Source organism: Melanerpes formicivorus, unplaced genomic scaffold (genome assembly GCF_026170545.1).
Source record: "Melanerpes formicivorus ecotype bairdi unplaced genomic scaffold, bMelFor1.0.p_v2 SCAF_41, whole genome shotgun sequence".
NCBI classification, from domain to species: Eukaryota; Metazoa; Chordata; class Aves; order Piciformes; family Picidae; genus Melanerpes; species Melanerpes formicivorus.
The window spans coordinates 3,831,927-3,974,097 of record NW_027142393.1 but is presented as its reverse complement, the minus strand read 5'-3'; the positions used below and the strand labels follow the sequence as shown (position 1 = coordinate 3,974,097).

Here is a 142,171-nt window from a genome sequence, read left to right as displayed (position 1 = left end):
TGATTCTTCCTCTCCAGATGACTGATAGCTTCAATGATTGTCATGGCTGAAAAAAAGCCAGCCCCCAAACCCAGCTTGTGTGTGTGAATCAGTATTTAACTGTTCCTGGGGTGTGGGTTTTTTTCCTTTCACATCAGCCTCAAGTTTGCTCTTGAGGCCTCAAACAGATGTGAGCAAGGGGGACTACAATGATTTTACAGTGGGAAATGGTAAGCATTTAATATTTTGGCTGTAATGACCTTTACTTACGTGTCCTAGAAAGATGTCTGGCTCCAGTTGGTGCTCTCTTGACCCAGATCATAGAATGCCAGGTTGGAAGGGACCCCAAGAACCATCTGGTCCAACCTTTAATGCTCTACAACTGCAGGACTGCAGCTGAGTTCTGCCTTGTTGCACTGTTCCTTCTGTTTTCCCCTCTGGACTATAGAATAATTGGGCTGGAAGGGACCTCCAAAGCTCACCCAGTACAACCCCCCTGCAGTCAGCAGGGACATCTTCAACTAGAGCAGGCTGCCCAGAGCCCTGTTGAGCCTCACCTTGAATATTTTGAGTGCAACCTGTTCCAGTGTTCATAGAATCACAGAATTGTCAGGGTTGGCAGGGACCTCAAGGATCAGCCAGTTCCAACCCCCTGCCATGGCCAGGGACACCTCACACTACAGCAGGTTGCTCACAGCCACATCCAGCCTGGCCTTCAAAACCTCCAGGGATGAGGCTTCTGCTCATCCTTGTGGCCCTTCTCTGGACACCTTTCAGCACCTCCAGATCCTTCCTGTAATAGAGGCTCCAGAACTGGACACAGTGCTCCAGCTGTGGTCTCAGCAGAGTGGAGCAGAGGGGGAGAATCACTTCCCTTGCCCTGCTGGCCACAATTCTCTTGCTACAGCCCTGGGTGCATGGTGCAGAACTTGTTCCTAGCATTCAGTCTAAATCTGCTCTTCACACAAAGGAGCTGTACCTTCTCCAGAGCTGCCTCAAGCCCACACTGCATGTCCAGGCACAGTCAAGGGTGAGGACACGTTTGGCTTTGGGGTCTTTTATTATTTTTGGGGGGAAGAGAAGTGCTGATGTGCAAACTTTCATTGGCCAATACATTGTCTGACACTGCAGACACTTTGGCACAGCAGCTGCAGGGAGACCTTTGTGCTAAATGCAGGAGGAGATAGTGCCTCCCCTGAACATCTCCTGCAATCTAAAGGTTACATTGAGAATGCCTTCAGTGCAGTGATGGATGGCTGCCTGCAGGAGCTGCCTCGTTATTTGGGATGGGACAACTCCTGTGAGCTGGACTCATCAATGAGAATAACTGCTCCACAATCTGTCTCTCAGAGATAAGACACAAAGAGGACACAGACCTGGGAAATGACTCCCAATCTGTTACCTTAACCACCAGACCATTCTGACGAGGGTATCAGCTTCTCCTGATGTGTTTGTCTAGCAAAGACACTTTGCATAAAGAAATGAACTACTGCAAAAACTTTGCAGTCATTACCCTCTATGAAATGATTTCCAAATGCATCCTTCTCGTGCCACTGTAATTAATATTGTTCCCAGCTGATGGTTGTTTCTGACTCGGCAAGGTCAGCTGTTAAATTGCTGCAGCCAGACTGAGCTCTGAGCCTGGCAGTGTTTAACAGGACAGGAGTTTCCTCCCTGAAGTCTCTGCTGCTGCTAGCAGTGGGAAGGGTGAGATCTTGCTGCTGTTTATATTTTTCTTTCCTCAGGGAGTTTATTCTCTTGGTTTTAGTTTGACTGCTTTGAGTGAGGTTAGCAGAGTTCACCTTATTTGCAGCCTCTCTGGATAGCAGTAATGTGTGTGCTTATTAGAATGTAAAAGGGTTGTGTTGTGAGAAGAGTTTACTAACCCTGTCCTGATTCTGCCCCTTGACTCTGCTCTGCTGAGACCCCACCTCCAGTACTGCCTCCACTTCTGGTGTCCCCAGCAGAACAAGGACACAGAGCTGCTGGAGAGAGTCCAGAGGAGGCCACAAAGATGCTCCAAGGGCTGGAGCAGCTCTGCTGTGAGCACAGGCTGAGGGAGCTGGGGGTGTTCACAGGATGTTAGGGGTTTCGAGGAGCCTCCAAGGATCATAGAATCCAACCCCCTTGCCAAAGCAGGACCATAGAATCCAGCACAGGTCACATTAACCTGGAGAAGGCTCTGGGGGAATGTCAGAGCTGCCTTCTAATAGCTGAAGGGATCCTACAGGAAGGCTGCAGAGGGACTTTGCCTGAGGGTGCCTAGAGACAGGACAAGGGGGAATGGCTTGAAGCTGAGGCAGAGCAGGGTTAGAGTGGAGCTGAGGAAGAAGTTGTTCAGCAGGAGGCTGCTGAGACTCTGGCCCAGGCTGCCCAGGGAGGCTGTGGCTGCCTCCTGCCTGGGGGTGCTGCAGGCCAGGCTGGATGAGGCCTTGAGCAGCTGAGTGTAGCTGAGAGGTGTCCCTGGGCATGGTGGGGAGTTTGGAGCAGATGAGCTCTGAGCTCCCTTCCAACCTGAGCCATTCTCTGTATGTGGTTTCAAGGCACTGAGGAAAGCAGTAATGGTATTCTCTTTTTTTTCTCTGTCTGGCTGTGTAAAAGAAGAGAGTCCAGCCTTGCTGCAAGGCTAATAGAAACCCCCCAGCTCTGCAGATCTGTCAACCTCTGCTGCTCCAGACCAGGGTAGGTGGGGAGTGGGCACGCAGTCAGGATCGTTGCTGGAGTGTCACAGCTGGGTGAGCAGGCAATCACAGGCCTAATTGTAATCAAATAAGGAATCCAGGCTCCAATCCATAAAACACAGAGTGTATAATGAACATTAAACAAGTGCCTGCTCCTATTAGGCTTAATGGAAGATTAGCATGGGCTAATGTTAAGCACAGACTTTGTCAAATCAGGACCTACCCAATCTCCATATCCTTGAGCAGCAGCCTTGAAAGCCTTCCAGAGCACAAAGAGCTTTTGCTGCTGGACAGCAGGTCTGCTGAGAAGGACCTGGGAGCTCACCACGAGGCTGAATGTGCCCTTGTGCTTAGGAAGGCCAGTTGTATCCTGGAGTGCACCAAGAGGAGTGTGTCTGGCAGGTTCCTCTGCCTGTCTGCTCTGCCCTGGTGAGGCCACACCTGGAGCATTGTGTCCAGTTCTGGCCTCCCTAGTTGAGGAGGGACAGGGAACTTCTGGAGAGAGTCCAGTGGAGGAACATGAAGTGATGGGGGCCTGGAGCACCTCTCTTACAGGAAGAGGCTGAGAGACCTGGGGTTATTCATTTTGGAGAAGAGCAGACTGAGAGGGGTCTTATCAATGCATCTAAATATCTAAAGGGTGGAGGCCGTGAGGATGGGGCTGGGCTCCTTTCAGTGGTGGCCACTGACAGGATGAGGGGCAGTGGGCACAAGCTAGAGCACAGGAGGCTCCCCCTCAATGCAAGGAGACTCTTCTTTATGGTGTGAGTGCCAGAGCCCTGGAGCAGGCTGCCCAGAGAGCTACTGAGTCTACTTCACAGGGGACTCTCACAACCATGGAATTGTTAGGTGTGGAAGGGACCTCAAGGATCAGCCAGTTCCAACCCCCCTGCCATGGGCAGGGACACCTCACACTACAGCAGGTTGCTCACAGCCACATCCAGCCTGGCCTTAAACACCTCCAGGGATGAGGCTTCCACCACCTCCCTGGGCAACCTGTGCCAGGCTCTCACCACCCTCATGGGGAAGAACTTTTTCCTAACATCTGATCTGAATCTACCCACTCCTAGTTTTGTTCCATTCCCCCCAGTCCTAACACTCCCTGACACCCTCAAAAGTCCCTCCCCAGCTTTCTTGTAGCCCCTTTCAGACACTGGAAGGCCACAATTAAGTCTCCTTGCAGCCTTCTGTTCTCCTGAGTGAACAATCCCAACTCTTTCAGTCTGTCTCCATAGCAGAGCAGCTCCAGCCCTCTGCTCATCCTCCTGGCCCTTCTCTGGCCACCTTCCAGCACCTCCAGATCCTTCTTGTCATAGAGGCTCCAGAACTGAACACAGTGCTCCAGCTGTGGTCTCAGCAGAGTGGAGCAGAGGGGGAGAATCCCCTCCCTGCCCTGCTGGCCACACTTCTCTTGCTGCAGCCCAGGCTCTGCTTGGCTCTCTGGGCTGCAAGTGCTCACTGCTGGCTCATGTTGAGCTCCTCCTCCACCAGCATCCCCAAGGCCTTTTCTTCAGGGCTGCTGTCCAATGGACACATTCCTGTGCAAGCTGATCTAGGTGAACCTGTGCTAGCTAGGGGGTTGAACCAGGTTGTCTCTAGAGGTCCCTTCCATCACCTAGCATTCAGTGGTTCTGTGGTGGCAGACTAGCAGATAGGGAGACACAGATTTCATACACAGCCCAGCGTTGGCTAACTTGTGTAAGGGCAGGCAGAGGGTAAGGGAAATGAAGCCCAGTGCGTTTCAGCCAGCTGGAATCCCCTGGGGAGCACACATCAGTGCACAAGGCACCCCATGTTTTACTTTGCCCCTCATGAAGTGTGAGAGAGGATTGTTTCTGCTTGTGAAACCAGGAATAATACTGGTGTGCAGGCCTGCCCTGTGGGAAAGGAGCTGCTCCTATCACTGCTAACTGATGTGCTTAAAGCTCTTGGTGGCTGCAGGATAACCCACAGAATCTAGCCATGGCCACAGGTGCTTGGACATTCTGATTCAAAAGCATCTCCAGCCTCCAGAGTGGGGCTAGGGAGCCTGTGTACTTCAGCATTTCTGTTCCTGGCTCTTGAAATAACCTCTTAGGGACAAAGTATTTGGCTATTACACCAGGTGGAAAATACAGAAGAAGGGAAAAACCCAACCAACCAAACCCTACCCCCTAACCCCCCCCAAACAACAAAACCAACCAACCAACCCCCCACCACAACCTGAACCCATGTACCAAATAGGAAAATAGCGTGGGGGAGAATGGCCACTTCCTCTCAGGGTGCTGGAGGAGGCAGGAGTTTGTGCAGCTGCTGATTGCAAAAGACATAAACTATCAAACTGTTCTGCACAGCCAGGGTAAAGGCTGCAGAATTAAACATTAATGCTAAGCTGCTTAAGATGAATGCTGCGACTCCAGACTGTGTACATTAGGAAGCTTGACAGAAGACTAATTTCTAAAGGGGGGAAAAAAATGTTTTAAAAATTAAGCAGAGCCATCAATAAATCAGCCAAGCTTAAAATAAAAATAGGGGCTTGGATCTGTTCTGACACTTGAGTAGAATACAGCTCCAAGAATAAAGGTTGTAAGGGAGCTGCGTTCTAACCGAGTCAGCTGTGCCTTGCACTTAATGTCTCTGCGCTGGAGACTGTGATTAAGGAGTTGTAACCAATGGGATAGTTCATGGACTGGCATCAGGCTCCGTGTGGCACTAACGCTGCAATAATGACATCCGCCGGTGCAGCTCCTCAGAGCGCTCTCCCAGCGGTAATGACATGCACGGCAGCCCTTCCAGGTGAGCGCTGCGGAGAGGGGAAGGCTGAGACGTGGCAGGCTGGCTCTCGAAGCTGTGTCGTGAATAAGCAGAAGGGTGAGAATTAGAATGTAAGCGGACTTAGCTCCTCAGAATGACTTGGGATCGCCTCCCTACGACGGCTTTCAGAGGTGATTAGTTTGTTAAGGTGCTTTCATTCAAAAAGCAAATAACGGCTGTGGGCTCCAGCCCACTCCTGGCTTTGGCCTAAAGCACTTCGGTTTTGCTGCTGCGGGCTAGATCCTCAAAGAGGCTTTTGTAATCTGGGCTGTTTAGGGAAGTGCTTACATCCCTAAGACTGCACACGTACCGAGGGGAAGTACAGGCATTAATGCCTGCCTGGATGAAAGCCACACAGATCAGCACCTTGAAAGAGTGAGCTGCAAATTTACATCTTAATGCCATATACTGCTTAGGACAATTAATTTTTAGCAGCAAAGGCATTGTTTTGGACAGTTTCCCCCCCAGCATAAAAATGAAGAGCTCGTTGGGACAAGGCTTTTGCTTCCAGGCTCATCGGAACCACCAAGGCTGCTCTGTGTTAGGCTGCTAGCTGGGTCCTGCACAGGTATTTTGGGGCATCAAGCAAGCAAAATCCAGCTTACTGCCCTCTCCCAGCTCTGCTGAACTCTGCTGCTGAGGAATGGGGAAGTTCCTGAAGGTTCCTGCTGCAGGGAGTTGCACCCAAGTTGATGCCATGGTTCACTCAAAGCCTTAACTGGCAATGTGCTCTTGTGGCCAAGAAGGCTAATGGAAGCCTGGGGTGGATTAGAAGGGCTGTGGTTGAGTAGGTCAAGAGAGGTTCTCCTGCCCTTCCACTCTGCCCTGCTGAGGCTGCATCTGGAATATTGTGTCCAGTTCTGGGCCTTTCACTTCAAGAAGGACCTCAGGGAACTGCTTGAGAGAGCCCAGCCCAGAGCCACAGAGCTGCTGCAGGCAGTGGAACATCTCCCTGGGAGCACAGGCTGAGGGAGCTGGGGCTTGGAGCAGAGGAGCCTGAGGGCTGCCCTCATTGCTGGGGATCAAGATGTGCAGGGCTGGAGCCAGGCTCTGCTCAGGGATGTCCAAAGACAAGGGGCACTGTGGGCAAGCTGGAGCAGAGGAGGTGCCACAGGAACAGGAGGGAAAACTTTGTCAGTGTGAGGGTGGCAGAGCCCTGGAGCAGGGAGGTTGTGGAGTCTCCTGCTCTGGAGCCTTTCCAACCCCCCTGGATGTGTTCCTGTGTGCCCTGCCCTGGGTGACCCTGGTCTGGCAGGGGGGTTGGACTGGATGATCTCTGGAGGTCCCTTCCAACCCCTGACATTCTGTGATTCTGAACTGAAATGTTGAGGCTCTTCTCTTTAGGGAGAACAAGAAGTGAAGAAGAAGAGTGGGCTGATTTTGTCTCAGATACCACCCATTTCCCTCTTCTCCCTAGATCCCAGTTCACTGCCGTAGTGATGACTCTGTGTGTTTATGTTCAGCATGGGCATTAACTTACCTGTTTTCATAAGTAAAATGGGGTTTTGTTGCTGTTTTCCTGTTACCCCCCAATATTTCACCAGTACATGGCTCCAGCCTTCCTGAAGCAGTTGTCAGTGTGGTATCTAAGCAAGCATGAGGATTCTAGCAGACAATGAGAACTGCCTTGAAGGCAGCCAGCCCTCTGCCTTTTAATTACAGCCAGCAGACATTATTTGTGATGTTTGGGGTTAATTGTGTTTTTAATCATCAGCTGCTGCATTTGGTTGTGATTTGTGTTTTTCTTTGGTCTGGAAACAAAACAGCATCCTGGCCTGGATCAGGAATAGTCTGGACAGCAGGAGTAGGGCAGAGATCATCTCCCTGCACTGGATACTGGTGAGGCTGCACCTCGAGGGGGCAATGGATAGAAACCCCTGCACAGGAGATTCCACCTCAACATGAGGAGGAACTTCTTCACTGTGAGGCTCACAGAGCCCTGGGGCAGGCTGCCCAGAGCAGTTGTGGAGTCTCCTTCTCAGGGGCCTTTCCAGACCCATCTGGATGTGTTCCTGTGTGACCTGCCCTGGATTCTGTGGTCCTGCTCTGGCAGGGGGGTTGAACTTGATGACCTCCAGAGGTTCCTTCCAACCCCTAATACTCTGTGAAAACTGAGTTCAGTTTTGGGCTCCTCACTCTAGGAAGGACATTGGGAAGTTGGAGTGTGCCCGAACAAGGTCAACAAAGCTGGTGAAGGGTCTGGTGAGGAATGGCTAAGGGAAGTGGAGTAGTTTAGTCTGGAGAAGAGGAAGATGAGAGGGGAGACCTTGTTGCTCTCTATAGCTCCCTGAAAGGAGGTTGCAGTGAGGTGTGGGTCAGGCTCTTCTCCCTAGTCTCAGGTGATATCATGAGAGGAAATGGCCTGAAGTTGTGCCAGGGGAGGGTTAGGTTGGAGATAAGGAAAAATTTCTTTGCTGCAAGAGTGGTGAGGGATTGGCACAGGCTGCCCAGGGAGGTGGTGGAGTCCCCATCCCTGGAGGCCTTCATGAAATGTGTGGCCATGGCACCTGGGGACATGGTTTAGTGGCCATGGTGGTGTTAGGTTGATGTTTGAACTGGATGACCTTAGAGGTCTTTTCCAACCTAACAAATTCCATGACTGTGTTATTTCCAGATTTCCTCTTTCAGTAAGAATTTTTCAGCTCTTTCATTTGAGAAGACTGTAGTTAAAAATTGCAGTGCTCACAGGCTCCCAATGCAAGATGTCCCAAGTGCCACAGGCCTGGCATACAAGATGACAGCAGCTGTCTTTAGCTCTCCATGGAGATAAGAGTAAGATAACATGAAGTAATTCTGCTTTTCCATCAGAGATGAAAAATGTGATTCAACAGTACATGAATGTGAACACTCCAGGGGTGATTCTGTTCACTGGCACATCTTGAGAAGGCTGAGAGGGGATCTGATCAATGTCTGTCAATACCTGAGGGGTGGGGGTCAGGGTGAAGGTGCCAGGCTCTGTGTGGTGGTGCCCAGGGACAGCACAAGGAACAACAGGGACAAGCTGGAAGCCAGGAGGTTGCACCTGAGCATGAGGAGACACTGCTGTATGGTGAGGGTGGCAGAGCCCTGGAGCAGGCTGCCCAGAGAGGTTGTGGAGTCTCCTGCTCTGGAGCCTTTCCTAACCTCCCCTGGATGTGTTCCTGTGTGCCCTGCCCTGGGTGATCCTGCTCTGACAGTGGGGTTGAACTGGGGGATCTCTGGATCCAACCCCTGCCATCCTGAGGCTCTGTGACCTAGAGGGTGATCAAATGTGTTGGAACTGACGATTGTCTTGCTCAATATTCATCAGTCTTAACCTTCAGTGAGCTCCAGTCTGACTTGTGCTTGTGAGCAGAGCTGCTTTTGTGGAGACACCCTGAGTTCAGTGTGCTGCTGGAGCACTCATGTAAGTGATATTTGCAGTGATCCTTACAGTGATCACTTAGTATTCAGTGTTGGAAAAACAATGAAGTTTCTCTTTTGATCAGGGATTGGTGTTGTGCTGAGGATTTGTGTTTCCATGTTAAATGCAAAGTGTTTGCTTTTGACTGACAGGCAACATAATTTCTCCCTCTCTCTTTTAATATATTTTATTTCAGTTTCATGTTAAATTCTTTGTAGATGAAATAAGTTCCAAGTCAAAGTGAGGGGGGGGGGGGGGGGGTGTGGAAAAAAAATCAGCAACCAAAAAGCAAATGAAATAGCAGAAGCTGAAGTGAATATTCAGCTGGAGCCCATCAAACAGTATTACTGCTGGATTGCAAGATGTATTGATAATGTGATTCCAATGTATTCCACTTGTATTCATATTTCAGCACTGCGCTCAATTTGCTGCCTACAGAATGTGAGCTTTCTTCTGTGGCTCTCTGGTGGGGTCCTGTGTGCTTTGCCTGCCACATGCTGGAGGAGTGTGGTTGGCAGCAGTAGGGCTCTGAAGGTGGAACCTGCTCTCCCGGTCCCTTCCCCTGGCACACAGGAGCTGCCATATGGCTGTGTGTCCAGATGATCACTGTGCTGCTCTTGGGCACAGCCAGGATTGCAGTGTAGCCAGCACAAAGAGCTCTCCATGTCTTGTTCAGTCCAGGAAGGCAGGAAGACAAAGTGGCCAGCAGCTCTTGCAGCAAGACTCCCACTTTTCCTCTCCACTGCACACGTTTATGGTAAGCTCTGGATCATGCCTGCTTGTGGAGCTGAGGCTCTCTCCCGAATGCTTCTGCAGGATGTTCCCAGGCACAGCATTAATTAGGTTAAGTGTAGCTGTAGCTGCAGCTACCTCTGCTTACTTATAGATTAGTGGAAACGTTTCTGAATTCCCATGCCCCAGTTGTGTCCTGCAAATGACAGGACAAGGCTTAAACAAATGCTCAGCAGCTTTCCTCCCCCCGTCCCAGTTTCCATGAAGTGAAACTTGCACACACAGTTTGGAAAGGAGGAAGAGAGTATCCCATTCTGTATTGAAATGATGAGGAGATCCTTGGGAATGTCAGGGCACTGTGGCACTCTCAGCTTGGTACTGGCATTTCTTCAGGTCTGGGTTCCCATAAGGCTATCTTGAACCTCTCTGTGCTTTATGCAGCCCAGAAGGCAAATTATGTCCAGGACTGTAGGCAGCAGGGCAAGAGAGGGGATTCTGCCCTGTGACTTTGCTCTGCTGAGACCTCATTGATAATCCTGCCTCCAGTTCTGGTGTCCCCAGCAGGAGAAGCACACAGAGCTGCTGGAGTGAGTCCAGAGGAGGCCACAAAGATGCTCCAAGGGCTGGAGCAGCTCTGCTGTGAGCACAGGCTGAGGGAGCTGGGGGTGTGCAGCCTGGAGAAGAGAAGGCTTCAGGGGGACCTCAGAGCTGCCTGCCAGGACCTGAAGGGATCCTGCAGGAAGGCTGCAGAGGGACTTTTGCTGAGGGTGTCTAGAGACAGGCCAAGGGGAAATGGTTTGAAGCTGAGGCAGAGCAGGGTTAGAGTGGAGCTGAGGAAGAAGTTGTTCAGCAGGAGGGTGCTGAGACTCTGGCCCAGGCTGCCCAGGGAGGCTGTGGCTGCCTCCTGCCTGGGGGTGCTGCAGGCCAGGCTGCATGAGGCCTTGAGCAGCTGAGTGTAGCTGAGAGGTGTCCCTGGGCATGGTGGGGAGCTTGGAGCAGATGAGCTCTGAGGTCCCTTCCAACCTGAGCCATTCCTTGCTTTTTGAAGGGGTGACATCTGCAGGGAACAGCCCCCAAAAGCAGCATGATGGGCTACAACCCAGGTGTGATCCAAACCAGAACTGTTCACTGCACTGCCTTGTCAGGGTGCAGCACAACCTGAAGTCTGGCCCTTATCTTCTCAGTTGTATCTGGCCAGTTGCTGTTACCTTCTGAGGAGTGAAGGGTGCAGTGCCAGCCCTGAACCCAGCAAATGAGCTGCTGCCCCACTAGGCAGTGTCCTTCACAAGAGTCTCGGCCATAATGAGGCAGAAGCATCATTCCAGCATCCACAGAGTGCAGGAGGGTTTAGGAGGAGTGCAGGCAGGGGCACTGCAAGGAGATTTCCAACACCTGCTCTGCGTATTTGCTCTCAGGTCTAAATCTTGCAGGGGGATCCGCGCCCGGTGGTGCAATTAGCTGAAGCCTGCAGCAGTAGCCACTTAAGCTACAAGGGTTCAGGAGGGCTGAATGTTTCTCAGCCTCCTCAATCCATTATTCTTTTTTGCAAATGTGCAGAAATGGGATTACTGGGAGGCTTTGGAGGGGTTGCTTCAGCTGTAATTCCCGGAGAGTTTTTAGAGCTGCTAATCTCACAGCTCCCCTCCCGAGGCTGATGACTCTTAAATCTATCTTGCAGATTTAAATACCTCACCCTTAATAGCCAGGGCTGGGGTTAGAAATGCCACTTACCCTTTCCATGCTCCCTCTCTGCTCTCTGAGCAGGATGATAAAATTACCAGGAGAGGCAGATAAAGCTGAGCAGAAGGGTTACTAGGGAGGAGAGAGGCATTTTTCCCTTGCTCAGCCCAGCTTGCACTCTAACAGGTATTTACAGTCTCTGGCTCGTGGTGCTTGTACTCAGCTGTGTCAATCTGCTTCTATCCACAGGCTGACTGCAGCTAGGAGCAAGATAATTTATCTTTCTTGCTCTTACCCTTGTCTGTGTCCCCACACATTAAGGATGTTTCTCAGGCAGCACAAATGTGTGAAATCTCTTGATTGCCTTTGCCCCTTGTGGAAAAGGCATTGTGTGCTCTGTCCTTGACCAGCTATTGTTATGCCTTTGGAGCTGGCTGATGAATTCTCAGAGCACAAGCACAAATTCTGATGGGGTGACAAAAAAAAAGGTAAAAAAAATAATAGATATATATATCTGAGTGCCCTGTGATGGAAGGGCACAGCTCTTGGTGACATTGCCTGCCAGAGAGCTGCCCAGCTCTCTGCCTGCTGGATTTTCATATTCATGGGCTGCCTTCTAGGCAGCTTGGCTCAGGTGCCTGTGGACTCTGTGCTTCTCTCCTCTCTTTGCAGGTCAGAGCTTTTGGGTGGGGAAGGAAGCTGCTGTGTGGGTAGGAAGAAGATGCTGTCTGCTGCTGTTGCCCTTCATAAAGGTCACTGCTCCCACAAGGATCAGCAGCATCACTGGTACCATTACCCTTGCAGAAGGTGTTCCCAATTCTCCAAACCATAATGGCTCACAGTAATTTCCTCCTTGTCAGCTGCAAGGATAAAGATCTGTGGGTTTTTGGTGTTTCTTTTGCTTAGGGTTTTGTTTGTTTGTTTGTTTAGGTGCTGAATTTCTAGCAGCATTTTTCACAATAGCTAAATATTTCTTAGGGAGGGGACTAAGCCCAAGTGGAAGCTCAGGGGAGGGAGGGAGGGAGACACAAATTACTTTCAGGTGGTCACATTCCTTGTTGTCTGTTTAATTCCCAATACAAATGGAGGCTTCCACAGATATTTATCAGGCTAAAAGGAGGTTATGGTGCTGGGAAACTGCTCACAAAGCAAAATCTTGCAGCTTGTAATTCTATATTCAGCATCTCTCAAGTGATAAAATAGAATATCTTCAGTTTTAAACTACAGTACCTGCAACAACACAGTATCTAGAGGTGATGGTAGAATGGCTCAGGTTGGAAGGGAGCTCAGAGCTCATCTCCTCCAACCTCCCCACCATGCCCAGGGACACCTCTCAGCTACACTCAGCTGCTCAAGGCCTCATCCAGCCTGGCCTGCAGCACCCCCAGGCAGGAGGCAGCCACAGCCTCCCTGGGCAGCCTGGGCCAGAGTCTCAGCTCCCTCCTGCTGAACAACTTCTTCCTCAGCTCCACTCTAACCCTGCTCTGCCTCAGCTTCCAACCATTCCCCCTTGGCCTGTCTCTAGACACCCTCAGGAGAAGTCTCTCTGCAGCCTTCCTGCAGGATCCCTCCAGGTGCTGGCAGGCAGCTCTGAGGTCCCCCTGGAGCCTTCTCTTCTGCAGGCTGCACAGCCCCAGCTCCCTCAGCCTGTGCTCACAGCAGAGCTGCTCCAGCCCTTGGATCATCTTTGTGGCCTCCTCTGGACTCTCTCCAACAGCTCTGTGTCCTTCTCCTGCTGGGAACACCAGAGCTGGACACAGCATTCAAGGTGGGGTCTTACAAGAGGAATTATAGAGGAATAATCTAGAGACCAAACTGCTCAGAAGTCACCTTTGGGAGCCCACTGCATCATTCTGGCCTTGCCTCACAATACTGAGCTGTAAGCTTCCTGGGCTAGTTCATCCAATGCAGACTCCTCTTCCTCTGGTCCCTATTTATAACCAGGTGAATGAGTGGGGGAAAAAAGTCAGGTTTCTGATTCATAAAAAAACCCCTAACAAACCACACCACAAACCAAGGCACTGAAACTGAGCTTCAATCTGTGATTATTTTAGCTCTTAAAAGCAGCTCTTTAAGCCCAAATGGTTCCAGCACATCCGAAGATAAGCGACAGAGAGTCTTGGGTTTTTTTGCCTCCATCAATGTCAGTGGAACAATGTCCCTTTCTATCAGGGGAACATCTGCCTATCAGTGATTACAGCTTCAAAATAGCAGGCTTGGCTAAATTAATCATTTTGGTTTGGGGAGGAATGTCTGGGAGGTATCACACAGCACAGACATTAGTGTGTGTTATGTCTCTGAAATCCTCACTTAGCTCTGCTTCAAATGTGTGGGGAAGAGCACTGCAGTGCTGACACTGTCTGCAGGAGAACTGGCAGCTAGTTATGCTTTAAAACTATAATCAGCAGGGGCCTGCAAAGCAGTGCTGGAGAAACATTGGGGGATAGCAAAGAAATACCTTTAGAGATTGACAGATTTTAGAGGAAAATTGGGTTCTGAGGCTGCATGGTTTCCCCTCCTCTTTCAGATGTTCAGTGTCTTCATTCATGACCAGGATAGGAGGGATTGAGTGGACCCTCAGCAAGTTTGCTGATGGTATGAAGCTGGGGGGAGGTGACTGACAGCAGGTGACTGAGGCTGTGCTGCCATCCAGTGTGACCTGGACAGGTTGGAGAGCTGGGTGAAGGGGAACCTTGTGAAGGTCAGCAAGGACAAGTGCAGAGTCTTCTGTCTGGGAAGGAACACCATCAAGCACCAGTACAGACCACGGGCGGTCCTGCTGGAAAGCAGCTCCATGGAGAAAGTCCTTGGAGTGCTGGTGGGCAGCAAGTTCTGCATGGGGCAGCAATGTGCCCTGGTGGCCAAGAGAGCCAAAGGGATCCTGGGTGCAGCAAGAAAAGTGTGGCCAGCAGATCTGGGGAGGTTCTCCTGCCCCTCTGCTCTGCCCTGCTGAGACCACAGCTGGTGTGCAGTGTCCAGTTCTGGGCTCCCCAGGTCGAGAGAGACAGAGACCTGCTGGAGAGAGTCCAATGGAGAGCTATGAGGATGGTTGAAGGACTTGAACATCTCCCCTGTGAAGAGAGACTGAGAGCCCTGGGGCTGTTTAGTCTGGAGAAGCCTGAGAGGGGATCTGATCAGTGTCTACAGATATCTGAGGGGTGGGTGTCAGGATGAAGGTACCAGGCTCTTTTCAGTGGTGCCCACTGATAGGACAAGGAACATCAGGCACAAGGTATAGCACAGAAGGTTTCACCTCAACACAAGGAATCACTTCTGTATGGTGAGGGGGGCAGAGCCCTGGAGCAGGCTGCCTGGTGAGGTTGTGGAGCCTCCTTCTCTGAAGACTTCCCAAACCCTGCCTGGATGCTTTCTTGTCTGACCTGCCCTAGGTGATCCTTCTCTGGCAATGGGGTTGGAATTGATGGCCTCTGGATGTCCCTTCCAACCCCTAACATTCTGTGAGTCTGTGCATAATAATGTTTTTTTCACTTAGCAGAGAGTCTTGCAAGTTCTCTGCAACCCTCTAAAGCTTTGCAAGATGATTTTCCTTTTTCTGGCATAGGAGCTTCTTCTCTGGGAGGGATTTGAGGACAGCTGCTGGCAATGTGTGTTGCGTGCATTCCCAGCAAAGCATTTCTGCAAATGGACAACCATAATCCAAATTACAGCTGAAAACAGGGCATAATTAATACCAAAGCAGGAGGCAACAGGAATATTTGAAGTGCCAATTTTAGTTAAGTAGGGAGATAATCAAATAGGTGGTAGATGAAGCCAAAGGGAGAATAAAAGCTAGGGTAAGAAGATGCTGATGTGCAGTTAGCAGGGTAGCAAAGAGGTGGCTGATAGAGGGGACAGGATCAAGAATAAACAGTCAGAAAATTGCCTTGATTGGAAAAGACCTTCAGGGTCATTGGGTCCAAAAGAGTCAGAGTTCAAGTCAGCTCTGGGACTCTGTGTTTAGAGAATCATAGAATCATCAGCGTTGGAAGGGACCTCAAGGCTCAGCCAGTTCCAGCCCCCTGCCATGGGCAGGGACACCTCACACTACAGCAGGTTGCTCACAGCCACGTCCAGCCAGGCCTTAAAACCCTCCAGGGATGAGGCTTCCACCACCTTCCTGGGCAACCTGTGAGGGGAATCAAGGCTCACACCATGAAGGAAGGCTGTGAACAAAATGTGCAGCCATCAGATTGCTTGTTTGCCTATAAATCAATGAGCAGCTGGTGTAAGCTCTGTGTTAGCTGTGACACATCCCTGTACTCCTTCATTACAGCTAGATGGATAATTACTGCCTGGAGATACCAGCCAGCCTTTCTCACTGGAGGCTGCTCACATGCAATAAGGTGCTCTCAAGACAGCCATTGGCTGGGTTTGAGTACAGCTGGAAAGTCATCTTCTCCATCTATCTGCCACCAGATGCCCGAGGTGGCTGCTCCATCAACTGCTTTAATCAGATCATCAGGTGAATGCTCTCATTTCCCTATGGGAGGCTGTGTCAAACCTCTGACACCCCTCATTTATTGGTCTGGAACGTGTCAAAACCCTTCCCCAAGCAGGAACATCTTGATGCAGGAACAGTTTTCTTGTTCCTTCTGTGGGAGTGAAGAGAATTAAAGATATTGAATCTAAACCCAAACTTTTTGCCAGTGTCTGTGCTGGGTATGGAAGTGGTAGATGGCAGAGGGAAGGTTTTGGCAGCCCCACAGAATTATACCTGATGAAACATCTCTGCCTTCCACTAGCTGAAGGGATCCTGCAGGAAGGCTGCAGAGGGACTTTGCCTGAGGGTGTCTGGAGACAGGCCAAGGGGGAATGGTTTGAAGCTGAGGCAGAGCAGGGTTAGAGTGAAGCTGTTCTTCAGGAGGAGGGTGCTGAGACTCTGGCCCAGGCTGCCCAGGGAGGCTGTGGCTGCCTCCTGCCTGGGGGATGTTCAAGGCCAGGCTGGATGAGGCTTTGAGCAGCTGAGTGTAGCTGAGAGGTGTCCCTGGGCATGGTGGGGAGGTTGGAGGAGATGAGCTCTGAGCTCCCTTCCAGCCTGAGCCATTCTCTGATCCCAGTATCTCATTTTGCCCCAGACCAAACCCAGGGGAAGCCATTGCTTGCTTAGGAAGCAGTACCCCAAGGGCAAGAATTGGCTATTTCCAGCCAAACTTCTCATTGCTTTGAGGAACCTTTGCTCATGCTAGACACAGTTGAGCCTCGATGTGTTGGGGTTTTTGCTGTTTTGTTTTGTTTGGTAGTTGTTGTTTTGGTTTTGAATTGTAAGCCAATGTGTGGAGTTTTTCTTCCCTGAGAGTTGTGCTGCTCCTTCATCAGCTTATCTAGTGTCTGCCCAAAGCCTGTGTTGGCTTCAGATGTATGTGCAGCTCCTATTGAGTTCAGTGGCACTTTCTTAACCAGAAGGATTCAATTACCTGCTGTTAATGGCCCATCCATTTTGAAAACACCTATTGCTTTCTCTGGGCAGTTTCTTAACTCATCCTGGTATTGATGAGGTTCACCTGGGGAAGGTATCTGCTGAGCATGCTGTCAAGACGTGGCTAACCAGTGCAGTCCCTTCTTCATCTGATCTTCTCTAATTCATATAGTAAGATTCTTATCTTTCCTACAGTGATTCACCTTCCATGATTCATATAGCATGAACCCATGTACCACAAAAGTGGTGAGACACTGGAGTGGGTTGCCAAGAGAAATTGTGGATGCCTCACCCCTGGAAGTATTTTAGACCTGGCTGGATGAAGCTTTGTGCAACCTGGTCTAGTAGAAGGTGTCCCTGTCCATGGCAGAGGGTTGGAACTCGGTGGTCTTTAAGGTCCCTTCCAACTTAAGCCATGCTGTGACACCACCATGGTGCTGTCTGCACACAGATGTTGGAAACCTATGCAAAGAAAAAGAATAATACCTTGAAAGATTTCTTACCTAAAATCCTGCCAAAATTTGAAGCAATATCTGCAGGAGAAGCCAAGAAGACTGTGATGAATTCCTGCTTGTAACTTGAAGGTGACAAACTGAGTCAGTGCTGCTAGAATAGAAGCCTAGAATGGCTCAGGCTGGAAGGGAGCTCAGAGCTCATCTCCTCCCACCTCCCCTCCATGCCCAGGGACACCTCTTAACTACACTCAGCTGCTCAAGGCCTCATCCAGCCTGGCCTGCAACACCCCCAGGCAGGAGGCAGCCACAGCCTCCCTGGGCAGCCTGTGCCAGAGGCTCAGCACCCTCCTGTTGAGGGACAGCTCCACTCTAACCCTGCTCTGCCTCAGCTGGAAATGGTGTTCAAGAGAGTGTTGCTATAAGGGCAGGTGCCTGAAGTACAGGTAAAGAAAATCTGTGAAGTTCCAGACACCTCTAGCACAAGCCCTATGAGGAGAGGCTGAGGGAGCTGGGGTTGCTTAGCCTGGAGAAGAGGAAGCTCAAGGGAGACCTTATGGCTGTCTACAACTGCCTGAAGGAAGGTCATAGCCAGGTGGGGGTTGGTCTCTTCTCCCAGACAACCAGCACCAGAGGACACAGTCTCAAGCTGTGCCAGTCTCAAGTTTAAGCATGAGGTGAGGAGAAAGTTCTTCACAGAGAGAGTAATTGGCCATTGGAATGTGCTGCCCAGGCAGGTGGTGGAGTCACCATCCCTGGAGGTGTTCAAGAGGGGCTTGGACGTGGCGCTTGGTGCCATGGTTTAGTTGTCATGAGGTATTGGGTGACAGGTTGGACTTGATGGTCCCTGAGGTCTTTTCCAACCTTATTGATTCTATGATTCTCTTGACACCACGAACCAAGCTGTGGGGTTTTCCCCATGTCTTGTCCTAGCAGCACCCCTCCATGTAGGCACCCAACAGCTGCATCCTCCTGCTGGTGTCTGTTGTGTTTTCAGACACCACTGAGTGTTCCCAAACGCTGGCTGACTCCCTGCTGGCAGCAGCTTAGCACGGACAGCACATCCCTGTCCTCCTCCAGCCAGGCTGCAGAGGAGTGCAGCCTCCCAGGTGCTCACCTGGACGGATCTGGGTTAGCAGACTCCCTGACAGCCCAGCTGCCTCCTGGCCCTCCGCGCCTGTTTGGACGCAGACAGCATATTTGAGGAGGGGCTGAGGGAAGAACAAGAGCAGCTAATTTGCCCTGCTGCAGGAGCTGTGGCTTGCTGAAATCCTGCCAGCCCAGCCCAGCCCTGCCAGGCTTTCTGCTGCTGCCTTGCGCTGCCTCAGGGCCTCGCCCTCCCCATGCGCCGCGGCCGGCGGGGGGTGCAGAGGCAGGAGCTGGCCCTTTGTCTCTGGTTGTGTGTTCCATGCTCTTGCTAAGCACTTCGGAGAAGAGTTGAATTTCGCTTTGCAGACCACGTTGTGCAGGGTGTTGGCTTTGCCTTTGTTGCTGGCAAACGCGGCGAGTTGTTTCCTTTGGCTCAGGCGCCTCTGCGCTAGCTGCTCTGACTTATTTATCAGCTCCGTGCCTCCCCTGTGCTGCGGCAAACAAAGGTTACTATCTCTGGCCAGAGGGGACAAGATTGGCATTGGAATGCTTTGATTAATAGAAATTTCCAGGTTTCACACAGAACCTTTCCCCAGTCATTAAAAATGGAGGGTAAAAGCCCGGCCTAGCACCCCCCTCCCTCCCCCCTACTGCACACAGTGCTTCCAGACAGAGTCGGCCCAGGTACAGGGCAGCTTCTGCTGGTGCAGTGGTTGTTCATTTTGCAGGTACCAAGCAGCCTCAGGTCACATCACTCCTGTGTGACACACAGAGCTCTCCTCTCCAGCATGTACAGCTTCAAATGCACACACTCAGGCTGCTCTGGCAGCTCTGTGACAGGTCAGGCAGTGAAAGCAGGATGTTCTTCATGCCTCAGACATGATCCAAGGGCTGGAGCAGCTCTGCTGTGAGCACAGGCTGAGGGAGCTGGGGCTGTGCAGCCTGGAGAAGAGAAGGCTCCAGGGGGACCTCAGAGCTGCCTGCCAGGACCTGAAGGGATCCTGCAGGAGAAGGATTTTTCATAAGGGTGTCCAGCAATAATAGGCCAAGGGGGAATGGTTTGAAGCTGAGGCAGAGCAGGGTTAGAGTGGAGCTGAGGAAGAAGTTGTTCAGCAGAAGGCTGCTGAGACTCTGGCCCAGGCTGCCCAGGGAGGCTGTGGCTGCCTCCTGCCTGGGGGTGCTGCAGGCCAGGCTGGATGAGGCCTTGAGCAGCTGAGTGTAGCTGAGAGGTGTCTCTGGGCATGGAGGAGAGGTTGGAGGAGATGAGCTCTGAGCTCCCTTCCAATCTAAGCAATTCTATGAAGTGGATTTTTCAGTCTTGAGAAGGCATAAAGGAGACTTTACTCCTGTGTACCAGTAGATAAAATGTGGTTATCAAGAGGATGGAAAAGACAAGGGGTGATGGGGACAAGGTGCTGCTGGACTCCATTGGACTCCAGAAGAAAGTGCTTCCCCATGAGAGCAGTCAGACATGGGAATGGTGTCCCAAGGGAAGCAGTGGATTCCCCTACACTGGGCAGCTTTAAGACTCAGCTTGACAGAGCGCTGGGCCAGCTCACTTCAACTGCAAGATCACCTACAAAGGTTGCACCAGATGATCCTTGGGGTCCCTCCCAACCTCTCTAGGTAACACTACAGTTTAAATGAGCTGCCCCAGCGCTCTGTCAAGCTGAGTGCCGGAGCTGTCCAGGGTAGGGGCGTCCACTGCTTCCCTTGGGAGATCATTCCAGTGTCCAGCTGTTCTCATGGAGAAACATTTTCTGCTCCTGTGACTCTTCACCATCCCCTTTGAGCATTGCACACTGTCATGCTCTGTGAGCAGTGAGAGATGTTAATGAAATCTAATCTTGGCCCTGCACAATGTTTTCCTAGCCAGATTAAGCAGGGAGGTGAAGTTCTCCTCCTGTGGCAGGGCTGGGATGGTCCCAAGGCGTTATGCTTGCAGAGCAATAAGTTCATCAGTGCATTGTGGCACTGCCCAGACAGGAATAAGCTCTTCCAGAACACCTCTGTGGCAGCTCCTGCTTGTTTGCACTTTCTCCATAGCTGTTTTATGTTCCTGTAAGAAGGTATGACTGAGCCAGGTGAAATCTGCTGGCTTGTGTCTGCAGGGATAGGGACTGGGGGCTCAGCATGGCAGAACCCCACTGGGAAGAGCTAGGGAGCCCTGGGGGTAAGGTGTGGGCCAAAGACAAGCAGATTAAGGATTGATGTAGATGTACCTTTAGTTCATGGAAAGAGTGCACAGTCTTTTTTCCCCCCCTCTAATTGCTGTAATATATGGAACTAAGTAAGTCCACTTTGTTATTGTAGCATGAAGTATCCTTCACATTAATCACTGTGTCCCTGTGGCCCACTAAAGCCCCTGTGCTAATTTGAATTAATCACTCTGTTCTGGGCAGGTAGCTCATGGGTAGGCTTTTGCTATTCCTATCATTTGTTTGGGTTATTAGTTGGATGTTTGGTTTGCTTTTGGGGGTCTTCCTTATTTATTGTTTTTTTTTTTTTCTTCAGATGTGTGGGGGATGCCAAAGAGGAGCTGAGGGGAAAGAGGCAGCCAGAGAGCAGGCACAGGTTAGCTTCTCTGCCAGAAACTGCCAAATAGTGTTGGAGATGCACCATGAGTGCAGCAGTCCCAGAATGGCTCAGGGTGGAAGGGAGCTCAGAGCTCATCCCCTCCAACCTCCCCACCATGCCCAGGGACACCTCTCAGCTACACTCAGCTGCTCAAGGCCTCATCCAGCCTGGCCTGCAGCACCCCCAGGCAGGAGGCAGCCACAGCCTCCCTGGGCAGCCTGGGCCAGAGTCTCAGCAGCCTCCTGCTGAACAACTTCTTCCTCAGCTCCACTCTAACCCTGCTCTGCCTCAGCTTCAAACCATTCCCCCTTGGCCTGTCTCCAGACACCCTCAGGAGAAGTCCCTCTGCAGCCTTCCTGCAGGATCCCTTCAGGTCCTGGCAGGCAGCTCTGAGGTCCCCCTGGAGCCTTCTCTTCTGCAGGCTGCACAGCCCCAGCTCCCTCAGCCTGTGCTCCCAGCAGAGCTGCTCCAGCCCATCATGCAGTGCATCCTCATGGAAGTGAGGTGGTGCACAGGTGTTTGGGCTCAAAGAAGGGGATGAATTTCTCTCTCTAATTTCAGTGGGATGCTTGCTCTCCAGAGAAGTTGAAGGAGGAGGAGTGGGAATGGGCTGAAGTAGGGAAGTTATTTACATTCTTGACAGTGCTGATCTGAAGGAGCTCACTGGGCGAGGCAAAAGGGCTGAGCTCACAGGCCTTGGCTGGGGAGAAAGAATGATGGCACAAACTGCTCACTGGTGGCTGAAATTAGGTCTAGGAAGGTCTGTTTTCCTTACAGACCTTTGCTGAGCTCATCTTTGTTTTGTAGCAGCAAAATGCTGACCTAAGGCTTCACCTCAGCATAAAGCAGTGAGTTGCTCTCCTCTCCTGAAAATGGGCTCCTGGCTGTGTTAGTAAGGAAAGTCTGGTGGCTAGAGACCCCAGGTGGGCAGGTGTAGGTGGGAGACAAGAGGGTACCCAGCACTCCTTACTGACAAGTGCAAGGTAGAAGAGCCTGGTGGACAGCACCAACCCAGCTCTGCAAGTAGCTGCTGTAGAGCATTTGTCCATAGAATTGTTAGAGTTGGAAGGGACCTCAAGGCTCAGCCAGTTCCAACCCCCTGACATGGGCAGGGACACCTCACACTACAGCTCACAGCCACATCCAGCCTGGCTGCAAATACCTCCAGGGATGAGGCTTCCACCTGGGCAACCTGTGCCAGTGTCTCACCACCCTCATGGGGAAGAACTTCTTCCTAACATCCAGTCTGAATCAAACCATTTCTAATTTTGTTCCATCCCCCCCAGTCCTATCCCTCCCTGACACCCTGAAAAGTCCCTCCCCAGCTTTCCTGTAGCCCCCTTCAGATCCTGGAAGGCCACAATAAGGTCTCCTCATTCATGCAATAGTTAGTAGGAGTTATTCCAATCTCAGAATTTGATTGCATCCATTCTCCTTCAGAGAGCTCTCAAGTGAATCCACATGGAAGTACAGAAGGGCTCTGTCTGAAAGCAAAACACTCTTTTCCCAGGCAGCATTCCCCAGGAGGAGCAGGAGGGCAGACAGATGACTCTTACCCACAGCACTGGTGAGCAGCTCCCAAGCCCTGCTGGCAGTGGCCATCATGTTGTGCACCCTGACTCTCCATTAAGCATTCAGTGGGCTGGAAAGCTAACAGCCTCCTACAGTCTTACTACCAACCACTTGCCTGGAGATGAATCATAGAATGGTCCAGGCTGGAAGGGATTTCCAAAGCTCATCCAGATTGACCTCCCTACAGCCAGCAGGGACATCTCCAACTGGAGCAGGTTGTCCAGGGCCTCGCTGAGCTTCACCTTGAATATCTCCAGGGAAGGAGCCTCAATCACGTCCTTGGTCAACCTGTTCCAGTGTTCCACCACCTGCTCTGGAAAGCCTTCACAGAGCCATGTGAGCTGTTGACCTTGTCAAGAGTAAACTGTAAACATCTGCCACCTCACCTTTCCTACCCCTTTATTCTGCTCACTTACAGCAAACCTTGTGAGGTGTTTGCAGACCACGCTAGCTGCCAACCTGCATCAAGGCTCAGAGCACTGCACCGAGGACAGCATTTGGAGAGGAGGAACGGGGAGGAACAGCTGGGAAAGGGGGAGGAGGCTCCATATCTGTGAGGGACCAGGGCAACAGCAGGGCAGCTAAGGGTATTCCAGGGGTATCTCTAAACAGCCTGGGAAAGGAGGAGGTCAGATGTGATGTGTCTGGGAGTGGGTGTCCACAGTGGTATTTTTGCATGACATTTAGATGTGGTGAATCACACAGCTAGTGACTGTGGAGGATATTCCTGCTGGGTGTGGGCTTGGAAGGGCCATGCTTCTGAAAGGGCTGATAGGATCAGATTCTTAGATTGGAATAACTCCCACTAAATTATTGCATGGGAGGAAGCAGTCTGTCAGGGAAGCAGCCAGCCAAGGAATTCTGGTACATGTGCTCTCCTCTCTTCACAGAAGTAGGACTTAACTGGCACTGAAGTCACTTTCCATGTGCATCCTGAAGTATAATGTCAGTTGCAGAAATCATGGCTGAGTAAAGCTGGCTTTGAGGCTTTGACATTCAACTTGCCAAGTTCATCACCATCCCCACACTGCACTGTATGCAAAACCAGGCAGAGGGCCCCTGGTGAACTGGATGTAAGCTGTGTGTCATGGAATGGCTTGGCCTGGAATGGACCTCAGAGATCATCTCCTCCAACCTCCCCACCACAGGCAGGGACACCTCTCAAGTAGACCTGGCTCATCCAGCCTGGGCTTGAACACCCCAATGAGGAGGCACTAAGGATACTTCTATACTTGGAATCATAGGACCATGGAATGGTTTGTGTTGAAAGGGACCTTTAAAGGTCATCCAGACCAACCCCCTGTGGGCAGCAGGGACATCTTCAACTAGAGCAAGTTGCTCAGAACCTCAGAAAAACCTCACCTGGAATGGTTCCAGGGATGGGGTAACCTCTCTGGGCAACCTAGGAGAGTGTTTCATCACCTTCAGGGTTAAAAATCCCTTCCTCCTATCGAGTCTAGATCTCCTCCTTTTAGTTTAAAAGCATTATGTGTATGTTCAGAGCCTTTCATACCTGTCTGTCCCATGTGTCCTGCTCAGAAAGCTCTAGGAATTAGGCAAACCACTTTTGAGAGGCTTTCAAGCCACAAACTCTGTGTTTTCCACTATCATCTTTAAAAGTTGAGTTAAATAGGGCATTGCACTCAAAGCCTTTCTTGTTCTGACATTCCTGAGGAATTCAGATTGAGCTTGAGTTTACTGGACTGAACTGATTTGCATTTCAAAGACCCAGAAAGTGAGCTGCAGAGCCAGAGAGTTCCTGAGTTTGGGGCTAAAACACAGTGAAAAAGAGATGCCAACCTCTGGCGCTTGTCAGCTGCAGTGCTGACTCATCAGTGATGTCACCCCTTTGTAACCTGCCTCGGTGGCTAATTAAGGATCTCTGAAATGAAACTGAGTGCAAAATGGGGAAGAGCAAGGAGAATTTGGCTGACAGGAGATTAACAAAGAACAGAGTGGGATCTAAAGGGAACATTATCCTCGGTGCCTCCCTGACGTGCCCGGCTGCGGATCAGAGAGCAGCAGGAGCGTACCTGCTTCTCGGGCCTGTTTGTGAGTGCTGGGTTTGCAGCAAACTGCCAGGTCTGCTCTCCCTGTCAGGAGCTGAGTGGATGCTTTTTTGGTCTCAAGTGAAGATGACATGGAGCTAATACTCTGCTAACCCATATCCTGCCTTGGAGCCAGCGATAAGCTGCCAAGGCTTGATGAAGCACTGCAAAAAAAAGAGCCCTGCTTAGGCTGCTGTTCCACCAGCAAGCAGGGCAAACGAGGGCAGATGCCTCGAGAACAGAAAGGATAATCTGTTTACTTTCTTTTATTTTGTCATTTTCAAAACTGAACACAACCTGACACAGAGCATGGGACCCTTTATCCTAGAATCACAGAATTGTCAGGGTTGGAAGGGACCTCAAGGATCAGCTAGTTCCAGCCCCCCTGGGCAGGGACACCTCACACTACAGCAGGTTGCTCACAGCCACATCCAGCCTGGCTGCAAACACCTCCAGAGATGGAGCTCCTACAACCTCCCTGGGCAACCTGTGCCAGATCTGTTTAGGTCCATGGCTGACCCCTGAATATTAGCAGCTTAAAGTGAGTTCTACAAATAGCTGTTGTGAAAAAAGTGGGGTTTAGATATTCTCACTGGGAGGAAAATTAACCACAGCATTTTAAAATATATTTTATTGTTTCAGATACCTTCACTGATAAAAAGAAATCAACCACACGTGGGTGTGGCAACACATCAACTACTTGATCTCAGGGCAGCTTTGAGAAGCTCTCACAGAGGCACAGAAGGGTAGGAGTTGGAAGGGACCTCCAGAGATCATCCAGTCCAACCTCACTGCCAGAGCAGGACACAGGAGCGCATCCAGGTGGGGTTGGAAAGTCTCCAGAGAAAGAGACTCCATAGGGCAGCCTCTCTGGACTGCCTGCTCCAGGGACACCTCTCAACTACACTCAGCTGCTCAAGGCCTCATCCAACCTGGCCTGCAACACCCCCAGGCAGGAGGCAGCCTCCGCCTCCCTGGGCAGCCTGTGCCAGTGTTCTACCACCCTCATGGTGCAGAACTTGTTCCTAAATCATAGAATAGAATGCAACAACTTTTATTTGCTTGTCCAACTTCTGGAATAGTTAAGAAAACCTTTTTCAAGTACAAATGTATTATTAATATCAAAGGGGGGGAAAAAAAGCCCTCACTATTATGTTGACATAGGAAAGATGAGCATTATGAGGGAAGCACTCATGAATTTGCTTAATGGCCCTGGTGCTCTGGCTTTTGGATTAGGTTGTTCTCATGGTGGGATTAAGAGACATGCACTGAAATAAAGAGCAGGAGCACTGATGAATATTAACAGCACTCAGACAGCTCCAGCTATAAGCAATCCTCACCCTGCTTGCTTCACCTACCCCAAAGCCCTGCAAGCCAGGTGTGCTTCTGCCACACAGGATGTCAAGGTTTGTGCAGCATCAGCTGCCAGTGAAGGCTGCATGAAGTACCTTAACAAATGAAGTCTTAGCAGGAGCTCCTGCAGGGCTCTGTGTAGGGTGACTGGAATGTTTTATTCATATGTCTCAATCATTAGCCATGCCATTTGTTTGTTGGCTTTTCAGAAAGGCTAAATAAAAGTGTTGAGAACAGCAACATTGTTGGTTTGGGAGGGGGGGGTTCTGCTTTGTGCCAAGAGCTCTCACCTTGGTCAACTTTTTTTCATCACTTTATCTTTCATAATTTATTTGAGATAAGTTTGGGTTTTTTTTGGGGGGAGGGGAGATTAATAAATGAATTCCTTGGTGTCCCATAAGCATAATTCTTTCTGCATGGGATGAGTGTCTGTTTTGTGCAGTGCATTAGGAATTCAGCATACATTTATCCATGTGATGGTTTTCTGAGGGAAAAACCCAAACCAACAAGCCAAAAGCTAGAATTGTGTTTATCTTTGTAAAGAAGCAAAGAGCTGAACTCCTTTGCTGGAGTTATCTGAAATCATCCCCAGTGCCACTGAGAACCTGGCTTTGATCTTTTGAGACGTGTAGAGTGAAGCCTGCAACTCCCTGGAAGGAGGTTGCAGCCTGGTGGGGCTCAGTCTCTACTCCCTAGTAGCAAGTGAGAGAACGAGAGGAAATGTCCTCAGGTTCCACCAGGGCAGAGTTTAGGTTGGGTATTAGAAGAAACCTCTTCACTGAGAGGATTCTCAAGCAGGCTGTCCAGGGAGATGGTTGTATGGCCATCCTGGAGGTATTTAACAGACACAGAGATGTGCTGCTGAGGGCTGTGGTTTAGCACCAGATTTGGCAGGGTCAGAGACTCGGTGACCTTAAAGGACCTTTCCAGTCAAAAGTCAAAACAATTGTAGGACTCTTAAGTCCTGGCTTGGCTGAGGGAGTTGTGCCATGCAGTTCAATGCTTCTCTTCAGACACCCCTGCAAAGTGGTACCGAGATGTACTAAGAACTATTCTGCTTGGGAGTGTTCTTAGGGAGTGGAAGGAGTGCAGAGATGAAGGTGAAAACTCTTTGCCCTTTGCTGAACTGCTCCATCTCCACCCGCAGAACATCCGAGAAGGGCTGACGTGATGCAAAGCAGTGATCTCTCCTCTCTTGACCTTTGCTTTGTGCTTTCAGTGCCTCACTCCAGCCTGGGGTAATGCACAGGCAGGGTGGCTGGCACATCTACCCCGAGCCTCTCCGCGCTCCTCATGCCTCTGTTGTATCCCTGGAGCAGCAGCCGCTGTGCCTGCGCGCAGAGCTGGGCAAGGTTGCACCCACGCTTGAAATTCATAACAGAGCTTGTTCTATGCTGACCTCCCCGTGCAGACAAGCCCTTTATGAGATCATCTGCAGTTGGGATGATAATGGTGGCTTTATCCTCTTCTATTAGGCCTTGGGGTGCAGGAGCTGTTGTAAATCCTCTTGCACTTTCTGCACGCTCTTTCTCTCTCTCCCTCCCTCTCCTAATTCAACACTTCCTATCCCCTCGACCAAAAATGCTGATGTAAATAAGGTTTCTGTTTTCATTTTTCAAAGTTATAGCTCTGCACAGGATGAAACACACACAAATAATCCACACACCTCCTTCTTTTAAGAGTGCTTTTTGTTTCAGGGAAGGGGTGGGGCGAGCTTCCCTTAAGAAAGGTCAAACGCTCCCCTCTCACATTTGATTCATTTAATAGCAGGATGCTCTTTCTGGCCATCTGCTTATTGTTGAATTAATTGTCAATTAATTGTCTCTTAATTGAAGCATTTGTTGCTAATTTTCAAAGATTAGCAGGGTATTAAACAAGAGAGGTCAACCCAATTTAGGGGAATGGTTTAGATTTTGCGTGGAGAAGCTGGGAATTGCAGCTTTCATTAACCGTCACTCGGCTGTAATTTGTGTCATTAAAAGTGGCAATTTCAGCCAATTACTGCAGCTGTTTGGAGTTTGCTTGCTTGAATGATTCCTGATTTCAGGCCTCAAGAACAGCTGAACTGCTGCTGCACCCTAGCTAAGTGGCTTTTAAATTAAGCCAGACTTGTAAAGTGGGAAGTTGGTGGTGGTGGAAGCCAGGCTCAAGTTGTGGCTCTGCCTGAAGTCTGCTGAAATGGTCTCATATGCTTAAGGGTGACCTGTGGGGACCAGCACAAAGACTAACTGGGTGTAATTACCCTGGGCAGATTATGAAGAGCCTTTAAACACACGGGAACCAAGTTCTGAAGTCTGTGTGGGACCATCAGATCTGAGCTCCAGCACTGCACCAGCCCCTGGCTTCACCATCAGCTATTCAGGTGAGGAGCACTGGAAGTTGGGTTTGACGGATGGCTGCTGTCCAGAAAGTATCAATTAAGCCTATGGCAGCCCAGGATCGCTGATGGTCATCAGCTTAATGTTTTGCTTCTCTTTCACATTCCATTAAGTAATTTAAATGTTCAGATTGAGTAAGGCCTTGGTCTCTTAATGCATCTGCTTTATTAAATGGCAATATTAGTTTGGGAGATATGTTTTTAAAGCAAATGCTGTGTTTTAGCCCTCAGGAAGTTACATACTAAGGGAAAAAAAGATAACTCATGGCTTAGTGTACTTCAGGCTGCTGTAACTTCATTCCCCAGGGATTCAGCAGGTTCTGGGGAGAAGCTTTAAGGTGTGGGAGTCAACCTTTTCTGTCTCTTTGTACCAAGCAGTTTCAGATAGCTCTCAGTAAGTTCAGAGCTGGGAGAGCAGCCTTTGTTCCCACTAATTTGATGTTTATTTAATGGGCCACTACCTGTAATTTTGGGATGCAGACAGGGAAGGACCTGGTTTTCCCAGCCTAGGCATTAGCAGCTGTGTGTGTGAACTGATCCCAGCACTCCTCTGACCACATCATATCCACTGTCTGATCACAGAGGAAAGATCTCACAGAGGCCAAGCTAACAAGGTTTAGGAGATCAGAACTATCAGTGTCTGAGTAGATTATCCTGATTGCTCGTGGGGTGCAGCATGCTCTGTCTTATTTGACAGAGGAGAAATGAAATCTGATTTTGGTGTTTGCAGGCACTCAGTCTCTAGGAGGGTGGATGTATATTCACCTGTCACTTTGTGGGGAAACTATGGACTCTACCCTTACCCAGCCCAGGCAGACTGATTTGTCTCTTCTCAGACACATAAAATGCGATGTGCAGAGCAGCCCAAGGCAAGCCAGGCTGTATCAGATAAGCTGTGGTTAGCAGACTTGACAAACAGATAAATGAAACATCAAGAAATGTGCAATGTTCTCTGATAAAGCTTTTGGGAGCATCTTGCAGAAAGCTGCTCCAGAAGGAAGGTTGCAAAGGTTTTCCACTTCCCATCTTAGAGTGGGAAGTGGTTGTGAAGAGCTGTGCAGCAGAGGCTGCTGAGGTCAAGCTGCAGTTGGTGTTTCCCTTGTACTTGCCCTCTGGGTCATGGCTTCCATGTAGCTCCTTCTGTGACTTGTAGGATTTAGAGCTGCTGGTTGCAGGCTGGGGGTGTTGAGGGTTCTGGTTCCTCTCCCATTGCTTTACAGCAGGGGCCAAAGTTCGACTTTGGAGGAGTTGAGTGAGTCATGGTCACAATGGTCACTGTCCTGAAACACCGAAATGATCTAACTCTAGAGTGATAGATGGACAAAGAGGAACTGCCTTTAGATCCACCTCAGGTGGGTTTTCTGATGGAGTGGAACAGCAAAACTAGAAGTGGGTAGATTCAGATTGGATGTGAGGAAGAAGTTGTGCCCCATGAGGGTGGGGAGAGACTGGCACAGGTTGCCCAGGGAGGTGGTGGAAGCCTCATGCCTGGAGGTTTTGGCTGGATGTGGCTGTGAGCAACCTGCTGCAGTGTGAGGTGTCCCTGCCCATGGCAGGGGCTTGGAACTGGCTGAGCCTGGAGGTCCCTTCCAGCCCTGACACTTCAATGATTCTCTGTGGAATTGTTTTACTTGCAGAACCTTCTGAATTTCTATTTTAACCTCAAAAGACAAAGATGCAGAGAATGGGAACCTAGGGTGAGCTTTTGTTTTGTGTGCTGATGTTTAATGAGGAATTCAATTAATGAAGAATTAAAGGGGGGTTGGACAAGGTGACCTTTGGAGGTCCCTTCAACCCAAACTATTCAGTGATGCCCTTCAACCCTGTGGCCTCTTGTCTCAGGGCTTTTCTCTGAGCCCTGCTGATTCACAGGGCAGCCTGCAAGGGGCAGCTCTGAGGCAACAACAACAAAGGATCAGGTATTTGAAGCAGCTCAAAGTGGGGAATTTTAACTTGAACCCTGAAGAAAGGGATCCAAAAGAATGGTAGGATGGGGCTACATTATCTTTCTCGCTGAATCTGCCTCTCTTGTGAGTGATAAGTGCAAAGAGTGGGATGTTCAGGGACAGTAGGATGCCAGTGAGTACTGGGTCTGAATTAGGGTTTGAAGGGGCTCACCACTCCTACTCACGCTATGTGACACAGGGTACACCTCAGCAGAGAACAAAGGGATCACACATCTCACCAAAGCCCAGATTCCAGCCCTGTTCTATAAGCATGGTGAGACTTTGGAACAGGCTGCCTCCTGCCTGGGGGTGTTGCAGGCCAGGTTGGATGAGGCTTTGAGCAGCTGAGTGTAGCTGAGAGGTGTTCCTGCCCATGATGGGGAAGTGGGAACAGATGATCTCTCAGGTCCCTTCCAGCCTCAGCCATTCCATGATTCTGTGAAAGCAGGAACAAAGATAAATCAGCTCTTTACTTGCATTTAGCTTAAACCACAGAATCCAACAAATCTTTCCTGACTGAACCTGTACTTAACAGCTGGGAACTTGTTCTCACTGGGTCATGCCTGCTGGCTTCAAAATGATTTATTTTTGACTTCCATAAGCATGAGTGGAAAATATGGGCTGATTGCTCTTACTGAGTGCTGCTGTAGAGAGGCATTACAGCACAGCATAGGAAATTTAGTAGTTCTACATCAAGGTCTTCCCTCCCCCAAAAGTCATCATTTTGTTCATGATACTGACACAAAATCAGGCTGAGGGAGCTGGGGCTGTGCAGCCTGGAGAAGAGAAGACTCCAGGGGGACCTCAGAGCTGCCTGCCAGGACCTGAAGGGATCCTGCAGGAAGGCTGCAGAGGGACTCTTCTTGAGGGTGTCTAGAGACAGGCCAAGGGGGAATGGTTTGAAGCTGAGGCAGAGCAGGGTTAGAGTGGAGCTGAGGAAGAAGTTGTTGAGCAGGAGGGTGCTGAGACTCTGGCCCAGGCTGCCCAGGGAGGCTGTGGCTGCCTCCTGCCTGGGGGTGTTGAAGGGTCAGGTTGGATGAGAGCTTCTTCCTTGGATCCAGTCTAAATCTCCTCTCCCTCGGCTTCAAACCATTCCCTCTTGTCCTGTCTCTGGACACCCTTATGAAAAGTCCCTCTGCAGCCTTCCTGTAGCATCCCTTCAGCTGGTGGAAGGCTCTCCACTGGACTCTCTCCAGTAGTTCCTTCTCCTCCTTGAGCTGGGGATGCTCATATTAGACCTTTACAAATACACCACATGTGGGGGGGGGGAAAAAATACACTGGATGTAAAATCTGCATCTGTGCTTTGGACCCCTGCAGCGAGATGTGTGTCATGTCATGTCAGCAGAGGTTTAGATCTTAGTACAGAAAAGTGGAAGATTTACAGCCCAGCAGCTTTATTTAACAAATTTTAAAGGAGGCATGATGCAACATTTGCAAATATTTAAGGTCAGATGAAAGATGTTTTCACTGCAGCAGCTGAAGAGGTACTTGCTGGGAGGCTGCCTGGCAGCTGGTACTACGGTTTCCTCTTCGGTTGGTGTTAAGCCCAGTGAGTTCCCTTGTGGCAGGAGGATGGAGGGCAGGGAAAGATGGCTAAGGGGCTCCATCCAGCAATCTGTGCCGTCCCTTGCCCAGCTGTCTGACACTTTTGGAGTCCTTTCTGCCTGTTTGGAGTGATTAAACCCAGAGCCAGTCAGCCTGCACTTATTTTGCACACGCAGAGTGAAGCAAAGGACAGAAAACAACCCAGGGAACAGCAGAGGACTGGCATGCAGAAGTAACATTAAATACTTTGGACATTTTAACTTTGATGCTACAAGTTTGGCAGGTCATCACAGTTCTGCTGAGGTTCCCCCACTGCATTGCCCCTGCAAGTGTAGGAAGCTGAGGAGTTTGCTGTGAGCACGACCAAGCCTGAGAGCCCAATGACTCTATTGCCTCAAAACAGCCTGGCATCTTTGGTCTGAATAGACAGGGTGATGGCTTTGATAAGCCTCAATAGCTCTGGAGGAGAGCTTTAATCTCTTCCAAAGAAGTGTTTGAGTCTTGGCAGGACTTCCCCTACTGCCCAGGGTTGTCTGGGACACCGGGTGGTGACACCAAGTGACCAAGATCCCAGCAGTGACCTGCAGCCATCAGTTTTCTTCTGCATCATGGCTCTGCGTTTCCCTTTGCTTCCTCTCAACCTCTGATGAAACCTCTTGGAGGCTGGACCTGCCCAGGGCATTTCTTTTCCTTTCTCTCTCTCTGTGTCAAGAAGGACATCATTGTTGGCTATCCTTGTTGAATGTAGCTGCCATACACTAACAAATAACTTCTCTAGGCTTCTTTAAGGGTCTTTGTGCTGTTGTGCCTCGTCCTGCCTCAGAGCCTTCTCCTCCCAGAGCCTTTGGTACTTTAGCTTGGTGTCTGTGGGCTGCAAGGCATCCTCCAGGTGAGCCTTGGTGACTGTAATGCTGATATAGCAGGGCTGATCTGGTCCTGCAATTTTGTAAAGAACTGTACTGGTTAAAAGCAAAAGTGGCTCTGCAGAAGAAGTGATATGAATAGTGATGGGGCTCACCAGTTAGTGAGGAAAGCATGTGGTTACTGTGAGCTTTCATTTCATCATCATCTGAAGAACTCACTCCTACCCTTTGGATCTGTTCTGCTGTGTGCTGGCAGTGCCAGAATAACTTCTTTTGAAAAAGCAAAACCATCCCAGAACTCATCCCAGTCACAGCTGTTTCCTATGACCCTTGGATAACAGAAGGAGCTGTGTGAAACACCTCTGCTGCACAACTATTGCTGCTCTTCCTATGTGGACATCAGGAAGAAGCTCTTTACTGTGAGGGTGGTGGAACACCAAATCAACTTGCCAAGTGAGGTTGCCAAGAGGCTCCAGCCCTGGAGATACTCGAGATCAGGCTTGATGGGGCTCTGAGCAACCTGATCTAGTTGGGGATGCCCTTGCTTGCAGCAGAGGGGTTGGACTAGATGACATTTAAAGGCTCCTTCCAAGCCTGTGCATTCTATGATTCCTGCAGGGTAGATGATTGTTGTCTTCTATAGCCAATCAGAAAAATGGAGTGAGCCCAGAGAAAGGGAGCAAGTCCGGTGAGGAGTGGCCAGAGGAAATGGGATGGTTTAGTCTGGAGAAAGGAGGCTGAGGGGTGACCTTGCTTACTACAGCTCCCTGAAAGGAGGTTGGAGCGAGGTAGGAGTTGGTCTCCAAAGGAACAAGAAATAGAACAAAGGGAAATGGCCTCCAATTGCACCAGGGGAGGGTTTGACTGGGCATTAGAAGAAACTCCTTGGCTGAAAAATAGCCTTCCCAGGCAGGTGGCTGAACCCCTATCCTTGGAGGTGTTTTAAAGATACAGAGATGTGGTGTGTGGCACATGGTTTAGCATGGCTCTTGGCCAAGCCAGGCAATGCTTGGGCTTAATGCTCTTAAAGGCCTTCTCCAGGCCAAACAATTCTGTAATAGATGGTGTGTTTTACAACGAAGACACTCAGCATGTCCATGATACCTCTGTAAGGCACTGGGACAAGCTGCTTCCTGCTTCAGGGGAGGGTAGCCAACCACTTGGATTCTTTACTGCTGCTGTAAAACTTCTCTAAATGAAAGGTATTAGATGGTGAAGTTACAGAAAAGCCTGCTTCATTAACGTGCTGCTGGAGAAAGGGTCTGGTTTGTAACTCTTGGTGAGGGCTTCCTTATTTTATTTTTCCCTGAAGGTACAGCATAAACCTGGGGGATTTATACTGGCACCCAGCTACCCCTGCACATTTATTGCTTAATTGGAGATAATTGGCCTGGCCACAGCAGCACAGACCTTGCCATTCCAAGGTCATGACATAGAAAGGTTAAGTATCACTTCCAGTAAAATCTTCCCAGGGAATGTAAAGGTTGCACTGCAAACTTTGGTCAGAGATCATTTTCCTGCTGACTGCAAGGTTTCTGTGTTTTAAATGTAAGGCTAAAGCAGCATTTGAGTTTATTTATAACATGTGTGCCCGCCCCCAAAATGACTATTGAAGCACTTAATGTTGCTTTAATAACTGCATACAGTTGGGGCTCTTCCCCCCCCTGCCTCTAAATGGCTACTGAATGGTTAAAGCTTTCCCAATACAGCATAGTTACTGTGAAATAGAATAGGCATCCAAAGCAGCATGGCCAGCAGATCCAGAGGGGTGGTTCTGCCAGCTCGCTCTGGTGAGACCTCACCTGGAGTGCTGCCCTGGAGTGCTGCATCCAGCTCTGGAGCCCTCAATATAGGAAGGACATGGACCTGATGGAGGGGATCCAGAGGAAGGCCATGGATATGATCAGAGGGATGGAGTATCTCTGCTGTGGGGACAGGCTGAGGGAGCTGGAGAAGAAAAGGCTCTGGAGAGACAAAGTGTTATCGGCTCTCAGTCCTTGATAACTGATTTAGGTGTTCAAAAAGGGATTGGACATGACACTTGAAGCCATGGTTTAGTAGTCATGAGGTGTTGGGTGACCTTCATGATCTCTGAGGACTTTTCCAGCCTTACTGAGCCCATGATTCCATGAGCTTGTGTGGCACTGAAGTCTTAGAGCTGTACAGATATTTATTTTCTTTCCATAAACTCCTAGGGGAGAAAGGGCACTGCAGTGAAATCCCTCAGGTTAGTGCCAAGAAGACACATAAGAGATGGTGGTGGTGGTGTTTCCAGTCCTTCTGCACTGCAGGATCTGTAGATAAAGCCTGCAGTGCTGCCCAGAGCTAGTGGGGAGGAGTGACCCTCACCTGGTGGATGCTCCATATTGGCACAACCCTGAGAAGCTTGCAAATGGAGATATTGTAGTTGTGATGCAGAGCAAAATTAGATATTGACTAATGGCAGTTTGTGATAGCCTGCAGGGAGCTGCTGTTCCAATCAGTTCCTGAAGATAATAAGAACTATGGTGTTGTAAAGCTGTGATGCCTCCCTGCCTTCTGGAGGTGGATTCATCCCCTTCACACTGCTCTCCTGAAGACCTCAGCTCCAATCCTGCCTCCAGCTCTGCTGGCCCCAGCAGGAGGAGGACACAGAATGAGTCCAGAGGAGGCAACAAAGGTGATGCAAGGGCTGGAGGAGCTCTGCTGTGAGCACAGGCTGAGGGAGCTGGGGCTGTGCAGCCTGGAGAAGGGAAGGGTCCAAGGGGACCTCAGAGCTGCCTGCCAGGACCTGAAGGGATCCTGCAGGAAGGCTGCAGAGAGACTTTTGCTGAGGGTGTCTAGAGACAGGCCAAGGAGGAATGGTTTGAAGCTGAGGCAGAGCAGGGTTAGAGTGGAGCTGAGGAAGAAGTTGTTGAGCAGGAGGCTGCTGAGACTCTGGCACAGGCTGCCCAGGGAGGCTTGAGAACTTGAGCAGCTGAGTGTAGCTGAGAGGTGTCCCTGGGCATGGTGGGGAGGTTGGAGATGATCTCTGAGCTCCCTTCCAGCCTGAGCCACTCTGGGATTTTCAGTAATAAGCTCTGTTTTCAGGCACTTGGAGTGCAGGGGAGTATCTGGGGATATTTTGGGGTAAGCCTGGCTCACTGCAGGCCTAGCTCATCAGGTATGCAACCAATTTCCAAGCAGCTGAACTGGGATTTATTTTTTTTAATGGGAAATGCATTGAGAAGTGCTCCAGGCAGGTATTCTATTTTCAAAGGAGGGTTAATATGTTCAACAGTCTGGGGCAATTTAAAATGCTGGCCAGAGCTCCAGCACCTTTATTCATGCAATCATTATCTGTCTTTTTTTTTTCCTTTGGCAAAAGCTAATAGTGGTCATGAGGAGATATTTGGATCCTTTTATAGCAGGCTCTGTACTTCCATAATGAAAAGATGAACCCTGCTGCAAAAAAGTTTATCTCCAACTTAGTTTTGCAACTGGCTGTGAAGTCATGGCCTCATTTTTTTCCCCCCAACATTCTATGAGAGAAGGATGGTGGAGAGCCCACAGAGAGATAAACCTGGTGGAAACATGTCCTTGGATGAGCCCTTGCTTCTAAACTGTGGGGAAAGTTTTACTCCAAGGTCAAGTGAAACTTGCTTTCTGCCAGAAATGTGCAGCCTGTGCTTCCATGGCAGGTAGCACACTGACTCTCTAAACCTCTGCCTGATGGAAACTGCTTCAGCTTATGCAGGAGAAAAGTCATCATCATAGAGTCACAGAATGTTAGAGGTTGGATGGGACCTCCCTCCAGAGATCATCCAGTCCAATCCCCTGCCAGAGCAGCACCACCCAGGGCAGGTCACACAGGAACACATCCAGGGGGGGTTGGAAAGGCTCCAGAGCAGGAGACTCCACAACCTCTCTGGGCAGCCTGCTCCAGGGCTCTGCCACCCTCACTGTAAAGAAGTTTCTCCTCATGTTGAGCTGAAACCTTCTCTGTTCAAGCTGGAACCTGTTGTTCCTTGTCTTATTGGTGCGCACCACTGAAAAGAGCTTGGCACCTTCCTCCTGACCCCCACCCCTCAGATATTGATAGGCATTGATCAGATCCCCTCTCAGCCTTCTCTTCTCCAGACTGAACAGCCCCAGGGCTCTCAGTCTCTCTTCTCAGGGGAGATGCTCAAGTCCCTTAATCATCTTCGTGGCTCTCCCTCGGACTCTCCAGCAGGTCTCTGTCTCTCTTGACCTGGGGAGCCCAGAACTGGACACAGCACACCAGCTGTGGTCTCAGCAGGGCAGAGCAGAGGGGCAGGAGAACCTCCCCAGCCCTGCTGGCCACACTTTTCTTGCTGCACCCCAGGATGCCATTGGCTCTCTTGGCCACCAGGGCACATTGCTGCCCCATGCAGACCTTGCTGCCCACCAGCACTCCAAGGTCTTTCTCCATGCTGGAGGGACAGTGAAGGGGCTTTGTGGATTCTCATGTTTTTGCCAAGACCCTCCCAACCCCTGTCCTCCTCCTCTTGTGGCAAGAGGCTCTCACTGGGCGGTGAGCAGTGTCTTCATCACAGCTAGGCTGGGTGGAAAGGTGGTGAGGCACTCATCCCTTCTACCTGTGCTGATCCCTTGAGTTCCCTGGTGGAGAGAAATGCAAGCCCTGCTAATTCAGTGCCTATGGACCTGCAGTGTGAGGAGGCACAAGGACCTTGGCTGGTGTTGCTGTCAGGGTTGGATTTGAGGATCTTCAGAGGTCCCTTCCAACCTCTGTCATTCATTGATCCTGTTTGGGGGCAGAGGCTGGCCTCAGAAGTCCAAATGTCTGCAAATTTGTTGTGTCCTTGACACACTCTTGGCTCTGAAAGTTTCAGGCATGATAAACCAGGATTAGCAGGTCATCAAGGAGCACCCTAGGTCTAGTTCCAGCAAAGCTAGGAGTAGCAGACCATCCAGAAGCTCCCTAGGTCTAGTTCCAACAAAGCTAGGAGTAGCAGATCATCCAGAAGCTCCCCAGGTCTAGTTCCAGCAAAGCCAGGATTAGCAGACCACCCAGAAGCTCCCTAGGTCTAGTTCCTGCAAAGCCAGGATTAGCAGACCACCCAGAAGCTCCCTAGGTCTAGTTCCTGCAAAGCCAGGATTAGCAGACCACCCAGAAGCTCCCTAGGTCTAGTTCCTGCAAAGCCAGGATTAGCAGACCATCCAGAAGCTCCCTAGGTCTAGTTCCAGCAAAGCCAGGATTAGCAGGTCATCCAGAAGCTCCCTAGGTCTAGTTCCAGCAAAGCTAGGATTAGCAGGTCATCCAGAAGCTCCCTAGGTCTAGTTCCTGCAAAGCCAGGATTAGCAGGTCATCCAGAAGCTCCCTAGGTCTAGTTCCAGCAAAGCCAGGATTAGCAGACCATCCAGAAGCTCCCTAGGTCTAGTTCCTGCAAAGCCAGGATTAGCAGGTCATCCAGAAGCTCCCTAGGTCTAGTTCCAGCAAAGCCAGGATTAGCAGGTCATCCAGAAGCTCCCTAGGTCTAGTTCCTGCAAAGCCAGGATTAGCAGACCATCCAGAAGCTCCCTAGGTCTAGTTCCTGCAAAGCCAGGAGTAGCAGACCATCCAGAAGCTCCCTAGGTCTAGTTCCAGCCAAGCATCTGGGCAGTTGACTCTAAGCTGTGTATATTTATGGTGGCTTCAATGAATCAACCTGGCTGCTGAAGTGTTCTGCTGAACCAGAGCTACAAATGCTCCAGCAGCAGGGCAGGGAAGGGTTGCTGCTGGGCTCTAGCAGGTGTTTCATTTTAGTGTGTGAATTGTCTTAACTCACACTTCCATGGAGTCAAGGCAGGGCTGCTCGCTCCCTTTCAGCCCTGAGAAGGGAAAGCCAAGGCTGGTGCACAAGTGCCAGCCCTCTCCTGGCTCCCTCCCTCCCTCCCACATTCCTGTGGTGCAGAGGGTAGTGGCAATGATTGAAAAGGCTGAGCCCTCCCCCTGTGGTCCAGCAGAGGCACAGTTCTGCTTTGCTCTCAATTGTTCCTTGTGATGATTTTATTGAATAGATTACATTGTTATAAAGGATTCCGCTCACTGGGGGGGGGGGGGGGGGGGGGGGAGGAAATCTGCATTTCCATCCAGCTAGCATTGACTTGGTGTGAATTAAAATGTGCTGGGGGGGGGGGTGGGGGGTAGTCTTTATTATTTAATAAACACCACTAACTAGATAACCCTAAGTAGTAAATAGAAATAGCCTGATTTAGAACCACCCCAAACTGCAGCTTTTGAGTTTTGTCTTCTCCAAGAATATTTGGAAACCTCTTTTATCTTTTCTCTTCATTTTTCTTTTTTTGGCATCATAAAACTAATTTCCTCCCAATTTAACAACTCTTCACAGAAGTTCCCACTGCTGTAAACTTTAGTTTTATTGCAGTGATTTAATGTAAAATATTTCCAGCCTTCTCTGGGAATCAATAAGCAATTTTCCTGCCAATGGAAGGTAGGATTGGTGCAGTTGTTTTGGTAATTTGCAGGTAAATTGTGAGCTAGCTTAAAACGTGGGACAAGTAATTCTTCTAATGTTTCCCCCCCCCACTGATCTAATAACAGCTGGAAAGAATAGAATAGGATTAAACAGGTTGGGAGAGACCTTTGAGGTCCCACAGTTTTGGCTCACATTGGGACTGAAGGCAGTGGTCAGCAGTAAGAGATGGCTCTTTGGCCGTGAGGTGGCAATTCTGTGCCAAGGAACTGAGTAACACAGAATCATAGAATAGTCTGAGCCTGAAGGGACCTCCAAAGCTCATCCAGTCTGACCTCCCTGCAGTCAGCAGGGACATCCCCAACTAGATCAGGTTGTCAGAGCCCATGGATGGGGCCCCAGCCACCTCCCTGGGCAACCTGTTCCACTGTTGCACCATCCTCCTGGTGCAGGACTTGTTCCTAGCATTCAATCTAAATCTGCTCTGCTCTACTTTGAAACCATTGCCCCTGGTCCTGTCCCTGCAGGCCTTTGTGAGCTGTCTCTCCCCATCCTTCTTGTAGCCCCTTCAGGTACTGGCAGGCTGCTCTTAGGTCTCCCTGGAGCCTTCTCTTCTCCAGGCTGAACACCCCCAGCTCCCTCAGCCTGTCCTCATAGCTGAGTTGCTCCAACCCCCTGATCATTTTCATGGCCCTCCTCTGGACTCTCTCCATCAGGTCTATGTCCTTCCTGTATTGAGGACTCCAGACCTGCACACAGTAGCCAGCTGCTTAGGGGATGTAGTGGTTGATTTAGGGCAACTGAAGTCTGGATGGCCCTACTTTGGACTAGCTATTTATTCTTGCTACTTCCCCCATATAAGCTTGAGCAGCCCTGCAGATATGTGGCTGTAAATTCCTCCAGTAATTCAATCCCAAGCACCAATATAGGCTGGGCAGGGACTGGCTTGAGAGCAGCCCTGAAGAAAAGGACTTAGGGGTGCTGGTGGAAGAGAAGCTCAACAGTGTGCACTTGCAGCCCAGAGAGCCAATCTGGTGCTGGAATGTGTCCAGAGAAGGGCCACGAGGAGGAGCAGTGGGCTGGAGCTGCTCTGCTATAGAGACAGACTGAGGGAGTTGGGGCTGTGCAGTCTGGAGAAGAGAAGGCTCTGTGGAGACCTCATTGTGGCCTTCCACTATCTGAAGGGGGCTACAGGAAAGCTGGGGAGAGACTTTTGAGGGTGTCAGTGAATGGTAGGACAAGGGGGGATGGAGCAGAACTAGAAGTGGGTAGATTGAGATTGGCTGTGAGGAAGAAGTTGTTCCCCATGAGGGTGGTGAGAGCCTGGCACAGGTTGCTCAGGGAGGTGGTGGAAGCCTCCTGCCTGGAGGTGTTTGCAGCCAGGCTGGATGTGGCTGTGAGCAACCTGCTGTGGTGTGAGGTGTCCCTGCCCATGGCAGGGGAGTTGGAACTGGCTGATCTTTGAGCTCCCTTCCAGCCCTGAAATTCAGTGATTCTAATATCTCTATAGCTGCAGCTCATGTTTGGGTTACAGAAATGCTAGCAAAAGGGGGTGAGTGTTAACCCACAGTGTGGACAGAGAGAGATCAAACCTGGCAGCAGCAGCCAAGCCTTGCACCAACTGCAAGTGGCTGTGGAAGTGTAAACTTTTAGTTCTTCTATTCAACCTGAGAGATGGATCTTGCCTCTAAAGCTTGGTGGAACAGCAAGTGGAGTGCAGGGCACCATGGTGCTGGGTGACTTATGCTGCAGAGAGGCATAAATAATTAACAAATGGAGTAGAGTCTGGCATGGTTGGGTTGAGCAGCACTGACCTTGAGCATCCTGAAATCTGCTCTCACCGAGGCAATTAGTGGCTGCCTCAAAGGGCAGGGGAGGCAGCCAGCAATCAATAAGGTGTAAGACCTGCCGTGGCCACGGTGCTGTTTGCTTACACCTGGGTGCTTCTCTGGGTGTAGAAAAACAGCACCAACATGGGAACAACTGCATCCTGTGCTGCTTATCAGATGGAATGTTCCCTGACACCCCTAGACAGCTGGTTTGGCTCCAGCTCTCTGGTAAAGTCTAGATAGCAATTATGTAAGACACTGTTATCAGCTGATCATTTGAGTAATTGTAAGCAGCACCTCAGCTTCTTACACCAGGAAGGATTACAGCATTGAAGAAAACTGTAGGAAGTGTGAAAAGAACTTTTTTTTCCCCTGAAGTCTAAGGAGAACTACAGCCCAAGCAGTTTGAAGAATTGGCTGTAATTGCAGCAAACCCCAAACAGCATCACTCAGCATCCATCATCTTGCCTTATGTTTAGCAGAAGGTCCAAGTGGGGGATCAGACAATGGTTGAATATGTGTGTGGTGGCATGCTTGGCCCCCAGCACAGTCAGGCATGGAAAGGGTCAAATATTTCTCTTTGCTCTGGTGACACTGCCAGCAGCTGTTGCAGGACTCTAAGCTTTGCTTTCCACAGATGAGCTCAAGAACACTGGAAATGACTGTGTGGATTTCTAGGCTGTGGCTGCCTCCTGCCTGGGGGTGCTGCAGGCCAGGCTGGATGAGGCCTTGAGCAGCTGAGTGTAGCTGAGAGGTGTCCCTGGGCATGGTGGGGAGGTTGGAGGAGATGAGCTCTGAGCTCCCTTCCAGCCTGAGCCATTCTGTGATTTTCCTATGGCCTTGATTTCCTCTCTCTTTGTGTTATCAGTCAGGATCTCAGCAGTATCCCCTATCCTACCTTCTCTTATGGCCATCTGTGCAGGAGCTCCTCCCTGAGCTTGTGTGAAGCACTCTGTGGGAAGGAAGCCCTTCTGCACCACCTGAATTCCCACCTCACCATATGTGTGCTCCACTCCAGCAGCAGGAGCTGCAATGTGCCACAGGTATCTGTGCTGTCATCTTTAGTGGTGACTAAGTGGATCACTGCACCAAAGTGTGCATGTTTGATGTGATTATAACACCAGGCAAACTAATGAACCAGAGGGGAGAGACTTCATAGCATCATAGAATCGTCAGGGTTGGAAGGGACCTCAAGGATTATTCAGTTCCAACCCCCTGCCTTGGGCAGGGACAGCTCACACTAGACTTGCTGAAAGACAGAGACCAGGGGCCATTTGCCAGTCTTGGGCTGCTGTTTTCTCACAAACAATGACAGAGATCTTGGGGTTAGTTATTACTTGGGAGCATTTCTGTTAAAAGCAGAGCTACACCAGAAAGGTTTGTGGTGGCAAAAGTCTAGTTCAGAGGATTGTGAGCATGCCTGAAGTCATCCTGATCTAGATGATAAAGGACAGGGACCTTGCAAAGAGAGGAGGACATCTATGAGGAGAAGAAGAAAGTCTGTAGACACCATCTGGAATATTGTGTCCAGTTCTGGGCCCCTCATTTCAGGAAGGACAGGGAACTGCTTCAGAGAGCCCAGCACAGAGCCCAGCAAATGATGGAGTGGAACATCTTCCTTACGAGGAGAGCCTGAGGAAGCTGGGGCTCTGTAGCTAGGACAGGAGGAGACTAAGGGTGACCTCATTGATGTTTATAAATATGTTAAGGGTGAGTGCCAAGAGCATGGAGCCAGGCTCTGCTGGGTGATGCCCAATGACAGGACAAGGGGCAATGGTGGAAGTTGAGGCATAGGAAGTTCCATGGAAATAGGAGGAAGAATTATTTCACTGTGAGGTAGACAGAACACTGGAACAGGCTGCCCAGAGGGTGTGTGGAGTCTCCCTCTCTGGAGATATTCAAGACCTGCTTGGATGAATTCCTGTGTGACCTGCCCTGGGTGACCCTGCTCTGGCAGGGAGGTTGGACTGCATGGTCTCTCCAGGTCCCTTCCAGCCCCTGACATTCTGTGACCATCAGGCTACACCTTACCAGGGACATCAGAGAGTGTCATTGTGGCTTGAGTATCAGGTTGGCTGTGAGAAAAAGCACAGTTATGGAAGAAAGGTATCTCACAATGGGAACAGCTTGGCTCCCCAGGCTGCATCTCTGTCTGTGTCTGCCTGTCACTGGAGAATAACTGCCCAGACATTGTGCTGGGACATGCTTCCTAAGAAGATCCATGAGAGGGCACTTGGGTGCTTGCAGCCCTGTGGACAGCTCCCGTTGTGCCTACCAAGCATTTGTCTGCTTGGTAGGAGATAAATGGCCGGTGTGGCCAGCAGGGGCTGAACAGATTTACAGCACGAACACCCAGCAGATGGCATTTCCCCACGGGCATGGGACCTGTGCTCTGGGACGGCCACAAAGCCTTTGCAGGACAGCTTGCCTGCTCCTGTCCATGGTGTCCTGGCTGGTGGTGTGCTCCCTAAAGACAGTAGCATTTAGTGCTGTTTTAGAGGGGATTTGCCCAAGCTCTTCTGCTCTTAGAAGGATGAGTATGAATTCCTTCTGAGCCATGCATTTTGCACCTGCCTGATCTGCAAAGGGCTCTCAGCAAAGTGCTCCTCCCCTGTGTTTCTCCAAAATCCCTGTTTAGGAAAGGCCTTTCCTGCAGCCCAGGTGCATCTCCTCCCAGCTATCATCTGGACTGTCAGAATACACCAGTGGATGTGGTGATTTGGGCAGAGATGGCTGCTAGCCCGGGGATGCTAATGCTGAACAAACCTCCTGCACGTTTTGCAGCTTGGCTTTGGAGGCCTGCCTGTGACCTGGGAGGTGGCGCTCCCCATGCGGTGCCAGGGCAGCAGATGCTGCTGGGCAGCATTTCCTACCCACCAGCTGGGGCTGATCACCTTGCCTGTGCTTGCTCAGCATGCTGCCACCCACTCTAAATCTTGGACTAGCTCAGTGGTTTGGCAGACTGAAAACTTAGATGTCCAACAGTTGGAGCTGAATCTAACATCCTTTAGATCCAAGGATCTTACCCCAAATGATTGCAGTGTGTAGAAGACTCACTCCTTCCCCTTGCTCTGCTGGACCCCACCTTCAATCCTGCCTCCACTTCTGGTGTCCCCAGAGGAAGAAGCACACAGAGCTGCTGGAGAGAGTCCAGAGGAGGCCACAGAGATGATGCAAGGGCTGGAGCAGCTCTGCTGGGAGCACAGGCTGAGGGAGCTGGGGCTGTGCAGCCTGGAGAAGAGAAGGCTCCAGGGGGACCTCAGAGCTGCCTGCCAGCACCTGAAGGGATCCTGCAGGAAGGCTGCAGAGAGACTCTTCCTGAGGGTGTCTAGAGACAGGCCAGGGAGGAATGGCTTGAAGCTGAGGCAGAGCAGGGTTAGAGTGGAGCTGAGGAAGAAGTTGTTCAGCAGGAGGCTGCTGAGACTCTGGCACAGGCTGCCCAGGGAGGCTGTGGCTGCCTCCTGCCTGGGGGACGTTCAAGGCCAGGTTGGATGAGACCTTGAGCAGCTGAGTGTAGTTGAGAGGTGTCCCTGGGCATAGTGGGGAGGTTGGAGGAGTTGAGCTCTGAGGTCTCTTCCAACACAAGCCATTCTAGCATTCCTGTGCAGCCAGACATCCGAAGAGTGAACAGTTCCCACCAGACTCAGTGTATGAGAAGCCTGCAGCTGTGGCATCCTTGCTGTCATTTTCTGAGTCCTTTTTGTTTCCCTGTCTTGTGTGGTCTTTGAAAAGATTTGGTAGTCTAGCAGTTTAGCTTTAAAACCCTGTAAAGATGAAATGTTCCAACAGCTAGCAGCCTCCCCAACCCCCCTGGCTTTTTCCTTTCTTATTTTTTTCCCTTTTCTTTCCTTTTTTTCCTTTCCCCTTGTGCAGAAGAATATACAAAGAACCTTGGCAAATAATTAAACATTCTAATTTGAGATAATCTTTGATTAATGAAGAAGCTGCTTTCAAATGCTCCTCTCTGGCTCTAATAATTGATCTGTAATTGTCCCAGCTAAAGGTTATATATTGCCTTTCCTCATGACTGTGTCCTTCTAATGCCTTATAACTCGGATCCAGCTATTAGCAGCGTTCATTAATTCCTCTGGAAATTGCTGTGAACTTTCCAAATTGAAATACTGCTTTAGAAAACCAAGTGCAGTTTTGTTCTGGCTTTTATTATTCTCCCCCCTTCCCCACCTCTTTCCCCCCTCCAGTCTCCTGAGAAAACCCCACCAGGAGATGTCAGGAGCGTGATGTGCAACTATTCACTTCGAAATGATTCTTACAAATTATGTAGGAATTATCAGAGGCTGTTGGACAGAGGAGGTGTAGGAGGATAACCTCATTAAAAATAATGGCCCAGGTGCTTTTTCTTGTTCTCTCACTACAAGTAAACAGGTGATGGATTTGCAATTAGGTGTGTGGTGTCTAAGTGGTAAATGCAGTTATGCAAAATAGGAAACTATTAGAATCTGGTGAGATGTTCATGATGATAAAAAGCCCTCTAGGTTGTTTCAAAGGGATTTTACTTGGCTCTCTTAACAAGCTGAGACACTTAAATGTGTTTACTTAACTGCTAACCTAACAGAGATGCTCAGCCTAGAGAAGGCTCCAGGGGACCTCAGAGCTGCCTGCCAGGACCTGAAGGGATCCTGCAGGAAGGCTGCAGAGAGACTTCTCCTGAGGATGTCTAGAGACAGGCCAAGGGGGAATGGTTTGAAGCTGAGGCAGAGCAGGGTTAGAGTGGAGCTGTTCAGCAGGAGGGTGCTGAGCCTCTGGCCCAGGCTGCCCAGGGAGGCTGTGGCTGCCTCCTGCCTGGGGGTGCTGCAGGCCAGGCTGGATGAGGCCTTGAGCAGCTGAGTGTAGCTGAGAGGTGTCCCTGGGCATAGTGGGGAGGTTGGAGGAGATGAGCTCTGAGGTCCCTTCCAACCTGAGCCAGTCTGTGATTCTTCATAGCATCAATTGTGAACTGGGTTTTAACCTTAGCCTACTTTGGTAAGACAAACTCTCTTCACCATCTGTTGCTTGCTAGGCTTCCTTTTATGTACCTCAAAGCAAATTGGCACCTCCTCTGTTTCTCCTACTAGCCATTAAATTATGAACCCTACATGTTGGTGTGTGCCTGCTGCTTGACCACAGCATCAGCACACCACAGACTTGTAATCACTCAGCACATTCTCTGTGTGGTTTGCTATGAAAACCCCAAAGTGCAGCAGGTACCTGCACGAGCACAGGTTCTTGCCAATACGTCTAATTAATCCAATCTGAAAATGCTTTTACTTCCTTTGCTCCTGTATATTTCAGTCTAATTTCATTATAGTGGAATGCTTATTCATGTGCTGCTTTCCCCAATTTTGGCTTAATTGTTTCCAGTCTGTACAGCCTGGCTGTCTGGAGATGTTTATTACTGAGCAAATGTATTCTGGAAGGAGAGAGCCTGGCTAAATTGCTGGAAAGAAAAAATCTACAATCTGACCTTATCAAGACAGGATCCAGAAGGTTCTTATTTTTCATTTTGACTGCAGACTGTTAGCAAGGAGGAAAAAAAGAAAGGAACCAATCCAAAGAAGTTAACTAAAGTCTATCACAGCAGACACTGGTGCTGGGGAGGGGGAAAAAGGCACCACACACACGCACAAAATAATCAAATGCTTATCATCCATCCTGCAGATCTGCAGCAGGAGTGGTACATAGCCTGTAATGATGCAAAGCTGTTTTCCTCTGGCTTTGGAAAACACAAATCTATTCCACACAAATGCATCTGGTATTTAGGGAACCTTTTTACTACCCTTTAAGTGTGTGATAACACAGGATGGGTGTTCGGCACCGCAGCCTCCGGTGAGGTGTTGTTGAGTGATCTTTAGCAAGTCTCCTGAGCTTTCAGGACTTGCTGGGGGGGAAATGCACTTTGCAAAGATCATGTGCAGTCCCTATGGAGACCTATACCCTTCCTCAGAGCAATTCAGCACCAACTGATGGCTCTGATCACAGCACAAGTGAGACAGTGAGTTTAAAAGGCTCTGGAAATGCTCTGAGAATACAAAACAGGAGGCCTGCGACTGCTGAGTCACTGCCTGCAAGCAGGGTTCAGGCAAAGGGGGTCGTAAATATCAGTGGGAAGCTGGGCATTGGCATAAGCCTCGTTTAGACCTTGGCTGCTTTGTGATCTGATTTACTGCATAATCAGTTTATTAGTGAAGCAAAGAAAGATAAAATCTGCAGTTAGGAAGAGCTGGGAGGCTCAGGCCAGGAATGGGGGAGGGAAGGCGTGAGTGTAGGGATATCCAGAGCAGGGCCACAGAGATGATCCAAGGGCTGGAGCAGCTCTGCTGTGAGCACAGGCTGAGGGAGCTGGGGCTGTGCAGCCTGCAGAAGAGTCCAGATGGGGATCTCAGAGCTGCTGCTAGGACCTGAAGGGATCCTGCAGGAAGGGTGCAGAGGGACTTTTGCTGAGGGTGTCTAGAGACAGGCCAAGGGGGAATGGTTTGGAGCTGAAGCAGAACAGGGTTAGAGTGGAGCTGAGGAAGAAGTTGTTCAGCAGGAGGCTGCTGAGACTCTGGCCCAGGCTGCCCAGGGAGGCTGTGGCTGCCTCCTGCCTGGGGGTGCTGCAGGCCAGGCTGGATGAGGCCTTGAGCAGCTGAGTGGAGTTGAGAGGTGTCCCTGGGCATGGTGGGGAGGTTGAAGCAGATGAGTTCTGAGCTCCCTTCCAGCCTGAGCCACTCTGTGATTTTGTGATTCTATGACTTTGAGCAGCACAAACTTCCTTATTTGTTCTGAGAGAGTTTGGTGCTCATCTGTCATTCCCATGGAGCCTGCTCACCTCTGTCCCCTTGCAAGGGAGATGTCCTGCCCCAGTGACCCTGATGCAGGAGCTTGGTGGCTTTCTTGTGTTATTTGGCATGAAGAGGTTTTCTAGGAGTTGCAGCTTTGCCAGGAAGATCTGGCACTGGGTGAATGTGTGCTGCTGAACCCTTCCTGATAGGGAATGAATTTCTTATCACAGAATGTGCACGAACATATCCCCTTCCTGAGCCACCACTGGCTCTCTCACAGCCTCCCTCGGGTGTCACACACCACTTTGCTGCCTGTCACCGTCCTTCATGTGCTACTGCTTGCTCTGCTGCTTTGGTGCCATCCAGAATGGTAATGCTTCAATCAGCCTTAGCCTGTCATTGCAGGTTCAGCTCTTGGAGGGTCCAGATGTGCGTGGTGCTTCTCACTGGTCAGCGCCTGCTGTGTGGGACACTTGCATCTTAATCCAATTATTGTTTCAATTATTATTATTTTCATTAAACCTCAGCTCTTACTTCCTGACTCTCCCTCCTTTCTGCCCCCCCCTTTCCCTCCTTTCTGCCCCCCCCCTTTCCCTCCTTTCTGCCCCCCCTTTCCCTCCTTTCTGCCCCCCCCTTTCCCTCCTTTCTGCCCCCCCCTTCCCTCCTTTCTGCCCCCCCCTTCCCTCCTTTCTGCCCCCCCCTTTCCCTCCTTTCTGCCCCCCCCTTTCCCTCCTTTCTGCCCCCCCCTTTCCCTCCTTTCTGCCCCCCCCCTTTCCCTCCTTTCTGCCCCCCCCTTTCCCTCCTTTCTGCCCCCCCCTTTCCCTCCTTTCTGCCCCCCCCCTTTCCCTCCAAGTTTCTCTCCAGCTGAAAACTGCTGGAAGAGCTGGAAAACAGAAATGCAAGTGTAAAATGTGCTGCTGCTTATGGAGCTGCAAAGAGGGGGCAGGGTGGTTTGTCTGCCTCCATTCAGCTGGTATCCTCAGCTATTAGTTTACCTGCAGTAGTATAGAGGTCATCATAAAAGGCATGGTACACAAATATTGAAGGGAAAAAGGAAAGCCCTGGTGTGGGTGGGAGCCTCTCAACAAGGTCTTGTCGTTATCATCATCCTATTGCATCTGGCCTGGAGCTGATCTCTGGTTTCCCCTTTCTCAGAAGCTCTTACTCCACAGGCAGGAAATGTGCTACAAGTAGATGAAGAAGTTGGCAGTTGGCAGCACCTCAGTGTTGGAGCAGATGATACCTGAGGTCCTTTCCAACCTCAGTCATTGTAGGACGCTGTGAGGTACAAGGAAGTTTCATCCATTCAAGGAATGTTCTCTTTCTCTTGCAGCTCCCACAGCTACACAGCTGGGAGTGGGGAATTCCTGTTCTTGTTTTCCTTTATGTGGAAGTCCCTGAGCCCTGAATCCCCTCTTGTCCCTCTCTGGGTGTCGCTGTTAGTAGTGTAGTGCTGGAACAGTTCTTCCAAGATGAAGGTTACTGCTGAAAAAGGAAGAATTAATTCCTGTTATTTATTTGGATTTCTGTTTGTTTCTTGTTTCTTTTCTTTTCTTCTTGTTTCTCCTTGGGTTTAATTTTTTCTCTTGTTTCTTTGTTTCTTCTTTTTAATTCTTTCTTCCCCCCCCATTTCCCCCCTATTATTTTCCCCCACAGAGACTGTGCTATAAGAACACATTTTAAAGGACAAGTGCTATGGTTAAAGATTCAGAAGACCAAATAATTTAGCAGGCACTGCTTATAACTACTCCACAAATAAAACCCCAAGCAATCAGATCATAGTTACAGGGGGTTAAGTCTCCATAAGGGAAAGCTAAATGGATTGTGTGAGGTCTTTTAATTCTTAACAAGGAGACCAAAAGTCATCATCACACAGCCAGAGTGATCCACCGCTGCAAATAGGTCAATGAGGCACATGGCCTTCAAATCGCTTCAGAGGCAAAATAGAGCCCTTCAGGGTCTGGGAGAGAGGAGGACAAGGTGAGTGAGAGCAGGTGTAGGGCATCCTGATCAGGTGAGGTTTAAATGAGGCTCGAGGTAAAAGATGAACCTTCTCAGGCAGAAGAGAGGTGGTGATGGGGTGGAGCCAGAAACAGCAGCAGCACAGAGCGGTAAGTAAGTTGGTGCAGCAAGGTAGGCAGAAAGGAGACCAAAGGTTTCATGCTGCTGTTTACCGAGCCATTGCTGCCAGGCCTGAGGTGAGGTGCCCCATGCCATCAGAAGGTGCAGATGGCATGCTTGAAAATGGCATGCTTTGGAAAATAGCTGTGGGGTTGCCTCCCAAGCACAGCCAGCCTCAGTGCTCCCAAGCAGCTGTGCACTGAGCTGAGCTCTGCGCTGCAGGTGCAGTGTGTGCAGCTGGGACACGTCGTGGCCATGCTGCTCCTTACCAGACTGTAGGAATCACTGTGCTCTCCTGCTTGAGGGGCTTCCAGGCCATCTCACCCTGGGTAGAGCTGCTTTTTTCTGTTAAAAAGAATCCTCCTTCATTTACCAGATCATTTTACTCTCCTGACAGCAAGACTGCTCTGGGCCAGTGCTGCTAAGGCATGACCTGATGGACCGAGTGTCCTGGCATCCCATCTGGCACGAGATGGGTGTGCTTCAGGCTGCAGTTGGTTATTTGTTGTTGCTGCATGTCTTGAGAGAAAGCCATATGCTCTGTCAGTTCATTGCAGGCTTTATTGGTGTTTCTGTGGGAAAACTCACATAGCTTCTTTCAGTCAAGGGACGAGGCTCCCGTGACAAGGACATGAACGTGCTTCAGTGAGCCTGGGGCTGGCAGTGATGGATGGCAGCCAGCAAATGGTTAGGGTGAAGGATGAGAGGGAGCAGGATCAGCATGCTGCTGGATGTCTCTGGCAGCACGTGGCTTAACGTGCTTAAGCACCTCTGAATGAGCTGGGGAAGCTGTTGGTATGAGGAACATGTCTGCCTGTCCACCGGGCAGCTCCAGACATCCCTCAGTTACAGACCAGCAGAGTTTTGGCTTCCCACAAAGCTGCAAATATCCTTTTTTTTCCCCTTCTCCCCCCCCCCCCCCCCCCCCCCCTTTATTCCTTCTCTAAACTGTCTGTCAAATGTCACTGCCTTCCTCTCACTCTCCTAACAGCTTCTTTCAGAGGGTGATGGCATAGCTGTCCTCTACTGCTTTTTGATTCTCCCTGCTGCATCTACCAGTGCTAGCTGGGACTTCGGGCAACAATGTGCCCTTGTGGCCAAGAGAGCCAATGGCATGCTGGGGTGCAGCAAGGAAAGTGTGGCCAGCAGGGCTGGGGAGGTTCTCCTGCCCCTCTGCTCTGCTGAGACCACAGCTGGTGTGCTGTGTCCAGTTCTGGGCTCCCCAGTTCAAGAGAGACAGAGACCTGCTGGAGAGTCCAAGGGAGAGCTATGAGGATGATTAGGGGACTTGAGCATCTCCCCTATGAAAGAGAGAGACTGAGAGCCCTGGGGCTGTTTCATCTGGAGAAGAGAAGGCTGAGAGGGGATCTGATCAATGCCTCTCAATATCTGAGGGGTGGGGGTCAAGTGGAGGGGGCCAAGCTCTTTTCAGTGGTGTGCACTAATAAGACAAGGAACAACAGATTCCAGCTTGAACAGAGAAGGTTTCAGCTCAACATGAGGAGAAACTTCTTTACAGTGAGGGTGGCAGAGGCCTGGAGCAGGCTGCCCAGGGAGGTTGTGGAGTCTCCTGCTCTGGAGCCTTTCCAACCCCCCCTGGATGTGTTCCTGTGTGCCCTGCCCTGGGTGGTGCTGCTCTGGCAGCAGGGTTGGACTGGATGATCTCTGCAGGTCCCTCCTAACCCCTAGCATTCTGTGACCCTCTGCAATCCACATTCCCTGAAAATTCCCACAACTCCCTCTGCCATGCGGTAGGATGCTAGAAAGAAGTTGTTCCCCATGAGGGTGGTGAGAGACTGGCACAGGTTCCCCAGGGAGGTGGTGGAAGCTTCATCCCTGGAGGTTTTGAAGGCCAGGCTGGATGTGGCTGTGAGCAACCTGCTGTAGTGTGAGGTGTCCCTGGCCATGGCAGGGGGATTGGAACTGGCTGAGCCTTGAGGTCCCTTCCAACCCTGACAATTCTATGGTTCTGTGTGGCTGTGAGCATTGCTTATGTCTGGCTGTCAGGCCCTCAACCTGCTCCTTCACTGAAGTAAGAAAGGGTTTGGTTTAAAACCATTTTCATTCTAATCCTACTGGTGTCCTGGTGCCTTTATGGGAGAAACGGGGGGAAAAAAAACCAACCCTTCTTCACTTAATGAGAGCTTTACTTTTTCCCAGGGTGAGAAAGGACCAAAAGAAATGTCACAAATATCTGCACACAGAGCTGGCTTCTGGTTAACTCGGAGGTCATGTGTGTGGCTGCAGTGGGGGTCAGAGTCTGGAGGAGCAGGCACGTGGCCCTGCAGAGGACTTTCCTCACCCTCTCCCTGGAACGGCTGCCAACCACAGGGTAACGTGGCTTCACTGGGGAGGGGAAGGAGCTATGACTTCTCTCCTCTGCCCTGCTGAGACCTCATCTTCAGTGCTGCATTCAGTTCTGGGCTCCCCAGTTGAAGAGGGACAGGGATCTGCTGGAGCAGGTCCAGCGGAGGGCTGCAAGGATGATTAGGGGACTGGAGCACTGCCTGGTGAGGAGAGGCTGAGGGACCTGGGGCTTTTTAGTCGGGAGAAGAGAAGACTGAGAGGGGATTTAATCAAGGTTTATAAATATCTGAGGGCTGGGGTCAGGAGGGAGGAGACAGGCTCTGCTCACTTGCTCCCTGTGACAAGACAAGGAGCAATGGACGTAAGCTGCAGCACAGGAGGTTCCACCTCAACACAAGGGAGAACTTCTTCACTGTGACCCTTACAGAGCGCTGTGGTTGTGGAGTCTCCTTCTCTGGAGACTTTCAAGGCCTGCCTGGATGTATTCCTCTGTGACCTGAGCTAGATTTTATGGTCTTGCTCTGGCAGGGGGGTTGAACTCAATGATCTTCCAACCCCTGACATCCTCTGCTCCTGTGATGACTTTCAGATGTAAAATGACTTCCAACACCCTAGCACTTGTTGATGGGAAGGTCAATGCATGCTTAAGGTGCTCTAAGGACCTGAATTTATTATCCTTCCTCTCTGCCACCTTCCCTTGCTCCAGCTGTGCCACTGTGCTGTGTAACTAACTTAATCACCCAGCCCTGTGTCTGTTGGTGGCTGTGCTGTGAACACTGAGGATTTTTCCCTTTCCCTGAAGTTCTGTAGTTTGAAACAAGCTCACTGAAGTGTGTTTAACCCAAAATCATCTAGTATGTGCCTTGCTTTGGGCTGGGCTTTTTTCTTGTTGTGGGAGCTTCCTTCTGCAAAGCTGTGTTCACAGAGATAACTTAGTCTGTGCCAAGCTGGGCAAGAGCCTCAGCTCTTAGCCCTTGTGCCTTCCTGCAGCTGTCCTCTGTTTGCTTTTAAAGCAGCTCCCAGCCACAGCGCTATTGGTGCTCCCCGTGGGCGTACCTGGGCAGCATGGACCCTCACAGACGTGCACACCCCCAGGTTGCCTTCCAAAGGGTTCATTTGGGTTCTGACCTGCAAATGTCAAAGGTCTGTGGGCTGAGCTGCCTTCAGCAACCTGGTAAACAGCAATTGGAGGGCAGAAAGTACAGGGTGTGCTCTTTCCATCAGAAACTCTTGCTTTTCTCTGTGAGGATATTGAGGCAGCTGAAGTAGGGATTCCTTGTGTGCCTGTCAGCACGGTGCTGGGTTAAGAGACTGTGAGTAACAGCTTGGAATCTTTAAAGAAAATGGTGAAGGGGGGTTGGGGGGTGGTGGTGAGGGGACTTTGAAGAGTTTTTAGTAGAGACATGAAGTTACAATTAGAGGGTAGCTCTACAAAAGTATTGTAGGTGGGTCTAAGAATAGGACAAATTATCATTCTTAGGATGAAGCCTAATGGACTCCCCTACCAGAGCTTAGGAAGATGGCTTGCTAATATTCACACTCTTCCCCACCCCCCCCTTTTCTGTTTAGTCAGTAAATTATGCATAAAGGACAAAACAGAAATAATCACCCAGACAATCATGTCACTTATGTCTGGCTCATTCTCAGCCATTGTCTTTTACAGTTGTTTTTGAAAGGGAGATGAATTAGTAGGGCTGGTATCTGTGCTGATAAAATATGAAGTAATGACTGTTCTCTTAATTTAAGTTGCATAGCCTCTTCCTGAACAGGAAAGGTTGCCAACAGGCCTTGGTGAGCTCCTTAGGTGGAATCAGTATGTGGGAAAGTCAGGAGAATAAAGAAAGAGTGAGGATAACCCAGGAAAGCTGACTTCATATTATCTCTACCTGCTAAGTCCATAAAGATGGAGTCATTTTCAAGGAAAGGAAGAAATAACCTAAATGGTTCTGTCTGGCTTTTTTCTCTAGAGTAGAGGATTTCCTCTTAAAAAGCTGTTTATTTTTACTCCAAGTTTTATGAGCAGAAGTCCTGTTTATCAAGGACATGTTAGAAGGGCAACAGAGCTGGTGAAGGGTCTAGAGCACAGTTCTTATGAGGAGTGGCTGAGGCAACTGGGGTTGCTTAGTCTGGAGGAGGGGAGGCTGTGGGGAGGCCTCATTGCTCTCTGCAGCTCCCTGAAAGGAGGTTGCAGTGCGGCTGGGGTTGGTCTCCTCTCCCTAGTCTCAGGTGATAGCATGAGAGGAAATGGTCTGAAATTGTGCCTGGGGAGGGTTAGGTTGGAGATTAGGAAAACATTTCTTTACTGAGAAAGTGTTTGGGGATTGGGAGAGGCTGCCCAGGGAGGTGGTGGAGTCCCCAGCCCTGGAAACTTGTGGACATGGCACTCTGGGATGTGTTTGGATGGCCATGGTGGTGTTAGGATGATAGATGGACTGGGTGGTCTTAGAGGACTTTTCCTGCTGAAGCAGTTCTCTGATTCTGTGTTTCTCCAGGTGGGGATTACATTTTGCACTGATGACTTTGAGTTTTGATTTGAAAGGTGATACAAAATGTAGTTGTCAGTCACCCAAAGATCATGGGATGGAGTAAAGGTGTGCTGACCTTATGCAAAGGTATTTACTCTACGTGTAGAAAACAACAAATGACTCCTGAATTGTTGTGAAACTATTGCACAGGGCTCCATTTTGCAGCAATTAGTAGAAGAAATCACAGGGCCATCATAGGATGTTTGGGGTTGGAAGGGACCCTCAAAGATCATTGAGTCTAACCCCCCTGCCAGAGCAGGGCCAGAGAATCTAGCGCAGGTCACACAGGAAGGCATCCAGATGGGTCTGGATAGTCTCCAGAGCAGGAGACTCCACAACCTCTCTGGGCAGCCTGCTCCAGGGCAGATAGATTGCAAAAATGAAAGAAAGAAAGGCAGGGTACCCCCAAGCAGTTGTGTGATTCCCTCTCTCTGAAGCCTAGTGCCCATTCGAAGGACAAGAGTGCTTTCTTATTCTGCTCTCAGAATTGGGTCCCTGGGATTTCATTCCTCAATAGGATTTTGATTGATTTTTATTTTAGTAGTTTTATCTTATTTCATAACATTGGTATTAGATCAGATACCTCAGAGCACTTAATCATTTTTAGCTCCTGGATCTTTGTATTTAATATTACACTTGCTGTCAAATAAGAATCTAAATAAGAATCACAATCAAGGTGAAGTCATTGATCAGGTGCAGCAAACTGCAGCAATGACAGGCAACCCAAAAACCTGATGCAGAAATCCTTGTCTCTAACATAGACAGCTATTGACTTCAGTGGGGTTTGGGGACAGGCCTCAGATGGACACAAAACCCATCTATACCTGCCAGACAGGTCAGCAGATGACCTGGAATATGATAGCCATCAATCCACTGCAATAACTCTGTGTCCTTACTGAAGACTGATGACTACTGGAAAGAGAAATGGGAGGATGCTGTGCAGTATTCATGTGGTGTAAAGCAGAGAACCTACAGATCACATGAGAGGGATGTGGTGTATCAAAACCTACAGTCCTTCAAACACCCTTATCATCCACCTGCTGATCATAAACTACAGGACAATTAACTGACATTGCCTGCGTGGACCCCAAGAGATAAACATTGGAGGCTCCCAATCCTGCCTCAGAGGCTGTATCCAGGATAGGAGATAGGTGACAGCAATGCCAATGCTTCACAGTTTCCCTTCTAGGGACTGAGGGAGCTGAGCATGGCTGAACAAATCCCTAACTCAAGTCAGTCATCTGTTCAGAGAGATTAAAAGGCTCTTTCCCTTACTTCAGCAGCTGTGTCATAGGGGAACAAAAAAATCCAGGCATTGAGTGGAGTGGGAAGGAGATTGACTGCATAGAAAGGACTACACTGACTACTGTGTGATCCTTTTATCTGGAAGGCGATATTCAGGGAGAGCTGGTTTCCAGCCCTTTCTCCAGCAGCTGTTTCCACAACTGGCATGGAATATTTGTGATTAAAGGCAGAGGATGAATCTTGGTTCAAACAGAGAAGCCTTTGGAAAAATAAAAGCAGGTTTATTTTCCAAGCACTGATGACAATATTGCTTACTGATTCAACTCCTTTGTAACGTGGAGCAGTAAAGCTTGCTACCTTATAGTGTTTTTAATTTATAGTGATGTGCCTCTATTAGTGATGGCTGTAGTGGTTGTGATCCTAGCTTGCCTTTCAAGATGTTTCACTACATCCAGTGGAGGAAGACCTCTAAACCACCCTCCCTCATGTCTGCCCAATCAGGCCCAGAAGGTCAATACCTTTCTGACCTGCAGAGGAGCACATGTTACTACCAACACCCCAGCAGAACTGGCAGAGACAAGGTCTTGGATCTCTGTCCCACTGTGGAGGAGCTAAGCAGCAGTTCCCTGGAGAACAGGGAGTGTGCTCACATCACCTGTGGAGCTTTCAGCAGGGTGGCAACTCTTCAAGAGTGACCAATTGGATGTGTTAGTCCCATCCAGCTCATCCCCCTTAGCATCACACCCAACTATCTGTCTAGGTGTTGCCCTCTGCCTCCTAGAAGCCTTGAAAAGCTCTCTGAGAACCAAGATGGTGGAGTATTTCCTTTGTCACCATGTTAGTTTATTTTTATCATCTGTGGGGCAATTAGGATGAATGAGTGGGAATGATAAATTTGGTGACAATGAGGAGGTGTGAACAATCTATGTGGAGACAGCACAGAAATAGGATGTCTCCAGTACCTCCCAGGGGAGTCTGAACATTAGCTAAATGAAAGCTTCTCTCTTGAAAGAGCTCTACTGGAATTTATATAGATATATATATATAAATATATTTTTAAGTATATATTTCTATGTGGTGGGAAAGGACAAATGGTGGCTGTGCAAGATCTCAAGTCTGGTGGGGAAAAAGAAAATGCTCTCATCATAAACTAAATGCTAGCAAATGAAACCAGGGTAACTAGCATCGTGCTGGCCATTTGGCTAGCTGATCAAGCAGTTTGGGTTAATTTGCACTGATAAGGCTGTGCTGGTTAGGGGGTGATATTTATATACCAACTGTTGCCCTTCCTATATGTGTCCATGAAGCTCTTCTGGATGCTGTTCAGGGGGTGGGTAAAAAATTGTGTCAAACCCCTGATCTACATTTCACAGATTCATAAAATGGTTCTGATTGGAAGGGACCTTAAAGATCATCCAGTGCCAAACCCCCTGCCATGGGCAGGGACACCTCTCACTAGCCCAGCTTGCTCAAGACCTCATCCAGCCTGGCCTTGAACACCTCCATGGAAGGAGCCTCCCTGTGCAACCTGTTCCAGTGTTTCCCCACTCTCACTGTAGAGAATTTCTTCCTAATCTGCAGTTTGTCATCCACATTCAGGAAAGCATCTAAAAACCTTTATATAAATATTATTTTTGGGTTTTTATATATATATATATAGATATATATATATTTTGTTGTTCTTCTCTCAGGCCAAAGCTGTAGGAAGGAGAAGAGCTGTTTGTGCAAAACCAGGGTGTTTTGTAGCACTGTCTTCTAGTTATGGAGGATATGTACTTGAAAAGGTTTCTTTCTCAAGCAGAGAGAAAAACCTATTTTCTCTGTTGGCTCTGTGCTGCACGTTATGTACTCATCTGTCCTACTTCAGCCTACCACTGAGAGTTTTCCTGTTGCAAGCAAAACTCTTGGGGCTGCTAAGGCAGAGAATATTGTAGGGTTTAACTACAAAGTGCCTTAAACTGGGGCAACTACCATGCACCTCAGTGAGCCCCTTGACTGCCTTCTGCAACAGAATGCAGCAGGCAGCACTGCCCAAGTCCTGCCCTAAAGTACAGGGCAAGTGTCATAACTGTTCTTTGTTGCTAGGTTTGTAAAGCCAAGTGCAGAAATGCTGTCTTCAACACCCTGCTGTCTCTGGGCATTACAGTCACAGGAAGGTTTTTCTCATCAAGATCAATGAGCTTGCAAATTTTGCAGTTAGCTTTGGATTTTCCTGTTGCAGACTGGGATCTGTCATGCTTGCATCTTGGCTTTGGCTCCTCTCCTTGCCCAGCACCAGCAGAGCTAAACCAAGCTAAGCCACCAGGATTTTCAGTGTAGCTAGAAGGAAGTATTAATTCAAGACCCTGGTCTTGAGAGCTGCATTTCTGACAAAGCTTTTGCCTGCCCTCTGTAGCCTGCCTGCTCTGCCCTTGTGCATGAGCTCAGCTCTACACCAACACCCCCTCCTATCTTGAAGGCAGAAAAGCTGAAAGAAGCTGAACGTGGCACAGCCTGGGAACAACTTCAGCCTAGCTGTGCACCTGCTATTTATAGGAGTGCAGGCTGCAGAAACAATAATGCTGCCTCTGGCTTTGAGGGCTCCAAACTGTGAATGACACTTCAGAGTTTGTAACTGCCGTCAGGTCTGAGGGGAGAACTTAGAAGCTGCTGATAGAGCTTAAAAATAAGGGAATAGCATTGCATCTGTAGGGTGGGGGGGAGAAAAGTCTTTGGGGGTTGCAGCAATATGTTGCCTTGGAAAGACTTGAAGCAATCAGCTTTACCATTCTGTTCAAACCCTTCACTTCTAAAAAGCTTTAAATCAAGCCAGGTTTGGGTCTTGAAGGAGGCAGCTGTAGGGGCTGCTCACCAGCCACCTGTGAATAGGCATGCTGCATGCTGCACAGGCTAAACTGTGCCTTTTTTCATTTGAAGGTGGAAGTGAATGACCTGAGGATGGATCCTTCTTCTCCTGTGCTACCAGCAAGCATCTTAGAAGAGACTGCCCTGCGCCTAGGATGCAGCCCCACAGACGAGAAACTTGCTTCTCACTTAGATGCAGAGGATGAGTTAAAGCATCTTCGTCAATGTTTCTACATCCCCAAAGTCAAGGATCTGCCTCCAAGTGAGAATTATAATGATGGTGAAGGGGGAGGGATGGAGGGGGAATGGTGGAAGCTTTGCATCCTCTGCATGTGTTTATCACAGATCTTTGGAAATCATTGTCACTTCTGAGGTAATTGAGCAGTTGCAGTCATATCTGAGCACAGTGTGTCCCTGCTGCTGCTAAATCAATCCATCAGCTTATTCCAGCTCCAGAAGCTTTGTGCTCATGTTCCCATCCTGAATGACATGTGAGGATCCAGGACTTAGATGGTGCTTATGCTGTCAGTCAGCTGCTTGGAACAATGCAGGGACTGATTGAAAATTATAGGCAGAAGCATTTCTATCTGATGGTTTGAAACAGCAATGCCACTGACAATAGTCACAGAATCATAGAATGGGCAAGGTCAGAAGGGACCTCCAAAGCTCATCCAGTCCGACCTATCCCCAGCCAGCAGGGACATCCTCAACTACATGAGGTTGCCCAGGGCCTCTTTGAGTCTTACCTCGAATATGCCCAGGGATGGGGCCTCAACCACCTGCCTGGAGAACCTGTTCCAGTCTTCCACCACCCTCATAGTGAAGAACTTCTCCCTAACATCCAATCTAAATCTGCTCTGCTCTAGTTTGAAGCTATCGTCCCTCATCCTGTCCCTGCAGACCTTTATGAACAGTCTCTTCCCATTCTTCTTGTAGCCCCCTTCATGTACTGGCAGGCTGCTATTAGGTCTCCCTGGAGCCTTGTCTTCTCCAGCTCACTCATCCTGTCCCCATAGTGGAGATACTCCAGCCCTCTGATCATTTTCATGACCCTCCTCTGGACCCTCTCCATCAGGTCCATGTCCTTCCTATATTGAGGGCTCCAGACCTGCATACAGTACTGCAGGTGAGGTCTCACCAGAGAGTGGCAGAATCAGCTCTCTGGCTCTGCTGGCAGTGCTGCTTTGGATGCAGCCCAGGCTGCCACTGGCCTTCTGGGCTGCAAGCTCACACTGCCTGCCCATGTCCAGCTTCTCATCCACTCGAGCACTTACTTCCTTGGCATGGTATGGTTTGAGATTATCCATCTAGTTGGAATGATTTTAGTTAATGAAAGGGATGGCACCCATGTTGTGTTACATTTATGCTTATTGCTGCTGGTAGAGATGATTTTTCTTCCTGAGTCCAAATGGAAGACTGAGCCTTAGAACAAATCATTGATCTGAGCAAATAATTCACCCTGAAGCTTTCATTTGAAGATCTTTCCTGATAACTTCATGTGCCTTCAGTGCAGCCATCCAGGATGGTTCTTGACATTGTTCTGCTTGTCCCTGGGCTAGTAGGTTGTTTCAGAGAGCCTGGGGCATGCCTGGGTGTGGGAGCAGGACTATCTTTGATTTATTTATTAAGAGAGGGGACTTGGTGTGCAGTCATGGCAGCCATGAAGGCAGGAAGCATTGGCAAGCTGAGAAGGAAGCATTTGCTTTGTGTTGCAGAAGTCATAGAATCATAGATATAGTCCCAAAGTCATAGAATTGTTTTGGTTGAAAGAGACCTTGAAGATCATCAAGTCCAACCATTCCCTAACTCTACCAAGGCTGGTGCTAAACCATATCCCTCAGCACCAACTCCCTCTGCTTCTTTTCAACACCACCAGGGATGGGAATTCAACCACCTCGCCGGGCTTCTTGTCCCAGAGGTTGAGAACCCTCCCAGCCCAGTCAGACTACAAAACATTTCCCTAATTCCCCTCCTCCTCCCTGCTTTGCTGCTGTGTATCTGGCCAAAATAATGCAGGAAACCTGGTGGGAACACCCAGTGATGGAGGAGGCATGACCCTGGGCTCTTCTGCTTCCCAAGCTCTGGCTAGGCTTGTTTTCAGCTCACATGTCAAATAGCTGAGGAGCAAAAGCTGTGCCTGCTCTGCAGGCCCTGGCCATCACCCATGAGAAGCTGAAGAAAAGGTCTGTTTAGAAGGTGAGCCTTTTGAAGCTATCTGTGCCTTCAGTATCTTCCTGCTGAGCAATGATGAATGTTGGGGATGCAGTCTGCCCCTGTCCTTAGGTCATGGGCATGATAAATCTTAGTTCTCTGTGTCCTGCTGGTGTTGGCTGATCTCTCCCCAAATTTAAATCCCTGAGTTGCTGCTAGTTATGTTACTCAGAGCAGAACTGGACACTTCACAAGTGTTTGAACTTGGTGCTTCCTCCACATGAAGAAGGTGTTCTCAGTCAGGAAGGCATTTGTTATTAGTCTCCCCCTAGTCACTCAAGGAGGTTTCCTAACCCCTCATCTCTCTGTACTCAAAGGCACTTCAGCTGCCACTGAGTCACTGCAAAATGTTCCTCTTTAGCAGGGAGGGTTCTGGAAAGTGGCTCCTATGGGTGATGCACTGCTGCCCTGGGCTGTCCAAGTAACAATCTGGCTGGGCTGCTGAAATCCAGCTCTGGGAGGGCACCCAAACTGCAGCCCTGTCTTTGGCTGAAGCATGTCAAATGCTTCTGAGGAGCAGGGAAGGTCATTTCTCAGGGTAGTGTTACAGCAGCTCCAGATGGAAGAGTCTTCTGAGAAGCACCTGGCAGTTTTGATCCTCCTGGGACAGTTTTCACTGCTTCCTTTCCATTCTCCATTCTTTGTTTTTCAATTACCATGATATTTAGACTCCAAGATCGCTTCTGCAGGTGGTTTTTTTTCCCTGCAGTTACTATAGTCCTTACTCCTGAGACTGTGGCTATATATGTTTCAGTGAAGATAAGCAGACTACAAAGCCAACCCAGCTGAACAGCACAGAGAACCCATCCTTCTCCTGTGCCCAAGCTGAGGGGCTTTTGCCTCCTCTTTCCCCCCTGTCTCTCTCTTCCCTGCTTCAGCTGTCATCAGGAGCAGCTTCCCTGCTGAAGAAAACCCAGCAGGGGTGTAAATATCTGGAGATATTTACATTGTGTGTCTGTGGCATAGAGACAGCTCTCCCATGACACTGATCTGAGCAGAGGAGCGGATCCTAGATAAGGTGCTGCTGCAGATCAGTGTCATGGCAAGACATTAGCCATCAAACACTCTTTATATATTTACATTAAACATTACAATGAGGGCTTAAAGCAAAGCCTTACAAGAAAGAGATGAGAACATCCAGAGGAGACAACCCTAAGATGATGTCCACAAAAAAATATTTAGGAAGCCATCACAATGGCTTCATTTAGTCATCAGCTCACAGGCTGCCACAGCTGTTTACTTGCTGCAGCAGTCGAGTGGAAGCCACTAGCAGTCTGGCAAATCTTGGAGCTGTTATGTGCAGGCATGAGAGATGAGGCTCAGGTGAGCAAATAAGATGACAGCAGAGGATTTAGAGAAATGTTTGGATCTCCAAGCTGACAACAAAGTCTCTTGAACACTTTTGGTGTGTGTGTGCTCTGCAGGGAGAAGGCAGCAGCAGAGGCTGAGTTGCAGATGGCAGGCAGCGAATCACCGGTCTGATTATGGCTGTGCCTTGTGCTCTGTCATCTTGTAAAGCAAAAGAGCGTTGTCTGGCTTCCTTGGGAATAAAAAGATGTCCCAGAATGAAAATGTGGAGCTATATTTCCCTGAAGAAATGGTTAAAGGTGGTGGTTAATCATAGAAATTTGGCTCTTTGTTTGGAGGGATGTGAAGGGGCTGTAGGGAGGTGTGAAAGCAGAGATCTTTCATCCTTCGACAAGGCCTCAGGCAGGTATCAGCAGATTCAAACTTTCCTTTCTGGCTAATAAAGCCATTGTAGTTCTCCCTTCTGGACTCAATACCCATGAAAGTAAACTTGCCTTTATTTTTCCTTTTGAGGTTTCAAAGGTAGGGAAGTGTATCTGTAATGCAGACAAATGGCTGTATTTAGTATGCAAACTAAAGGCTATTATTAGACCAGGCCAGTTTGCAGGGACCTCAGCAGGTGTGAGAATCATTTAGAATGTATCTAATTAATCTTCATGTAAATTATTGTTCATGTGGTTTTATTTCTTTCTTTGTTTATAAGTTTATTTATCTATCAATTGATATCCTCCTTGCTCCCCTTCCTTCCTCCTCCTTGCCCCCCTTCCTTCCTTCCTCCTCCTTGCTCCCCTTCCTTCCTTCCTCCTCCTTGCCCCCCTTCCTTCCTTCCTCCTCCTTGCCCCCCTTCCTTCCTTCCTCCTCCTTGCCCCCCTTCCTTCCTTCCTCCTCCTTGCCCCCCTTCCTTCCTTCCTCCTCCTTGCCCCCCTTCCTTCCTTCCTCCTCCTTGCCCCCCTTCCTTCCTTGCCCCCCTTCCTTCCTTGCCCCCCTTCCTTCCTTGCCCCCCTTCCTTCCTTGCCCCCCTTCCTTCCTTGCCCCCCTTCCTTCCTTGCCCCCCTTCCTTCCTTGCCCCCCTTCCTTCCTTGCTCCTCCTTGCTCTCCTTCCTTGCTCCTCCTTGCTCTCCTTCCTTGCTCCTCCTTGCTCTCCTTCCTTGCTCCTCCTTGCTCCCCTTCCTTGCTCCCCTTCCCTTCCTGGCTCCTCCAGGGGCACATTTCAATAACTGTCTCCTGATTGCTTTGCACCAGACTCAGTTTCATCAGTTGCACTTATTTCCTATTTGACCATTTCAGCATGTAGCATGTCAGCTGCAGCTCCTCCAGAAATAAAAAGGGCCAACACCATGACAAAAGGGAGTAGAGTAATGTGGGGAATGGCAAGTGCTGGTGTTAAGGAAACAAATGTGTTGCTGTAAGGAGTATGACAGTAACCAAAGGATTGTAGAAGCACATCAGTGTGCTGCTCAGAAGGGCTTGTGAAATGTTGAGAATGATGCAAAGAGTAAGCTTGGCTTTGGGAAGCAGCAGTGGTCCAAAATCAGTCTTTTAATGATGTGGGGGGGAGGGAAGTAAATGGCTTTTTGTGAAGAGCAAAAGAGTACAGCCCAGTATGGAGTTGATATCATAGCAAAATAAGCCCAAGGAACAGGTGTCAAAGTAGACCAGACTTGGTCAAAGTGCTGCTGCCAACTCTCTCCAACAGGGACCCAAGGGGTGTTTAAAAAGGACTGCAGGGCAACCAAACCTAACTTGCTTATAAGCCTTTAGGTTGGAGTATGAAGAGTACCAGTGAACCTGAGCTCCAGATTCTTGAGCAGAGATCCTTCCCTCTGCTCCCACCAAGATGGTACTGCTGTTTTTCTTGATAGGAAAAGAGCTGCCAATAGAAGCAATTTAGGAGCATGGATAATATTTGTATCTCTCTGGTTTCATTCATATTACAGTAGAGATGGAAACCAGATGTAGGATCTGTAAAAGAGATTAGGCAGAAATTGCTTTCTGACTTATGCTTTTGAAAAGCTTCTAAAGCTTTAATTAAGAAATTACCCAAGTTGTCTAATTTTCTGACAAATGTGTTTCTGGTGCAGTTCAAGGAAGTTGGCAAATTCTCACTGCAGAATCACAATGGTAGGGGTTGGAAGGGACCTCCAGAGATCACCCAGTCCAACCCCCCTGCCAGAGCAGCACCACCCAGGGCAGGGCACAGAGGAACACATCCAGGTGGGGTTGGAAAGGCTCCAGAGCAGGAGACTCCACAACCTCTCTGGGCAGCCTGCTCCAGGCCTCTGCCACCCTCACCATACAGCAGTGTCTCCTCATGCTCAGGTGCAACCTCCTGGCTTCCAGCTTGTCCCTGTTGCTCCTTGTGCTGTCCCTGGGCACCACCAAACAGAGCCTGGCACCTTCCTCCTGACCCCCACCCCTCAGGTATTGGTAGACGTTGATCAGATCCCTCTCAGCCTTCTCCTCTCCAGACTAAAGTCTCTCTTCATAGCAGAGACGTTCCAGTCCCGCAGTCATCCTTGTAGCTCTCTGTTGGATTCTCCCAGCAGGTCCCTGTATCTCCTGGATTTGGAGAACCCAGAACTGGACACATTATTCCAGGTGTGGCCTCACCAGGCATCTAATCTATTTTTCTACAGCCCCAACATAATAGTTTCAGAGAGGGAAACGTAATCTTTCCCTTCATTTCAACAAGTATCTTAACATATTCATTTCATTTCATTTTTGTGCTGAGCTTTGCTTCCTGTGTTTAGGAGAAAAGGCATAACCCTGGCTGCTTGGGGTACTGCACAGGTGTGTGGTACAGGTAGAGTATGTGCACAGTGCAGGTGTAGCACAGGTTTTGTTGTGCAGCAGCCACAGAGATGACCAATAACGTCACAGGGATTGTGTGTGGGGATTGATAGTCTCTGGGTGTGTGACTCCTGCAGGTTCTCCCTGTGTCCAGCTCAGGAGTCCTCAGCACAGGAAGGACATGGACCTCATGGAGTGAATCCAAAGGAGGTTGTACCTCCAGGGCAACTGCAGCAGCTCTGCTATGAGGACAGGCTGAGGGAGCTGGGGTTGTTCACCTGGAGAGGAGAAGGCTCCAGGAGGACCTTAGAGCAGCCTTCCAGTGCCTAAAGGAGCCCTCAAAGAAGTCTGGAGAGGGACTCTTTCCAAAGGCCTGCAGTGACAGGACAAGGGGCAATGGTTTCAAACTAGAGAAGAGCAGATTTAAATTGGATGTGAGGAACAAATTTTGCACTATGAGGCTGCTGGAACACTGCAACAGGTTGACCCAGGGAGGTAGTTGAGGCCCCATCCCTGGGGAAATTCAGGGTCAGGCTCAGCAAGGCTTTGAGCAAGCTGATCTAGTGCAAGATGTCCCTGCTGACTGCAGGAAGGTTGAAGTGGATGACCCTTGGAGACCCCTTCCAACCCAACCCATTCTAGGGTTCTATAGATGGATGCAAATGATGTACTACTTCTAGAAGGTCACCAGCACTTGTCCCTCCAAGGTGGTCTAAGAGGAGAAATAACAGGAGAAGGCACTGTTGGGCTTGACAGATGATGGCATGGGGTAATTAGATTGTTCAGAGCCTCACCACAGCTATTAGTTATAAATTTCTACTGCCTTGCTCTTCTCCTAATCACTGTAAGGATTTGTCAACATAGATTTCCTCCTCCTCAGATGATGATGACATGAAGTGCAGCCCACAATATCTGCTGACAAGCCAAGAACTTTTGAGGCTGCCTTAAAACATTCTGTGCAAGGACTACCTTATTTATTTATTTTAGTTAGTTAGTTATTCTAAGTAGTGATTCAATCATGCAGGGGGAACTGACATGAAAGAGACAGCTTCACCTAGTCTGAACTTCCATTAAATGCATGATTCAGGTAGTTTCACATCTCAGAGTAGGAATATATTGGGGATGGAAGAAAAGTGGATAGCCTGGCCAGGAAAGCTCTCCCTCTTTGTTCATGGTTGGTTACAGACCTGACAGAATCAGTGCCAGTGGCTGCTGCTTCCCTCACAGCCCTAGAGACCTGGGGTTTAATGCTGCCTGAACTCACATTAGCTCCAGAACAGCTACAGAAGGACTCAGCCAAAAATTTCAGGAGGATGAGGGTAATGACTGCTTACAAATTGGCTGACTGTCTTCCCCCTTAGACTCCTTTGCACCTTTGTGGTATCCTGGAATGAAGGTCAGAGACTGTTTACAAAGGCCTGGAGTGACGAGGGGCAATGCCTTCAAACTGGAGCAGAGCAGATTTAGATTGGATGTTAGGAACAAGTTCTTTACCATGAGGATGGTGGAACATTGTCACTGGTTGCCAGGGAGGTGGTTGAGGCTCCATCCCTTGAGATATTCAAGGTCAGGTCCAACAAAGCTTTGAGCAACCTGCTGTAGTTTGGGGATGTCCCTACTGACTGCAGGGGGGTTGGACTGGATGACCTTTGGAGGTCCCTTCCAACCCAAAGCATTCTATGATTCTATGTAGCACAGGCATTTGGGCTGGAGACAATGTCCCAGGGAGATGTGGAGTGAGCAGAGTTCCAGGATGGTGGCACACAGTGGGGTGTGTGTGTGTGCACTGTGTGCTGAGCCTCCTGTGCTTGCTTCCACGTGTGTGCTGTTGTGTGGTGTCCCAGAACCACAGTGGTAGGGGTGCTAAAGCAGCTGCACCCAAAGCAGGGTGCAGAGGGTCACATCCAGGTGAGTTTTGAATGTTCTCAGAGAAGGAGCCTGCAACCTCTCTGAGCAGCCTGTTCCAGTGCTTTGCCACTCTCACAAGAAAGAAGTTTCTCTTCATGTTCAAACAGAACTTCTGCAGTCCAACTGTGCCCATTGGCCCTTGTCCTGTCGCTGGGCACCACTGGAAAGAGGCTGGTCCCATCCTCTTGACACTCACCCCTTAAATATTGATAAGCATTGAGAAGATCCCCTCTCAGCCTAAACAGCCCCAGGTCTCTCAACCCTTTCTTGCAAAGGAGATACTCCACTCCACTCATCCTCTTTGTAGACCTCCCCTGGACTCTTTCTAGTAGTTACTTCTCTCTCTTGAACTGGGGAGCCCAGAAATGGACATAGTGCTCCAGATGTGGCCTCACTAGGGTAGAGGAGATGAGAAGAAACTCCCTCAATCTGCTGGTCACACTCACCTTAATGTACCCTAGGATACCATTGGTCTTCTTGGCCACAGTAGCATGTTGCTGGCTCATGCTGGGTTCCTTTACCAAGACTCCCAGGTCCTTCTCTGTGGAGCTGCAGTTCTTCCCTGGATGCAGGACTCTACATTTGCCCTTGTTTCTCTCCACAGGTGATCTGAGCCTGGTGAACGGAGAGCAGAGCTGCATATACTTTGTTGGGAATTCCCTTGGGCTCCAGCCAAGGAAAGTTAAAACTTACTTGGATGAAGAACTGGACAAATGGGCTCGAACGTGAGTACACCACAGGGTATGGGAGACCCTGCCTCATGCTTCAGAGGAGCACTTGGGTGTGTTTCAGGAACTGTCTAGGAAATGCTTGAGCAGAAGAACAGGGTATTAAAACCACTGCAGCCCAGGAGTAAACCATGTGCAGTGCCTCCCCAGCACTGCCTATATCTCCTTTAAATGAATGAGCAGTAAAACAGGCAAGGAGGAACCTCCAGCTGTGATAACCTGTGCTGCTTGAGGACCTGCACCATTTCTGCCAATAGAATAGAATTAACCAGGTTGGAAAAGACCTTTGAGATCATGGAGTCCAGCCTATCACCCAACACCATCTGATCAACTAAACCATGGCACCGAGCCCCCCATCCAGTCTCTTCCCAAACACCTCCAGGGATGGTGACTCCACCACCTCCCCAGGCAGCACATTCCAATGGCCAGTCTTTCTTTCTGTGAAGAACTTCTTCCTAACATCCAGCCTAAACCTCCCCTGGCACAGCTTGAGACTGTGTCCTCTTGTTCTGGTGCTGGGTGTCTGGGAGAAAAGACCAGCCCCCACCTGGCTACAACCTCACTTCAGTTCATTGATCATCTGCATCTCATTGTGTTTATGCACAAGACACACAGACTCATTTGGTTACTGGTAAGCCTGACTCAGTTTCAGGCCTTTCAGGCCCTGTGACTTCCTAATTAGTATCTTTAACTACATGTGATGCACCCTGCAGCCCTGCAATGGGCAGTTCCCCTTGACACAGTGCTGCTGCTGCCAGTGCTGGCAGGGTTTTGGCTCCCCTGTCTGCCTGACAACTTCATTTGATTTAGAAAGAAGCAGTCTTCTCTTCCCAGGAACACCTCAGTGAGGAGCTGAGCACGTTTCACAGTGAGCCCTGATGAGTGCAGCTGAGGCAAGGGAGAGAGGAGAACAACATTCAGCATAGCAGGAAAGGGGCACTGCCATCATAGCAAGTGGGAGATGTTTTAATATATGGCAGGGAAGGCCTTATTTAATTACTTATTTCTAAATATTTGACTTTCTTTCCATGGAGAATCTGTGCTTGGAGGTGCCCAGCACCTGCCTCACTCTCTGGAGCAGGATGAGTAAGCAAAATATATGTGAAAAGCAGGGAGCTGAAGGTGGGAAAGAAGAATAACATCTAGCTGAGTGAGTGAGCTGGAGGAGAGGTGAATGCTTCCACAGAGTGCAGGGTGTGAGTGGAGCAGATGTGATTTCATGGTGAGAGGGGAGAGGGAAAAACTCCTTCTGCCAGCTGAGTAGCCTTCTTTCAGTTGAAAGTCTGTCGATGGAGGCTTCACAATATGAATGTGGAAACTCCACAGCTGCTCTTTCACTCCTTGGTCTGAGTGCTGTGGGTTCATAACCACACTTTCTCTTTCCTATTCATTTATTTTTTCCATTCTAATAAGTGAGAGGCAGATTGAGAATGAATGGGAATGAATGTGAACTTGGGGACACCCTCTTCTGGTTATTCATTCAGCACATTGCTGCAGTGTCTCCAGGCATTTGAAAGCATTGCAACCCTGTCCATTTCTGTGTGATTATCATCAGGGAAACAGCTGAACTCTTCTCCAGGTAAAAGTCAGATAGCATTCTTATCTGTTAGACTGATGGGCTGGCAGTGCAAACATATTTTTATCTCCTTCCCACTGGTTCACTTCCATTCTTATGTTTGTCTTTGGTACAGTCAGAGATCTTTTTTCTTCTTTTTTTTACTTTTTTTGGTACCTCAATGATTATAAAAACCTGAAAGGAAAGAGTGGGCAGCATGTTTCTGCAGAAGATCCAAAGCACCTTCATTTCTTAAAGGGAGTCTGCAAGAAAGCTGGGGGCAGAGATTTGAGCAGGGCCTGTTGTGACAGGATGAGAGGTGGTGGTTTGAAACTGAGAAAAGGAAGAGTCACAGTGGAGACAAGGGAGAAATGTTTGGTGTTGAGGGTCCCAGGTTGGCTACATAGGTGGTGGATGTCCCATCCCTGGAACCATTGCAGGTCAGGTTGTTTGGAGCTCTGAGCAACCTACTGTAGTTGCAGATAGCCCTGCCAATTGCAAAGAGGTTGGACAAGATGACCTTTAAAGGTCTCTTTCAACTCAAACCAGTCTGTGATTCTATGGGCAATGATGCTGGTGAAGGGCCTGGAGCACATGGCCTATGAGGAGGGGCTGAGGGAGCTGGGGGTGTTCAGTCTGGAGAAGAGGAGGCTGAGGGGAGACCTCATTGCTCTCTACAGCTCCCTGAAGGGAGGTTGGAGTTAGGAAGGGGCAGCCTCTTCTTCTTGGTGGCAAGCAACAGGACCAAAGGGAATGGTTCCAATCTGTGCCAGGGGAGGTTCAGGCTGGATGCTAGGAGATACTTCTTCAGTGGAAGGGTTCCCAAACATTGGGATGGTCTGCCAAGAGCAGTGCTGGAGTCTCCATCCCTGGAGGTGTTTAAGCAGTGTGTGGACCTGCAATTTAGGAACATGGTTGCAGGGCCAAAGGTTGGACTGGATGAGCTTGGGAGTCTCTTCCAACTGAATGCTTTCTGTGATTCAGTAGTGGTATCTAAAGGGGAAATATGGCAGGGTGAGAGAGTGGTTTTGCCACTCTGCTTTGGTGAGACCTCAGCTGGAGTACTGTGTCCAGCTCTGGAGTCCAACACAGAAGGATGTGGCCATGCTAGAACTGGGTTCAGAAGAGAGCCACAGTGGTAGAGGGCTGGAGCACCTCTGCAACAAAGACACGCTGAGAGAGTTGAGGTTGTTCAGCCTGGAGAAGAGAAGGCTTCAGGGATACCTTACAGAAACACTGCAGTAGCTGAAGGGGCCTACAGAAAAGCTGGGGAGGGACTGTTTACAAGGGCATGTAAGCAACAGGAGGAGGGTCCTTGGTTTTAAACTGGAGCAGGGCAGAATTTGGTTTGGACTTCAGGAGGAAGCTCTTCAAAATGGGGATAGTGAAATACTGAAACAGGTTGGCCAGAGATGTGGTGAAAGCCACATCCCTGGAGACATTCAAGGTCAAACTTGGGGCCCTGGGCAACCTAATCCAATTGGAGATGTCCTTGCTCACTGAAGTGGGGTGGTCAAGATGACCTTTGAGGGTCCCTTCCAACCCAATGCATTCTATCATGCTATGATATCAAGCCAGCAGGAGAGAGGAAGTAAATCTAGGAGGCTGCTTGCCAAAAATACCACTGAACCCAGCAAAACCCCACCACAAACTCCTGCTAGTGGCAGGCACACCTGAGGCAACTGAGACACTCAGAGTGAGGTCAAGCTACATTTGAACAGGGCAATTTAAGCTTGAAGAAGCTGGAGGGTGAGATGGGCTGCAAAGTAAAAAGTGTGTGGAGGTGCACCAAGGGATGCTCTCATTCCTGTCACCAAGGATAACGTCGCAAAATCCAGTCCAAGGAAGTCGCTGTTACCAGAGCAAGGCTGCTCAATGGCTTGTGTGTTGGCAGCTTGGAATTTAGTGCCTGGGGCTTAGACAAGTAAGTAGCAAGAAGCTAAGAAATGGCATGCAAATGAGGCCCATCCTTCAAGACAGCAGTGCTATAGATTCTGGCTCCCTTATAAATTGGTTTATCGCATTTCCTGTTTGTTGTGTCTTGGGACTCCTCTCAGACAGCTCCTACACTTGTCTCTTTAAATGGTTTTCACTGCTTATAGCTGATGGCAAGAGTGAAAAGGAAGATTACCTGGTAGCTGTTGTCAAGGACAGGGAAGCTCAGTTTTAGCTTTGCATGGTGATGGCAACTCTATTAGTGTAAGGCCTGGAGAGAAAAAGACCTTTTCCTGAATTTCCTTCTTGCTGTGCTCCTTCTTGCAGTCTCACTGTTTCTTTTTTCTCTCTTCTTCATCTTTTAATGGTCCATTATAGCTTTCCTCTCTTACATTTGCCTCCATCACACCTGTTCTGGTTTTGAATTCATTCACAGAATTATTCAGGTTGGAGAAGACCCTCAGGATCACCAAGCCCAAACTTTGACCCTACTCTACAAAGTTCACCTTTAAACCATATCCCCGAGCACCACCTCCAAACTGCCCAGTTAGCCACTCTTTGAACACAGGCAAATTGCTGAGGAATACAAAAGCAATCTGATAATTCTTCCCTGGCAGAATAGCAGCCTTCCAGTACCTGAAGGGGGCTGCAGGAAAGCTGGAGATGTACCTCTTCCAAGGGCCTGCAGTGCCAGGATGAGGGGGAATGGATTGAAGCCTTCCACATTTCTCAGCCTTCTCTTCTGCTCATGTATAAAGATTGTAATTTCAAGGCACTGGCATTCCTTGTATGGATTAGAAATGAGCATCTGAGACTTCATCTTCCTTTCTGTTTTGGTTTCAGCTAAATCCTAGATTTAGTGAAAGAGGGGCAAAAAGGAAAGAAGAGTCGTCTGGAGAAGAGAAGGCTCTGAGGAGACCTGATTGTGGCCTTCCAAGATCTGAAGGGGATAGAAAGCTGGGGAGGGAATTTTCAGGGTGTCAGGGAGGGACAGGACTGGGGGGAATGGGAAATAAAACTAGAAATGAGTCGATTCAGATTGGATATTAGGAAGAAGTTGTTCCCCATGAGGGTGGTGAGAGCCTGGCACAGGTTGCCCAGGGAGGTGGTGGAAGCCTCATCCCTGGAGGTGTTTGCAGCCAGGTTGGAGGTGGCTGTGAGCAACCTGCTGTAGTGTGAGGTGTCCCTGCCCATGGCAGGGGCATTAGCACTGGCTGAGCCTTGAGGTCCCTTCCAACCCTGACAATTCTATGATTGTGTCTTCTGTGCTTAGCCTAGAGTAGCCAGTAATCCAGGTGTCTGAGACCTAAAAAGACCAGAGTGAAGTCACTTGTTTGGTTGGAGAAAGGCCAATAGGTGCTTGCTTTCCCTTTCCCCCACCAGCACCATTTCAGTCATTAATGTATTTGACTGAATCATTATTGCATGCAAACGGAGTCGCTGCAGCCGGCAGTGCCTCTCCCGTCTGAGCAGCTCATTAAAGTGGAACTATTAAACCAGAAGGGAGTCTGCTGGAGCTGGTTGTTATGCTCTTGCAAAAGGCTGGTAGGGTGATTGGGGGGTGGAGAACCTGCTGGGAGGGAGTCTTGAGGATTAGAGTTGTTTAGTTGAGCAAAATGAATATCAAAAGTTAAAAAAAGCAATTGTTCTCAGGGGGCAGGCTGTGGGTGTAGGCTGCCTGGACTTCTGCAAGGCCTTGGACACCATCCCCCACCGCAAACTCCTGGCCAGGCTCTCAGCCCCTGGACTGGACAGCAGCACTCTGAGCTGGGTTAGGAACTGGCTGGAGGCTGAGCCCAGAGAGTGGTGGTGAATGGTGCCACAGCCAGCTGGCAGCCAGGCACATTCAGGTTGGAAAAGAGCCTCAGGATCACCAAGTCCAACCATGAACCCTACTCTACAAGGCTCAACCCTAAACCATAGCCCACAGCTAAACAACCTTTAAACACATCCAAGCTTGGTGACTCCACCAGCTCCCTGAGCAGCACATTCCAATCCCTGACCACTCTTGCTGGGAAAGAAATGTTTCCTGATGTCCTGTCTAAAGCTACCCAGTGGCAGCTTGAGGCCATTCCCTCCTGTTCTGTCACTTATTACCTGTGAGAAGAGACCAGCACCAACCTCTCCACAAGGTTGAGAGCAATGAGGTTCCCCCCTCAGCCTCCTCTTTTCCAAACTAACCCTCCCCAGCTCCTTCAGTTGCTCTTCATCAGATTTATTCTCCAGGCCCTTCACAGCTTCCTTGCCCTCCTCTGCCCTGGCTCCAGCACCTCTTGTATTGAAGTGCTCAAAACTGGACACAATAGTCAAGGTGTGGCCTCACCAGAGCTGAGTACAAGAGAACAATCCCCTCCCTGCTCCAGCTGGACACAGCATTGCTGATACAAGCCAGGATGTCATTGGCTTTCTTGGCCACCTGGTCACACTGCTGGCTCCTATTCAGTTGCTTGTTGAGTGGAACCCCCAAATGTGTGTGTATATGTGTGTGTGTATATCTAGCTATCTATCTACTTCCCAGCATTGAAAGAGTGTGGAGGGAGGCTTCAGCCATGGATACAGTAGGCAAAAACAATCTCCCAAGTCTGTGGAAGACTTTGTAATCGAACACCTGCAGTAGCAAAACCTATTTTCAGTGAGTTAAAGGTTTCCTTGCTTCTGTGTGCTGAACTAATCCTGCAAGATATAGCAGCCCTGCAAATGGGAGTGCATCTTGGCAGGAGCTGGCCGTGTTCTGTTTGATAGACCTCCTTCTCCTGCCATGCAGCAGGAGTCATCCCTGCATTGTGCCTTTCAGCAGGTTGTATCTTAGAGCTGTAAATGTCTCTTTTAATGCCCTGGGTTTTAGACTTGCCTTCAATCTACTGCTCCATAGAGTTCTTTTCTTTTCTTCTGTGGATGTGTCTTCCTTCCTTTTGGCTACTTCTTTGCTGGAAACCATGTGCAGGCTTCAGAGTCTGCGTTGGCTCCTTAAATACCTTGCATCACTTTTGGCAGAGGAGCAAGAGGGAAATTTCCATTTGCACAAGATTTGGACGAGCACAGAAGATTCCTGAAGCTGGCAATTAATTTAAATCCCTTTTCTCACCGCCTTTGAAACCCTGGGATCATACCAGAAAATGTGTTTCTAGCTCCTCCTGTGAGCTTTAAATCAAGCAGCCCTCGGTGAATAACGTGCTGATTTCCTGCCAGATTGAAAATAAAATAGTAACCAACTAAAAATTAATTTGTGCAAGGAGGAGCTCTCACGGTGGTTTGAGGGAGAGTTCTGAGGCTGTGGTGCTCCATGAGTCGGTGGGCCATGTTTTGTACTCTGTCATTTGGGTACCTCCATATGGAATGGAATGGAAGAGAATGGAATGGAATGGAATGGAAGAGAATGGAATGGAATGGAAGAGAATGGAATGGAATAGAATGGAATTAACCAGGTTGGAAAAGACCTTGGAGATCATCAAGTCCAACCTATCACCCAACACCATCTCATCAACTAAACCATGGCACCAAGTGCCACATCCAGTCTCTCCTTAAATGCCACCAGTGATGGTGACTCCACCACCTCCCCAGGCAGCACGTTCCAAGGGCCAGTCAATCTTTCTGGGAAGAACTTCTTCCTAACATCCAGCCTAAACCTCCCCTGGCACAGCTTGAGACTGTGTCCTCTTGTTCTGGTGCTGGTTGCCTGCCTCCTGCTACTTAGGGTGCAGTGGAAACAGAAAAGGACAGGGGCATGCGTGTGTGTGTCTGAAGGGAATGCCAGAGGCTTTGCAGTTGTGTCCTTAAAGATTATTACCCCCAGTGCCTACTAGAGCTGAGAGAGGGGTGGCATAATATACAGAGATATAAATTCTCTGAGGCAGAGCATAGAATTTTACAACCTAAGTGTAATAGGATGGATTGTGCCATCAGCAAAGGCTACAGAGTATCATGTGATTAAAATAATAAAAAAAAAGGGGGCCAAGACTATGCCTTTAAGTACCATTTTAGCAGCAATAATTTCTGTCTCTTGGCATTTATGCTGGCCATCAAGAGAGGGAGGCAAGCTGTAAGCCGTGCTGTAATAATAATAATAATATGAATAATAATTAATGCTTGCTCCCTCCTCCTTTCCAGGTGCTTAGATTTCTGTGCTTCCTTCTCAAAATAAAATATTCTCGTGCCCAAAATCTCCTCTCTGGTTTCATGATCACTTGGAAATGCATTCTGAGATTTCCTCAGCCCTGTGTGCTGGCAGAGGGAGCTTTCTCCAGTAAATTCCCATTAGAAGGACACTAATGGCTATAAAATCAGAGCGAGCTAATGAAAGAGAATCCCATAGGTAGTTAGGGCTCCTTTTCCCCATCTTATTATGTTAGCTATCCTCTTTCAGAAATACAGATCCCCTTGGGCAGGGAACCACTGAAAAATCTTCATGTGGGTTTTGATTTTCTTTTATTTTAACAGTCTGTGTTATCCCAGAGTCCCCTGATCACTATATTACTGCTAACAATAAGGAGGGAAATTAGCAATAAATGTCTTGCTGTTTGTGAAACACCCCCCCTTGTCTTCAGGGAACACAGCTGCATTATGGCCTGATAGAAGGGAGGAACTTTTTCAGCACTAATCCTACCCCTTATTGTGTTTTCTCCCCCTACCCACCTACTGCCTTTATTCCTCATCTCTGAAATGTCCTTGTAAATGAGTCCTATTTCACACTGCCCGCTTTCCGCTATCAAGGTCTCATCAGAGAGCAATTCTGAAATGGAGAAAAGCAGGCAGCTAGTGTACCATGACCTCATCTAAATTAGGGATTGAGGTCCTCCTTGTTGTCTGGGTGGTGCTGGACTTGTTGCATATAGGAAGGTTATTTTATCTTAAAGAGATGTTCATTTGTATCCTTTAAGCACTTGACCTACGCTAGTCCAGACAGAAGCAACTGGTACCTCACCAGGAAAAGGGCATGAAATGGTTAATACCAATTGTGCTTCTTGCTGCAGTTGTTGGCTTCTTTTGGACTGTGGTCCTTTTGGAACTACCCCCAGCAGGCATGAACTAGACCCAAGTCAATCACAAAGGGTCTGACCACAAAACATCCAGGTAATTTGTGTGGGGGAGAGAATTTTGTTCTATCTGAGAAGGGAAAGTAGGAGCTGGATAGGGAAAACCAAGCTTTTAAATAGCTTTAAAGCATGGGAGAACTAGCTGATAGGGTCACATGCACCCTCCTTCCTCATGGCTTAATCTAGCAGATGTCTTCTCATCAGTTGGAGTGTGTATTTTGTGCCCTTTCTTCTTTAAAAGTGTTATTACATGTGGTTTGTTTGTGTTTAGTTGGTTTCCCTTCCCTCTTGGTTTCCCTTCCCTCTTGGTTTCCCTTCCCTCTTGGTTTCCCTTCCCTCTTGCCTTCCCTTCCCTCTTGCCTTCCCTTCCCTCTTGCCTTCCCTTCCCTCTTGCCTTCCCTTCCCTCTTGCCTTCCCTTCCCTCTTGCCTTCCCTTCCCTCTTGCCTTCCCTTCCCTCTTGCCTTCCCTTCCCTCTTGCCTTCCCTTCCCTCTTGCCTTCCCTTCCCTCTTGCCTTCCCTTCCCTCTTGCCTTCCCTTCCCTCTTGCCTTCCCTTCCCTCTTGCCTTCCCTTCCCTCTTGCCTTCCCTTCCCTCTTGCCTTCCCTTCCCTCTTGCCTTCCCTTCCCTCTTGCCTTCCCTTCCCTCTTGCCTTCCCTTCCCTCTTGCCTTCCCTTCCCTCTTGCCTTCCCTTCCCTCTTGCCTTCCCTTCCCTCTTGCCTTCCCTTCCCTCTTGCCTTCCCTTCCCTCTTGCCTTCCCTTCCCTCTTGCCTTCCCTTCCCTCTTGCCTTCCCTTCCCTCTTGCCTTCCCTTCCCTCTTGCCTTCCCTTCCCTCTTGCCTTCCCTTCCCTCTTGCCTTCCCTTCCCTCTTGCCTTCCCTTCCCTCTTGCCTTCCCTTCCCTCTTGCCTTCCCTTCCCTCTTGCCTTCCCTTCCCTCTCTCTCTCTCTTTCCAGATTTAGTGGTTTTGCCTCTTTTTTCCTTTTTTATGTTTTTCTTCCCCCCCCAGTCTACCCAATTTCCTACTGCTATGGTTCCTGTTTTGAAACTTGCTTTGCCTCAGCTACATGCAGCCTGGCATTTGCTACTACTGAGCACAAGTACCCTGTGGTGCTCAGTGAATATGAAATTCATCTGGTGTGAGATGAAAGCCCAGAGCAAAGTTTCCCTGGATTAGCGCCATTATTACTTTTCTCAATCTGCTTTCATTTGCATTTAAATCTCCGCTCTGCATCCTGCATGTTTAAGAAACTTTGAAGCTTCTGTGTATAGAATTGCATGGTGGCTACCTCAGAAGTTTGCTTCTCTGTCACATTGGAGGGAAAGAATTGGTTCAGCTCACTTAATCCTGACCTGAGTGTACATATCCATCACTCCAGAGTAGTGACACAGCCAGGCTTAAGGTGATGGTGTGATCCACTCTGGACAGGAACAGCTTGCAAAATCGAGTTTTTAAGTGCCCTCTCTCAAACCAAAGAAAGCTTTGTGCACACTTAGATCTGGAACAATTTGGCAGGGAGAAGAGAAGCAATAAAAATTAGCAAGCAGCTCTGTTTGGGCAGGTGCTTCCCTGCATATCCATTAAGTACCTGCTGGTGTATGCAGAAGGGTGAGTTCACAGAGGAGATTCAGGAGAATAGGAATTGTTTCTGACATGAAATATTTCTATCTGGCAGCAAGGCAGCATTCAAAGCCTACCATCCTCTGCAGCCTGCAACATTCAGCTAGAAGTGCTGATGGAGCAAGTCTGCAGAGTGATCCTTGCTTTCGCTGTCATTTATGTGAGCTGGGCTTTGCAGGGTGTCATCCTGCCCCTTTCCAGTGTGTCTTCTTCCCAGAGGCATCTTGTACCTATGCAGACACTTCCAGAGGGCTTGGGAAGAAGATGTCATCTTCCAGTTCAGAGGAATTTCTAGAGGAATTTGAGGGGAGGCAAAACAAAGAGTTTTCAAACAACTTATCTAGTATCTGAAGGGGGCTACAAGAAAGCTGGGGAGGGACTTTGCAGGGTGTCAGGGAGGGATAGGACTTGGGGGGATGGAAAAGAAATAGAAATGGGTAGATTGAGATTGGATGTTAGGAAGAAGTTGTTCCCCATGAGGGTGGTGAGAGACTGGCACAGGTTGCCCAGGGAGGTGCTGGAAGCCTCATCCCTGGAGGTGTTTGCAGCCAGGCTGGATGTGGCTGTGAGCAACCTGCTGTAGTGTGAGGTGTCCCTGCCCATGGCAGGGGGTTGGAGCTGGCTGAGCCTTGAGGTCCCTTCCAACCCTGACAATTCTGTGATTCCATAACTGAAAACTTGTCAGAAACCAACAAGCAAAAAAGAGCTTTAATGACATGATAAAAGTGCTGTGCTCACCTTAGATGAGCCTCCTCCTCCTCCCCCAAATGTGGGATCTCCAAACCAGGTACGTTCCTTACGCTGTTCCCTTTGGATCATTTCTGTGTTGTCATCCTTTGCCTCTTCCTTTTCAGAGGTGTTCACGGCCATTTCAATGGGCAGCGCCCATGGGCTTTGGCAGACGAGTGCCTCCTGGACCTGATGGCTGGGCTGGTTGGTAGGTGTGAACCTCAAGGGAAAGGTTTCTCTAGAAATGAAAATAAACTTGGGTTCTTTCAAGAATGAATCACAGAATCACACAACATTAGAGGTTGGAAGGGACCTCCAGAGAGCATTGAGTCCAAGTCCCCTGCCAGAGCAGGATCGCCCAGGGTAGTCTGCACAGGAAAACAGCTGGGAGGGTTTGGAAAGTCTTCAGAGAAGGAGACTCCACAATCTCTCTGGGCAGCCTGCTCCTGGGCTCTGTCACCCTTACTGTAAAGAAGTTTCTCCTCATGTTGAGCTGAACCCTGCTCTGTTCAAGCTGGAACCTGTTGCTCCTTGTCTCCTTATTGCGCATCACTGAAAAGAGTTGGCCCCCTCCGCTTGACGCTCACCCCTCAGATATTGAAAGACATTGATCAGATCCTCTCTCAGCCTTCTCAAGAATAAAGCCCTTGAAAGTCTGTAACCAGAGCTTTGTTCCCTGAATTCTTCTGGTTTAAAGCAGTTTTTCTGACTGCCTTTTGCGTGGACTTCCCTTTTATTTTAAGGCTGCAAGTGATTTAAGAGCTGGATGTGTGCAATAATATATGAGCTTATGTATATCATGAAACTAATTGCAGCAAAGGGTTTCTTGGAGCATCATAAACCACTTGGTCTAACATGTGAAGCCCTTTTAAAGGGCACTTGGCATTACCTATTCTCAGTCACTCTCCCAGAAGTGAAGAAATGAACTTTCCCCTTGGAAAAATGATTTCTGCCTAGACCATTTCTGCTTTCCCTGCTGCTAAATCCAGCCTCCTATTTGAGAGCTGCTTATGTCAATGAAGCAGATAATTGGGGCAGGACCTGCTATTTGTAAGTTCCCGTTACCCTGCTGTACCCCTTGAGGAGGCTGCACTGCTGCAGCACCTTGGCAGTAAATGCATCTGGAGATTGAGAAGGAGCCCTGGAGACTTCTCCTGGTCTGCTTGCCAGCCAAGAAAGTAGTTGTCTGAGTTTGAATGCAAATTTCTTCTATTACCTCTTACTCTAATCTTTGTCTACTTGCTGAAAAATTCTTTCACTGGCATTTCCTTTGAGCTGTTGCTGTCAGAAGTGGGAAGAGAAATGATCTTGGCAGGGTTTCTCACAGCCCGTTTTTCTCCCTTACCCATACAGCCATTGTCAAGGCTAGGGTAGTGGATTTTAGTGAGATTTGGCCAATAGTTTAATTTAGCTACTGAAGGTAACTGTCAATACTGAATGTCTGAACTGAATTATCATGTGTGCGTTTGTGCTTTCACTAAGGGACAAATGTTGTGTTTAAGTTGACCTGCTGTAAGCTAGATATCCTCTGGTAATTTCTCCTCCAACCATAGGCAAGGGTTTAATCACAAAGGAACAGCTTTTCTCTTTCAAGTGAAGCAAATGGGGTCTGAGCATCTGGAAACAGAGACACTGAGGAATGTTTAATGACAGAGTTATTTATAAATAGAGTTAGTCTCAAGCTGCGCCAGGGGAAGTTTAGGCTCGAGGTGAGGAGAAAGTTCTTAGCTGAGAGAGTCATTGGTCATTGGAATAGGCTGCCCAGGGAGGTGGTGGAGTCCCCATCCCTGGAGGTGTTCAAGGGGGGATTGGATGTGGCACTTGGGGCCATGGTCTAGTCATGAGTCAGTGGTGACAGGTTGGACTCGATGATCTTTGAGGTCTCTTCCAACCTTGGTGATCCTGTGAGACTTCCTGACTTCTAATACCTGAAGGGATTGTACAGGAAGGTTGCAGAGGGACTTTTGCTGAGGGTGTCTAGAGACAGGCCAAGGGGGAATGGTTTGAAGCTGAGGCAGAGCAGGGTTAGAGTGGAGCTGAGGAAGAAGTTGTTCAGTCTGAGGATGGTGGGCATGGTGGGGAGGTTGGAGGAGATGAGCTCTGAGCTCCCTTCCAGCCTGAGCCATTCTAGGATTCTAATGATTTTGGAAGTTGCTGCTGTAGGACCTGGAATTGCTCAGGAGGCTAAGGAATATTTTTTTCTTGCTTTCTGTCCATTCAAGGGCAAACTCAGTGCATTTATCCATTAACTATCATAGAGCATGACAGTGTGATCATGTAAAGAGATGAAGGGTGTGGATATGCTGAATGCTGCTGATTTAGAGATTTCTCTACTCTGACTGATTGTTCCTGGCATGTGGATGCTCTTGTTCTGGTAGGGTATAACTGGGGAGCTGTGGGCAGAGGGGGAAATATGACCTGTCACACAACTGACTAGATGCAGAGTAAGGACTTTTAAATTGGAAACCTTGAACTTAATTACATGCAGTGTAGAGAATTTATCTTATGTCTTATGAGATTGGAAGTGTAGTCATGTTATCTACTTCCAGACACTTAAATCAGTCCAGTAACAAGGTAGACCATCGATGCTCTTCACATAACCAGAGGAGAAAGCCACAATCCCCCAAAGGACAACTTGAAGCACCTGAATTATCATCCTTCTGTGCATCACCTTCTGTGGATGTCTGCCACTGCTCTGTTTGCAAAATGTGGGCCCCTGTGAACTCCCTGCAGGGTATCAGAGTAGGCAGATCACTGACCTCCTGCCAGGGCTGGTGCTGGGGTCAGTGTGGACTCAGCTTGAGGTTAAGAGTCACTGCAGAAAGTAGAGTCAGGCTGGGATGTTTTTTCCCTTAGCCATCTGTCTAGTGGAGGCTGCCAGCCTGCATAATAATACTTGCCTAAAAGTATTCTGGGTATAAGGAGAGAGAAATGGGAGCTTGGCTTAAACTTCATCTAATTTATTATCAGCCTTTCCATTTTCCTTCCCCTCTTTCCCCATTTTTCTCCCTTTTCTCCCCTTTCCCCCTACCTTCTCAATCTCATCATCACCCAGCCTGGACTGGTATCCAGGACTGCCCCAGCCTAGGTGCAGGACCTTGCACTTTGCCTTATTGAACCTCATGAAATACTCCTGAGCCCACCTCTCCAGCCTGTCCAGGTCCCTCTGGATGGCACCCATCCACTTCTAGAGACTTAACTACACCACAACATGTCAGTTTGGAGAGTGTTCTCTCGTTATTTTTACTTTAACCGATCTATAAAATGTACTTTGGGCTCACATCTTCTGTCAGATTCACACTCTAGCAGGGTTTTATTTCTCAGATAGCACAGAATCCTCAAAGAATCCCAGAATGGCTCAGGTCGAAGGGACTTCAGAGCTCATCACTTCCAACCTCCCCACAATGGGCAGGGATGCCTCTCAACTAGACTCAGCTGCTCAAGGACTCATCCATCCTGGCCTGCAACACAACCTCATGGCATCCACAGTCTCCCTGGGCAGCCTGTGCAAGAGTCTCACCAAACTTCTACTGATCAACTTCTTCCTCAGCTCCACTCTAACCCTGCTCTGCCTCAGCTTCAAACCATTCCCCCACGGCCTGTCTCTAGACACCTTCAGGAAAAGTCCCTCTGCAGCCTTCCTGCAGGATCCCATCAGCTATTGGAAGGCAGCTCTGAGGTCCCCCCATAGTATTCTTTTCTCCAGGCTGAACACCCCAGGCTCCCTCAGCCTGTCCTCATTTCAGAAGTTCTCCACCCCTTGAATCATCTTTGTGGTCTCTGGATGTTCTTCAGCGGCTCTGTGTCCTTCTTCTACTGGGGACACCAGAACTGGAGGCAGGATTGGAGGTGAGGTCTCAGCAGAACAGAGCCAAGGGGCAGAATCCCTTCTCTTGCCCTGCTGCCCACACTCCTCTGGCTGCAGCCCAGCACACAGCTGCCTGCTGGGCTGCATGAGGGCACTGGTGGCTCCTGGGGAGCTTCTCAGACATCCTCACAGCTCTTTTCCAGAGCGATTCTTAGAATGCAAATGTGTTGAAGTGTCCCTAATGGGTGCATTGTAATTAAACCTGATATGTAAAATTGTAGGTAAGGGGGGAAAAGGCTAAGAGACTAAATGCAGGAGAAATGTTATGTTAAAATACTCTCTATCAATATGTTAGTTATGATTAAGTACTGTTTCCCAGCAAGGTGTAACACCAAGTATGTGTGAGTGGAGTCAATGCTGAGTTTCTCTTTGTAGGGAATGGAATGGAAGAACAGGACCAGAATTTTACCCTAATTGTTTTTTTTAATTACTCTTTTATTCAGTATTTAATATGTTGTAGAGGAGGAATTGTCATTTCTCACTCTAAATAGTAGCAGTAAGTAAAAATTATTTGGTGAGATTTATTGGGGAGCGGACTTGAAGGCTGTAAAATATCTTTCTCTGGTTGATGGTTTATAGTGCTGTAACACCTTGCTTATTAAAAGCAGCCCCATTTTCGTGTTCAGTGGAAGTTACAGCAGTAAATACAGGGTGAAATGCAGAGCCAAGGTCAGTGCAGGCCAGAGCTCTCTTGTTTTTTCTTTTTTCCTGTGCTCACACCAAGTGGCACAATGCAGCGACTGTAATCTCAGCTTCTCCTACCAGACTTTATTAAAACATTACAACCTTGGCAGGATCACCTTCTGATGGAACAAGATTAACTGTATGGCTGCTGCTGTAGACTGTGCTCAGGCAGGTCTCTGTTGAGGCGAGACTGAACGCTTAGGAGATCTGGAGTGACTTTGAGTGATAAGGATTATTTGAAGTACCCAAACTGTTTTCAGAAACAGGGCCCTCAGCCTTTTTTTCTTCTTTTTTTTTCAACCCCCCCAGTCATTTTATAAGCTGCTTTTTACTTACTGTGGTGAGGATCAGGCTCCCACTGCAGACAGAGAGGAGAAGGATGGCACTGCCTGCCTAACGCAATCATAATTGTCTCTGAAGTTGTACTTTGCGAATGCTGCTTCCTTTGATTAAAGAGGAGATTTATCAAGCAGGAACATACAGGTTTTAGCCTGTCTTGGTGATATGCTCTAAAGTTAGGAAATAAAGAAAGCAAACATAATTTTTCTCTCCTGTGTGCTGGGTCTTTGAATATTGTAATAGGTTAATTGGATCAGGGGAAGGTTCTTTAGCGAAACGCAGGGCAGGTTATAAAGGATAGCAGTTTGCCAATGCCACGGATGAGGTTTGTTTTGTGGGCATGAAATTCAATAATGGAAAGCTTTTAATAAATATATAATTTACAGAAGACCAAGGCTTACATGACAAATGTAGCGTCAGATTTAATTTGGGAGGCTAGCATGCAGCTGAAAGTGATCTACAGGTTAACCGTTTGTGTGTTACGGAAGCGGCTCAGCAGGCGGAGGGTCGCTCGTGTACAATTTGCTGTGAAAGCCACAGAGTTTGTGGAAGGAGCAGAGGGAGAAATAAGAACAATACCTTTTCTTGATGCTATCCCTCTTCTTTTCAGCCTCCAGAGTTCCATAGAAATGTTAAGACTGCAATAATATTGTTTTGAGCTGCAATCACTCTCTCTAGCTGTCTCCTGTATCGGCAATAGAACAGCCACAAGGTGACCTCTTGCAGCAGCATGGAGCCTGCAGTTGCAACGCTACCAGGAAAGAAAGCAAAAGAGAGGAGTTTAAGGGAGGAAAAGTGTTTATTTTTTTCCCTATGAAGAGCTAAGACTGCCAATATTTCTTCTTAAAGTCATGATGATTCCCCTGGCTTATGGCCTGGACAGGTCCTCTGGAGTCACTGACAACTATTGACTAATCTTTCTGTCCATTATTGGAGATTTCTGCAATGCAAAGAAAGGTCCTTGAACACCTCAGTCAGAATGGTTCTTGCTGGTGGTTTTTGTTTGTTTGCTTCCTGTTTTGTTTGGTTTCGTTTGTCTTGCTTGTTTGGTTTTATGGTGGCAGAATCTGAGGCCTGCTTAGGAAGGATTAGAATAGAATTAACCAGGTTGGAAAAGACCTTCAAGATCAATGAATAATCTCTTCTTACTTATAGATTTCCATGTTCTTTGGCTATATTTGCTTTCACTGACTTCAGCCCATGGTTTTTTCCCAAGGCTGGTGAAGAAATAACTCCATGAACTCAAACTCTGTGAGATATGGCAGGAGTATCTTGGTGCTCTTGCTGCTTTTCACTAGTGTTGGCTGGGACTTCGTGCGCCCTCCAGGGCAGGGCTATGAGAAACACAGGGTTCTCCTCTCCCTTTCATGTGGGTCCCCTTACCCTTTTTGCTCCCACATCGTGTTTTCCTTTCCTCTTCATTGATCTCAAGGGTGGCTGTTACCCACCCTGTCTGTTTGTGCTTCTCTTCAATCCCTCTGTCTGCAACCTCTTTCCACCTTTGGTGAGTTCCAGTGCCAATGTCAAGGTGCATGAGTCCATCTTCCAGCTGAAGAAGACTCTCAAAGCAGTGATTTATGTCAAGGGTGAAGTACTGCTTTTCAACAACAGATATCAGGAAAAGCAGAAAGCAACAGGAATTGATTTTCTCCACACCTCAGTGGTGCCCTGCCCAACACCTTGTCCTCCCTAAAACCTTTCACCAGTAGTTGATAAGGGTTCAAGAATTTGTTGCTGGATACTTTCCAGTAACAATTAGTTGTTACTCCATGAGCTCTGCCCGTGATTAATTGTAGCCACAAGGCATCTGCCATGAACCTTAGAGTTACGTGGGTATGACTACTTCTTTCTAGGCTGCCATGTTAATACTGGTCTGTTACAGGCCAGCTTTGTTTGGGTTCTTGTTCTTACAAATGAGGTTTAGCTCAGCATTACAGCAACCACTTGCAATAGGTGATGGTCTCAATGTGTTTTCTGACTTGCTTTACATCTGAACTTATGACACAAAATAATCCTGCAAGTCTTGCTTTAAGTGCAGTCTTCTGACCTGGTTTTTGTCTGAGATATTAATGGTAATAAATCCACCAGGCTTTTGCCAGGAAATGGAAATACTTCATTGTTGTTTTGTTTTCTGTGGCTGACCCCTCCCCAAAGAAATAAATATTTTCCTGCTAGTGTGCTGCAGTGAGTCAGACAAGAAATCTTTTAGCTTCACTGTGATGACACCTCCAATGTTTGTTTGCTTTCCAGCCTTTGGAGAGACATTGACTGGAAACATCCTTTTACCTTTTTTCTCAACACTGCACTGGATTTCTCTGAAATGATGAGAGAAAACTCCTAACCAGAGCTTGCTGGTTTCTTGTTGGGGTTTATTTTCATGTTTGTTTCTTTGTTTGTTGGGGTTTTAAAAAGTTACTGTTACTCTTTCAGGTGCCCAAAGACATGAGGTAGCCTTAATGAACGGACTAACTGTAAACTTGCACCTCCAGCTGGTATGTCTTTATGGTGTTTATTTGATGTGCTGTGGGCAAATACATTTGTCATTTCTTTGTGCATGCAAGCAAAGTGTTTCCTGAGCATCTCACAAGGACAGCACTGGATGACAGCCTAACTTTTCTTGGGAGTTGTACCTTGAACGATGCTTTGGCTTGAGCAGGACTTGGCTCCACTTAACATGAAGCAGAAAAGCTGGACAGAGAAGTGTTTTCAAGGCCTCTGTAGGGGAAGTTTGAGCTGTTCTTGCCTGTGCTGCATGTCAATCCTTAGTGATGAGACCATCTTATTATTAGAGAAACACTTACAAATACCTTCCCAAATTTCAACTCCATATTTCCAGGTTTGAGGAACAAGACTTCATCTTATGAGGAAGACAAAGCTGCCATTTCTGCCCATTTTAAAGCAAAGTTGCATACAAGAGATGGCATTTTGATTTTTATATGCTCCTAAACAGGGGTAAAGCACTTGATTTGGACTTTTATGACACAGTGGTCATGAATGTGGCTTTCTTATGCACAGCCCTCTCTGTGGTTACACACAGCCTGTCCCTGCTTCTGTAGGATTTCCATAGATTTGGTTCAGCTGAGGGCAGACATGAAGATTCACTTTGTGTGATTACCACAAGGATTTACTTCTCTTATCCCCTCCTCTCTAACATGTCTCTGAACCAGGGCAGGATGGGGGCCAAGAACAAGCCTGTTAAGTGCAACCCAGCTGCACTCATGCCACACTGCTGGGTCTGGGCTTGGGGTAACCACTGCTAGCATGAATATGTGGTCTGTAAGTCTTCTCCTAGCCTTCTCAGCATGACAGCAAGCCCTACTTACCCCACCATGAAGAGCTGAAAAGGACAGACCATTCACCTAAAGGAGCTGAGATGAAGTCCTGGGAAAAAAGTTCTTTAGGCAGTCTTGTTTCAGAGGAGAGAATGATTTAATAACCAATGTTTTAGGGCAGGAATGGAAATCCAATTCCTTTGTAGTGTTTGATACTCTTCAGCTGCTGCTTTTGCTTGTGGGAAGGAGCCGGGTGAAATCCCAGCTCCCCTGGCCACAGTCAAAGCTTTGCCATCGATCCCTGCTAAGTGCAAGGTTTTTGCTGCTGGATTTGTGTGGCCTTTGTTATGGATAGATGAAGTGGAGTATTATAATGCTTTCCCTGCTTTGATAAGCGTTATGTGGACAAAGAAATGTTTGTAATTTCTGGGGGATTCTCTGTAGTCTGCATGAAAGCAAAGCAGCCTTTATAAAGTTATAGGCTGGGAGCATCTCTCTCATCTCTGCTTAGATAGATTCTGCCATACAGGGCTTTCATTCTGCTTTATTTTGTTGTCGTTCTTAACAGCTCTCCTTCTTTAAGCCCACTGCAAGACGCTACAAAATTCTCCTAGAAGCCAGAGCCTTTCCCTCTGACCATGTAAGAAATGAATATTTCACCCTATTTGTATTATTAATCATATTTTTGCAAAGCATATCAGCAGCCTGATTTGAATATTTATGAGCTCATCTTGTCCGAGGAACGTCGCAATAAAAAAACCTGTCAGGAGCTTTTCAGCTCAGCATATTTTACAGATTGTAGCTTTATTCCTTTTGTTCAAATAATTAAAAAAGAAAAGAAAAGAAATGTTACAAGGGGGAAAGATTGAATGGCTGCATTGATTTATTAGTCATTTTAAAGACATCGAGCAAACCACTGGCCTAAATCAGCTGCAGTTGTAAAGGTTTTATTAATTCTTGTTGCTGTTTTACTTTATGAAACCAAATCAATACAAACTCACAGCATTAACACTTATATATCCCCAGACAGAGATGGAAATGTTTGTTCTTAGCACTTTAGATTGCTGGTTCAAATGTAATTTATCTGCCATAAAATAGGAGACAATAGCCCGTGCATCATGGCTTAGTCAAAATTAATCTTTGGCTGCGTGGCTTCATCACCAACTCTCTAAACTCCTGGAAATTGATAATTTGATTTCTAAGGTGTGATAAAAGTTACCCAAGCTACTAACTGCTTTATTTGTAATGAAGGTGAAGGCACAGATGTGCATGAACCTCAAACTGCCTTTTATTCTAAGCAATGTTTATACTAATCCTACTGCTTCACGGTGTCCAGAGAAGGGCCATGAGGATGAGCAGAGGGCTGGAGCTCCTCTCCTGTGAGGACAGACTGAGGGAGTTGGGGCTGTTCAGTATCAAGAAGAGAAGGCTTCAAGGAGACTTAATTGTGGTGTTCCAGTATCTGAAGGGGGCTACAAGAAAGCTGGGGAGGGACTTTTCAGGGTGTCAGGGAGTGATAGGACTGGGGTGGGGGGAGGGAGGCAGAATGGAACAAAACTAGAAGTGGATAGATTCAGATTGGTTGTGAGGAAGAAGTTCTTCCCCATGAGGGTGGTGAGACACTGGCACAGGTTGCCCAGCCTCATCCCTGGAGGTTTTGAAGGCCAGGCTGGATGTGGCTGTGAGCAACCTGCTGTAGTGTGAGGAGTCCCTGCCTTGAGGCCCCTCCAGCCCTAACAATTCTATGGTTCTAATCCCATCTTTGTACATTTGCACTCCATCTTCTTAAACTTCTGTGGTACTTCAATGACAACCTGTGAAACCACCATCACTTCAGTTCCTGACAAGGAATTTCAAGCTATTTAATTGCTTTGTTTGCTTTAGTTCCTGACAGGGAATTTCAAGCTATTTAATTGCATTGTTCGCTTTAGTTCCTGCCATGGAATTTCAAACTGTTTAATAGTAGCATTCAGTTATGTTGCTGCTGTCTCCAGAACCATTGTTTACTGATAAAAACAGTAGGTAGGATTTTCAAAACACCTTGAGGGAGTTGAAGGCTCTGATTTCCTTCCAGCTGTGGAGTAGACTGAATGTGTAAGAATGGCTTAAGACAGCCCATGTGTGCTGGCCAAACCTCATTTGATGTGACATGTGTGACAGCCTGGGCTTTAGTATGTGCTACTAAGCAAGGTGGGCATCCAGAGCCGTGGGAGAACTGGTGTTGATTCTTCTCTGCAGCTGTTCTCCTTGCAGGCTGTACTTGCTGGTGTGTGGTAAGCACATTGCCCACCACATTTCCATGCTCATTCTCCTCCATGGACTTATCCTGGAAGAGCTAGGTTTTGATCTGAGCCATGCTGTCTGACAAGCTAATTCAGCTAACTCTGATCAGCTAATTCTGAGCTTTTTCAAACCAAAGGAAATCTAGGGTGCCCCTGCTCATGGCAAGGAGGTTGGGGTAGCTAGATGATCTCTAAGGTCCCTTCTGAACTAAGCCATTTTATCTCAGAATCACAGAATGTTAGGCACTGGAAGAGACCTCCAGAGATCACTGGGTCCCACCCCCCTGCCAAAGCAGGATCACCTAGGGTAGGCCACACAAGGACACATCCAGCTTGGCATTGAAGGCTTCCACGGAGGGAGACTCCACAACTTCCCTGGGCAGCCTGTGCAAGTGCTCTGTCACCCTCACAGTAAAGAAGTCTCTCCTCGTGTTGAGGCGGAGCTTCCTATGTTCTGGCTTATATCCATGATTCTGTGGAGTTGGTCTAGGGTTCCAAGTGTCAATCTGAGTGAAAGGTGGGAGGCACCTGAGTCTCTGAGCTGAAGTTCTGATGTGTTTGGCCATTCTTTAGCTGTTTTGTCTCTAACATGCTGTGCATGGAAATCTCTTCTAGTACGCTATCGAGTCCCAGCTTCGACTTCATGGACTTGACGTGGAGAAATGCATGCTCCTGATGCAGCCTCGAAAGGTTGGTGAGAGAAATGTGTCAGTCTTGCTTGCTACTGCTAAGGGCAGAAGCATATTTCACAGGAGAGAAGTCATCCATTCTCAAGTTCTCTAGTGTCTGCCTGCAGAATCATGCAATCATAGATTTATAAGGGTTGGAAGGGACCTCAAGGATCAGCCATCTCCAACCCCCCTGCCATGGCCAGGGACACCTCACACTACAGCAGGTTGCTCACAGCCACATCCAGCCTGGCCTTAAACACCTCCAGGGATGAGGCTTCCACCACCTCCCTGGGCAACCTGTGCCAGTCTCTCACCACCCTCATGGGGAAGAACTTCTTCCTCACATCCAATCTGAATCTACCCGCTCCATTCCCCCCAGGCCTATCACTCCCTGACACCCTGCAAAGTCCCTCCCCAGCTTTCTTGCAGCCCCCTTCAGAGACTGGAAGGCCACAATAAAGTTATAATTTATTTCCACTGATACTTTTATGTAAAACTTAAGAATTGTGTATTCTGTTTCTGTGTTTATTTTTTTGGTCTGCTAGAGCCCATTTTACAATTGTCTCTTTCATCCAGTCCACTGGTCTTGCAGCAGGACAAATAATCCCATTTTCTCTGGTTTCCCTCTCCTCAAAACCTAACAGCATCCTGCAACAGAGAGTAGCTGACTGAGAAACCCCAGTGTCCTTTTAATGCCCCAAGGTAAAAGATTGCCGTAACATAAACAGCAGCAGTCTGGGTATCAGCACAGACCAAGGGAAAGGGCTGCTTTGGGTAATCTGCAATTCAGATTCCTCTGCAAGGCTGCCTTGCTTCACTTCTGCAGCATTAAGAACTTTGCCACCTAACTGTAAACTGATGGTGACCTTTTTGCTTCTGAGATCTGAGTCATCTTGTGAGGAAAGAGTCTGCTCCTGGACGCTTGATAGATTTGCAAAAGCTGGGTGAGATAACAACAGCTCCTTGCAAGGCAACCCTCTTGCCCAGGCTCTTTTGCAGCAACAAGACTAATTTAATTCTAGGTTTTCACTGCCTAATTGATCCCTAGGTGGTGGTGTGCTTTACATGATGCCTCGCTAGGAAGACAGGAGGAGGATGGGATGGTAATTTTCCAACAAGGAATCAAGAATGAGGCTTTAGTGGTTGGACTCTTTTATTGTGTTTGCTTTGTTTGAAGTTCCTATTTATTTAATGACCTCAGGTTTGGGGATTTTTGTGCTTTTGATGATGTGAGACTCATTGTTTTTGAAATAGAAATATGGCAGGTTTATAATAGCTTCCAGTGGGATATGAAGTTGATCAGGGAAGTACAGAGTGAAACTGAGAGACAACTTTCAAGTGTCACCAAGGAAAATCATTAACTATGCTGTTTGCACCAGGATTATTGGGTTTTTAGTGGAAATTAAACTGTCTGAACTATTAAAAAGCATGAAGCATGCTGGAGTATGAAGGGAATAGTTGTTTTTTTTTTCCATCATTGGCACCTTCAAGTTAAGTTTGCTAATGAACTGTTGTTTCATTTTTTAATGTAACTTACTCACAGGCTACTTCACAGCACTACCTTTGTGCATCATTACCAGGCTAAGCAGTGGCTTTTGATCTCCTTATGCAAGCAGTGGTAAAATATAGATCATGAGATAAGAAATGACAGTTTCATTACTGCCAGAGTTGATGTAAAATGTGTGCTTTAACTTTGTTTTAGGGGGAGGAAACCTTGAGGACTGAAGACATCCTTGCTGTAATTGAGAAGGAAGGGGACTCTATCGCTGTCATTATGTTCAGCGGGGTGCAGTACTACACGGGGCAGTTGTTTGACATCCCTAGAATAACAAAGGCTGGCCAAAAAAAGGTAGGATTGCTCCAAACACAACTTTTTAATGCTGGTTTTAGACCAATTTTTCTTTGCAAAGTGTTTTTAATTTCTGCTCATTGGTGGAACATAACAAAATACACGTAGAAACCTGCAGGGCTCTGAATAAAAGCCCTCTCTGCCCAGATCCTTTGGGAACCGGGAGCTCTGTGAGGAAATCATAGAATTAGAAGCATAGAATTGTTAGGGTTGGAAGGGACCTCAAGATCATCCAGTTCCAACCCCCTGCCATGGCCAGGGACAGCTCACACTGCAGCAGGTTGCTCACAGCCACATCCAGCCTGGCTGCAAACACCTCCAGGCAGGAGGCTTTCACCACCTCCCTGGGCAACCTGTGCCAGGCTCTCACCACCCTCATAGGGAAGAACTTCTTCCTAACATTGAATCTTAATCTACACCATATATATACATACAGCTCTGAGAGAGCAATCTTGCAGGAGACAGTGCTAGAAAAGGAAAAGTTGGGAGGAATGATTTTTGGAAATCTGAGTTCCATGCATTGTGAGATTATATTCACAGGGGCTCAGTGACCCTGCACACTGTTGCTAATTACTTAGGATGCAGAAAGAAAAATCAAAATCACTTATGTTTTGATCTGGGTGATGACAGCATCACAGAATGTTAGGAGTTGGAAGGGACCTCTGAAGATCGAGTCCAATCCCCATACCAGAGCAGTTTCACCTAGAACAGGTTGCACAGGAGTTAATCCAAGTGGATTTTTTAATCACTCCAGAGATGGAGACTCCATTATCTCTCTGAACAGCCTGTTCTAGTGCTTCACCACCCTCAAGATAAAGCAGTTCCTTCTCGTGCTTAGATGGAACTTGCTGTGTTACCTCCCATCCTGTCACTGGGCACCACTGCACAAAGACTGGTTCTATCCTCCTACCACCCACTGATAAGATCCCCCATTAGTCTAGGCTAAAAAGCCCCAAGTCCCTCAGCCTTTCATCAGAAGAGAGACATTCTAGTCCCCTAATCATCTTCATAGCCTTTTGCTGTATCCTCTCAAGCAGTTCCTTGTCCTTCTTGAACTGGGGAGCCCAGAACTGGACACAATACCCCAAATGAGGCCTCACCAGGGCAGAGTAGAGGGAGAGTAGAACCTGCCTCAACCTGCTGACCACACTTTATGCACTCTAGGATTCATGACTGTTCACTCCTACAGGGCTTTTCTTGAAGGACAGAATTCCAGGAGGCTCAGTGGAGGAGGAGGAGGAGGTAATCACAGCTCTGACTGCTCTTTAAAATTTCAACTGCATTAGGTTTCTGCCTTTTTTGGCAGACTGTCATGATTTTCCTCCTTTCCTGCAGCCATGCTGTGGTAATTTTTGTCCCCAGTGGGCAGGGAGGTGAGCTCCCCATAGAGCCAGGAGTGTTCGGACTCATCTGAGCCGTTTTTTCCAGAGACAAGACATGAAGTGCAGGACATCAATGTCACAAGACAACTGTATTATAGTGATGACTCAGCCTTCAGAGCTTGCAGGCTGTGTGCTCTGTGGATGTGTCTGTAAAGCCTTCTCTAACCATCTTAACTGCCTTAGGAAGTCAGGAGAAAATAGTTTTTAATTAAGTCTTCTTTATCAACAGCAGGTCACCAGATTTTCTGTAGGGGCATTTTTGTCACTGGATGTTCCTTATTGCACAGAAGATTAAATCACTCAAAGATAAGCTTCTATTAGTATCACTGGATTTTGACAACCCAGCTGACTGCATTTGATGTTTTAACTCTCTGGAGAGGTTCCTGGCTCACAACAGGTGATACATCTTCACTTGTGCTATAGGTTTGGCAAGTGGAAGTTTTTCTGGAGGTCGGAGAGCAAGTTATGCTGCTGGAAAGTGATGGTAAAGTCTCCCTTGGGAGAGCAGAGCAGGTGTGAGAGCTAGTGGAGGGCCTGTGGGACATAAAAAAGGGAATGTTCTCATGGAGCAGCAGCACCTGGTGACAGAACTGGTCCTGAACAGAGTACAGGGAAAGACAAGCTTCTGACATGGATGCAGAAAACCATGGGAGAAAGAAATTGGGAAATCAGCTGCAAGGGGAAACAGAGGTGGGCACGAGCTCTGCGCTCCTTACAAAGCAATAACTCCATGGTGCCTTCTTTAAGGGTCTTCCAGTATGGTCTTTGCTGACCGTAAGAGGCCATGCTGAAATGTTTGAAAGGAAAGGCAGGTGATTAACAGGGTGATGCTACCCCCTGCTCTTGTAGCTCTCACTCTTGGTGGCACCAAAGCCTACATTCAGACACAGAGTTGCAGATCTGCTTTCTTTGGAAAAGACCTCAAAGATCAGCAAGTCCAACTGTTGACCCAAGCCCACCATGGCCATTAAACCATGCCCCAGAGGGCCATGCCTACACGTTTTTTGAACACTGCCTATATACCTGCAGTGCTTCTTCCCCAAAATCTGTGCTGCATTGTGCCTGAAAGGTGTCTGAGAGAGAAATCTTTCTTCTCTGCTGCAGATAGGAGGAACCTGGAAAAGGTCAGTCCCCTTACTGCCTCTCTGCAGGTGCTCTCTGGACTGTGGGACAGGTGTGTGCTGCATGGAAGTCGCTGAGATCCACTGGAAGCTATAAAATACCCCAAAATGGCTGAGAACCTGTGTTCTAGTCACTGATAGTTCATTATATGGAGTGAAATAGATTTGATATCTACATTATCTGAGGAGATAACCAGGATTTAGTGGAGACAGCCGAAATTTTTCCATCAAGTAGTGCAAATAATACAAATGTTAACTCTGGGGCTTGTGCTTCCACGTGGAGACACACAAAGCACCACACACTTATACAGAGGCTCTACCATGGGGCTGAAGAAGAGAACAATCTCTGAGAGCAGTTCAGTGCTGCAGCAGTCACAGAAAGATGTCAAAGGCCTGTTTCTACCTGCATGCCTGCTAGGAGTGCCATAATGCTGCAGTGAACCTCTTCCTCCACAGAACTTTTCAAAGGGGTAGAAAAAGAACATATATACAACAAATTAATTTACTGCCTCATTGTAGTTAGAGGAGTGGGATCCAGGTGGATTCATGACCTCAAATGTCATTACCATGTTTAAAAAGAGAAAGGAATTCAGCCTGAAGAGCTGCTTGGGTAGCCACAGAGCTTGCAAAGCATGAGGCAGCCCTGCTTTGATTTCCCTGCTGTCAGATACACTCAGCTCAATGTCCCCATGCATTCTGCCCCTGGGTTAAGTGGTGCTTATATGTTTATACAAAGCACTCGGTAACATCCTGTTACACCACACTTAAACATCTGCATATGGCAAATGTTTACTTGAACAGCTCTGCAATCAGTGATTCATGAGGAGTTTGCTGTTGCAATGCTGTAAGGGGCAGTCCCGTGCCCTGGCCACTTCTATTGGTCTCAGGCTTCTGGTTACCAAAAACCCCCCAAATGTTGGCTCTTCAAAAGCAGTTGGCTGCTTTGCTCTTTTCCTAGGTCAGAGGTGCTGTTGGGGTTAGAGGAGAACAAGAAAACAACTGCTGAAGCAGAGTCATTAGTAGCTGTGTAATGTGTATGGGCTTCATTTCTATCTGGTGGCATCCAGCCAGTCCCTGTCCCTAGGCTGGCAAGCTTCCAGGACAGTAGGTGTGTGGATCTAAAGGCTGTATTCTCTTTCAAGAGCTTTTGAAACCACAAATGGTTAGAGTGATTGTCTTATACCTGACACATTCTTGCAGAAAGGCTGGAAGTCCTTTAAAATGTGCATTAGAAGAGGATAAGCCCAAGAAGTCATGTTCATTGTGAGAATGCAAGGCTCCTTTCCTGGTGGATGAAGGGTGATGAATGACCCCATGCTCATGAACAGAAAACAAGGTTGGGGAGAGCTGACAAGTAAGAAAGTCAGAAGGGGAAAATACAAGGTGGAAGTGTCACTTGAGAAGAGGAGGGGAAAAAATGAGAAATCACTTGTCAGCCAATACAGCAGAGAGAAGAATCCTGCACAGATGGTCTTAATAATTCTTTTAATGTACAATTGAAATAAAATCCTATCAGGGCTTGGCTAGAAATTTCAGCTGCAAGCTCAGGAGGTCTGGAAAATGTCCTAGGATTCTTGAGGTCAATCATTTACGAATTAAGTTACTGATTTCCTTTTACATTTTTTAAGCCAATTTCCTAAGTTCTCTGCGTACGTTCAGATTCCTCCCAGAGTGAAAGCTCTGCACATAGACAGCTTCATTAAGTCATTAAGTATTAAATGAACTAAATTAAGCTTGAAAAATGACCTCAGGCTATTTTTCCATCTTAGGTCTCTCAGATAAATCAAAATTACTACGTCTTGTGCAAGAGACTCATCAGCAGGCTGAGGAGGATGGAGCAGTTTGCCTCGTTTCATGCTTTTGAGCTCGCTCTGGAGGATGGAGGGGGCTGAGGCATTTTTATTCCTCAAGCCAAGGAGTGGCTGACTTTTAGAAGACTCAAGCTTTCAAATACAATTTTAATTTCATAGGTTATATTGTACTTTCCCCTGACTCCGTACCGTATGTAAAGTATTTTAATCTCTCAAGCCCCAGTGGGAAGAGCTTTAAGATCCTTCATCTTCATTTCTCTTCCTGTCTCTCTTTCTAAATGTCCCAGCTTTGCCGGTGTGAAGCTGTCATTTCTCTCCCTCTTTCCAAATGTCATTGTCCATGCTGAGCTGTTACCTGCTGGTTATCAGCAGCTACCCAGACACTTTGCAGAAATGACTTTTAGATGTGAGAATAAAAAGGGAAGAGGCAGGGGAGAGAGCACATGTCCTCTCCTTCACCCAGAGCAGATGGAGAGCTCTGTTTTCCCCCTCGTCTGGGGAAGCGCCGTTCCCACGCAGCCCTCGTTCTGCGTGGCTTGTGCAGGGAGAGCTGTTTGAGTTTGTTTTACTTGTGCCATGCAATCTGTGTGGCTAAACATTTGCTGTTTGTGCGACTCGAGTGCCAGACGCCTCCCAGGGAAAGCAAACCAGCACCACCCAGCCTGCAGATGACAACTCTGAACACACTGGTGCGAGTGGGTGTTCCCGAGACGACGCAGGAAACCTGCCAGTGCCGAACCCACATCTCCAGGCTCTGCCTCCTTAGGAAGTTGAATTGTGCCTAGCAGGGTTTGCCAACCAATTTCAGTGTGCTGGGGAGCACAGTCTCACAGTACATTAGAGGTTGGAAGGGATCTCAAGAGATTATCCAGTCCAACCCTCCCTGCCAGAGCAGGGTCATTCAGGATGGTCTGCACAGGAATGCATCCAGGTGGCTTTGGAAAGTCTCCAGGGAAGGACTCAAACACCTCTCTGGGCAGCCTGCTTCAGGGCTCTGTCATCATCACTGTAAAGAAGTTTCTCCTCATATTGAGGTGAAATCTCCTATGTTTAAGCTTGAACCTGTTGTTCTTTGTCTTATTAGTGTACACGACCGAAAAGAGCTTGGCCCCTTCCACTTGATACCCACCCCTTCTGACACTGATAGACATTGATCAGATCCCCTCTCAGTCTTCTTCTCTCAGGGCTAAACAGTCCCATGGATTTCAGTTTCTCTTCATAGGGGAGTTAAAGCAGGGCAGGAAGATGAGCCATGGGTGGCTATGGTGTGGGTGCAAGCCAATCTGTGCCAGCCTGCATTGGTGTCCAGGAAGGCCTCTGCCATGTGTAGGTTACAGGTATGGATGTGCCTGTGGAGGGCTGCTGTGGAGGGTTGATGTCCCTGGGGGTGTTTAAGAAGAGACTGGATGAGGCACTCAGTGCCATGGTCTGGTTGACTAGATAGGGTTGGGTGATAGCTTGGACTTGATGATCTTGGAGGGCTCTTCCAACCTGGTAGATTCTGTGATTCTGACTGTGACTACAGTGGCATCCAACCTGCTGGCATCCTACTTCCCATCTACTCTATTTACCTAACTTGTCATCTTGTGCTTGAACATTTATGTTTATTTCCACAGTCTATCACCTATTGGCAGGGAAAGGACAACTGATTTTGACACAAGACTTATATCATATGTCCATTTTCTTTTTTCTTTAAATGAGCAATTTCCTGGGGTTTCAATTTGCTTTAGTTTTCCTAATATACTGCCAGACACACACATCCTGCAAGACTCTCAGCTTTCTCATGTCATTCCAGGTTTCCACTGTGACCAATGAGTCTTGTAGCAGTTCTTAAAGAAAAGAAAAAAAGTCTGTGGGATGCCTTCAGTCACCTGAAGTTGGGAACTTAATGCCTTAAAGCCCTACAAATGCCTTTGTGTTCAATAGCAGATTGCCTTTAGCTTCCTGTAGCTTATTTCTCTGACCAAGGCCATTTTGTCTCTGAGTGAGAGCATTCCCGAGGGCATTCATCAGGCTTCAGCTTCTCTGCATCAACTTCAACAGCTGGGTTGATTTGTCTTAACTCAGTCCTCTGTGTCCCTGTGAAGAGAAGGCATCAAGGATATGGAAGCCAGGCTATTTGTTGGAGCTTTGATTCCAACGTTCAGGCCATGCAGTGAGTTTTCTTCCCATCAGGTTTGGAGCAACTTCTTAAGCTGCTAACTTCACCGATGCCTCTGTTAGAATTAGCGTGTCACGTCTCCTCAGAAGGCTTCCTCATGCAAATTGCTGTCTGGTTTACACACAAGATTAAATACACCAAAGTGCCATTTAAATAATTTAGCTGAGCCTCCCTTTGTGCAAGAAGCAGCAAGAGATTGTTTAAAAACCCCACCAAAAAACTCCTTTGTTTCATTACTGGATGTTGATTCTTCTGAAGCTTCTCCCTCGTACTCCTACCACGCTGCTTGCATGCAGGCTGTTGGTGTTTTAAAAGCAAAATGCAAAAGAGCATTGAATTTGTAGTCCAGGCACAAAAAGGCAGCTGTATTTCTCTGTACTTAAACAGAGAGCAAAACTTGGGCGAACTTTTTAGTTTCAAGCTGCTGCCATCCAGTGGCTATTGGCTGGGTGAAACTGCTGCGCTTCGGTCTGGGCATCTCTGGTCCTTAGTTTGGTTTTGGGTTTTTTTCTCTAGTGTTGTTTTTCTTCTCTGTTGATGCTGATGCTGATGCTGTTTATTGTTATTATTGTTGTTGCTGTTATTTATTATTACAGTTATTTATTATCATTATTATGCTGTTGTTGCTGTATCATTATTTATCATTATTCCCATCATCAAGTCATTATGATTATAGCTATTACTATTAGCAGTAGCACTACTACTACTATTATTATTAATTACTATTACTGCTATATCTGTTGTTGCAGCTATTATTATTAGTATTAATCTGCATTATTACCATCACCAAGATCATTATTGTCATAGCTATTATTAGCACTACCATTTCTATTATTATTACTATTTTTATTATCATTTTCCTCGCTGCTCTCTGCAAATGGTGGCCATCAAAGACACAATTCTCTTCACAAAGAGATGATGAAATTATCTTAAGACTTTTTCAGGGACAAGGACAAAAGTTCTTAAGGACCATTGTATTCATAAGTGGCAGTTGTCATTATTATTATCATAATCATTATTAACATAATTAATATAATTATTAACATAGCTGTTATTAGTACTGGCATTACTATTATTATTACTATTCTTATTATCATTTTCTCCACTGCTCTCTGCAAATGGTGGCCATGAAAGACACAATTCTCTTCACAAAGAAATGGCAAAATTCTTTTGAGACTTTTTAAGGGATAAATTCAAAAGTTCTTAAGCATCATCATGTTCATAGGATGCAATCTCACCCATCTGAGTTCCCCAAGCCAGGGAGACCTTCAGTATATGGCAGAATGTAGGTGTTCCTGAGTGACTGGCATCGTCATGGACAATAATGTCTCTGCCTATAGCTTGCTAGAGAATCATAGAATGGCTCAGGTTGGAAGGGAACTTGGAGCTCATCTGCTCCAACCTCCCCACCATGCCCAGGGACACCTCTCAACTACACTCAGCTGCTCAAGGCCTCATCCAGCCTGGCCTGCAGCACCCCCAGGCAGGAGGCAGCCACAGCCTCCCTGGGCAGCCTGTGCCAGAGTCTCAGCACCCTCCTGCTGAAAATCTTCTTCCACATCTCCATTCTAACCTGCTCTGCCTCAGCTTCAAACCATTCCCCCTTGTCCCCACCCTCAGGAAAAGTCTCTCTGCAGCCTTCCTGCAGGATCCCTTCAGGTCCTGGCAGGCAGCTCTGAGGTTCCCATGGAGCCTTCTCTTCTCCAGGCTGAACATCCCCAGCTCCCTCAACCTATCCTCATAGCAGAGCTGCTGCAGCCCTTGGGTCATCTTTTGTGGCCTCCTCTGGACTCTCTCCAATAGCTCTGTGTCCTCCTCCTGCTGGGGAACACTGCAACTAGATGCAAGTAAAGCTCTAAAGCTGGTTTTGTTGGGTTTTGTTTGTTTGTTTTTACAGAAGAGTTTTGTAATGATGATTACCTTGATAAGCATCATATTAATTAATTATCTCTTTCCTGCAGGGTTGCTATGTTGGATTTGATCTGGCTCATGCTGTTGGGAATGTAGAACTTAATTTGCATGACTGGGGAGTAGATTTTGCCTGCTGGTGTTCCTACAAGGTAAAATAGACTCATTGTTTGAGACTCTTTTCCACAGTGTCTCTTAGACAATAGGTCAGCAAACAGGTCACATGAGTAGCACCTGGACCTGACCTGTTGATCAAGACTTGGCTGAATCTTGAACCCAACCCCAGTGAGGAGATGGACCTTGGCTTTAGTGTTGGCTTTGTCACGAGAGGTTCCAAGAGAGCAGTAACGACAACCTGCAAGGTCTTGTGGATGTGAGAGGGCTAAGCATCTGCTGTGAAGCACCCTCTGCTCTGTGGCTGCAGTGTCAGAGGCTCTTTTCTTATTTCCCCACACTGGCAGGGTCTTGTGGCCGTAGATTTTCTGCAGTGTTCCTAAATAAGAGAAGATTCCTCTCTAAACTGACCTTGTCCTATGGTCTCAAATTATTTCTCTTTAGTTCCTTTGATGTCTCTTGTGACTAAAACTTGACAGACATCTTTGGGTTGTTTGATGACTTTGTGTCTTTAGGAAGACATGGGGACTGTTTCAGCCATACAAATTTTCTAGCCTTTTGTCTGTTAGACCTCAAATCTCAAATGTGAGCCAAGGAAGATATTTTTAGAACCCATCTGAAAAAGACAGATCTGCTTTTACCTGCATCAGCACTTTGAGACAGATGCTAAGACCTCCAGTTTGAAACCACGAGGAGCTTTAAAATGGCTTTGGTTTATAGAGTGAGATAAAGGAAGGGAAGCTATGTTTTACAGATAATGAGCTTGATCTGTCTGTGGTGATTTATTCCTTGCAGTACCTGAATTCTGGAGCAGGAGGCCTCGCTGGTGCCTTCATTCATGAGAAGCATTCCAGGAGTATCAAACCAGCGTAAGTCTCTTTCTGTGCCCAAATAAAAGATTCTGGGAAGTAGACATGGGAAAATTTATCTTCCTCTTGGAGTTCATGTCTGAAAAGGAGAAAGTTTATGGATTCCTAGTGATATGCCATGGACACCTGTGCCTATGGATGCATGTATAGATGCAGAAGAAATTCACCAGACACTGATTGGCCTGTGGGGATAGGCAGAGGAAGCTGGGGTTGTTCAGCCTTGAGAAGAGAAGACTCTAAGAGGGGCCTTAGAGCTGCCTTCCAGCGCCTGAAGGATCCTCCAGGAAGGCTGCAGAGGGACTTTTCATCAGTGTGTCTAGAGACAGGACAAGGGGGAATGGTTTGAAGCTGGGGGAAAGCAGGGTTAGAGTGGAGTGGAGGAAGAAGTTCTTCAGTAGGAGAGTGGTGAGACTCTGGAATAGGCTGCCCAGGGAGGATGTGTATGCCAGGAGGTTGTGTTCAAAGCCAGGTTGGATGAAGCCTTGAAAAGCTGAGTCTAGTTGAGAGGTACCCTTGCTCCTGGTGAAGAGGGAGCTGATCTCTGAGGTCCCTTCCAATCTAAGCCAATCTAGGATTCCATGACTTGTTAGAGACTTGCCGTGTCAATGAAAGGAGTAGTGCAAGCTTAGCTAATCTGGGTATTTGTTCCTGCAGATGGGTTGTTTTATGTTAATGCCAGGGAAGTTTGAAACTGTTAATGTACATGCTCTCATCTTAAATACATTTCCTCCTTGGAGTCTGCTATCACTTCTAAACTAATCATGAAAGAGAATGGTTATAAAATTAGAAACAAGCAAGTTAAATCATGCCTATGAGAGTGTTTAATGTAAAGAGAATACTTAACATCTTCCTTTAAAAATGGATTTTTAAAAATCATTGAAGTCTTTGGTTGGTGAACAAAATCAAAGACAATTTCAGCTCTGCCTCTAATAGCCCTTTAATACTGGCATGTTTTCATTAAAATTATATCCACTGGTAAAGCTAGGAAGCATTACATGGAGATCTGTGTTCTCAAAGACTGTCTAATCCATGAAAAGCTCTGCTATCAACTGAGGATAGCTGCATTAGAAAGAGAGAGAAAAAACCACAAACCACCTGTTGTTTAAAATGCTCTATGGCTGTACTCTGTGGGTATATATTAAGAGCAGTGCTTTTAGTACACCAACAAATGTAAACCTTTCCTTCTGACTGTAATGCTTGGAGAAATTGCTGCCATTTGCTTTTATTTTAGCTTGAAGAAGGCAAACTAAATCAGGTTTCAAAGAGAAATCATATTATAATAAGCAGCTTCAGTGCCCTACGTGCTGTTTCAGCCTGTCTAGACTCCCAGGAGATAACAAAATAAGGCTGATAAGTTCTCAGTCACCCACAAGAGAAAACCCATTTGGGTGACATACAGCCTGTTGTGTGCTGATTTGGTCCTTGCATGTGAACACTGGTGAAATACTCTGAATACAGAATCCTAGGTTGGTTTGGGTTGGAAGGGACCCCCAGAGGTCATGCAGGCCAACCCCCCTGCCATCACCAGGGACATCCTCCACTCGAGCAGGCTGCTCAGAGCCTTGCCGAGCCTCACATTGAATATCTCCAAGGCTGGGTCTCAACTCCCTCCCTGGGCAGCCTGTTCCAGTGTTCCAGCACCTTCATGGTAAAGTACTTGTTCCTAATATCCAGTCTAAATCTGCTATTCCCTAACTTCAAACCATTGCCCCTTGTCCCATCACTGCAGACCTTTGGGAGCTGTCCCTCTGCAGGCTTCTTGTAGCCCCTTTCAGGTGCTGGAAGACTGCTGTTAGATCTCCTTAGAGCCTTCTCCCCTTCAGGCTGAACAACCCCAGCTCTCTCAGCCTGTAAACACAACTTGGAATTCCAAGCTAGTAGAGGTATTCTCAGTTTCTTCACAGCTCATCTTTTAAACCCTTTTAAAATTCATCTAATTTAATACTATAGAATCTGAAAGAAGCTTCTGCTGTTCTGTCCAAGAACTGATTTGCTTAACCCATGTGCAAATGTCTCAAGATTAAAAGGGAAGAACAGCAGAAATTCTACTTTGAAAAGGATGTTGTTTATTTCAGCTCAAGAGGCACAACACACATCTTTATGATTTAAAAGGCCTGTAATTGATTCACTGTTTGTATGAAGATTTACACTCAGAAAGGTAATAGTTGTGATAATTGTCGCTGCTGGGACCTGCAGGGCTTTTAACCTGTTGCCCTGTTAGCCAGGTGCAGGCATTGCTCCTACAGCCAAACCTCTGGGCCCTGGCTGTGGGGAGCTGGGAGCTGCTGAGCAGGGAAATAATGTGGGCCAGCTAGAAATCACAGAATAGCAATAGGAGAAATGAATAAAACCTCAAGGACTTTTGAGTGGGGTTTTTTATCAATATTATTTTTTTCCCTCCTTGATGAAATTGTGAAACTTCTGTGAAGGGGACTAGCTTGGTATTGTAAGTAACAGCTTAAATGAGTTTTTCCTGAACCGGCTTCTTCATACATAGTCATTAACTTGTGTACTGAATCTGGATGCTGAATCTCTTCCATACAATTGCCTGCATAAAATAGGCTTTCTCAGCCTGGAGCCCAATTAAGGATATAATTCCAAACTTCCTGCATAGCCCCTTTGCATTATTTAATCACAGTTATTTCATATTTCCTGAGATTTGATAATAGCTCATCAAATTGTTTGTGGTTAATATGCCCTGGTTGCATTACTTCTCTTTCTTTCCCACATCAAGCAGACATTTCAGGTCTCCAAATAAGGCAGTGAGACAAAGGAGAATTTGTCTATGTCAAAGTATTCAATTTTATAGCTGATTTAAATGCAGAGCAATTTGCTGTATGTTGTACAATCAAATAGAGTGGAATTTAACTGCTCTGCTCTGCAAGTTGCAGGGTTTATGCTGTAGCGAAGGAGCCCTCGGCTGTCATCTGAATCAAGGATGACACCCAGTGGCCAGAAAACTTCATTCAGAAGCAGAGAGCACCAAACACTTTTCAGTTTCTTTGCATTTCAGCCCAGACATCAGCAGGTAATTAAATTTAAATCCAGCTGATATCCTCTTGCCATTTTAACTCCCTGAAATATTGTGTTTTCCCTGCGATGCCAATACTCTGCAAGTCACTTTACCCACACGTATAGATCTCTTTTATTTGTCTCATCTTTCATGTTTTCTGCAAGATATTGACTGGATAGTTATTCTTGTATCGAAATAATGCATTGTGTTTTCATATAAAAATGTCTGTTTTGCCCATAATTCAGAGAGGCAGCCCCGGAATGTTTGCCAAGTGCCTTTGCCTGCTACTGGCTGAAGCTGGGCCAAAAAGGACTTTTGGTACTTTTTGAAACTCTTCAATCTAATATTTTACTTTTGAACCTCCAAGTCCATCTACTGCCCATCAGCAAAGGCATTTTAGGTGTTTTCTTTTGCCTCCCCTTAATTTTGTGAGTAGGCTTTTGTCCATGCCCAGGGGGTTGCTAGTAAGAGCTGTGTGAGCACGTAGGCACTCACATTGGAGCTACATTGTGTTTCAGAAATGGATTCCCCTCCAGCTGCTCTCTGGACACTGAAACACCTCGTTGCTGCAGCTTTCACATAAAATTCAACTTGAGAGGGAGTTATTAATTCATTTTATAGCCCTACCACAAGCATCTAGAGTCATACTCAAACTGCTTTCTACTCTGAGTCTGCAGAACAAGGCTGTGGCAGCTTAACTGCAAACCAACACAACCCAGACCTGGTGTTATTTGGTAAGACCATGGCACGTCCCAGCAGAAAAAAGGCAACACCAATCCCACTTCTTATGGGCATGCAAACTTCCCACAAGACTTTTGAAAGCTGCTAATCCACTAACTTGGCAAAGGATTTATGCCCAAGAGCAAGGTTTGGTCCTTAAGTCTCGTGGCTGGTGGACGAAGGCTGCAAACAACACAGACTTGCATGTCCCCCTCTTGCTTTGTGTCCCTGCAAACCTCACCCTGCACTCCCTGCTTCTAATTGACTGCAAGGGCCATGGGTCTGAAAGTTACATGTTGTAGCCATCCCAATTAACATCTGTAGCCAGGTGTGTTGGGTAGTCCTTTGCTAGTCCCCCATCTGTATTCCTAGAGCACTGAAACTGACTCAGTCTGACATGTATGGGTCCAACATATCCCTGTTCTCTCATGATCTCACCTCCTGTGAAGTCTCTTTGAATACTCAGAGAGCTTTTTTCAATACCTGCTCCATATACCAGCATGCAATATATTCTTGACTAATTGTGCTAGAAGGTTTCAAGCCAAAAAAGACCTGGACAGAGCAGAGCTGTGAGACACTACTGACGCTGATCAGTGCAGGCTGATCCTGTCCAACCAAGCTTCCTCATCAGTGCAGTTAATGTTGGGGGGGGTTTCCAAAACATGGAAGACACTAAGTGACCTACTAATATTGAAAGTTTTGCTTGACTAGCTTCTTGGTCTTCAGAAATGTTCCTTTTCTTTCTCACTTCCTCCATTTATAAAAAGAAGGATAACTAAAATCTTCCAAGCAAGTCAGCTCTAATGAAATGTGAATGTCTGTGGGATAGAAGGTACAGGAGGAGTCAGGTGTTCACAGCAGGCGTGCAGGGGGTTCAACTCTGCTGTCAGCTGACATCAAGGACAGGAGGGGACAAACCTGCAAATGGGAGAAGAAAAAACTTCTTAGTCAAATCCCTGTAAGAAAAAGTAAGGCACAACTTAAATAGATGAAAGGGAAATAAATGTATGTAAAGCAGCCAGGGGAATAATAGGAAAGCCTTGGCAGAGGATTAAGTGAATATTGTACACGGTGTAGTGTTTAAAATGAAAGGATTTATCAAGACTTAAACTTTAGCACAGCCTAAGCAGCAGGTAGAGTTTAAAAACCAGAAGTTTGTGTGATGTGAAGAAATGCTGTGTGTGCAGGCAGCAGCTGATGGCCAAAAAGTGTGGTGGCTTTTACCATAGGTTTGAAAAACAAAGGTATCAAAGAACAAGAAACATAAAGGGATCCATTTCACACTGCCTTGGAGAAACACAAGCTATCTTCAGACAGTTTCTGTGCAGTCAGAGGCGAGATATCAGCCCTTTCTCTTAGATCTCTCTCCTTTTTGGGTGTCTGGATTCTAAAGAAAAATGGCTTCTTGTTACTGCATTATAGAGACCTGCAGAGTGTTCTGGTGTGTGAACTTTTACTGTGCCCTGAGACAAACAAAATGCACTAGTCCAGCTCCATGCATCTCCCCCTTCCCATTTTTCCAAGGTGCCCTGCGTCCCCTTCCATGTTGCTTCAGTGCAGACCAAACCCTCTTCTCCCAGTAACTTCATAGAACGGTCTGGGTTGGAAGGGACCTCTAAAGCTCATCTAGTCCAAACCCCTCTGCAGTAAGCAGGGGCTTTTTCAACTAGAGCATGTTACCCAGAGCCCTTTCAAGCCTCAGCTTGCCCAGGGAGGTGGTGGAGTCACCATCACTGGAGGTGTTTAAGAGGAGACTGGCTGAGGCACTTGGTGCCATGGTTTAGTTGATTAGAGGTTTTGAAGGCCAGGCTGGATGTGGCTGTGAGCAACCTGCTCTAGTGTGAGGTGTGCCTGCACATGGCAGGGGATTGGAACTAGATGAGGTCTCTAAAGCATTGGTGGAGTGCAACATGTGCCTCCTGAGTGCATAAAGCATCCCATAGTAAGGTAGAAATGGACTGCTCCTTTGCCAAGGAGATGAGAGCAATTTAGTTTCTTGAGCTAATTTAGAAACCAAAAGTTAAAGCTTCCCTTGGGAAGAGACTGTTTAGGAATAAAGGCATCGGCTAATTAGGCTTAATTGCATTGTCTTGAGACAAGTGATTTATTAGGCCAATGTAGCCCAGTGATGGGCTGCAGGGGTGTGTGCTCCCATTCACCAACTGAGTGGCAAACAGCCAGGAGCATTTTTTAACTTTGGAGTGAGTCTCTGGAGCAAAACAGAGAGAGGTTAATGTGCACTCCTGTAATTTATTCCCATTCTTATTTCTCCAGCTCTGTGCATCCTTTTATGTGACTGCCATGCTCACCTCCTTGGTCTCTGTCAAGCATTTTCTCTCAGTCTTCCTTCAAATCCTCCCTTGTAATTAAGCTGTATCTTCAAGCAGCTTTTGCTTCTTTCCTCATTATAAATAATCTTCTCATTCTTTCCTCCCTTAAGGTCTTCCCCCAAGTTTTGTCATCTTTGCCCTGGTTAGATTTTAAGGTGCTTTGCCTCCTTGCAAACTTGTGGGACTATGTATAGGTAAAAGTGCTCCATGTCAGGTGATGATAGGACTGGAGGGAATGGACTGGAGCAAAACTAGAAATGGGTAGATTCAGTTTGGATGTGAGGAAGAAGTTGTTCCCCATGAGGGTGGTGAGAGACTGGCACAGGTTGCCCAGGGAGGTGCTGGAAGCCTCATCCCTGTAGGTGTTTGCAGCCAGGCTGGATGTGGCTGTGAGCAACCTGCTGTAGTGTGAGGTGTCCCTGCCCATGGCAGGGGGTTGGAACTAGATGAGGTCTCTTCCAACCCTGACAATTCTGTGATTCTCTAATAGCTAAATTTGTGGTTTTAAGAAGCATGGTGCTGGACTGGTTCCTGCTCTTCAGGCCTGTTATCAAGGCATCAGAACGCTGGGATGAGAGGAGATAAGCAAGTAAATAAAAGCACTTAGCTTTCACGAGTCACATCCTCTCCAAAACAGTCTTTACAACTTTGTAGCTTTGCAGCAAGTATCATGACAGCAGATTTGGGGATTTTATGTCTACTTAAATATTTGCCTAGCAAGTTGCTCATTGCCAAAGCTCCCTTAACAGTAAGAAGAGAAGGCATTTGAAGCATGATGTTTGTCACAGCCTTTTTGGAGTGTTTTTTTCTTCTTTTAAATAATTCTTATTGTAAGGCTGAGGCTGATCAAATCCTTCCAGTAGGTCTTTAATGGCATTCATTGTTCAGGAGTCACTCACTGAACTCTAGTGAGTTTACAGGTTAGACCTGAGCAGCTTCACATTGCTCACGCATCCTCTCCTTCCAGACCATGCTGATGGGATGCACACTCAGTCTGCTCTGCCATGGTCCTTTCCCAATCCCAGCCTTGGAAACAAGAGGGAGGTGGCTGCACTCCTGGTGGATGTGGTTTCCCATCTGCTGCCTCCAGCTTTTCTCATCAGATGGTGTAAGACACAACTTTTGAACACATGAAAGGAACCCAGCAGGCTTAGCCTGATGGAACGGTGAACATAGCCTGAGGGCAACTCTTGCATCCCTGTTAACTAGCAAGGAAAAGATCTTGGGGCTCTCCTCTGAGTCTCTATGGTTGCTGTGATACTGTTTTTGCCTTGCTTCAGAGAACATGCTGTTAGCTGCCTGCTCTTTGTGCCTCAGTTCTCCACTTTGAGACTGAGTTCTCCATTTTCAGACTGGTAGTGTTGAAAGCATTTTGCTATGTCTTGATTTTTTCCCCCAACAAGAGAAGGCAGTGAGGTAGTTTCCTTCCTGCTGAAGGAACTCCCAGAGGTGCAACACTGGAGCTGGTGCAGCACCTCCAACAGAATGGGAAAACAAAACAAAAAACATCCTTTGGGGTTGTTTTTATTTCTCCAGTAAGTCACAAAGAGAAACATTTATGCTTATCTCTTAACCTCTGGGTTTCTGTATTCACAGGACCTTTCCCTCTTTGGGAGGAAAAAGGCAAAACAAAGAAGCCAATTAAATCTTCTGCCCTTTCCCATAAGAGCTCACCTACCTCTGTGCAGAAATGTGCTGGAACTAATGCAATTTTGCATTGGGGATTTCCTGTTAGGTTTTGATTCAATACTTGGCCACTTTGCCGCTTTTTCTATTTCAGATTTCTGCTTTTTGGTACTTTCTATGAAGCTTAACTCCTAAGATCCTCCTAAGATGAAAGCTGTGGTCTACACATGTCCTTTGCAGATGAGATTCTGCTTCTGGATTAGCTCATTAGCCCACGGTGGGGAATTGCTTCTAATCTTTCCTCACTCAGTGTGCTTCAAGATCAGGGTATGCCTCGAAATTGCTTGAAGCTGAAAGTGCCAGCAACAGCCATCATGTTTCTGTTACCTTTTTTGCCCCCCATTTATGACCCCTGGAGTATATTCCTGTAATTGTAGGTAACCAGTTCAGATGAGGTCTCCTGCGCCCTGTGTCTCCCAGAGCTATTCGTGTCCCTCTCCTGGCTGAATACCTCTCTGGCTCTGGGATCGTGCACGCAGCTCATGTTGTGATTCATGTCACAGCCAGCAGCGTTTCTGAAGGTAATGGGGAGGCCATTGTCCAGGTTAAGGAAATCATTCAGCCCCTGTACTACTTGCAAAGTTGCTGGTCTGTCTGTGTGTGAGCTCCAGGGGGGCTGTGTCTGGGATTCTTCTGCTTGGTTTACCACTTGTGCTTATTTGTTGCCACTTAGTCAGGGGCTTTCTGATCCTCACACCCTGTCTTTCTCCCAGTTGAACCTTCATCTCTCCAGTGCTCACCTGGGAGAATAAGACCTCACCCGGGCATATATCCATTGTGGGCAAGATCATTTTTCTTTGCCTTCATGCCAGTTTCTTTCATGGTAGGTCCAGCAAAGCAAGTCCACAGCTTGCTGTTCTTTACTTCTTGCTCATCTCCACACATATCATAACCAGAAACTTCTTGGAGACCTTCACAAGATATTGTTTCTTCTTGCCTTACTTGCTTGAGGTTGTCCTTTTTATCACTTTCCACTTGTGAAGCATTTATTTTCACAGCTGTTTGCAAATTCTTGCTGTAACACACTAAAGAGAGACAGAGACCTGCTGGAGAGAATCCAACAGAGAGCATCTCCCCTGTGAAGAGAGACTGAGACCTGGGGATGTTTAGCATGGAGAAGAGAAGGCTGAGAGGGGATCTGATCAATGTCTATCAATATCTGAGGGGTGGGTGTCACATGGAAGGGGCCAAGCTCTTTTCAGTGGTAAGCATCCCTCAGACATTTATAAACATTTATTAAATCCCCTCTCAGTCTTCTCCAAACTAACCACGCCCAGGGCTTTCAGCTTCTCCTTGCCAGGCAGTGCTTCAGTCCCTTCAGCATCCTGGTTGCCCTCCCTTGGACTCTCTCCAGCAGATCCCTGTCCCTCTTGAACTGGGGAGCCCAGAACTGGATGCAGTAATCCAGGTGTGGTCTCACCAGGGCAGAGTAGAGGGGGAGGAGAACCTCCCTGGATCTGCTAGACACACTCCTCTGCCCCCCAGGATCCCATTGGCCTTCTTGGCCCCCAGGGCACATTGCCATCCCATGGATAACTTGCTGCCCACCAGCACTCCCAGGTCCTTCTCCACAGGGTTGCTCTCCAGCAGATCACCTCCCAACCTGTACTGCTGCAGGTTATTCTTCCTTCCCAGGTGCAGGACACTGCACTAATCCTTCTTGAACCTCATTAGGTTCCTCTCTGCCCAGCTCTCAGCCTGTCCAAGTCTCTGAATGGCCACACAGCCTTCAGGTGTCTCAGCCAAGCCTCCCAGTTTGGTATCATCAGCAACCTTAATGTTTATGTGATTCTATTACATGATTCATATAAGCATCTTTATCTGATGGCTTCTTGCCTGCTACAGAAAGCTTGGGGGCTCCTGAAGCCAGTGTTAGATCTCATGTCAAACATTTGGATTGCTTACATTGGACCTCATGTCAAATGTTTAACCTTGTGTCAAACATAATTTAGGGCCCAAAATATTGATAATTTCTGTGCTGCTGCTAATTTCTGTGCTCCTGATAGTTAAGTCAATTACAGCTCTGCAAAGAAAGGTCCTTCAGTCACCTGTCTCCAGCAAGGGATGAAATTCCAAAGTTTGAGGAGGGGTTTTTAAAAACAGCTCTGGAAGATGCCCATTTCTGTCCTCTCTTCGTGATTTCATCTTTAAGACTTCAGCTCAAACTCCATTTTCATTCTTTTCTCCTTGAGTATCACTTAGCAAATGTTTTGTAGCACAACTGCTGCATTCTGTGGCCCTCCAAAGAAAGGTCCCTCAGGCACATTTCTCTAGTGAGGGGTGAAATTCCAAATTTTGAGGAAAGGTCCTTTAAAAGAGCTCTGAAAGATGCCCATTTCTGTCCTCTCTTCATGGTTTCATCTTTTAGACTTCAGCTCAAACTGTGAATTCTTTTCTCCTTGAGTATCACTTAGCATTAGTAAATGTTTTGTGACCCAGCTACTGTATTCTGTGGCAACTCTGCTGGCACTTAAAACTTTGAATTCAATTAGCTCCAGCCACTGACAGTAAAATAAATAAATAAAAAGGTAAAAGAATCTCATCTAATGTGGGTTGCTTCTTGTTTCAGGCAAAGAGCAGAGGTGACAACCCTCACATTTCAGTTAATAAGGATTCTGGTGTGATAAAGGTCTTGCATTAATATTGTGTTTACTATATTCAAACCCAGCAAAGACCCAAGGAAGCCTAACTCCCCAGATCTTAACATTTTTATCCTGTAGTTCAGTCAGATGCATGGATTATTTAGAAATCTATCTGGATACCATCCCCTCAAAGACTCATTCAAGGGACTGAGGAGGTCAGCAGACACATCCCAGTAATCAAAACTGTCCGAGTCTCCTTTAAGTCAGCTCCTTTAAGTAGCTCTGGGAGGGATTGTTCCTTTTGCTTTTTAATCTATTTGAAAAAAGAACAAGGAAAAAAAATCATTTACTGAATTCTTAAAGAATGTCACATGCTTTTCTTCCCTTCTTCCCTCCCCCCCCATCATGCTGCTGTATTCAGGAACTCTCTGATACCTTATGAAAATCTGGATGAGGGGATTGAGTCCACCATTAGTAAGTTTGCAGATGACACCAAGCTGGGGGCAGGTGTGGATCTGTTGGAGGGTAAGAGGGCTCTGCAGAGGGAACTTGCCAGGCTGGACAGCTGGGCAGAGTCCAACAGGATGGCATTTAACAAGTCCAAGTGCTGGGTGCTGCACTTTAGCCACAACAGCCCCATGCAGCACTACAGGCTGGGGTCAGAGTGGCTGGAGAGCAGCCAGGCAGAAACGGACCGGGGGTACTGGTTGATAGCTGGCTGAACATGAGCCAGCAGTGTGCCCAGGTGGCCAAGAAGGCCAATGGCATCCTGGCCTGCATCAGGAACAGTGTGGCCAGCAGGAACAGGGAAGTCATTCTGCCCATTGAAAGAGTCTGGAGGGAGGCTTCAGCCATGAGTACAGTAGACAAAAAACAATCTCCCAACTGTGTGGGAGACTTTGTAATCAAACTCCTGCAGTAGCAAAACTTATTTTCAGTGAGTTAAAGGTTTCCTTGCTTCTGTGTGCTGAACTAATCCTGCAGGATATAACAGCCCTGCAAATGGGAGTGCATCTTGGCAGGAGCTGGCCGTGTTCTGTTTGATAGATATTCTGCTCTGTACTCAGCTCTGATTGGGCCACACCTTGAGTCCTGTGTCCAGTTCTGGGCCCCTCAGTTTAAGGACATTGACACACTTGAATGTGTCCAGAGAAGGGCAACAAAGCTGGGGAGGGGTCTGGAGCACAGCCCTGTGAGGAGAGGCTGAGAGAGCTGGGGTTGCTTAGCCTGGAGAACAGGAGGCTCAGGGGAGACCTTCTTGCTGTCTACAACTACCTGGAGGGAGATTGTAGTCAGATAGGGGCTGGTCTCATCTCCCAGGCAAGCAGGGTCAGAAGAAGAGCACACAGTCTCAAGCTGTGCCAGGGGAAGTTTAGGTTCAAGGTGTGGAGAAGGAGAAAGTTCTTCACAGAAAGAGTAATTGGCCATTGGGATGTGCTGCCCAAGGAGGTGGTGGAGTCACCATCCCTGGAGGTGTTCAGAAAAGGCTTGTAGCCATGGTTTAGTTGTCAGAAGGTGTTAGGTATTAGGTAATAGGTTGGTCTTGATGATCTGTGAGGTCTTTTCCAACCTGGTTGATTCTATGGGTCTCTGATTCTATGAAAATGGCTGAGAACTCTCTGAATATCTCTCTGAGTAAAGTGGCTGCCTGCTTGATTTCTAATCTCTGGTGTTAGGCAGAGTATTCGATTTCCCCCTTAGTAAATGTGCTAACATACTGCTGGCTGGATTGCCCCTTTTCATCTCTCTGAGATTTGGCTACTGCAGGTGATGTATGAGCACTGGGGGATAATAATTGTTTGTAAGCTGATTTAACAGTTTTTAATTCAACTTCATTAGCCTTAGAGGGGTTGGTTGTTGGGGTTTTTTTTGTAAGATCTTTTCCTGGGATTTAATTTAGGCTCCAGTTTTGCCTGCTGCCCAATCACACCTTCCTTTTGGCTGATCTTGGTGAAGGAAATTATCATCCCTCATCACAAGCACCTCATAGGGTTTGTGAGAGAGCTGTGTGTGACTGCAAGGGGCCCTGATTGGATTCACAGCATTGCAGCCATCCCTCTTTCCCATGCCCCCATCGCAGCAACTTGTTTCCTGCTACAGTAGTGAACTCAATCTCCTTTTGTTTTGACCTGGAGGGGTAATATGGAAGGACATTTTGAAATTGGTGTATTCCCACTTGTGTTGAGTCTAAAAGACTAACAAGGCAAAAATCAATTCGAGAGGAGCATGTGTGCCATCTATCTTCAAATACCTATCAGCTGTAAATCACCTTGCACTTGACTGGCCAAACAGCCCAGGTTTTTCACCCAGGAGTCCCTCTAATTGTGGCAGCACTTGCATCAGACTCCCCACCTCTGAAAACCTGGGGAGCTGAGGGCTGCCCAGCTACCCCTGGCAAAAGGATGATTCCTGAAATCTAGAGATGCCTTAATTGCGGTTGCATAGCTGAGTGTCCTTGTTTAGATGATGAAACCATTTGTCAGGCTTTGGGGCTTTGCCATTAAAACTTCCTTCTAGGCACAAAGTGAATTTAGTTTCTTTCTTTCTTGTTTTTTTTTTGTAACCAAGACAAGCCTCAGCATAGAGGAGAAAAATTGTCCCCTTTCAGGTGGTGCTGAGAATCCAAGCTGTTTAACAGAAGAGAAAATATAAATGCCATGCCATTAGCCTCTAACACAATTCTATTACTTTGGTCTTTTGACAAAGCAAGGCCTCACTGATTTGATACATGAAAAGTTACTACTTCCACGGCAGCAACTTTTCATAAAGAGGTTTTGATTTTCATTCCACCGAGTTCTAAGGGCCCATTAATAATGGATGGCATTGCTCACAAGTCACATCTGCTTAATAATTAGGAAACATTTGTAATGAGTTGAAAAGGGTAAGGAAGGCACCAGAGTGTGTGCAAGTCCAGAACTACAGAACTCTGAGGCTAATAATTACCTGGGCTTCAAAAGCTTTTCAGACCCTAACAACAGATCCTACTGAACATTAGCAGGCATTGCACAGGAGAGAATAATGAGAGGAATCCAATCTTACCATTTGGGATGAAGGATTTCTAAATAGAGATAAAGGAGGGGGGGAAATAATTAAACAATAAAAGCTTTACATATAGCTTCTGGCAATCTTGGCAAGGTTCTCTGAAGGAGACTCTGAGAGGTTTCCAACCATTGCTGGAGTCTTAACAGGGGCTAGTTGCTGACTCCCTTAATCCCCCATGCAAATCCCAGCCCATATATAGACCTACTCTAAAGCACAGGCCATAACTGACAGCTCCACAGGATGTCAAGAATTTCATCTACACAGGAGGGTTAAAATCTTTGAGTTCTGCATTTTGGTGATGAAGCTGGGAGGCACTTTTCAATTGTCCTGTGTTTTGATTGCAGTGACCACTCATCACCACCTCAAACATGGCTTGAAATATTTTTCTCCCTTCCAGCGAGCTGTCAGCAAGGGAGCCCTGGGGTCAGAGCAGGACCTTGCTGTGGTACCCAGTGTGGGGAGGATGGAGTTGCAGTGGAAAAACATTATCCATTCCCTTGGGCTTCACTTTTGTTTCAGCAGAGCTGCGAAGCACCATGTGGAATTAAGCAATAAAAATATTGATTTTTATTTTGGTTTTCTTGGCATAGGTGCCAGTTAGGTGACATGGAGCAAGAAAAAGCATTGCATTCTGAACTCAGCAGAAACCTAACACTGCAAACAACTTTGGAGCCTGAGAGGATAGCTTGGGGGAAGGCTGAGAGGAAGGAAAAATACCCAGTGCCATCAGTCACAGCCTCCAAATCCCCTTTTCCTATTGGTATTTCAAAAGAAATCCAGTTCAGGATACTCCAAGGAAATCTTTTTCTCCAGTCCATGCTCCTCATTACTCACTGTGTGAAAACATTTGAACAAATATGTTCTCACCCCTCACTGGAGAGTTAGGGCAGCACCGTGCAGCATTGCTGGAGATGAGGGGCTGGAGGCATGGAAAGACTAAATGACTCATCCATGATCAGACAAGTCTGTGATAGCAGAGAAAATTGAAGCTCCTCAGAGTCTAGTCAGTGAGCCAAAGATATGCTACGTAAAGCAGTGAGCAGTTTTCTCTCTTTTCTGGAGGGAGAGGGAGGGGTCAGACTTTGCTGTTTATTCTGAGTTCTGGCACTGAATCCAAAGACACACAAACATGCTTGTGTGCTTGAAATGCAATTAATGCCAAAGGAGAAGGGAAAAAAGGAAAGGGATTAAAGCATATTTAAACCCTGCAATTGCAAAGCTGCATTAAAATGAATGCAGAGTAGAATGCAAAGGCTGAGCCCCAGCTGCTGAGCCTGGGCTCGAGAGCTGTGCCCAGAGATTGTGGAGAGCTGTTTGTAAATCCAGGTGAGAAGTAAGGTGGCTTTGATGAGGTGAAACAATTGTTTATGTGACTTTGGCTTCTGGGCTTGACCTTCATCTGAGTGCAGCAGCTTCAGGAGATGCTCCTGATCAGGACCTGGGCCCTGGATACTTTTCCTATTCCCCTTGCTCTACGTGGAGGCCAGAACACCAGAGGGAAATACTTCAAGAGCTGGAATTAAGCTTTGTGTTGAGCTGGAGATTGACATAATGATGTAAGGCAAGGGCAGGAATGTTTCTGGTCTCTGGGAAGTGACTGTACCCTTGGCTTGTGCTTTTTTTAACCTGGCTTTTGAACCACAAAAGCTGGGCAGAGCTGGACTTTGGATTTGGCACCAGTGGTGTGGTACCAAATTCTCCTAGGCAGCAGGATGATGATCCTGGCCAAGCTGCTATGGCTAAGGTCAGATGAAATGTGTTCCTAGCTTCAGGCTGCCTCCAGCCTCCAGGCTTTCTGTATTCTTTTGCAGACCCCCTGAGCTGTTCAACACAGTTCCTGCTAATGGGATGATACTGGAGACACAGTTAGCTTCTGTTCTCTAAGCCTGTGTCCCAATGCACTGTGCCTCTTGGTTGCCTGTTGGAGGTCTTCAGGGAGTCATGAGACAGAGGCACAGGGAATGGATGTGTTCTTCAACCAGACAGGTGTGCCATGGGCATATAAGGCTCCAAGAAACTGAACTCAGTGGCTATTGCTGGCGTTTTCACCCCTTTTCCTGCACAGGGCTGCCTTTGCAGATATATACTAGTACCTGCCTCAGGTCTGTGTAACAAACTTGGGGAGCATGGACATGTCTCATTAACTCCTCAGAGCTGATTCTTGCTCATAGCTAGGACAGTTGCATGAAGCCAGGTGGAGGTTGGTCTCTTCTGTCCAGGATCAGGTGATAGAATGAGAGGAAAGGGCCTGAAATTGTGCCAGGGGAGGGTTAGGTTGGACATTAGGAAAAATTTCTTTGCTTCAAGAGTGGTCAGGGATTGGAACAGGCTGCCCAGGGTGGTGGTGGAATCACCTTCCCTGGAGGTGTTCAAGAAACTTGTGGACATGGCACCTGGGGCCATGGTTTAATGGCCATGGTGGTGCTAGGTTGATGGTTGGACTGGATGATCTCAGAGGTCTTTTCCAACCAAAACAATTCTGTGTTTCTATGGAAAAGTCAAGCAAATCTTTGCCAGCATGTGAAAGGTTTTGCAGAAATAAAGCAATACATGAACTGGCTTCCACCCTGCAGCTGCATCAGCTGCTTTGTGGGCACAGTGCACCCCAAACCTGCCTGTTTATAATGTAGATGAATTCATACTTTCATAAAGGGAGTGGAACATCTTCCTTATGAGGGGAGACTGAGGGAGCTGGGGCTCTTCAACTTGGAGAAGAGGAGCCTGACAGGTGACCTCATTCATGTTGATAAAGATGTGCAGGGTGAGTGCCCAGAGGATGGAACCAGGCTCTGCTGGGTGATGCCCAGTGACAGCACAAGGGGCAGCTGAGGCATAGGAACTTCCATGGAAACAGGAGGAAGACTTTTTTTCCCTGTGAGAGTGACAGAACACTGGAACAGGCTGCCCAGGGGGTTTGTGGAGTCTCCCTCTCTGGAGATATTCAAGACCTGCCTGGATGTGTTCCTGTGTGACCTGCTCTAGGTGATCCTGCTCTGGCAGGGGGTTGGACTGCATGGTCTCTTGAGGTCCCTTCCAGCCTCTGACATTCTGTGATTCTGTGATAAACCTACCCTGCTTTGCTGGTCTGTCCTCCTAACACAGATGTAGTCTAAGCAAGGAAGAAGAAATTTCTAGATAGTGTGGTGACCTGGTAACAGAGAGAAGACAAACTGTTCCTCATACAATATAGGACAGGATACTTCCAGCACTGGATTGTAGAAGTTTGGCCACATTAATGACAATTCCCTGTGTTCTGTACCACTAAAGAGGCTTGCTTTTTTTTTGTCTTGCCAAGAAGGGAAATGAGATCTCTGTTGCTTCAGGCTGTAAATTATAAATGAGTAGCATGAGCATCTGTAACTTCGAAGCAAAAGGTCAAAGGAATTTTTTGGGGGGGTGGTGGTATTTTTTCTGTGTTCTTTAACTGGATCCCCTTTGATGTTTAGACTGCACATACATCATGATCATTATATCTTGCACTCTTGCATCATTAATGCGACTACAAACGAGCTGACTCCCGTTCTGAGCAGCCAGCTCCTCGGTCCAGTGCCGGCAGAGATGAAGGAGGAAAATGAGCTAAAAAATACTTATAGAAGGGATAGTTCCCTGGTGTCAATGTGCTTAGAGAGAAGATGACTAAATGAGAATATTCTGTTCCTTTCTGGAGTAATTTTCCAATCCAGAAAATCTTTGTTCAGTGATTTGTGAGGTGGTGGAGTCACCCTCACTGGAGGTGTTCAGGAGGAGACTTGATAGGGTGCTTGGTGCCATGGGTTAGTTAGAGGTGTCCCTGGGCATGGTGGGGAGGTTGGAGGTGAGCTCTGAGCTCCCTTCCAACCTGAGTCATTTTAGGGTTGTTTTTGGCATGTTTGCAGTCATTTCCATGTCTGCTTTTGCTGTTGGATGGAGACATGTCAGCCATAGATGTGGTGCAGGAGCTGCTCTGCTGGGCAGCCTTGGGAAGCTGAGTGTATGTGGGACTGGCAGACGGGCACAGAGCACAAGCTGGCCCTCGCAGGGGCAACTATCAGTGATAACTATCACTGAGTAGCGCTGGGTTGGGTCAGGGGCTCAGGTTGGATATATTTACTTGTAAAGAGCAAGGAGCAGTAAACCAAGACTCTCAAAGGTTTATAGTGGGACATTTGCCAAATGAGAGCCTATTCTCTCCAGACACTGGGTTTTAACACACACCCAATGGGTTTCTCTGCAATGAAAAGGATGTAACTGCAGAGTCACGTTATTAACCAGTTTAAGGTGTTTTTCTACCCAAGCACATCGTAGAAGGCTTTTCACAGCCTTCCACATTATGGATCTTGCAAAGATTATGGCTTGGAATTTAAAGTCAATTTAGATCCTGCTGCCTTTGTTGGGTTTGGGGTTGCTGGGTTTTTTGTTGGGGTTTTTTTGGAAGCAGGAATAGTCAAAATGGTGACTGCCTTTCAAAACACTCATTTAGCATGCAGAGGAACAACTCCTTAATAAGACTTTTCACTGCAGTATCTTTAATGTGTGGTTTTATTGCCTATTATTTTTAGCTAGCATTTATAAAGCCTTATGTTTGGGGTTTAACACCTTAGCTATTTCCCATCGTAGCAGGTTGAGGTTTGGCATAGCAGTGGCAACCCTTTCACTTCAAAAAAGGCTTTTTTTATTTCACAGGAATTTGTAAACAGCAAAATTGCTAATTTGTAAAGATTTTGTTAATTTCCCTGACTTTGAAGCCTGTCAGCTTAAATGTCAAATAATGTGACATCCATATGGACCATTAGATCAATGAGAGTGGAGGACCAGAGCTGCCTCAAAGTGCACATCCTGGAGTGACACCTCTGAAGTTCTAGAACAGCCAAAAAATAAAAAGAGAAGGAGGGAAAAAAGCAAATTGTCAAAGTTATGGTAGGAAAGGGCAAGGCAGCTAAAACTGTCTTCAGAAGAATCCTTCATGCTGTCAGTTTGGAAAAGTTCAGAAAAAATTTTAGTTTCCAAGTTGCAAATGTGATGCTGCAGCAGAGATCTGGTTTGAAGCCAGCTTCAGAGCTAGCCAGTTCTGAGCACTGAGGATGCAACCAGAGTGCATCAGGCCCTATCTGGGTAATGTTCTGGTTGGCCTTTATTTTAGCTAGGATGAAATAAAGGATGTGGGCCACATAAAACACAGTATTTTCTCCCCAGATTGATGGGCTGTATATTACATATCAAGAGGAGCGTGGCCAGCGGAGGGAGCTGGGGTTGTTCAGCCTAGAGGAGACTCCAGATGGGGAGTCTGTCTCTGGGTGGATGTAGAGATGCAGAAGAAATTCTCTGATTCAGAAAACACTCATTGGGCTAATACACCTCTGATGTGAGGATAGGCTGAGGGAGCTGGGGCTGTTCAGCCTGGGGAAGAGAAGACTCTGGGAGGACCTTAGAGCTGCCTCCCAGTACCTGAAGGGATCCTATAGGAAGGCTGCAGAGAGACTTTTGCTGAGGGTGTCTGGAGACAGACCAAGGGAGAATGGTTTGAATCTGAGGCAGAGCAGGGTTAGAGTGGAGCTGAGGAAGAAGTTGTTCAGCAGGAGGCTGCTGAGACTCTGGCACAGGCTGCCCAGGGAGACTGTGGCTGCCTCCTGCCTGGGGGTGTTGAAAGCAAGGCTGGATGAGACCTTGAGCAGCAGAGTGTAGTTGAGAGGTGTCCCTGGGCATGGTGGGGAGGTTGGAGGAGATGAGCTCTGAGGTCCCTTCCAGCCTGAGCCATTCTAGGATACTATGGAAGCCACATGAAATATTTTTTTTGGTATAAAACTTTTGGCATGCATGCACTGTGCCTGCCATTGACATGAGAAGTATGTTGTAGTAACATCCAGAGCATTTTACCCTTAAACTCTGAATATTGCATATATTCTAGAGTTCGTATTAAATAGCTCTGACTCAGAGCATCAGTAACTGAGTCACTTGGGCAGAAGCTGCATTACACTTTATGTGGGGCATATTCATTCTGGCAACATAATATCTCATCTGGAATGCCTGTATATTGCACTATTGATTTTCATGGGCCTCAGAATAATAAAAACATCATGCAGCAATAAAGCAAAAAAGCATGCATTTCTTGTACACACTCTGTTTGGATGCAGCTCAGAGCCTCCCAAAGAAGTAAACATAAACCCTGTGTTGTTACACAGAAATATGAAGTACTTCATTTTACACTCTGCAGTATTCATATAACAAGTTTTTGACTCAAACACAGCCAGAATTCTGCAGAGCTAAGCTCTTTTAAGCACCAGTGCAAAGATGTGCTCCTGCTTCGGAGAGGGGCAATGGCTTCCTTGTTCCATTTTGCTTCCAGGAATGCTGATCTGCCATGAATTTTGCTTAAAGAGTTTTTTTCTTTTCTACTCTTACAAGTTTTGAAAAGTTTCCAGGCTTAACTCCCCACAGCTCTGCCACCTGGCACAGAGCTGTTGGAGCCAGTCCAGAGGAGGGCCACAAGGGGCTAGAGCACCTCTGCTGTGAGGATAAGCCTATCCTCACAGGGATAGGGATCTGGGGTGTTCAGCCTGGAGAAGAGAAGGTTGCCTTCCAAGGGATTCTACAGGAACTCTGGAGAGACTTTTCATAAGGGTGTCCAGTAAAAGGCCAAGGGGGAATGGTTTGAAGCTGAGGCAGAGCAGGGTTAGAGTGGAGCTGAGGAAGAAGTTGTTCAGCAGGAGGCTGCTGAGACTCTGGCCCAGGCTGCCCAGGGAGGCTGTGGCTGCCTCCTCCCTGGGGCTGTTCAAGGACAGGTTGGATGAAGCCTTGAGCAGCTGAGTGTAGTTGAGAGGTGTCCCTGGGCATGGTGGGGAGCTTGGAGGAGATGATCCCTGAGGTCCCTTCCAACCTGAACCATTTTAGGATTCTATAAAACTGAGGAAAGCCTTGGAAGAAACAGTGTTAAAGATGTCCAGTACTGGAGACCTTTGAAGGTAAGGAAAGAGTCTGTGGTTGTGACTTCTTAATATTATAACAGCATTGAGAGATGGGAAACTCCAAACAGCCCTGACAATATTAGTGACTGATATTACCAGGTACTGGGTTAAGAAGTAGAGAACCCAAGGGAGGTGGGGAAGGGGTTCCTTGGTTTAGCAGTATTGATGTTACCTGCAGTGCCTTGGGGACTAGGTGACACAGTGCATCAAGCTGCTTTGGAAGACTGATCATAGCTATGTCCTTTAAGCATGTTTGTCAGCAAGTACAAGTTAATCATGTAGTGTCATCCTCATGTCCAAGCTTGGAGAAGGGAGCTGGAACTCCTTCAGGCAGAGGGAGCTGGGATTGTTCAGCCTGGAGAGGAGAAAACTCTGGGGGGGACACAATAACAACCTTCCAGTATCTGAAGGGGGTTACAAGAAGGCTGCAGAGGGACTGTTTCCAAAGGCCTGCAGGAAAAGGATGAGTGGCAATGGTTTGAAATGAGAGAAGAGCAGATTTTGATTGGATGTTAGAAACAAGTTCTGCACCACGAGGGTGGTGGAACACTGCAACAAGTAGCCCAGGGAGGAAGTCAAGCCCCATCCCTGGACAGATTCAAGGTGAGGCTGGACAGGGCTCTGGGCAACCTGCTCTAGTGGATGATGCCCCTGATGACTGCAGGGGGGCGTTGGACTAGATGACCTCTGGAGACCCCTTCCAATATATTAGGTCTTGAATTATTTATCTTTTTCCTGTAGGTGATCTTGAGAATGATTCTTGGGTTAAGCTGTTTTGGTTTTTATTCTAAGTAAAGACTTTTAATAGTGCCTTTGGTTCAGGAGAAGAAAGGTTAGCTCAGAATGCACCTTGCTGTCTCACAGTAAGGAAAAGGCAACACTCAAACAATCCTTCTTCTGACATCCCTTTTCTTTTGGTCTGCTGCCCATCACTGACTCCTCTTCTAGGTGCAGCAAAGCCAGATGTTAGAACACCTTTCAGCTCTCAATATCCATTAAAAGACGTTTAAGAGAGGGATTTGGATTTAATGCATTGGAGGTAAACAGTGGAAATGCTTCTGGTTTATTTTTCACTCTGGAAAATGAGTTTCAGGCAGACTGGGTACTGTTAGAAATCAATAGCTAATTGAAAGACGTGGTACATTTTATCATTAGCAGCAAACCAGAGAAATTCTCAGACGGCAATATGAAATTTCTAGTGCTAGCTATTCATGGAATTTATTGCATTTTGGTGTCATTGTCAGATGCACTATTAGAAATGTGTCTGTTTCTTAATCTGCCTTATCTACTTCTTAACTCTCGAGTATAAATTAAAAGCTCTTACACCAATATTGTTGCTAATTTACTTTCTTTACACAATCTTAGGTTAATTGGCTGGTGGGGCCATGAATTCAGGACACGATTCCTCATGGAAAACAGTATGTACTTTTACACTTCCAATTTCACCTTACTTGATGTATTTATATACATAACCACCTTCACTTTTAGAGTGGATTGAGTAGAAAGGATAGAACTTTACATTTCCTCACTTATGCTAAAGGTATTAAGCTAAACTCATCCCAAATATGTAATGCAATGGAGTTAGCAAAGTAAATGTGGGAATAAATTTGGTCTCTGGGCATATGGGTCTGACTGTCTGCTTCCAGACATTTTGCTGTGAAATACCTTCAAAAATGCAGATATAGAATATGGATGAAACTTTCAAAGTATCTCAGTGAATTAAATTCATAAGTCTCGGAGGAGCGAGGATCTGCTATCACTCACTTGGGGAATATCTTACTTCAGGATTAGTTCCTCTGGAATTAATGAGAAACTTGATAAATAAAGGTAAGGCAACCTGACATAAGTCATGAAATACCACTAATGTCTCAGCATCTCCACGAGTGAAGGATGGGATATGAGACAAACCCGACCCTGCTCTGAAATAGCTAAGCAGTTGTTGTCCCAATGTGAAACGAGGCCTCCTTTCCCAAATCTGACAGCTAGACTGTTCAGCTCCAATTTAAAGGATGGCAGAGAGAATATCCTGAGGGATCAGGAGGAGGAAGGAGCCTCTGGGTTTGATTGGTTGTTTTGTTTTCACTGTACTGTTAATTTTCTGTGGCAGCTCCTTTTGATGTGTCTTTGGCTGGAGATCGCCTCCCTAATAGCCTCAGTCTGCTCTTTGTTTTTCTGACCAAATGTAAGAGCCTGACACTGCAGAAAGCCAGCAGGAGACACAAATGGCCTTGAAATACTGTTAGAAGAAGTAAAAACAACCCCCCAAACACGTTATTTATTCATTTCCATGGGCAGCTTATCAGGGAGAAGTTGGGCAACAATCATTATGAAATTAGCCGGGCTGCTGCGCGTGAAAAGAGATTTCCTCCGCAGCATCCTCTTGCTCCGGTGCTGGAGCATGAAATATGAACGGTGACACGGAACTTACAGCCAGCCTTTTATAGATTTATTAAATAGATTTGGTGAAATTTCACAGCCTAAAGTCTGCACAACTTCCCTGCGTGGCCTGAAGCCACACTTAGCTGCATATGGAGTCTCCCCTGTGTCTCGTCAGTTTAATAAAGTTAAGGAACGTGATTCCCTGCTCGCGCGCCGGGGACCGTGCCTCGCCTCTGCTGACTTGGAGTTTCTCTGGCTTGTGCCAGTGTTCAAAGACATTGGAGTGTAAAGGTGGTTTTTAACACACACCATTTAAACAAATTAATTGCGGTTCTCTGCTTCCCATGAAGCCACTAATGAGGTCTTCCACTGGATAAAAATTGGGCTGCTTCTGGAAGCTAAAAGTATTAGCTGTGAACGGATTACTGTTTCCTTTTAATGGACGATTCCTACAGGCCACATTAGTGAAATGTTTTATTGCCTGAGGATGGACTTCAAGATAAGGTCCTATCCAGTGAAAGGAGGGAATCAAAACCACTAATATAAGTTATTAATTTTCCAGAACTGCAACTAATTGAAGGAATTAATGGATTCCGGTTATCAAACCCTCCGATTTTGCTGGTCTGTGCTCTGCAAGCTAGTTTAGAGGTAAGTCATTGCTTTACTCTGAGCCTGAATTTAGGAGTATAAACATGCTAAATTAATGTTCTGTGTGTTGTTGGTATCTCCCTTAAAACAAAACAACTGCAGAATAGCTAAAAAGTGAATTGGTAGGAGGGATAACGAAAACCAAACAACACAACCCCTGCCAGCTGGGAGACCAAGACCTTCAACAGATATGCTTGCCCCTGATTCTGTGATTCACTGTCCTCACAAAACTTGCTGTTGGATGCAGTATACCTGAGTGTGCATCTCCAAGGCTGGCTGCTGTCCCTGTGTCTACCCCAATGTTTAGAGGATCAATACAGGCAGCAGCTTTTCCCATACAGAGAGATTCAGAGCTTGCTTAGTGCAACTCATAGAATCATACAATTTTCAGGTCAAGGATCAGCCAGTTCCAACCCTCCTGCCATGGGCAGGGACACCTCACACTACAGCAGGTTGCTCACAGCCACATCCAGACTGGCCTTCAAAACCTCCAGGGATGAGATTTCCATCACCTCCCTGGGCACCCTGTGCCAGTCTCTCACCACCCTCATGGGGAACAACTTGTTCCTAACATCCACTTTGAATCTACCCATTTCTACTTTTGCTCCATTCCCCCATGTCCTGCCACTACCTGACACCCTAAAAGTCCCTCCCCCAGCTTTCTTGTAGGCTCCCTTCAGATCCTGGAAGGTCACAATAAGGTCATCTTGGAGCCTTCTCTTTGTGTAGATGCTGTTCAAGATCTCCCTATGAAGGAATTGTATCACTCGGAAGTTGCATTCAGAGTTTCTTCCACCTATATTTCCCTGAGCAAAACAGACCTCTCTATGGATGACAGAAGCCTAAACAGAACCAGTGGCTCAGGCAACCTGTCATAGAAGTACAGAATTGCCTTTCCCTGTAGTCCCTTTGATTACAAACTGAAATACAGAAGCTATTGGTGATAGCTTCCTTGATAGGATTTGTGAGAGACCTTCTCGCTCTCTACAACTATCTGAAAGGAATTTGTAGCAAGGTGAGGATCAATCTCTTCTCTCAAGGAACATGCAATTGGCCAAGAGAAAATGGCCTTAGGCTCCACCAGGTGTAGGTTTAGGTTGGATATTAGGAAAAGTTTCTTGACAGAAAGGGTTGCCAAGCTCTGGAACAGACTGCTAGGGGCAGTAGTGGACTCCTCACCCCTAAAGAGATTTAAATGATGTGTAGATGGGACATGATTTAGTGGTGACCTGGCAGTGCTGGGTTAAGAGTTGGACTTTTCCAAGGTCTTTTCCAGCCAGAACTATTCTGTGATTCTGTAGCTTCAGACTGCTTTTTCTTTCAATTCTTCACTGGTTTTCTGGTGGCCAAAAGATCAGAGCCCCATCTGTGACCTATCCCTGTGTGAGTCATTGAAGTCATGGCTGTGGAAAGGGCAGTCCTGCCATAGAGAGCTAATCCCTTCCTTTCTAGGAAGTGGTGACTCATGTCCTGATAACCCTCTGCTCCACCTTTGGGAGCACAGTTCAGGTCTGAAGGCATGCAGCTGTTTTCCAAATACCTTGTATTGTGCTGTGCTTCCTATCCAGGCACAGCAGCATCTCTCTTGTGGATGCTTCACCTCTAAAATGCAGGACTCTAGGTCTCTGTGGCTGAAAAGGATGCTTTTACTTAGATTTCTTTACTATGTGCTGTAGTGGATGAACAATTTTCCTAAGCTGCTTTTCAAGCCAGCCTTCATTATCAAGGTTTTGCCACCGTTGTGAAGGGGAGAAATCTGGGTTTTTTATCATTCCATTAATGCTAGTGTCATAGCAAAGCTGATGCTGGAGCAAAGAGCAAATGCCCATACACTGAACATCCTTCTTCATTATTTACTGAAAGAAACTCACTATCTTAAGCAAACAATGTCAGCAGTTTGCCAGTTGTGCTCTCTCCAGCTTCCATGCAACGCTGAGGGACTGCAAAGGGCAGAGCAATGCCTCTTGTTCTGCCTGACAATTTATTTTGCTAGTCCTTAAACATCCAATATATTTTTTTAAACTTTATGTGACCTTGGAGATAAGCTGAAAGCTCTTCTGCTATGACCCAGATTGTCAGTGCTCCAGTTTGTGTGGGTTGATGTCATTTAGCCCGCTGCAGGGAGGCTCAGACAATGAGGGCTGAGCAGTTTCCATCGCCTCCCCTTTCCTGGGCCTGCATTACCTCTTTGGCACAGTCAGGATTTCCCAGTGCTAATTGCTCCAATACAGTGGGAAACAGAATAGTTTTCACGTCTGGCAAGAGATGGCTAGTGAAATTGCATGGCACCTTCACTGGGACACATTAAGCAGAAGGCAGTGCTTCCACTGGAAACAATGGAAACTGCAAGTGTTAATGGATGTTATTCCTCAATAATGCTTAAAGTGACTGTTATGGCAGGAGCTGCTCCCTTTTATGGAAAAAAGGGGCGCGCTCCACAGCCACACTGAAAAGATCTTTTCCAACAAATTTCACCCAGGAGGCCAAATATTCCTTTGCACAAAGCCTGAGCAAACAGATTTGTGTGTGTGTGTGTGTGCAGCCTAAGGAGATCCATCCCTCATCCTGCTGGCAAAGCTCAGAGGAATGGGAGGCAGGTCTCCATTTTAGCCCCAGTAACGTGGCTGAACAGTTTTGTGTGTGTGCTCTGCACCTCTAGATTCTTGCTGACCCTGTGCAAGCACTGGCTGCTGAGACCTTTCATCCCTGCCACACTTGTTTCTGTGACCGTGCTGTCTCCATGCAAAGTCTATCCTAGAGCAGCCAGATTTTGTTTCACAGGAAACATGTGTAGGGGGTTTGGTTTTCTGCAGCATCCAGAGCTCGTGGGAGCATCACAGAGTGATAATTGGATAGGCTACAAAAGAGTGACTTCCAGGTGCTGCTGGAAACCAGACTTGGTTGTGGGTTGAGTGGAATGTCTCAGTTAACCTGGAGGAGTACATGAGGAGGTATGATATAAGCAAAACTAGAAATGGGTAGATTCAGGAAGAAGTTCTTCCCCATGAGGGGGCTGAGAGACTGGCGCAGGTTGCCCAGGGAGGTGGTGGAAGCCTCATCCCTGGAGGTGTTTGCAGCCAGGCTGGATGTGGCTGTGAGCAACCTGCTGTAGTGTGAGGGGGTTGGAACTGGATGATCCTCAAGGTCCCTTCCAACCCTGACAATTCTATGATTCCAATTGTAAAGGTGTTTGCTACTTTTCTTTCTTATGAGGAAGGCTGAGAGGCCTGGTACTGTTCAGACTGGAGAAAAGAAAACCCAGAGAAGACCTTTTCAATGCTGATCAATATCTAAGGGGTGGAGGACAACAGGATGGGGCCAGACTCTTTTCCATGGTGCCCAGTGACAGCACACAAACTGGAATACAGGAAATTCCACCTGAATATAAGGAAAAACTGTTTTAGTTGGGAGGGTGCTGAAGCCCAGAGAGGCTGTGTGGAGTGTCCTCCTCTGGAGAGCTTCCAAACCCACCTGGACATTCTGATCCTGGGCAACCTGCTCTGGCTGACCCTGCTTTAGTGGGGTAGTTGGACTAGATGATCTCCAGAGGTCCCTTTCAAACCCTAACATTCTATGATTCAGAGTGGATCAGTGATTTCTTGAGAATGTAGATCATGGATTTTCATCCAGGACCTCCACCTTGCCTCTGAATTTGCAGCTGCATTCCATGGAGTCCATGAGCAGAGATACTGCCCCTATCTACCAGAATGTGATTTGAAGCAACTGCTGGGTACTTCCATGTCTGTATCTTCTCATTTTTCCCTGAAGCTACTTGCATGGCAAGAAGAAAAAGGAACATTTGAGTGAAGCAGGAGTAAATTATTTCCAGGGCCACATTTTCCATTATTCCCTGTAACTGAGCCTTTCCAGAGCACGTGCAGCAGTGGCCTCACTTGATCCTGCTCCCAAACTCTTCTACCACACTGTTTGGTTCTGTTTGTGTGGCACAGAAGCACTGACACTTTCTTTCAGCAGTCACTTCTGCTTGCCTCATGATGTTTGGAACTTCTGCAGCTCACTCGTCCTTGCGGATGGATCAGAGAATCAAGAACTGTTATTTTCCCCCCTTCCTGTCAGCTAGCAGAGACAGACCCTGTACAGGTCTTCAGTCACTAAAGTCAATACATTGGTATAAATGTTGTGTTTCCAAAGACAAGGGTTTGTAGATGAGTTGTGGGGTTTCAGTTGTGGCCCTTTGCATTTTGTTACGTGAGGCACGTACAAAGAAAACTTGGTTGTGGTTTTGAGTTTCATGCAGGCCTGTTGCATGTGCAGAGGTTTCATGGATCCTCTTCAGATATGCAAATGGAGCCTCTCTTAGCAAGCTGGGGTTGTGTGCAAGTTCACTTCTGCAGATGTGTGTAGAACATTCTAACAGGAGACAGATATGACAGAATCCTAGAGTGACTCAGGTTGGAAGGGACCTCAGAGATCATCTCCTTCAGCCTCCCCACCGTGCCCAGGGACACCTCTCAACTAGACTCTGCTGCTCAAGGTCTCATCCAGCCTGGCCTGCAACACCCCCAGGCAGGAGGCAGCCACAGCCTCCCTGGGCAGCCTATTTCAGCATCTCACCACCCTTGTATTGAAGAACTGTTCCCTAAGATCCAGTCTAAACCTACTCCAAACATCTATCATTATCTAAAGCAACAACATTCTCCTGTGTTTCCAAGCGCCCAGTCCTGCCCGAGTTGTGCACGTCTGTCTGTCTGATATTACCACTTGGTTCCAGTGATAATGTGCAGACAAATCTGCTACCCTTTTACTCTTCATTGCTCCCTTTTATTTATTTTCTATAGCAATGCACTGTCATTCTAATGATTTAAAATCCTCATAGGTTTTTGGCCAAACTACAATGAAAGCACTGAGGAGGAAATCCATCCTACTCACTGGGTACTTGGAGTACCTGATAAAGCATTACTACAGTGAGGACAAAATGAATCCAGAGAAGCCCTTTGTGAAAATAATCACACCATCTCAGACTGAGGAAAGAGGCTGCCAGCTCACCCTGTCCTTTTCCCTTCCAATCAAATCTGTGTTTAAAGAGCTGGAGAAGAGAGGAGTAGCTGTGAGTAAATCAAACTTCATCTTCTTATGCCCTGTTTTAAGAACTTACACTGCAACAACATCAGCATTTGGCATTTATTCAAATGTTCTCTATTTTATGGCAAAGCCCAGCCTGGGAATGATGAAAATTGTTTGCATAGCATTTCAGACTTTCAATAATCAAACAAGTGGAGTGGGTTTGTAAATTGTTACCCTGTACATTGCTCATTCTCTATTGATTCATCTCCTTTCATTCTGCAAATCTTTCTTTTTATTTCTTCTTTTTTTTCCTTTCTTTCTGCCTCCCTCTTTCTGTCTCCCTCTTTCTGCCTCTCTCATCTTTCCTCCTTTCTTGTCTCCCTGTCTGCCTTGCCTCCTTCCCTCCCCAAACCACTGGGGAAAAAAACCCAAAACACTAATGAGAGTGCCTCAGAACTGTCTAGTGCAATGCACTGCCTGCACAGGCTTCTGTTCAGTGTGCTTGTCCAGATCCCCTGCTGTGGGTCCAGGAATGAGGCCAGAGACCTCAAAAAGCTCTGAGCTACCTCAAGGTGCTGGCAGTCAGCAGCACTCGGGTGATGTTCACCACCTTCAATGCCAAAGCTCAGACACCTACAGATTGTCAATGACAAGGAGCTCTAAACCACCACCATGGGCAAATGGCCAAAGCCTGTCTCTTTGCAAGGCACTAAGGTGGAGGATCTAAGAAGCTGCTCTTTCCTTAGAGATGTGTTTGAGCACTCAGAAAGGGATGCCACTGAACAGTGCAAGGTTACTGCTGAGCACTGCTCAGGCTAGAATAAAAGCTGCATTTAAGGTGATTTAGAAATGCTGGGAGGTGAGGCTGAGAGCACCATGCCATATAAATGAGAGATGAGTTCTATGTCTGCTGGTGGCTTGTGTCCCCAAAGGGCCACTCTTCTAGGCTAGATATGCTGCTGGTTTGGTGCTGCCAAGTATTTCCAGGAACTGCTGCTTTTAAGAGGGCACAGGGCCCCACACTGTTGGCTTGGTTTTGCAATAGAGTAACACACTTCAAATAGGAGGCATTATTCTACTCAGCAAAATGTTCATTCACAGAGAAGAGGAAGAAGAATGCTGTGAGGCCTGTGCCACTGCTTATGCCTGTAGTGCCAGACACTAACCCTAAGGGTTAGAGACTGGATGAGGCACTTGGTGCCATGGTTTAATTGATGAGATGGTGTTGGGTGATAGGTTGGACTTGATCTCAAAGGTCTTTTCCAACCTGGTTAATTCTATTCTATTCTATCATACTGACAAACTTCTGTTTTGTGGTGGCTGCCACTTCAGCTATGGGTTGCTGTAGATGATAAGATATGTATGCTAAGGGCCACAAGGATGAGCAGAGGGCTGGAGCACCTCTCCTGTGAGGACAGACTGAGGGAGTTGGTGCTGTTCAGTTTGGAGAAGAGAAGGCTCCCAGGAGACCTTATTGTGGACTTCCAGTATCTGAAGGGGATAGAAAGCTGGGGAGGGACCTTTGAGGGTGTTAGGGAGTGATAAGACTAGGGGGAATGGAACAAAAATAGAAATGTGTAGATTGAGATTGGATGTTAGGAAGAAGTTCTTCACCAAGAGGGTGATGAGACAGTGGCACAGGTTGCCCAGGTGGAAGCCTCATCCCTGTAGGGTTTTTGCAGCCAGGCTGGATGTAGCTGTGAGCAACCTGCTGACCTGTGAGGTGTCCCTGGCCATGGCAGGGGGGATGGAACTGGCTGATCCTTAAGGTCCCTTCCAACCCTAAAAATTCTATGATTCTACTATGGCTTGGAGCCTCTCAATGGCACTGCTGGAGTCCTGCCCATCCTGAGCTCTGCTTCCTTTCTCAGGCTACTGCTCTTTTTACTATCCTCTTCTCTATAACGTTCCTCACAGTAAATTCTCCGGGATCTCGAAGTTTGTCCGTGTGTCTCCTTGTCAGTCCAGTCATTCTTCCTTGAAGACAAGGATGACATTTAGATATACAGTCTGACAGACAAATCCGAAGTGACCTGAATTTGCTAAGCCTTCCCTTTCTGTCTTGCAGTGTGACATGCGAGAACCGAGCGCTCTCCGCGTTGCCCCAGTTCCTCTCTACAATTCTTTCCGTGATGTGCACAGATTTATTGAAATCCTGGGATCTGCAATTACATCTTCAAAACAAACAGCAAACAATACTGCCCTATCTGGTTCTTATTGATGGCTCAGCTGTATCTTTTAATCTATTTCTGACTAAGATGCATTTATCCTGCTGAGCGATTCTTTGCTTCGAGTCGACTGAGCTATATCCTGTGCAATTTGCAAGGGACAAAAAGAAAGCAAACAAAAAAATGACTGTGCTTGAATAGTTATTTACAACAGGCATAGTTTTATTAAAGCTCACATTTCCCTCTCTGCTTTGACTTTGACTTCATGAATTAGTATGCTTTGTATATTTTAATGGGACTTTTCTTAAACATTTCATGTAGTTCTATTGCATTAGCTTGGAGGAGCGTGGAAGAATTGCCGTTGACTGGAACAGGAGTGTGTGAGGGGGGGAGGAAACAACAGCAACAACAATCAAATCCCTTCTTTATCATAAAAATGATGCATAATAAAAAGTGGACAAGAGGCAAATCACCAAGTGTTAAAAGATGCAGCCCAATTTGCATTTTTAATTCATCAGAGCGCAGAGTGCACTTGGAAAGTAAAAGTTGAACAATCAGCTGTCTCCAAACTGTTAACTGGATTTTTTCATAGGGCCCCAACACTCTGGGAGTCTGGCTTAATTAATGATTTCATTGAAGAATGGATTTACATTGCAGATACTTTCTTGGGTGTAATACAGTTGGCTAAACAAAGCATTTAGGCTTTATCTTTCTAGGTAGTCATGGTGGAGATGGTGTGCTCGGGAGAGCCGAGAGCCATTTTAAACTCCTGTAAGGCAGTGTGAAGGGCTCTGTGAGCACTCACTGCCCTTTTAACAAGGCTTGGGTTAGACCAAGTGAACTCTGAACTGCTTAAGCAGCAGCAAATATCTCAATGTTAACTTACGGTCTGGCCCAAATTTGCAGAGAGGTTTGGCCCAGGCATCTAAAGAGAAATGAAGGGAAATTGTTTGCATTTGAGCAGCGCTTTACCCGGAGTTGTTTTAAGGCATCAATAACACTTTGGCATGAATGGCAACTGAGCTCCTAAGCCTGGAGCTATTCAGCACATACCCTTTGTAAGAATCAGCTGAAACTTTCCTTCTGGTGATACTCAATGTGTCTAATATTTTATGTGAAACACTAAGGAAATGACTTCTGGTAGTACTTCTTTTTATGCCACTTCAGAGTTGAGAAAGGGTTTGGGGATAGAAGTGAAGACTGCTCCCAATCATTTTGGCTCACCACCATCTTTGCTGGTTGAAATTTTCACACTCTGAGTATTTCTTGTTGCACAGGGAAACTTGGGGGCCTTCAGGGTGTCTGCCTGTGCTTGAAAATGCCCTAAAAATTGGTAGTTTTAAAATGCCTGCTGTGATAACCTGGAATATTGTGTCCAGTTCTGGGCCACTCAGGTGAAGGACCTGAGGGAACTGCTTGAAAGAATACAGGGCAGAGCTACAGAGATGCTGGAGTGGAACATCTCCCTGTGAGCACAGCCTGAGGGATCTGAGGCTTGGAGCTTGGAGCAGAGGAGCCTGAGGTGTGCCCTCATTGCTGGTGATAAAGATGTGCAGGGCAGTGGTGGGAGGATGGAGCCAGGCTCTGCTCAGGGATGTCCAATGACAGGACAAGGGGCAGTGGGGCAGAGGAAGTGCCACAAGATCAGAAGGGAATTTTTTTTCCCTTTGAGAGTGTCAGAGAGCTGGAGCAGGCTGCCCAGAGAGGGTATGGATTCTTCTTCTCTGGAGAGTGACCTGCCCTAGGTGATGCTGCTCTGGCAGGGGAGTTGGACTGGATGATCTCTGGAGGTCCCTTCCAACTCCTACCATTTTGTTCCTTTGGTTTTGAAGCGTAGAGAAAAGCTGGGGGAAAAAAAAACCAACTACAAGTGAAGTGTTCATTGGCATTTTTGGCACCTGTGAAGGGTAAGAACAGCTGCTTAAACTGGAACATTGTTATCAAGAATAGCACAGGAGTCTTAATCAGTGGAAAGCTCTGGCTCACTCAAGAGGTTTTGATTACACTGGCATCATGGCACGTGGAGCCAGCTGAGGCTGTCTCACTGTGATGCAGCCCAGGTATCTGTATGCCAGTGGCTGGGGTTTTATTTTCACACCTGCACCTGCAGCAGAGCTGCTTTCATCTGTCAAGTGCCACAAGCTCAGAAAAGCACCATTCTCTGTAAAAAGTCACTGTGGCTGAAAAAAACACCCTGTATAAAACTGTGCTGGTCTGCAGTGCTGAGGAGGGGCACACACACATGTGGGGGTTCCAATCAACAAGCAACTGGATATCAGCCAGCAGTGTGCCCAGGTGGCCAAGAAAGCCAATGACATCCTGGCTTGTATCAGCAATGCTGTGTCCAGCTGGAGCAGGGAGGGAATCTTGTCCACTTGTACTCAGCTCTGGTGAGGCCACACCTCGAGTGCTGTGTCCAGTTTTGGGCACCTCCATACAAGAGAGATGTGGAGGTGCTGGAGCCAGCGATGAGGAGGGCAAGCAAGCTGCGAAGGGCCTGGAGAAGAAATCTTCTGAAGAGCAACTGAGGGAGCTCAGGATGGTTACTTTGGAAAAGAGGAGGCTGAGGGGGGACCTCATTGCTGTCTACAAGTACCTGAAAGGACCTTGTGGAGAGGTGGGTGCTGGTCTCTTCTCACAGGTAATTAGTGACAGAACAAGAGGGAATGGCCTCAAGCTGCCACTGGGTAGCTTTAGACAGGACAATAGGAAACATTTCTTTCCCAGCAAGAGTGGTCAGGGATTGGAATGTGCTGCCCAGGGCGGTGGTGGAGTCACCAAGCTTGAATGTGTTTAAAGGTTGTTTGGCTGTGGGCTATGGTTTAGGGGTGAGCCTTGTAGAGTAGGGTTCTGGGTTGAACTTGGTGATCCTGAGGCTCTTTTCCAACCTGAATGTTTCTGTGATTCACTGCCAGTGCCTTTGGAGCACCTGTGCTGCTGTGCAGCTCTGGCTAAGTCACTTACACAGTTAGGCAAGCTTAATATAAATCCACACGTGATGCTAGGTCATGGTATAATTACTTTATTCACCTTATTCACTTTCTTTTGATATCAGCTGGACCTTGCTTATGCAACAAACCCTGGAGGAACCTCAGAATCTGTTTCTAAATAGCACTGAGACAATAGGTTTGGATTTACTCTCTTGGAGGCTACCAGGAGAGGAATGGTGAATTTCGATGTCCCACTTTGGCATCTGCAATAGATTCATGAGCTGTGAAAACGATTGCTTTTGTCTCTCCAGTTAGGGGAGGTAAACTATTTGCTGAAGCTCTACAGTCCAGGCTTTGAAAGGTAACAGATTATTCATAAATGTTCACCAGCATTTTGTCTTTTAGCAACATTTCAGGCTAAAGGTACAAAAATTGGCTTTCTAAATAAACATTTGTGTTCCATTTGATGGATTTGATTAAATCCAGTCCTTAAAACCTCACTATTTCCCCCCCAGTTTTCCTTAATTGCTCTCTCTTTTATTTCATCTACCTATGAGCCCTGAAGATAAACATAAAAGCTCCTTGCTTTTAGAGGCATGTACATAAATACAGAACATTATTTCCAGCGAGGGAGGTGAGGCTCTATTGCATTTTACTGACATAAAGTGACAGTATAAGCTCCATTTTCACCTGGTCTTTCCCTACTTAGAGTAATCCAAGCTTTGCAGACTGAATAATACTGGAAGTTAACATTAGGTGTCAGTATTTTACATATTATTTAGTGAGGGAATATCAAGTGAAAGAGCTTCTGTGCCACAACAACAACAACAATAAAAAGGAGAATATTGCAGTTTGCTTTTTCAGATGCTCCAAGTTATCACAGTTAGAGCAATATCAGGAATAATTATGTGGGAAATAATTAATTGTATATACCCTCAATGCTTCTTGCTGGTTGCAGCTCTGATTTAAAATTCAGTATTAAGTAGTGGTGCTTTCTAATTGTGATAGCATTTAGTGCTTGGATTGGCTGCAGAAATTACATTATGGGTTTTGTTCAAATTAAACTGCATGAAATCAGGGTCTGTAGGTGACAGAAAATGGGTGCCCAGGCAGAATGATAAAATGCCTGCAAAATGAAGGAAGATAAATCTGGTCTACTGGAAGGTGTCCCTGCCCATGGCAGGGGTGGGGGTTGGAACTAGATGATCTTTAAAGTCTCTCCCAACCCAAACCATTCTACAGATCTCTGATATATGAGTATGTAGATCCCTGGCTGGCTGTGACCTTTCTCAGCACAACACAATTTGATGCTGTATGGATCTCTTCAATTTGCTGCAGCTGCTGAAAGTGTGAAAGGAAGAATACAACAGGATCTACTTGTGCTTCTTTTACCCCATTTTGCCCTGGGAGCACTAAAGAGAAGACAAAGGCTTTCTTGTTTTCCCCATAAACAGCAAAGTCTGCTTTTGTTTTCCAAGACAGCAGTATAGAATCACTCAGGTTGGAAAAGACCCTTGAGATCATCAGGTCCAACCATTAACCCTGCTCAGCCAAGTTCACCACTAAACCACACTGCTAAGCACCACATCTAAACAGCCTTTAAACACCTCCAGGGGTGGTGACTCCACCACCTCCCTGCTCCAAAGGTTAACCACTATTCAGTGATTTCCCACCCCCCCACACCCCCACCAGTGCTAGCTTAGTAGGAGTGAGGGCATAGGATGACATAGAATATAGTTATTTCCTCATCTGAGCTCTTTGCATGGTTGAGAATGGGAAGGATGTGGCCCACTTGAAGAGTTTAAGATACAAAACACTGGGAACCTTTGCTCTGACTACTGCAGACTTCACCTTACCTTTGTTTTGGCAGCAGATTAAGCAAGAAAGATGAAAGAAGAAAGAAAGGATGGAAAGCAATAGAATCATAGAATCAGAGAATGGCTCAGGTTGGAAAAAAACTCAGAGATCATCTACTCTGACCTTGAACACCCCCAGGCAGGAGGCAGCCACAGCCTCCTTGGGCAGCTGGTGCTGGAGTCTCAGCAGCCTCCTACTGAAGAACTTCTTCCTCAGCTCCACTCTAACCCTGCTCTGCCTCAGCTTCAAACCATTCCCCCTTGTCCTGTCTTTAGACACCCTCAGCAAAAGTCCCACTGCAGCCTTCCTGCAGGATCCCTTCAGGTACTGGGATAATTCTTTTTAGCTTCAAATATGTTGTGGTCATGTTCCCAAGTACAACTGGGTACAGCTGGGAGCTCCCTGTGACATTCTAGCCCCAGGGGTAAGGAAGGCCCCTAGCTCTGTTCACAAAGGTGACTATAAGCATCTCGAGGCTATATCTGCAGAGAGGCATTGCAGGATGTGTAAGCATCAAAGCAGTGACAGTGACATCGTGAAGGCAGGGCAGAGGTAAGTGTGCTCTTACTTCATGGACTCCCTTTAAAACCCTCTCCTTGCAGCTGCAATTAACATGTCATGCTCTAACGTATTTCAGAGGGAGCTGACCCGCCCAGAGACCTTGAAAAATCCCAGCAGGATCCCACCTGGACCTCTGGGCACCCAAAGTGATGAAAACACCTTTCTGCAGAGCTAGCCCCTCTCTCTGCCCAGCTGAGAGGCAGTTTTGCATTGTAAGCTCAACCTTTAGTCAATATTTGTGAAATGTGTTTAGGAAGCTTATTCAGAAATGAAGAAGTTATAGATCAGTAATTCATACTTCTTACAGCCCAAGTTTTTATTACCTAAACTTACTCTTCTAAGCATCATTTTATGTTTCTAGTTAAATATAAGTGAGAATTGATTGGGGCATTTCTCAATGGAATTCTATCTTTATTTCATCATAATTGCTTCGTATTTGAGTAATGACAGATGAACTACTTCATTCAATTGCAGTTTTAAGGCTTTGAAGTCACAATAGCTGCACAGGATTTAAATCCTGAAGCCATTATTATGGCAGAGAAGACATCAGGGAAAAGGAAAACTTATGGTCATGTAATTTCCTAGACAGAAAAATCCTTCTGTGGTTGCAATTTCTTTTTCTTTTCTCCTTTCTCTCTTTGCCTTCCCCCCCCCCCCCCTCCTTTTTTTTTTTTCCTCTTCCTGGACATTTTGTTAAGGTTAAAAGGATCCACTAAGCTTCCACAAAATGAAGCACAACAAATGGCTTCCATCTACCCTGGAAGAAGACGCTAGGAAAGCTGAGTGAGAGCCTGTGAAGTAAGTAAACTTCTGTAGTGGTTTTGCTTGGGAGCTGCCACCAGCCACTTAACATTCCAGGCAGCTGCAGTGCTGTATGTCACCAATCAAGGGTTCATTAGATCTTTTTTTTTCCCTCTCTGACATTTACATCTAGTCCTGAGTACATGTTAATACTCCAAGGTATGAATTTCAAAGTTCCCTTTATCTTTGTGTACAGTTTTAAGCAATTAATCAAATGGTTTAAAAAAAGAAGCAGGCTTGAAGAATAAGAAATGAATTGTGAATTCAAAGTATATGTTCAACCAGTTGCTCCCTTAGAATTTGAGGGGGACAGGGCCTCTTAACCAAGATAAATGCAAATATAGATAGATATTCACTTATTATCTGTTAAGTATTTATTTTTATATGTTATATAATCCATAAAGAATCTATTTTTCTATATTATATAAAGAAAATATGTTTATATATTACATACTATATAGAGATAGAAAATATAATATATATATAAAATAAAACCAAGCCCTTCCATTCTATTGAAGGGTTTTGAAGGCACCATCAAATTGTTAAAACATGACCAAGTCCTATATCCAGGATAGTTCTTTCTCCTAGGAGACCACATCAAAGTGGGAGAGACATAGAAAAATCATTATTTAATATGTTCAAAATGACTCCCATGTGAGGCAAGATTTATGCAGGCTTCTGGAATCAGCTCAGGGGGCAAGGGGCACTGGAAAGCCTTCATCTGAAAGAAAAGCCAAATGCAGTCTTATCATCACTGTGCTAGGTAGCAGGATTGAAGATCTATGTGGGAACTTTGCCACTTCTTTCTTCATAACAAAGCACGTTCTGAAGGAAAGAAAGCATCTGAGCATCAGAGATACCACTGCAGCTTGAAAGGAATGGAGCCTTCCGGGATGCCACCCACCCAGTGGAGTGTAGATGGTGTAGATAGCCATGGCTTGGAGCTGAGGCAGAGCAGGGTTAGACTGGAGCTGAGGAAGACGTTCTTTAGTACAAGGCTGGTGAGACTCTGGAACAGGCTGCCCAGGGAGGCTGTGTTGCAGGCCAGGTTGGATGAGGCCTTTAGCAGCTGAATCAATCTGAGAGGTGCCCCTGGGGCATGGTTTGGAAGAGATAATCTCTGAGGTCCTTTCCAACCTGAGCCATTCTAGGATTCTATCTCATGTATACTAGATGATATATAGATATGTACTATACCTGTCTATCTCATCTATACTAGATGATACATAGATATATACTATATCTGTCTATCTCATCTATACTAGATGATACATAGATATATACTATATCTGTCTATCTCATCTATACTAGATGATCCTTGAGGTCCCTTCCAACCCTAACAATTCTATGACTCTATGGTATAGATTTCAGGATCACCTAGTGCAACATAGAGCAAGCTCCTTGCTGCTGGAAAGGCCATCAGTGGGATAGGTGTTGTCGAATGTGGTAGTAGAGTATGAATTGAGCCTCATGGGTCTAGCTCATGGGGGTGTCAGTTGGTGCAAAACTCAATATTAGCCAGAAATGGTCCTTTGCAGCCCAGAAGGCAGACATGTATCAAAAGCAGTGTGACCAGCAGGATGAGGAAGGTGATTCTCCTCCTCTACTTTTCTCTTGTGAGACCCAGCTAGGGCACTGTGTCCAGTTCTGGTGTCCCCAGGATAAGAGGGACATGGAACTGCTGGAGCAGGTCAAGAGGAGGCCACAAAGATGATCAAAGGTCTGGAGCACCTCTGTTGTGGGGACAGGCTAAGAGAGCTGGGGCTGTTCAGCTTGGAGAAGAGAAGGCTCCAGGGAGGGCTTATAGTGGCCTTCCAATATCTGAAGGGGGCTCCAAGAAATCTGGGAAGGGACATTTTACAAGGACTTGTGGTGATAGGATGAGAGGGAATGGATTTGAGCTGGAGGAGAGGGGATTTTGGCTGGAGATTAGGAAGAAATCCTTTACATTGTGGGTGGTAAGAAACTGGAATAGGTTGCCCAGGGAGGCCAAGGATGCCCTCTCCCCAGAGGTGCTCAAAGCCAGGTTGCATGGGACTTTGAGCCACTTAGTTTAGTGGAAGATGTCCTTGCCCATGGCAGGGGGTTTGGAACTGGATGATCTTTAAGGTTGCTTCCAACCTAAACCATTCTGTGAATCTGTGAATCCATGAATCTATGAACCTGCAGCTTTGACACATTGCAAAGTTTCCCAGTGACCTCCATTAACCTTTATCCATTTCCATTTACCATCTAGGAGAGAGCATGATGTGGGGTGGTCATTCCTAGTGTGACTGGGAGCGGATGTCTGCAAAGTTCACACTGATGCCTGAGCCCAAGCACAGGTACTGGGAGCTGTTATGAATCTCGGCAGGAGAGATGTGCAATATATTCTCAGTTTCAGCAGTGAGGTTTCTTTTTAACAAGTGTTTTGAGGTTTCTTTTTAACAAGTGTTTGATTTGAAATTCCACCTGGGAGGTGAAAGGAAATGTTGAGAACTATTCATCCTTCAGCTAAGACATAGAAGCAGCTTTAACATCTTAGCTGGAACTTGATGCGAACTGTGCAGATGCTCTCATGTGTGATATCTAATTTAAACCATTGTGGTCAAGAGAGGCAACAGACTCTGCCAGTTCCTACCTACTTACAACAACACCTTACAACTAGGTAACTTGTGAATGTGTGGATGTTTCTATTTCAAGATGCTCTTACTCTTCCCTGTGCTGCTGCTTCCTACAGAGGAAAATCTGGTGAAGTTCTCCTTGGAGAAACTGTTTGTGAGTGAACCTGAACAGGCTGGAAAGGTGGGCTGAGGAGAATCTCATGAGGTTCAATAAGGCAAAGTGCAAGGTCCTGCACCTAGGTTGGGGCAATCTTGGATATCACTCCAGGCTTGGGGAGGATGAGATTCATCCAGCAGTGAACCTCAGAAACTCGATTTCTATGTTTCACCCTCCTGGTGTGAAAGATTCCAGTTTTGCTGATTAGGAAGTCATGCTCACACTGAGTTTCTAGAAACTAATGGAATCAGAGAATGGCTCAGGTTGGAAGGGACCTCAGAGATCATCTCCTCCAACCTCCCCACCATGCCCAGGGACACCTCTCAACTACACTCAGCTGCTCAAGGCTTCATCCAACCTGGTCTTGAACACGCCCAGGCAGGAGGCAGCCACAGCCTCCCTGGGCAGCCTGGGCCAGAGTCTCAGCACCCTCCTGCTAAACAACTTCTTCCTTAGCTCCACTCTAACCCTGCTCTGCCTTCAGCTTCAAACCATTCCCCCTTGTCCTGTCTCTAGACACCCTCAGCAAAAGTCCCTCTGCAGCCTTCCTGTAGGATCCCTTCAGGTACTGGAAGGCAGCCTGAAGGTTCCCCTAGTGTCTTGCCTTTCCTAGGCTGAACAACCCCAGCTCCCTCAGCTGGTCACCATCCTCTTGATGTTCAGTACACAGTTGTGCAAAAGAAAGGTTTATCAAGTGAATGGCATACATCCTGTATAGAGGCATAGAAAAAAGCACTGGAGGATGACAAGTTGATGTGAAAATCCTCTTTGTTACCATTGTCTATGACTTCTGGTTTGAGGATAGTTCCATGGCAGATTCATTTAATTAATAGAATAGAATAGAATAGACCAGGTTGGAAGAGACCTTCAAGATCATCATATCCAACCCATCAACCAATCCAACCCACCTAATCAACTAAACCATGGCACCAAGCGCCCCAGCAAGTCTCCTCCTGAACACCTCCAGTGATGGTGACTCCACCACCTCCCCAGGCAGCCCATCCCAATGGGCAATCACTCTCTCTGTGTAGAACTTCTTCCTAACATTCAACCTAAACCTCCCCTCGCACAGCCTGAGACTCTGTCCTCTTGTTCTGGTGCTGGCTGCCTGGGAGAAGAAACCATCATCAGCCTGTCTACAACCTCCCTTCAGGTAGTTGTAGAGAGCAATGAGGTCTCCCCTGAGCCTCCTCCTCTCCAGGCTAAGCAGCCCCAGCTCCCTCAGCCTCTCCTCATAGGGCTTGTGCTCCAAACCTCTCAGCAACTTTGTTGCCCTTCTCTGGACTCCTTAATGAATTAAAGCCTCTAGGTTTCATCTGCCATTGAAAGAATTTGAGTCCATGAAGGTAAACTCCTTCTGGACCAAGGCAGGAGTCCACTGAATTGTGGAAAGAAACCTCTCTCAGTTCCTCCAATGTAATAAATCAAAGGCTATAGCTCTCTAACAGATAAAGATGAAGGCTAATGCTGTGGGTCAGCTTTTGGAACATCCCCCACTCTGTGGGCTCACAGCATCTGACCGCTGCGTTTCCATCGGTATTCTTACTTTATTCAAACTTCCTTGCTTGAAGTGGAGATTAAAACTGAAGTGACAAACCCCCAGCCCAAGTATGAATCACCACAATCACATGCTGCAGGCTGTTATCGTGACATTTTTCTGAATGAATATTGAAATGCTTAGCAAAAAAAACCCAAAACAGCTCTTGAAGCTCCTCCATCAGTACCCAGACCCAGACTTGACTTGGGGGAAGGAAAATGAAGTATAATCATCCTTTTAGATTTCATTATTAACCCCCCCCCCCCATGCTCTTAATTATAATGCTGTTCATTAAAACAAATGCCTGGAAAGATTACTGCTGTCAAGTCAAAGGATGGTAAAACACAACAAAATGCCCCAAATATAACCAAAATTAAGAATAATCTGCAATAAATCTATCCTGTAAAAAACAACAACTCTTAGGCAGAGAAGCATAGCAATGAAATGGATATAATATACCTGCAGATCCATATGTGTGTCCTTCTCCAGAGAATCAAGGGGTTTGGCTCTCTCTT

The 142,171-nt window shown here is 47.3% G+C and overlaps 1 protein-coding gene across 3 annotated transcripts; it reads left to right on the top strand.

The window, feature by feature from the left end:
* The first annotated feature begins 47,790 nt into the window (after positions 1-47,790).
* Positions 47,791-131,956, top strand: KYNU (kynureninase). Of its 3 annotated transcripts, none has more exons than XM_068158667.1 (14): positions 47,791-47,860; positions 58,605-58,794; positions 67,354-67,474; positions 78,471-78,553; positions 85,667-85,728; positions 87,077-87,148; positions 89,406-89,480; positions 91,164-91,310; positions 99,747-99,845; positions 100,603-100,676; positions 122,356-122,408; positions 123,932-124,017; positions 128,855-129,085; positions 131,111-131,956. In XM_068158667.1, exons 1-14 carry the CDS (start codon positions 47,858-47,860, stop codon positions 131,261-131,263), a joined length of 1,449 nt encoding a protein of 482 aa, XP_068014768.1. In that variant the 5' UTR covers positions 47,791-47,857; the 3' UTR covers positions 131,264-131,956. The 3 variants fall into 3 exon arrangements, with proteins under 3 accessions (XP_068014768.1, XP_068014770.1, XP_068014769.1); XM_068158668.1 differs by lacking the exon at positions 47,791-47,860 and adding an exon at positions 53,153-53,231; XM_068158669.1 differs by lacking the exon at positions 87,077-87,148.
* The last annotated feature ends 10,215 nt before the right edge of the window (positions 131,957-142,171 follow it).

Excerpts from the sequence above, each read along its gene's own strand:
- KYNU (XM_068158667.1), top strand. Across the intron at positions 89,481-91,163 it reads TCCTGATGCAGCCTCGAAAG|GGGGAGGAAACCTTGAGGAC; the intron begins GTTGGTGAGAGA and ends ACTTTGTTTTAG. Across the intron at positions 91,311-99,746 it reads CAAAGGCTGGCCAAAAAAAG|GGTTGCTATGTTGGATTTGA; the intron begins GTAGGATTGCTC and ends TCTTTCCTGCAG.